This window comes from Panthera onca, chromosome A3 (genome assembly GCF_046562875.1).
Source record: "Panthera onca isolate mPanOnc1 chromosome A3, mPanOnc1 haplotype 2, whole genome shotgun sequence".
In the NCBI taxonomy this organism is placed as follows: domain Eukaryota; kingdom Metazoa; phylum Chordata; class Mammalia; order Carnivora; family Felidae; genus Panthera; species Panthera onca.
In genome coordinates, this window is record NC_138341.1 from 15,681,775 (window position 1) to 15,824,722 (window position 142,948).

The window sequence follows — 142,948 nt, forward strand, 5'->3', positions numbered from 1 at the left end:
GGGTGTGGGGGCTGGGAGTGGACGTGGACACCCGGCGGCCAGCGCTGACACCTGGCGGCGGCCCAGGTCCCGGCCCACGGCGGGGCCGGCGCTGCGGGGCGGTTCCCAGGAAAGGGTTACAGGGGCCGAGAACAAAGCGCCCCCATTGGGGAAGGCGGGCTAGCGGACGGCGGCGGGGGCGGGAGATCACTTTCTGGGGGCCCTTGGGATGCTCTTTGTCGGCCAGGTCCCTCTTCAGAGGGGACCCACCCCTCGCCAAAGGTGGATGCTGGAGTCCTACCCAAAGGCCTCCTCCCCCAGCCAAGGGCTCCACATTTGTCCCTCTTTCCCCCCAGCTCCACTGGGCGGGCCAAGGGACCCGCCTTCCCTCCGCGCGGCTACAGCACAAAGCCAGGCCGGGGGAGGGGAAGAGCCATTCCGGGGTCCACTCGCGGGGAAGCCGCAGCCCTCCCTGGCCGTGCCCAGCACCGCCCGCACCCCTCAGCGGGCAACACAACTTCAGCAGCCCCAAAGTTGGGTTCCTGCGGGGCTCCGGTGTTCCGGGACCAACTTCGCGGAACCTCCCGCTGCCAGCTCTGCCCAGCTCCCTTAGGGCAGCCGATGGGAAGCCGAGGATCCCACCTCCGCGGCCACCACGACCCCCGCGCAGCCCTGGCCCGGGCTCCTCTGCCAACGCGCCGGCCCCGCTGCTCCCAAACTTGCCTGAGCCGAAGGGGCCGGGAGCCCGGGCTCCGCGGGTCTGCGGGTGGCCGCGGTCACCGCATCTTCCCGGGTCGCCGGCGGGGACCCCGGCTGCTGCGGTGCCAGGGGTAACTGGATGGGAACTCGCGACCCCGGGAGCCGCCGCAGGCTAGTGGGCACCAGCGCACGGGGATCCGATTCACATAATTGAGCGCGGGGCCCCCGCACAGGCTCCTCTCCGCGGGGCGCCCGAGCCCCCCTCCCGTAGCGGCGGAACCCGCGCGGCGCCCACCGACGGCGGAGGCAATTGGAGCGGGACCCCGGTTTCGCGGGCACGGTCCCCGGGCACGCCGGGCTAGCGCGGGAAGGCAAGTCCCCGCTTCCCCTCCCCCTCCACGTGCCGCTGGAGGCATCGGCGAGTCTGCAAACACCGGCTTCCCGCCGCTCCCCGCCCGGCCCCGGGCCGCACTCACCGGGAGAGCTGGCTGCAGGCGCAGCGCCAGCGCGCAGAGCCAGAGCCAGAGCGCAGCGCGCCTCATGCTGCCCGGACCGGCGGCGGGAGCGCTGCGGGCTGCGGGGATCGCGGCGACGCCGCGCGGTACGGACTGCGCGGGGCTCCGCGCCGGCTCCGCCGGGTCGTTGCGCACGGCACCCTTCGGGCAATGCCCCGCGCGCGGCTGTCCCTGGCAAGGGCTGCGGAATCCGCCGGCTGCAGTCCGCTCTCTACCTCTGGATTCCTCTCCGCCCGGCTCGGCTCCAGCCCTCACCTCTCCCGCCGAGCTCCGCCTTATAATAAACCCGCAGGCCCTTAGCCGTTGCAAAAACTAGCCCCCCACCCCCAGCTCGCCTAGTCTCGGGGCCAGCCCCAGTCCCCACCCCCTAGGACCCCGCCCTCTGAGCCACCCAGCCCGGCCCCCTTGGAACGCCCCACCCCCGGCGTCCCGGCCCCGCCCCCATCCCCGCCCCCTCCCGCACCGCCGGGGGGACCTCGCCTTCCTCCGGAGCTGTGGTTCCCACAGGCTGTTTTGAGTGGCGTTTCAGCTCCGCTGCTCCCGGGTGGCGGGATCGGGGCACCCCCTTCCGCCCTGGCTCAGTATATTGGGGGCGCTGACCGTGAGAGGGGCGGGAGGAGCGGGCGTCGGTCTTCGACCGTGGGCGCCAATCTTACAGCGCCCTCTGGGCGTGGGCACCCAGCGTCCTCCAGGTGTGTTCGACTCCGAGATCCCGGCGGCGGCGGGACAGCTTTACGGGCTGTGCGGGGCCCCGGGGTGATGGGGCCTTAAACCGATGGAGCCCTCCCCTGCCTCTCCTTCGACTGCCAAAGGGGTCCCTGCGTCCTCACTTCCCCAAGTACAGGTTCCCACAGGCCCTCGCGTTCTGCCATCACGCTAGAAAGTGGTGGAAACTTGGGGCCTTACTTTGAACAGAGGTACATGCTCAGGACGGGCTGTAAAAATAAAGAGAGAGAAAGAAAGAGAAAAGGAAAGAAAGAAAGAAAGAAGAGAAAGAAAAGAAAAGAAAGAAAGAAAGAAAGAAAGAGAAAGAAAGAAGAGAAAGAAAGAAAGAAAGAAAGAAAGAAAGAAAGAAAGTAAGTTAGTTTGTTTTCTGTGTCTTTCGATGGAAGACTGCCCTCTCCCTTCGTCCTCTTAGCTAAAAGGAAAAATAAACGGCTTTCTTCCCAGGGCAGACAGCCTCTGGCCAGCAGATCTGATGAGGGCCGCTTGAGTTCCTGCTCCTTCGTGAGTCCCTAAGACGTCCTAGGCCTCAGGGTTTCCAACACCAGTCAGCCACCTCTGTGCAAGAAGGCTGTGGAAGGCCTCTGGGTGTCGCACAAATGGCCTTGAGGGAAAAGGGGAAGAAGCTGCCAGGCCCTGCCTGCAGTCTGGTAGGCATGAGAGATGGCGCCAAATGACCTTCGTACCTGGACCTGGAGACCAAAGATGGCATCCTCCTCACCCACCTTCTGCAGGCAGTGGGCAGGGCAGGCCTCAATTGGCCTGAATTGGGAACCAAAAAGTTCTCCTGAGGTGTCTTGGCCTCTCAGCAGTTTCCAGTGTTTCTCTTTAAATGGTTTAAACATGGGGCGCCTGGGTGGCTCAGTCGGTTAAGCGTCCGACTTCAGCTCAGGTCACGATCTCGCGGTCCGTGAGTTCGAGCCCCGCGTCCGTGAGTTGGAGCCTGCTTCCGATTCTGTGTCTCCCTCTCTCTCTGCCCCTCCCCCGTTCATGCTCTGTCTCTCTCTGTCTCAAAAATAAATAAAACGTTAAAAAATATTTAAAAAAAAAATGGTTTAAACGTTCCTGGGTCCTGGCTATACAGGCAGGACCAGCCACTGTGGGCCCTGGGTTCTCCACCCACCCAGCAGGTTTTCCAGGCACTATGCAGCCTCCTGTGTCCCCATCTCAGCCACACTCCCCTGTCAGAGCTCTAAAAGGTGAGGCCCCTGAACAGCAACATAGCCCTGTTTTTGCCCCTTCCCTGAATCCCTGTTTGACCTTGGGCAACTCCTGTTTTGAGGTCTCTGTTTCCTCAGCTTTGTCTTTGGGGGATAAGAGATCCTTATCAGGGTTCTTGGGGCCTACTGCAGGGTCTCTGAGTGCCTGGCATCACGGATCGTCCAACAGCATGGCACCAGGCAGGGTCTCTCCAGGAGCTCAGAGAGTCCTGCTGGGTTAAAAGGCCCTTTTAGTAGAAAATCCATGTGTCTCCCAGGGGCTGGCTCCACGGGTCTGAGGTTAGTTCTCTGGCCCTCTCAACCCAATGTGGAGGGAAAATAGGTCAGTTCAGGATCCTGCTTTGGTCTACTGCACAAAATCGAGAAAGTTGGGGTCTGAGGGGTTTGATGGAGTCTTTTCAAAAATCACCAATTTAGTGTTTCTTTCCAACAGTGCATTTGCCCCAGATCAATGTGTATTTCTTTGGGCAGACTAGGAGGAGGAAGGACCCAACAGAGGGATCCCAAAGAAACATGTACAGAAAGAAGGGAATTAGAAGGTCAGGGCTTGCCTTTGACCTAGCTGACCCCTTCTTGCTTCTCCCCCAGCCCAAATTCTTTAGGAAAGCCTCTTCCTTGAGAAGCTGCCTCAGAGATACAGCCCTTTGGAATGTGACAGCAACATCGGTACATATGCACAGGTATGGCCGTCCATCCCTGCTGTACTCATCGGCCCCTTCCTTGGGAGCCCCACCAAGCCTTCATACACCTAACGTCTTAAGGGTTAATGTCTGGCTGAGCAGGGGGCTTCTAGCCTCCCCTGTGGAGGGACTAAGGCAGGGTCTCCATCCTGACTTGTGTTCCTAACATGGCTTATTAAGTATGTTCAGTATCATCCCTGGTGAATCATAACTGCCTTGAATGTTGCTTCCTTTTCCCACTAAGAGAAAGAAAGTTCTGGGAAGGCAGGGCCAGCATCTCCCCCACCCCATTTCTCTCATTCTTCCCATGGGCACCTGTTGCCACTTGGAGGCGGGGCAGCCTGTGGAGAGCAGGCAAGAAGAGGCCGGCCCTGCGTGGTGCGTGTGGTACCTTGGGCACCGGCTGCCCTTCACTGCGTGAGACACCTGAACTGGCACAGGCATCCTCTGAGCAAGTTGGCATCTGTCAAAGCTTAAAATGCACTTGGGGCGCCTGGGTGGCACAGTCGGTTAAGCGTCCGACTCTTGATCTTGGCTCAGGTCATGATCTCACGGTTCATGAGTTCAAGCCCCACATCGGGCTCTGCACTGATGGCATGGAGGCTGCTTGGGATTCTGTCTCTCCTTCTCTCTCTGCCCCTCCCCTGTTTGTGTGCACGTAGCATGCACACACGAACTCTCTTTCTCTTTTTAAAAAAAATTTTTTTTTAATAAAATAAAATGGACTTAGCCTTCAACTCAGGGACTCTGCCCCAGTGAATTTATTTTTCAGAAGTATTTTCACCAGTGTCCCAAGAGGCATGTTTACATGTTCATCAGTAAAGAAGAAATGAAATAAATGTGGATATTCCCACACGGTGGAAAACTATACAACACTTTTTAAAATAAAGCAGTCTTGGGGCGCCTGGGTGGCTTGGTCGGTTAAGTGTCCGACTTCGGCTCAGGTCATGATCTCACGGTCTGTGAGTTCGAGCCCCGCGTCGGGCTCTGTGCTGACAGCTCAGAGCCTGGAGCCTGTTTCAGATTCTGTGTCTCCCTCTCTCTCTGCTCCTCCCCTGTTCATGCTCTGTCTCTGTCTCAAAAATAAATAAACGTTAAAAAAAATTTTTTTTAAATAAAGCAGTCTTGAAATGGGACATTTTTCAAAGCTTGTTTTTAGGTGAAAAAGGCAAGTTAAAGAGTGATCTATATATAGTCTGGCCACAATTTTCTTATAAGAAAAATATGTGTGTAATGTACAGACTATTATACATAATACATTTCTCCTATAGGGGAGGAAAATGGGGTGGGGACAGTTATAGGAGAATTTTTAAGTTTACTCTATAATATTAATTTATTAAATGACAATATATACATATTACTTAATTCTTTACTTTAGAAGTTATTTATTAAATCAGTGGAGATGTTTTTAACCTTACCTAATAGCTTCCCCTCAAGCAGCTGGAATAATAGGACGTTTATTGCATGTACCTTACCTGCATTACTAATGGTACAACCAAAACAGCCACCGTCCTGGTGTGGCTCCACCCTCAGCCTGGTGGCAAGATGGCTGAAGTGTTTCCAGCCATCTCAGCTAATACAGCCAAGTCCAGAAATGAGGTCATCTCCCCTACACTTCTTTTTTTTTTTTTTTTTTAAGTTTATTTATTTTGAGAAAGAAGGTGCAAGCAGGGGAGGGGCAGAGAGAGAGGGAGACAAAGAGAATTCCAAGCAGGCTCTACACTGTCAGTGCGGAGCCCGATGCGGGGCTCCAACCCACGAACTGTGAGATCATGACCTCAGTCGGAAATCAAGAGTGGGATGCTCAACCGACCGAGCCACCCAGGTGGCTTATTTTCCCATCTCACTGGCCGGAATTGGTTCCACACCCACCTGAAGCCATGACTGGCAAGCAGAGCTTGAGTATCAGAATGGGTGCAGATTAACCTTCAAGGGGCTTGAATTCAGGGGAGCCAATGTCAAGGACTTCCCAAAGAATATCAGACGCGTGTAAGGGCATTCTTACTTCAACATGGTAAAAACACAACTTTTTACTAAGACAGAGTAACTTCTTGTCATGAAACATTTTTTTTAAATGTTTATTTATTTTTAAGAAAGAGAGAGAGAAAGAGTGTGAGCAGGCAAGGGGCAGAGAGAGGAGACACAGAATCCGAAGCAGGCTCCAGGCTCTGAGATGTCAGCACAGAGCCGAATGCGGGGCTCAAACCCATAAGCCGCGAGATCATGACCTAAGCTGAAGTCGGACACTTAACTAACTGAGCCACCCAGGCGCCCCTTGTCGTGAAACATTTTAAAGACAGTTAATTGTTTTATTGTGGACCATTTCAAACATATAATAAAGAATAATGTTCCTCAAAAAATTAAAAACATTTACCATATGATCTAGCAATTTCACTTCTGGGTCTATACTAAAAGAATTAAAACCAGGGACTCAGACAAATATTTGTACACCTGTATTCACAGCAGCCTTATTCACAACAGCTAAAAGGTGGAAGCCACCCTTGTAGCCACTGACAGATGAGTGGATAAACAAAATGTGGTGTAAACATAAAGTGGGAATATCATTCCGCCGTAAAAAGGAAGGAAATTCCGATTCATGCTATAACACTGATGAACCTTGAAGACTTTATGCTAAGTGAAATAAACCAGTCAGTCACAAAAGGACAAATACTGTCTGATTCCATTTATGTGAGGTTTCTGAAGTAGTCAAATTTATAGAGACAGAAAATAGAACAGTGGTCTTTGCTTGGGTTTGAAGGGAGGAGGGAATGGGACATTATTGCTTACCAGGTATGGAGTCTTAGTTTGGGAAGATGAAAAAAGGTCTAGAGAGGGAAGGTGGTGATGGTTGCACAACATGAATGCACTTAATGCTACTGAGTTGTACACTTAAAATTGTTGAAATCGTAAATTTTGCATTGTGTATATTTTACGATAAAAAAGAATGCAAAAGAACCCCACCTCAGTTGCAATCCCCCCAAAATAATAATATAATGAAGACCTATGTGACTACCACTCAGTTTAATCTGAACAGGATCTTCTTTCTTCTCTTTTTATTATTTTTGTATGAAATGAAACATTACAATGGAGTCTTCTCCTTTAGCCATGTTGATACATGTGGCGGCTCTGGGTCACTTATCTTAACTGCTGCATTATCATTTATTGTATGCATATACCACGGTTTATTTATCCATGGACATTTGGTTGTTTCCAGTTTTTCAATATTATACACAATGTTGCAATCAATTCTTGTGCTTTTCTCCTTGAGTGCGTGCAGAGACTTTCTCTAAGAGTAGATAGAGCTGGGTTTAAGGTACAAATATATTGAGCTTTGTTAGGAATTGCTCTAATTTCTCTAAGCAAATTGCTCTCCAAAAGGGTCCATAGCAATTTATACTCTCAGCAGAAGTTATGAGAGTGCCCATTTTTCTACATACTCTGTATGACCTGGCATTTATTGGGCCTTTTATATTTTGCCACTCTGATTGCAAGTAAAATATCTCGTTGTCATTTGATTTTGAATGGCCCTACCATTATGAAACATGGAGCCTTTTATTGCTGACTGCCTGAGCAGATACCACTCGTTGCTTCCTATATTTGTTTTCTTCTCCTTTTTCAGTAAAAGAACACCTAAATTTCAACTGGCCCTTTGGCCATCCAAAATGAAGATTCTCTTTCCCAGCATCACCACAGCTCTATGTAGCTGCCTGATGATGGGACATGAGCAGAGATGGTCGTATGTACATTCAGGGAACGAGCAGAGACGGTTGTACATACGTTCAGGGAGCGTCAAAGGGAAGAACAGTTCCTTCTTTCCTTTTTTCTTTCCTCCTGGTTGGGATGCAGATATGGCTACAGCTGGAGCAGTCATCTTGGACAGGAAGTGAACTTGAGAACAGAGACCATGCCTGGCAGAGGACCAGGTTAGGAGCGTCGGGTGCCCAGCCAGTGAGGCGGCACACCAGCCTTGCCCTGCCCATGCACACATGTGGATGATGGACCTCTGCGTTGCTTCAAAAACTGTTATCCTGGATTTTCCACCCCTTGCCAGAGAATCTAACTCTGACAATACTCTGGTCAATTTGGCCTCCTGCATGTAACCCAAGAGAGTGTGGGGAGGACAGTTGTGTGGGGGGAGGAGGGAGAGGGGGATAGTTCCAAAGATGCTGCCCATGATACGACCCCACCAGCTCCCCAGTGCTGGACTGTCTTAAATTTTGGATTTGACTCAAGTCACCTAACAACCTCGGTCCCCAAAAGAAGTCTTGATGAGAAATAGGCTGTTCACGCGATGGGGTGTTTTCAGAATCTGAAGCCCATACAGTCTGTTCTGCTCACACTGCTGGGGACCATGCTCAGCAGGTGGCAGGCATGCAGAGGGGGCTCCACAGGAAGCCCTCACCCCAGTCCTCAGTGGGGCTGTGCTGGAGTCCAAAGTGACACACGAAGAATGAGAGGCCCATGGGAAATTTTTGTTTCTTCCATGAAACTTACATGTTGTTTTCACGGATATTGGGAACTGTGTAACTACATGTACCGTTGGCACTGTGTAACTACATGTACCGTTGGCACCTTTGTGCTCAGGCGGCTCTAAAACACTGGGTGCCTGGGGGATTGTGACCATCTTGGACTCTACGTCCTGCTTCTCTGTCACCATCCCCACGCCCTGCCTCACCATTATGCTACCTGCCCATTTCTGATGTATAGTTTTGCTTGCCGTTGAAGTTGAGTCTGATATTTGCTAGGATGTCAGCAGGAGAAAAAAAGAGAATAAACACATCCTCTGTAAATAGCACTGGAATTTCCACGTCCAAACCAGAGTTCCTTCCCCAAAGCCGTCCCCTTGGGGGACCGTGTTTATCATCTGATGCTACCCACGCCACCACCCTAGGGAGACCTGAGGACTCTTTGTCTATAAAGATAGCTTTTTTTTTGAGGAAGGTGGACGGTAGTTCATTCATTTGATAAACGTGTCCAGAGCTGCAGTGCTGCCCGGCTCCACCTCTGCAGCAGCCTTCATTGGAGGCTTGGACAGGAAGCTCTCAGGCAGGCAGGTATGCCAACCAGTCTCACCCTCCCAGGTGCCGCCAGACTGATTCATCCTGAGCCACTTCCTGGGGCGGGGCTGCTCGGCCCACAGCAGCCTGTCCCCGCCTCCCAACGACCTGGCTTCAGAGAAGCCAAAGGGCTTTCCCTGACTCAGCCCCGTGTCGGCAAGGGGCGCTTGTGCCGAGGTTGTTAGGGGCGGGGAAGCTGAGGGCCACGTCTGTCTCGCTCACCCCCACCATCTCAGGCGGCCACCAGTTGCAATTCCTCCTCCACATTCTTAGACCACCTTAGCTGTGTGGCCTCGAGCAAGTAACTTAGCCTCTCTGTGCTTTGATTTGCTCCCCTATGAATTGGGGACATACTAGTACCTACTCAGAGAGGTGTCGGGAGGGTAAAAGGAGAGAAGCACCGTGAAAGGTTCAGCACGGTGCCCGGCACACGTTAGCGGCACTGGGGCTGTGATGGTGCACCTGGGAAAGGTGTGTAGAAACTCATCTTCACAGCCCCCTCCCCTGCGACCTGGGCCCGGGGCGCACCTAAGCCTTCTGAACTCAGCTCGTTGTGACAGCACTTAGCACTCCCCCTGGCACCAGGCCTGGTAAATAGCACTGTTGGAGAAGTTAGGCATTCCAAGGCCCCAGGGGAGACGCTGGGGTGGGCTCTGAAGGGGAAGGAGCTCACAGCAGCCGGGCCGTAGAAGGCAGGGTGTGATGTGGGTGCAGGGATGTGCGTGTAGTGCCTGAGTGTGGCAAGTTCTCTCCTCAGATAGAAGGTAAACCCTGTACTCATCACAGGTTGCACACCAAACAGCCCCCAGGGCTGCATTTGGCCTGTAGAAATGTTTTGCCCTTACAGTGTTTTTCTAAAAGAGACATTTCCATAAGGAAATCACACGTACGAATCCAGATTTCGGATTTTCTACAAGAATCAGAAGAGCTAGTAACACTGGACCCCCCTCCCGTTGTGGCAAGGACCAGCTAAAGCCGCGACTCATGACATGTATGCATTTCTAAGACATTCACCACCTCCTGGGCCCTGCGGGAGTCAACTTCCAAGAGGCTCTGGCATGAGACTGCAGTTGACCTCTGGCCCTGCCTCCCTGGGCAAGTCACACAAGCCCTCTAAGTCTTAGCTTTGTCATCTGTAAAAGGCATCTAAGACTAGTCCCTTCCTCACACCGTCGTGAGGGGGGATGGGATAATATATGTAGAGCACCTGGCGCCTGGCACATAGCAAGTATTTTATACTTTCCAGCTATTGCTGCTGTTGCCTCTGGTACCAGCTCATGATTTCAGGATCAAAACTGACCTCCGTGGAGACTGGAAAGGACCTTCCTTAACTTGGACAGCTTGTTTTCTCCCCAGGTGAAACCGCTGCCAGCTGGAAATGACTACACTGGGGGGAAATTTTTAAAAATCCCCTCTGTTCCATCTACTGATCCCTTCCTCCCCACCCGCCCCATCCCCACAACTCTTGGCAACCTTTTACCTTCTTACGGTCTCCATACTTTTGCCTTTTCCAGAACATCATATGGTTGGAATCTGGTATGCAGCCTTTTCCGATGGGCTTCTTTTCACTGAGCGATATGCATTTCAGTTTCCTCCATGTCCTTTCACGGTTTGATAGCTCATTTCTTTCTATTGCTGACTAATATTCCATTGTCTGAATGTATCCATTTGTTTATCCACTCACCTACTGAGGGACATCTTGTTTGCTTCAAAATTTGGGCAGTTATGAATAAAGCTGCTGTAAACATCTGTGTCCCATCTTTCGTGTGGGCCTAAGTTTTCAACTCATTTTTGGGTAAATAGCTAGGAGCATAGGTCATATGGTAAGACTTCCTTACACATGACTTAGGAATTCTGCATAAATGAATATAGCTCATGGTTATAGCTTGTGTGCACTATAGTTCTGTTTTGTCTCCAAGGTTGTTTTAGTTTTGTAGAATAACCTGGGAAATTTTCACTGTTGTCCACACTCTGTAAAATTTTATATAAACTAGGAATTATATGTTCCTTGAAGATTTACAGAACTTGCCCTTTAAACAGTCTGGGCTCATGCCTTTATTTTAAGAGTGTATCTTTTTTTTTTTTCTTTTTAATCTTTATTTTTATTTTTGAGAGAGACGGAGTGTGAGCAGGGAAGGGGCAGAAAGAGGGAGCCACAGAATCCGAAGCAGGCCCCCGATGTGGGGCTCGAACTCAGGAACTGTGAGATCATGACCTGAGCTGAAGTTGGACACCCAACTGACTGAGCCACCCAGGTGCCCCTAAGGTTATATCTTTGACTCTCCTCTTTTTCCTTTGATCTCCCCAACCTTTTTTTTTTTTTCTTTTTTGCCATCTTGATCATCTTTAGGTGTACATTTCAGTAGTAAGTATACTCACTCATTGTTATGCAGCAGATCTCCAGAACTTTTTCATCATGCAAAGCTGAAATTCTACACCCATTAAACAGTAACTCTTTGTTTACTTCTCCCCCAGTCCCTGGAAACCACTGTTCTGTTTTTATAAACTACTTTAAATAACTTCATATGAGGGGAATCAGACAGTATGTCTTTTTGTGGTGTCACATACTATAATGTCAAGTTCAATCATGTTGCAGCCTGTGTCAAAACCTCCTTCCTGGGGCGCCTGGGTGGCTTAGTCAGTTGAGCGTGGGCTCTTGATTTTGGCTCAGGTCATGATCCCAGGGTTGTGGGATCCATGCCTTACATGGGCATGGAGCCTGCTTGAGATTCTCTTTCCCTCTGCTCCTCTCCCTTGCGTGCACTCCCTCTCTCTCCTTCCTTCTTAAGGCTGAACAATATTCCATTGTATGTATACCACATTTTGTTTATTCATCCGTCCATTGATAGATTGTTTCTACCTTTTGGTCGTTGTGAATAATGCTACTATGAACACAGGCATACAAATATCTCTTCAAAATCCTACTTCAATTTTCTTTTAATGTTTATTTTTGAGAGGGGAGAGGCAGAGAGGGGGCGAGAGGATCTGAAGCGGGTTCTGTGCTGACAGCAGCAACCCCAATGTGGGGCTTGAACTCATGAACTGTGAGATCATGACCTGAGCCAAAGTTGGACGCTTTGAGCCACCCAGGCACCCCCTACTTTCAATTCTTTTAAACATATAGACCCAGAAGAAGGATTGCTGAGTCATATGGTAATTTTTAATATTTTGAGTAATCGCCAAACTGTTTACAATAGCAGCTGCACCCTTTGACATTCCCAACAGGGCACAAGGCTTCCAGTTTATGCACATCCTAAGACTTGCTATTTTCTGTTTGACAGTAGCCATGATCAGTGATATCCCATTGTGGCTTTGATTTGTGGTTACCTAATGATTAGTGATATTCAGCATCTTTTTTCATAAGCTTGTTGGACATTTGTACATCATCTTTGGAGAAATTCACTTCCTTTGCTGAGTTTTTAATCCGGTTGGGTTTTTTTTTTCTTCTTGGCTTGTAGTTCTTTGTATGTTCTGGATATTGACCCCTTATCAGATACATGATTTGCAAACGTTTTCCCCCATTCAGTGCCTTTCCACTTGGATTATTCCCTTTGCTGCACAGATGATTTTAAGTTTGATGCAGCCTCACTTATCTATTTTTGCTTTGTTGTTTGAACTTTTAGTGTCATATGCAAAAAATGATTGCCAACCCCAAAGCCATGAAGCTTTTCTCATGTTTTCTTCTAGGAGTTTTATAGTTTTAGGTCTTTCATTTGGGGCTTTAATCCATTTTGAGCTTTAATCCAATTTTTGTGTTTGGTGTAAGTAAGGGTCCAACTTCATTCTTTTGCAAGAGGATATCCTATTTTCCCAACACCATTTCCTTTCCCTATTGCATGTTCTTGGCATTCAATGTTGAAGATCATTTGACCATATATGCAAGGGTTTACTTCTGGGCTCTTTATTCTTTCCTACAGATCTGTATGTTTGTCTTTATCTAGTACCACAAATTTCTGTGAAAAATTGAGGTATAATTGACATATAACAGTATATTAGTTTCAGGTGTATAACATGCAGTTATTTGTATATACCGCAAAATGATCAATCACAATGTGTGGTTAACATCCAAACACTGTTTTGATTACAGTAGGTTTTGATATCAGGCCATGTGAGACCTTCCTTCAACTTTGTGGGTTTTTTTTTTTTTTTTAAAGAGTTTTTCTTTTTAATGTTTATCTATTTTGAGAGAGCGAGCGAGTGAACACACAAGCAGGGGAGGGTCAGAGAGAGAGAATCCCAAGCAGGCTCCGTGTCATCAGTGCAGAGCCCCTTGGCAGGGCTTGAACTCAAACCTTGAGATCACAACCTGAGCTGAGATCAAGAATCTGACGCTTAACCGACTGTGCCACCCAGACGTCCCAAGCATGTCTCATTTTTAACCAATCAAATCTATTCCTTTTTTGTGAAGTTTATTATTAATCCCTTCTACCATTTTTGGTAATTTTGTTATTTTACTAGCTTCTTAAATTATCTTCAGACTTTCTTAACTAAATATTTTTTCTCTGGTCTTTGGCCCAAATCTCCCAAGTTTTGATATATAGCACTATTACTCATTTTGAAGTTGGCCCAAATGGTTTATTCCAAATTAGTTTAGTTCTTTAACCTAGGAGTTAAGAAGTGTATTTTAAACGTGTCTAAGATATATGTCTAAATAGATGTATTTCTAAGATACATTTTTGGCCTTTTCGAATTCTCTTCAGTGAAACCTCGTACATTCTATTCAACTGAACGTGTCTTGTAGGTCACAATGGGACTTTCAAAGTCGGGGCAGGGAAGGCTCCCAAACATCCCTTCTCCTCCAGGGCGGTCCACACGCTTTCCTCCTAGCCCCTGCTGTACAAGGGACCCACCAGGTGTTGAGACCCATCTTTTCAGGGCTTCTTCCCATAAAAGGCCTCGGGTGAGACTTAGGTGCGGTGGGAGCTGGCCGTGTGATGGAACTCTTAACTGGAATTCCCACTGCCGACTTTGGCCTCTCTCCAGTTTCCCACTACTTCCACAGCTTTGCCCAACTTGTGGGCAAGTCCTCTATAGCACTGCACCTGTCACTCCCACTGCTCAAGGATGTGACAACTCCTTATTATCACCCTGGAAGCTGGACATATCAGGGCAAAGCTACTTTTAAATCAATTAGGGCACATGGGTGGCTCAGTTGGTTAAGCGATCAACTCTTGATCTCTGTTGAGGTCGTGATTTCACAGTTCCTGGGACCAAGCCCCGCGACGGGCTCAGCACTGACAGTGCAGACCCTGTTTGGGATTCTATCCCTCTACCTCGTACCTGCTTGCACTCTGAAAATAAACTTAAAAAATTTTTTTTAAATATTCCCCCAGCCCCCAACAGTTTTGTTAACTCACTAGGAGTCACTCACTGCCTCTGCACAGAACCTAGCTCATCCAATTCTCACAATTTTAGGAGGGAGGTCTCACTTCCGTTACCTACACATCAGGAAACTGAGGTTTAAAAGATGAAGTCATTTGCCTAACTACGTAAAGCTAAAGATTTGGAATCTGGGAAACCTAATTCCAGAGTCCAGACCCTGAACCATTACACTTGGATGCCCAAGAAAACTTGAATTAATCTCAACCTAGCCAATTTCTTCCTTCAACTACCAAATGGAATACAGGGTTTAAGTTCCTGGTAAATATTTAGAGAAAAACAAGTTCTGTGATTGAAACCTAGAAGAAATGAGAAATTGTCTACAGGATATGGAGGAAATGACATTCAATAAAACTTCCACCCAGTTCTGAGCTTCCTGTAGGATCTGTCCTACAGTTCTCGTAGGTTCTTACCATCAAGTACTCCTCAGATTCAAGGTTCTGTGGGCAATCAGGACAGTATTCCTACTTTACAGATGGTACCACAGAAGCCTAAAGGGTTAAGTTTGCCCAAGATTACACAACCTACACTCACCCTAGGGACCGGAAAATGGAGACCCCCTCGTGCCCTGCAGCCTCCTAGAAGTGAGCCTTGGTGACACCATGCTCCCGGCCTTCTCACTTGTGTTCACAGAGGAATTTACCGTCTGGAGCATCCAAATCACATCAGCTAGGCCCTTTAAAGTTAGCTAGATAAGACAGACTGTGAACACTGCTCCTCTGGGGTTCCTCTGCCCTTCTCCCCCGAACCCCAACCTTCCTGAAAAAATCACTGTCAGGAGGGCAAATGGAACGACTACTGCCAAGGTCACTTTAGGACTTCTCTTTGGTCAGTAAGCTAGTGTGGGAGGATGTAATATTTATTTCTTCAAGGGTCTTTTAATTTCAACACTACGATGTGGGATAGGTCAACAATTCCAGAAGGATTGCTTTCAGCTCAGAACAGAACCAGACGAAGATACAATTAAAACTGGCACAATGTGTATGATGAAAATTCCTTTTCCCATGTATTTTTATGTAGACCTCCGCTCTGGATTCTATCAAATTATCTGTATGGCTTAAAATAAACAGCTATAGAAGGGAGAGGTGAATGGAAATAGTATTAGCATTAGTTGAGAATTGGGATCTATGTATCTATTTAAGATATTCTCAATTCTTAAAATCAGTGACCTAAGTAGTACTACCCATGGTACAGATGTGGCCTTGAGCCTTAGATCAGTTAACACACACAAGTTCACAAAGTTTATGAATCACCAGGTAAATTCCAAATCCATGCCTGAACGCAAACTGCACTTCTCCTTTAAACAACACTGTTTCTAAAAGTTCATGTGGAAAGGAAACAAACACCTATAGGTAAAGATAAGTGATTTAATTTAATCCTGAAAACAACCTTGAAGAAGTATCATTTTATCAAGTAAACAGCCTAAAAGTTTCATCCTATGAAGTGTGTAATCGCTCTATGTAATTAGAGATCCTGAATACTAATCAAAGACACGAATATCATCAGAGTAATCAGTAGCCCCAGATTAGCATCCATGGGATAAAAATATTTTCTTTTCCTTAAATCAGAGTAAACTTGAATGGGCAATCTGAATTATAATTGAGGTACAGAAGGGTATTTTATCTAGAGAAAAACACAAGACCAGGTTTATTTCATACAATGTTATTCACACATTTTTCATTTTCTAATTTATACATAATATACAAAGTGAAGATAACATTATTTCATATGAACCAAGAAGAGCCAGGACTTAGACAAACTGGTCCAGAAACAATCCATTATCAAAAGGAGACACTCAAGAGTGAAGTCTAAGTGGTTCTGCCCAATTAAAGTTTCTTTATTCTGAAATGTCAGAGTTTAGCAAAACTCCATGCCAACTTATTAAATGGTGGAATCAGAGAGGTGGGCACCAAAATGGCAGACTGTAAAATTTCTAGAACAGATATTTTTCTAGAATAGGCCCCAAAGTATTGGGAAGATTGGGGTGTCAACACTGGGATACATGGGAACATCAAAACCCCAAGAAGAAGGTTCAGTTTCCCAGCTATCCCCAAGACTTTCTAAGTTTGCAGGACAAAGGAAAGCCAGGAATTCAACTGTGCAAATCCAGGAAAGTCACTATCAATCTCCAACAAGGACGATTTGGATCATGATCAGCTCACGACTGTGAGTGGATACTGGGAACAAAAGTTCGACACAGGGCCAAGACACTCTGAGGCTGGCAAAACAAAGTAGGACGGGAAAAGAGCAGCTTTGTATGGGTGGGGGGAGCACTGCCACTGTTGACTGGGACATGCTGATGAACCAGTAGGACTATGAGAGGGGACAGTGACAAGTGGTTGGATGTAATGGACTCAACATGGAATGTTGGGTTAGAAAACTAGAATAACTCAAAGTCAAACATGAAAAAGTATGCCTGGCACCCCAAACTTTATGCCATTATTTTTAGGTTCATGATAAGAACAGCTAAGTGATAAAACCTTTATATTCAATATTGTGCTCAGAAGAATGCTTTTCTTCTGCAGACTTCTAATAAAAAAATCCTTTACATGTTCAATCGAAAGAGATAGCATGGTTCATTAGTTGTCAGCACTAAACAGAAGTGGGTCAACATAAATGGTTTTATACAAAATACTGACTTCAACAAAATACAAAGCACTTTCTTTATCTTTCAGAAACTGAATATACAAAGCAAGTTTTTTTTTCCAAAATATTTTCATAGGCAAAGGATTAAAAACGATTTTAATTATACACATATGGTCACAATTTTGCCTTAAAAAGATTGTTGGGAAATGTACATAAGGCCGCTTGTAAATGTACATCATGTTACTGTTATGTCCTATGTCCAGAGAAAAAAATGTTATCATACAGATTTGCTCTTACTTGGGAATAGGCTATTCAAAAATACAGTACTCTTCTGTACAAAGAAAAAAGTCACATCACATTTAATAAGATGGAAAAAGCATTGGCCTCCATGGTAACCAAAAATCTCAGTCCAATACTTTCTATTATGCACAATACCCTGACTTCTTGAAAGTGATCCAAATCCTAGTATGTCCATATTAACAGAGTCAACAACTATGTTATAAAAGAAAATGTTTCCCACAATAATAAAAAGAAAGCTGGTTCATACTTCTGAAACCATATAAAGATAAAAAATTTTTAAAAAATCACTCTCGATTTGGAGAAATAAATTTACATTATACAACACTATATGCCAGGTCAAATAGGGCAGGGACATAAATGTACACTAAAATGCAAATGTTTCCCAAAGAGATAAAACAAATTCCATTTACAGCATGAAGGTTTACAAATGTACACCTGTACAACCAAGGAAAGCATCACTACTAAATTAGCAAGGCTTTTATAATAAACATTGAAACAAGATTTGCTTTTAAAGTGTAAACTTACATCTATTACTACACACACAATGCATATATTTATAGGAAGCAAAAAAAGCTATCTGAATATGTAGTCATGCTTAAATGTTGAGCTATCAAATTCACTTTTCAGTGGCCCCTTTTCACCTCTATCTGGTTCCTACTTTTGCAAAGTCTACTATGAAAAAGCAAAATAAAGCTCAACACTTCCTCAACATGTCCTTGTAATCCTATAAGCAAAACAATATACAAATTTCTACTCTTTCTCAGATTGCAAACCAAACTGAAAAGTTAAAATGGGACTTAACTTTTCATTTAGTGCACTTAACTGAATGGAAGTGTCACCATGATTTTTTTTCTTACCTCTTACAACAATTACATATGTAAGTATATACAATACTTCTGTACATTGCCAGAGACATTTTAGGGCAGTATTTGTATTAAAACCATATCCATTGTAAATAATGTAAGTTCTTTCATCTCAGATCATTTAATTCTTATCTTACTTGCGGAGATTTTATTTGCATGATAGTTTGTGAATTACCAAAATACAACTTAACCTTCTTTTTAAAATATTAATAATATTTATGCAGTTGATTGTTAATTGGTTATAAAAGGCTTCACACAAAGGACAAAAAAAAAAAATAAGGACTATATTTCTATATACATCTCTATAAACCTGTTGTGCTATGGGGTCCGTAGACCTACCAGACTGCAAGCCAGTTTATTAAAAGAATACTGTACTTTTTCCTTTAAAAACTATTTTTTGCGACTTTACAAGGTAAAAATTTACAAAATATGTGACAGCTTTTTTTTTGATAGTTACATCATATACAGGCATTCTGTGCTTTGCCAGCAATCCAATCTGATAGGTCTCCACTCAGGGCTGAATATAATTTATAATTCACCACCCCCACCCCCCCAAATATACACAAGAACCTTAAAAAATTTACAAATGGATGAATAAAGTCAATAAATAGTTTTGCTTTAAAAAAAAATTTGAAGATTCATAGTTGAGTTGTGTTTTGATAATTCACAAAAGAAACATTCTTTTCACATGGTTACATCATCTTCTTTCTCTTTCCTTTACAGCATTCCATTTGGTGGTCCTCCAATAGGCCCTAGATCTGGGCTATTTTTCAAATAATATTTTTCCAACTTGGCCAGTATATGCTTCCCATATGTGTATTTGCGCAAAGTAGTAATGTGAGGTCGAATCTGAAAGATAAATAATCTGCTTAGTAAATCTAAGTGACTTTGGTTTCTGGTTTCTTAAAAAAGCACTCCTAAATCTGGGTGACTTAGAATGAATAACTGGAATTTTAATATACAAATCCTTTAAAGAAAAGTTGTTTTCGAAAGTAGTTCATCCTACTCAATCTCTCCAATTATACTCTCAAAACTGTCCAATGAATAAACAAACCACTACTTCTAAACTGTTACATATGCAAATAGTAGACGGGGCTCCAAACATAGCAGGGAAGCATCACGAGTGAATTATTAAGTTCTTTAAAAGTTGATGAAGGCAGAATTTTCTAGCTTAAGTTGGAGACAATAGGGAAAATAGAGCAAAAGACATAAATGAGCAATCAGATGTGTGATGTGTGATTTTAAATTGTTCAAAATCTCACTAATAGTTTTTAAAATGTAAATGGAACTACTCATTAGAATCATATCATTATCTTCCACACAGACTGGCAAAAAGTTTATAAATAACTGGCATTGATGAGATGATGGCAAAACAGGCATTCTTATTATATCTTGGATAGATGTGCAAACATGTACAGATTTTTTTAAAGCAAAACCTGGCTGTGTCTATCAACATGTAAAATGTTTACATACTTGCCCCACAATTCCACATCTAGGAATTTATCCTACAAAACAGTTAATCACGCAAAGACATTCACATACAGCACTGCTTATGACAGTTAAAAACCTGGAAACAATCCAAATGTCATAAAGATGATAATGGTTAATGTAATTGTTAAAAAGAAGACTGACAATTTTTCTATGTATATACTTTTAAGCAGAAATATTAAATTTTAAAAAGGTAAAAAAAAATTATGATCTACTTCTCTCTATACGACAAGAGGTCCAAAGAAGTTATGTATCTGTCCCTGGTTTCTTAATGAATAAATTTACAAAAACATGGAGTATATAGTATTTCTTCCAGTGGGTTTTCTTTTTCTTTTTCTTTTTTGTTTTTTAAGTTTTTCTTTGGAGTGAGCGAGCGAGCGAGCACATGGACGACCAGGGAAGGGGCAGAGGGAGAGGGATAATCCCAAGCAGGCTCTGTGCTGTTAGCACAGAGCCCAATGCAGGGCTGGATCCCAGGAACTGTGACATCATGACCACAGCCAGAATCAAGTTTCTGAATGAGCCACACAGAACCCCCACATCTAGTGTTCATTTTAACAGTAAGTTTTCCTATGGAAATTTATGAGCTAGATTCTAGAGAGAAGACAGAGATAAAAAAAAACAAAAAAAAAACAAAAACCCAAATTCTCTTTAGAAAAATGCTTAAAAAAAAAAAAACACCCAAATTCTCTTTAGAAAAATGCATTACATTAGTGAGAAAACCTAATTAGATTTTAAAATCAATGTTCAACCCATGTATCATGGCAAATCAAATATATCTCAATAAGATGGGGATGGGCAATGCTAAAGGCAGGTTAAATAGATGAAAAATAAATTTGATTTTATTGAGATTACTTTAAGAATTTTAATAAAAGGGTACACCATACCTACATTTGTCAAAGGTTATCCATTGATTTTAGATTTTTTTTCTCCAGTTACATCACATGAGGAAATTAAAACCTAGGAAGTTAAAATTGTATCCTGAAAGTCACACAAATTGAATCATCTATTTTAAGTGCTATAAGCTGTATTACCTTATGCATGATTATCTTTCTCTGGGCAGGTTCAGCCATATCAATCATCTTCTGAACCACGTAATTGGCATACTGGTCCTTCATCATGGTGTATAAGGCACTGTGAGCACCATCATTCTGGCAGCAAACTTCATCAATCAGTAAAGCTCTCTCGGCACGGGAGGCATGGGTAACACACTTTTCTACTACATTGCTAAAAATTCAAGTATATACACAAAAAATTATTTTGTTACTTTTTCCTTTATAGTAAATTTCCCTTGGTTTTAAAAGAACTTGCTTATTAACACATTGGAAGACAAAAGAGTGAAGATGGTATTCTCTTACCCTTTACTTTCAAAAACAAACAAAAAAAAAGAATTAGTATTATAGAGTAACCCATACTGGATATTCACAAGTGTAATTACATGCCTCTTAAAATTAAAATTACAAAGAGGAAACTAGAGACTAAGTCATTAGTAAGGTCTGAGACTTTCATTAATAAGCACTAAACTAATTTGCATTTATAGGTTTGGGGAGACCAATCATTTTCTGAATACAGACTTCAAAAATGGAATATACATAGGCAGATGGATTTGTCATGAGGAGTCTTCAAGAATAAAAGGAATAGTCTGTATGTGCTTTTTCCCTCTACTAAAAGAAACATATATTTGAATGTCATATTCTACACGCATTTGTTTACTAATAAAAGAGTTGAAAGAACTGACCCTTGGAATTAGAAAATAGTGCAATACCTGGCAAATTTGTGTTGACTCAGGGCTAAGACTTTTCCTCGGATTTCAGAAACAATTTTGCTTTTGTCTTCAGGTCGACCGTGTTCCAAGACATGCTGAATAACGTAATTGCCATACTGATCCTAAGTACAGATGTTTAAAAATTACTTTCCTTAAGTCACCCCTTAAAAATAATGACTATTCTTTAGAAAGATACTATTTTTCTGAAGATCCAGTAGTATACAGTCAGGAGAATACACGAAGCTTTTTTGTCTTACTGTGTGTTTTTACAGTATGTTAATTTAGGAAAAATTACATTTCCCTATATTCTGAACCACTGTCAGAAACACATAAACATTGACAACTATTACGGAGTTCATACCTGTACCAACTGCTCTGTATGTTGGTGGAGTTCCTCTAAGATAGGTAAAGTCTGCTCTGCAGTGCAATGCTCGAGGATGCGCTGGATCACTCTGCAGCCGTAAGGATGAGTTGAAAGTACAAACACCTTAAGACAAGTGCAAGAAATACATTTACTTTATCTGGCATTTCTGGAAAGTTCTATGAGGCAGACAGGTTTTTGATGACATGCTGAATTAATCTAAAATAGAAGGGTGGGGAGTCACCTCTAATATGACTACCATCCTATTGGTAAAGACTGGAAAGTGAGGTGCTCAATTCAGGAGCTAACAGGTATTTTGATCAAAAGGAACCTAACCAGATATGTATTAGTTACTAATTGATATTTATTTTCTGTGTTTTACTGTACAGTCTTAAGTCTTCTTCCCTCCTTTACTTCTCCCCGAAAATCTGGAGAACACTGTTGGGTTTCTAATAGCTGTGATCCCAAAGTAATACAATTGATGGGGTGCCTGGGGGGCTCAGTCGGTTAAGGGTCTGACTTCAGTTCAGGTCATGATTTCACGGATAATGAGTTCAAGCCCTGCATTGGCCTCTGTGATGACAGCTCCAAGCCTGAAGCCTGCTTTGAATTCTGTGTCTCCCTCTCTCTGCCCCTCCCTTGCTAACACTCTCTCTCTTGCTCACAAATAAAGATTAAAAAAAAATTAAAAACAAAACAAAGTAATACAACTGAACTTTTATTTCCACATTTTTCAGCTTCAAAAAAATGAAGCTATCTATTGACGCACTCTATTAAAGAGGCAGAAATCACTGTACATTCAGTTTTGTCTCCTATTTTTGTCTGTCATTACTGGGTATTATAATCTTGTGACTTAGGAAAAATGTGTTAACACTCCAATGCTAAAAGAATGCCCTGCTAATTAGAAGACAAAAATAAACCTTACTTGTCCTTTGAAAGCATCAATGATGAACTGTAGTGACTGTGGCTGAACACATTCAATACATTTTTGTACAACATGGTTTCCATTCTGATCTTTCACACATTTGAGTACATGACCATCTAGCTCCTTTACCATTTCACTCTGCAAAGAGAAGATGACATTTAAAAAATTACCTCATCAAGAAACGTTAACAGGATTAGAAAGAGTACAAAAGTATACTCAAAAATGTGTTGGCAATATTGTAGATATCAAAGTTTAAAATCCATACTCCCTGCCCCTCCAAACAGAAATTGAGATGGTTACCAAAACATTTCGTAGGATTGCAATGTAAATGACACTTGTTAAAAAATAACCTAGGGGGGGCGCCTGGGTGGCTCAGTCGGTTAAGCGTCTGACTTCAGCTCAGGTCACGATCTCGCAGTCCGTGAGTTCGAGCCCCGCGTCGGGCTCTGGGCTGATGGCTCAGAGCCTGGAGCCTGCTTCCCATTCTGTGTCTCCCTCTCTCTCTGCCCCTGCCCCGTTCATGCTCTGTCTGTCTCAAAAATAAATAAAAACGTTTAAAAAAAAAATTAAAAAAAAAAAAAAAAAGCCTAGGGATGGATCCTGAACCTGCCATATTTAAATGACTTTCTTCACTTTGTATACCTTCCACACAACTTTCTCAGCAGACTATAATATACATATACAAATAATTCCAAATTCTATACTTTTTCTCTGCTTAGCACTCCCTTTCCTTCAAATTATTTTTAATACCTACATGAGTCTATTAAGTGCATGGGAAAGGGTAAGGAATTGAGCACTTAAGGGCTATGTGACTTTCACATATTATCTCAATGATAGGAAGAAAACAGACATTTTAATTCTTTTTTTAATGAGCTTATATTAAAGAACTCATTTAATATAACTTTTCTTTATTATGTGATACTTTCTTCAGGGACAAATCTTTGGGAAATTTTAGATTTTTGTTCATTTAACCAGGAAAAATGACCCTTTCATGTGTATTTCTTTGCTTACTAGTAAGGTTTTCACATTTACAATCTCTCTCAACCAAAGAACTCCCAGCTACCCACTACTCCCAGTTACCTACTACCTACTGAATAACTGTAGAGAAATTCTGTTAAGCCAAAATACAACACAGATGTTTAACTATAAACTAAATAACAAAATAAAATGTTACTTAGTTTACAATCCAAACAATACCATTATTAACAGGTTTCTCTAAGGCTTATTCCCTGTGCTTTATATTTTCAAGTATTAAAGACATTTAAAGTCTTTATTATTTACTTATTAAGTGTAACCAACAATGTTATATTAGTTTCAGATGTACAACAGTGATTAAACAATCATACACATTACACAATGTGCACCACAATAAGGTATAGTCACCATACAACGTTATTACATTATTGACTATAATCTCTATGGTGCACTTTTCATCTCTGTGACTTAAATTTTATAACCAGAAGTTTATACTTCTTAATCCCTTTCACCTATTGCCTCCCCATCCTGCTATCCACACAAGAACTTGTTCTCTGTAGTTGAGAGTCTGTTGTTCTGTTTATCAGATTCCACATATAACTGGAATCACAGGTACAGTATTTGTCCTTTCTCTGATTTCACTTAGTATAATACCCTCTAGGTTGATCCATGTTACTGCAACTGACAAGATCTCATTCTTTAAAATATCTTCATTAAAAAAAAAATTTTTTTTTAACGTTTATTCATTTTTGAGACAGAGAAAGAAAGAGAGACAGAGCATGAGCAAGGGAGGGGGAGAGAAAGGGAGAGAGAGGCACAGAATCCGAAGCAGGCTCCAGGCTCTCACCTGTCATAATAGAGCCCATCACAGGGCACAGTGAGATCATGACCTGAGCAGAAATTGAAAGCTCAACCAACTGAGCCACCCTGGCATGCCCAAAATATCTTTATCTATACCGGTTTGAGACTTAGGATCAAGCATTTGTGTAAGCATCTACAATAATCAAAATCTGTTCATCTTGTTCCATTGTGACATATCTTCAATTATTCTAAAACTCAGGATTTCCTCCAGAGTAATGCTATTTTCTCACAAATTTTCAATGGTGTGATTAATGCACACATACAAACATATTCATCCATACATGTTATGACTGTTTTTAATTCTGGGATTTATTATACAATAATATATATGGGTGGAGAATCAAAGCTAATCTCTTTCCAAATTTACTAATTACTGATACCTTTAAAGAAATAATTATTTCCTTTACTCTATGTTTCATGGTAATACATAAGCTAGTTATATAGAAAATAGTTATCTATTTAGGGTTATAAATTTCATTCCTAAGGTCTGCTTAATTTCACGTGAAACCCACACTAATTAGTGATGCTTCACAATTTATTTTCAAAAATCTAGCAGATCAGCATTTACTCTCAAACTCTTAATATTCTTGCCTATTTCAAATAATTTTAAAAATTATTTTGATGAATTACCAAAAAATTCCCAGAGTATGATTGGAATTACATCAGTCCTTTTTTGATTTAAAATAAGCCTTCTTCCATCCAAAAATTTGATATATTCCCATTTACAGGTGTTCTCTTTTCTCTTTAAAAAATCGTGAATTGGGGCGCCTGGGTGGCTCAGTTGGTTAAGCGGCCGACTTCAGCTCGGGTCATGATCTCGCGGTCCGTGAGTTCCAGCCCTGCGTCAGGCACTGTGCTGACAGCTCAGAGCCCGGAGCCTGTTTCAGATTCTGTGTCTCCCTCTCTCTGACCCTCCCCCGTTCATGCTCTGTCTCTGTCTCAAAAATAAATAAACGTTAAAAAAAAAAAAAAAAAAAAGAATCGTGAATCTTGTTAACTAACAGAATTTATAGGTTAATTTCCTATTGAATGAAAGTTTTAAGAACTTTATGTGTATAATTTCTAATTGGCATATAGAATGCAACTGGCTTTAAATTTTTTATCCTTTGAAGAAATTGATGTCTGGTTACAGGAAACAGATAAGAAGGAAAAGATTGTTTTGAGGTCACAGAAATAAATTTTTAAATAAAACTGGTTTTGTTTCTGTATTTTCATATTTGCTGCTACAGTAGCTCAATATTTTACAGAGCTAACATATAAATCTGGCTCCATTTAAAAACTGGAGTACTTTCTAGTACAACCAGAATGGAAGGAAACCGTGCACCACAGTTTTCCAGATGGGTGGGTTGACTGCTTTGTTTAGCCGACGTATGCTTAATATTCTCCTATAGGCCAACATCAAAGAAGTCTGGGGAAACTCTTACCTTGCAGCATTATGATTCCTGCTGGGCACTGGCATTTTGTGAAACCTTATGGGGGAGGGTAATGCTGGGGCAGAAATGTGAATTATGTAGATGGGTGGTTTCACGTCTTCAGACCTCTCCTAGAATCAGTACAGTTCTCTTAACTGTGCCAGTCCCAGTTGACAAGCTTTGTATCCACTTGTCCGCTCAATTTAAATATAGCTGTACATAGTTGACAGTGGCCATAGCTAAGTTACTTATTAGCATATGTGACTTTCAACAGTAATGAAAATGGTTTTGGATTTTCTTTTGTTTCCTAAAAATGAATACAATGTCAGAACTTCACATTTTATTTTTTTTTTTAATTTTTTTTAATGTTTATTTATTTTTGAGACAGAGACAGACAGAGCATGGATGGGGGAGGGGCAGAGAGAGACGGAGACACAGAATCTGAAGCGGGCTTCAGGCTCCAAGCTGTCAGCACAGAGCCCGACGCGGGGCTTGAACTCACGGACCATGAGATCATGACCTGAGCCGAAGTTGGATGCTTAACCGACTGAGCCACCCAGGCACCCCAGAACTTCACATTTTATACACTAGTACCTGGCTATTAGTATTTTACAGGAACCATAGTTCTTGGGGACTTTATATAGATACATACGTACATATACATATATATTTTGTGTGTGTGTGTGACTTTTTTGTAAACTAAGTCCGATTCAACATTACAATCATTTTACAGTTACTATAACCAATGAGAATAGCATGGTTTTTCAAATCTGTTCTGAGCCTATAGTGTTTCCTTTGTGAACATATCTCTATTTTATACATTTTGTATAGTTACACTGTACTAAAATATTAGCTTGTTTGATATAAGGAAAGTATGTATTGAGTACCTTTTTGCTAGCCTGGTTGTTCAACCTTTAAAAAAAAAAAAAAAAGGTTTAAGCTTTAAAAAAAAAAAATCTTTAAACTGGTCTTTCTTGCATGTTATAAATAAAGTTGCAGCTAAAAGGGACGGGCAGAGGGGTGCCTGGGTGGCTCAGTTGGTTAAACGTTCAACTTCGGCTCAGGTCATGATCTCACTGTTCGTGAGTTCAAGCCCCAGGTTGGGCTCTGTGCTGACAGCTCAGAGACTGAAGCCTGCTTTGGATTCTGTGACTCCCTCTCTCCCTGCCCCTCCCCCGCTCATGCTCTGTCCCTGTCTCTCAAAAAATAAACGTTAAAAAAAAAAAAAAACGTAAAAAAAAGGATAGGAAGGAAGGGAAAACTAGTTTTGAGTGTCTTAGAATAGAAACATAAGATTAAGATTTTTTTTCTCATTAAAATGTCTTATTCATGATTTATGGAAAAAATAAAACAAAATTTTTTTACTTGTGCTTGCTTCAGCAGCATATACAGTAAAAGTGGAATGGTGGGGCACCTGGGTGGCTCAGTTAGTTAAGCATTCAACTTCGGCTCAGGTCATGATCTCACAGCTTCTGAATTTGAGCCCCGTGTCGGGCTATATGCTCAGAGCCTGGAGCCCAGTTTAGATTCTGTGTCTGCCTCTACCCTGTGCTCACTTTCACACACTCTCTCTCAAATATGAATAAACATTAAAATTAAAAAAAAAAAAGAAAAAAGTGGAATGGTACAGGGGCACCTGAGTGGCTCGGTTGGTTAAGCATCCAACTTCAGCTCAGGTCATGATCTCATGATTCATGAGTTCGAACCCCACATCAGGCTCTATGCTGCCAGCTCAGAGTTTGGAGCTGGCTTCAGATTCTGTGTCTCCCTTTCTCTCTGCTCCTGCCCCACTCACGCTCTCTCTCAAACATAAACATTAAAAAAAAAAAAAAAGTGGAATGGTACAACGACTAGTATAGCCCCTGTGCAAGGATGACACACAAATTGTGAAGTGTTATGTTTTTATGTGAACTGGAATTAAAAAAAAAAAAAAAAAAGCACTGTATTGAAAAATTTTATTCTTGTGGTTATAAATGTAGTACAATCTGGGGCGCCTGGGTGGCACAGTTGGTTAAGTGTCCGACTTCAGCTCAGGTCATGATCTCCCAGTTCATAGGTTTGACCCCTGCGACGGGCTCTGACAGCTCAGAGACTGGAGCCTGCTTTGGATTCTGTGTCTGTCTCTGTCTCTCTCTCAAAAATAAACATTTAAAAAAAGTTAAAAAAAAAAAAAAAAAGTGGTACAATCCAAATACATTTTGGAAACAATAAAGGTATTCCTGATACTACAGGAAATCAAATAAGCAAGTGTAGCATTTTGCTTCCCACACAGCAGGCCCTCAAATTATCTTCATTTAAAGATGAAGAGATGTTGAAGAGAATGAAGAGGACAGATCAAAGATCTATAGTATAATATGTAATTAAAACGTACTGTTTGAGACAGATTATTTAAAGTATTTTATTCTAATTGGGGAAATATAAAGTAATAATTTAAAAACTGAATAAAATACAAAAAGTTTGTCTTAACTTACAATTACCTGCTGGTCAGATGAAATAGACTCCAGAGCTTTCTGGATAACACGACAGCCATACATCTGCAAGGCTAAAGGCAGAACATGCCCACGAATACGAGTGGCGAGAGCTAATTTTTGATCCAAACTCCCAAACTGATAGAAAAGAAATCAGTATTAATAAAAATAACCATTATATTAATTTTGTTAAACCTGAATAACCCACTGTTTGCGGCCTATTCATTCTATTTTTAAAATATCACAATTTGTAATCATGTAGGGAAGAGGACTTAGGTAAAAGCTAATTAAGATAAATCCAGAACTGCCTGAAATAACTGCATTACTTTTATGGGGGGGTTAAGTCTCATTATCTAAAATTTCCTTTTTACTAATATATTAATCACCTGTAATTCTTTTAAAGTACACAGTATTACATTTCATTTTAAACAAATAAAATCCCCTCATCTTTAACGTAATGAACTTCTGACCATGCATTCAGACCAAATTACATTCAGACAAACTATATTCTGATGTAACTGTGGAGGAAACTTAAGTAAAACTAAAACAGAGATACTTAGTTGTAAACTGAAAATTAGCTAAAATACAAAATACATGACACATCTAACAAATGTAAATAAAGACTATACTATTATCACTAATTTCTTCATCTAAGATTTACTCTCAATGCTTTATATTTTCAAATATTAATCAGATTACTACTAAACTTCTCATTTAAAGTAGGCCCATATTTTAAAAATATTTTTGTGATAAAATATATAGCATAAAATGTCATTTTAACCATTTTAAAGTGCATAATTCAATGGCATTAATTCACAATGTTGTGCAATTATCACTACAAACTGTTTCCAAATCATTCCCGTTGCCTCAAACAGAAACACTGCATACATTAAGCAGTAACCCCACCCCCACCCCCCCACCCCCCCCTCAGCACCTGGTAAACCCTAATCTACTTTATGCCCCTATCAATTTGGCTGTTCTAGCTATCTCATATAAGAAAAACACTATGATGTTTGTCCTTTTACATCTGGCTTATTTTACTTAGCTTCATCCATGATGTAGTATGTAACAGAACTTTATTCCTCGTGGCTGAATAACATTCTTATTGTATGCATATACCACATTTATCCATTCATCTGTTGGACATATAGGTTGTTTCCACCTTTTGGCTACTGTGAATAATGCGGAAACAAACGGTGTTTGAGTCCTTGTTTTCAATTCTTTTGGGTATACAGGAGTGGAATTGCTGGGTTGTAAGATAATTTTTATGTTTAGGTTTTTTTTTTTAAGGAACTGCCGAGGTGCCTGGGTGGCTCAGGTGGTTAAGTGTCCAGCTCTTCATTTGGGCTCAAGTCATGATCTCAAGGTCATGAGACTGAGCCTCATGCCACCTCCACTGGGCATGGAGCCTGCATGGGATTCTCTCTCTCCCTCTGTCCCTTTCCCTGCTCACACGTGCTCTCTCTCAAAAAAAGAAAAGTTTGAAGGAACTGCCAAACTTTTTCACAATAGCTGCACCATTTTACATTACTACTGACAACGTATGAGGTTCCAATTTCTCCAAATCTCCACCAACATTTGTTATTCCCCCCGGCCCTCTAAAGCCATCCTAGTAGATGTAGCGTAGAATCTCACTGTGGTTTTGATCTGCATTTCCCTAATGACTAAGGATGTTGAGCTTCTTTTCATGTGCTTCTTGGCTACATGTATATTTTCTGAGGAGAAAGGTCTATTCAGGTCATCTGTCCATTTTTATTTTTTGTTTTTTTTTTTTTTTAAAGTAATCTCTATACATGGGGCTCAAACCCACAACCTTGAGATCAAGAGTCACATGCTCCACCAACTGAGCCAGCCAGGTGCTCCTCCTGTCTGTTACATTATTTTAATGTTTATCTTTGAGAGAGTACAAGCTCTCTCTGTACGGGCAGAGGAAGGGGGACAGAGGATCCAAAGCGGGAACGAAGTTAACAGCATGGAGCCCAATGTGGGGCTCACACTCACAAACCGCGAGATCATGACCTGAGCCCAAGTCAGATGCTCAACCAACTGGGCAACCCAGGTACCCCTCTCCTGTCCATTTTTTAATAGGGTTGTCGTTCTCTTGTTGAGTTTTAGTTCTTTATATAGTCTGGATATGAAATCTTTATCAGATACATACTTTGCAAAATATTTTTTCCCAAGTGCATATATTTTTATATGAAAATGACTCTTACCCAACTTTCTGAACTTTTCTACGCATTCAGCAATATAGTTGGATGTACAAATATGTATATGTGCTTACCTCAAAAAATTTCTGTATAACATAGTTTCCAAAAACATCTGTCATTAATTGATAGGCTGCTTGTAGAATTTCATTAAATACCATCTGTCGCTCAGCTGGAGTAGCTCTCTCTAGTTTTTGTTGTATGAATCTATATAGGAAACATTTTATATGTCATCACAGCACATTGAAAATAAGCTCCTGCAAAATCTGTATCTGACTTGAGTATCACACACCCCCACATATATACACATAAAATTACTTCCAGGAATAGTACTAACACATTTAATACTGTGAACAGCAAATTTAAAGCAAAAAAGGCAAAAGCTATAAAGCATTTCTTTATAATGCCTTAATTTAAAGTAACTATTAGGCAGACATTTGGATATATTGTAATCTGCATTATAATCAATGAAGAAAACTAGATTTTACTGGTTATTCATACATTTTTCATAATAGTATTAAATATTTAAGTTTAGAGCCTAATGAAAGAAACCCTTAGAAGTAAATTTATCAAACACAAATGAATTCCTAGCCATTGTGAATGACACAAGGTTCATGTGCTACTCTTAAGGAATTTTCAACTTTAGGGAGATAAAATAAAACTATAAAAGGAAAAAATAATTAAATTTAATAAATGTGTTACAATTCTATTTTCCTTTTTGTGTTCTATCTTGAGAAGAACACTAATTTACATGTACCTTAAGTACTATAAGAGAACATTATGTTTAATGTTCAAAGTCACCAAATTCTTCTAAAAGAAAAGTGAAATGTTTCAACTTAAGACATATCACATCAAATACAAATCTATACAAATACAAACACAAAAGCATTTAACCTTCTTTTAAAAATTTTTTTTTAGACAAGGTCTACATCAGGGACATTTACATCCACAAATATAATTCAGAGCATTCTTTTCAAAGGAAAATTAAAGTTGAGTGTATTCAGAATCAATGTAATAAAAATAACCCAAAAAAGGGCACTCCTATATTTTCATTATAAAAGTATTCTCATTATAGAAAACTGGGAAACCATAAATAATTTAAAAACCTTTATTTTTATCATATGTCCTAATAGCGAAGAAGAAATCCATTATTGGGCCTTTATTCTGTAAAAAGTTCCTTAAATGATCCCAGTCAAGAAAATTTTAGACTCCTACAAGGCAGTAATTTTCAAAGCAAAAATACAGTGCTCAGTATCCTAAACCACAATCACTTACCTAGAACCGTGCTGGTCTTGAGAAAACTCAACTATGTGCCCAATCAAGTCTCTAAGTTGAAGGTTTGGGAAGCGGTTGTTTCTGAAATCTTCCAATAATCTACTTCGGCCGGAAGGCATAATATCAGACCTATTATACCGAAGCCGGGAAGGAGGAAAGAGCTGGCTGCTGGAGCTGAACAGACTGGAAGTGCTTGAAGCACTCCGGTATTTTGCTTCTGCTCCAGGCGCTGCAGAGATATATCGACCACTACCATTTGTCAGGCCTCCTACAACAAAGCAGCTGTGGTCAGCAAATATTTTTGACAAGGCCATTCCTCAAATAAGAGTTACTTACACTAAAATTCAATCAATAAAGAAATAACCACTCCACTGACCACTAATTCCTATATGTTTTAACAGGAAATTGAAACTGGAGGGAAAATCTCACACATTTACTTATTGTGTGTGACTACAGGATCTGGGGGATAAAAAAGACTAGAAAAGATGAGAAAAATAAACCTGTATTTGTTCTTGGCAGTTTAGTTTCAATCATAATCATAACACCTAATATCATATATAAAAGTTGTATTTGTTCTTGGAAGCTTAGTTTAAAACATAATTATAGCAAGTAATGTCATACATACTAATACCAATACCAGAATACTAAAACTACCAACAAAATTTCCAGTTTATTAACAAGGTTACAGATAGCTAAGCAAACTCAGATTTGAAGCCACTGAAATACAGTTGGGCTGAAATTTACTTGCAGTGTTTATGGAACACTGAGGGCTAAATTTGTACTTTTTTGGACTGTATTTTTAAAAATGCATTAGGTAATACATATACCTCTATGTAAAGAAAAACGGATTTTTAAAAAAGTAAACTCTACACACAACATGGGGCTCAAACTCATGACCCTGAGATCAAGAGTTGCATGCTCTACTGACTGAGCCAGCCAGAAGCCACAAAAAACCATTTCTTAAAGAAAATAAATCCATTACATCTTAAAGTATTTTAAAAATTTTAAAGGAATACTCTCCATAAAATACTATTATTTTATTGACAAGAACTAGAAATAAACAAAATGTATTTTTCCTAGAGCTTTAATGTTGATCATTTGAGACGCATAAAAAGCCTCTTTAACTTATTATATCCCATTCCAAACAAGAAAATTAAAGGGCAGTCAATAGAAACAAACAAAAAATACAAGCAGGAAATTGTTATTACAAAAGTCATTTAAAAGTACTTGACAGTGTCCTTTTAAAAAAGAAAAATGTATAGAAAACCGTAACGTGCAAATATAGTTGCTCAGATAAACAGAATCTACCATCAGCTTTAAGCTATTATATACCATCTCTAAGTAGAGGAGTGCTATATATACAATCCAGACCACAGGGCAGAGATGATGCCAAGGACACACTGTCAGTGCAAAGTTGTGAAGTTATACAGAGGCACTGAATGGCAAAAAGAGTTACAGGCACAAGGAAAAAAGTAAGACAACTGTAATCCTGGAGAGTGAACTGCTTTAAAACGTTCCTCTTTTACTTTCAGTCCCCAATGCCCGAGCTTTTGTTGTGATTCCCACCACCCAGAGTATTATACATATAATTCATAGGACTCTCCAGTCCCCTTTCCAGTGTAAGTGCCACAACATTATGTTCACCTACAAGCTAGATCCCTGGTACCTAAAAGAATGTCTGACAGATAGTGGGTACACATTAATATTCATGAATATTTTATATAACATTAACTGCCTAAGGTTCAATTCTAGACTATCTTTCTTAAAAGTGTGTAATTTAACAGAACATTTTATACACTAAAACCACTAACATCAAATTCGCATACCAGTGTTCCTGTACAAAGAATCCAAAATGTGAAAGAATTCAGTGTTTTAATACTGTCTTGATTTCCTTGATACTCTTAACCCTCTAGCCCCTGCTATTATTTCTAATTATACAATTCTATCAACTGTTCACTAGCCCATTCAAATCTCTAACAATTCTTTAACCTTTATGTAGGGTAGGGATACTCTGCATATCATTCCAGTCTGTTTTTACAAACAATTATAAAGTCTCATTCAAAGGCCACTTGGAGGTCACTTTACACTAAAGCATCCTGCTAGAGTACATCCTCTCAATTCTTCAGCCTAATATTATATTGAGTCCTTATTCTGAATCTATTACTCACACAAATTTCCTAGAAGAACCCTAATTTAATTGTTCACTTCTCCTCCTCTTGTTCATTATTGTCTCTGCACCACTGCTTACCTTACCTCAAACATAAGGCCCAATCCTACACCTCTTTACCCTTAATGCACTAAAGATTTTCAACACCAAATTCAAAATATATACTTACCCCCAGAAATGACTATGCCAATTTTATTTCATACCTTCTAATACCTAACAGGAATCTCTCCATGTCTAGATATTCTTTGATTATATTCTATCAGCTCCCTAATACCAAACTCCTGATGCACTCATTGCCGACTTAAAATGTCTCATGATGTGTAACTGCCTTTAGTTTTAAAGAAACCTCAAAATTTCAGTTCTCGAAGTCTACTTAGTATTTTCATTTACAAAACAAAAAAATTCACTCAGGGCAGGGTACCTTTCTTTCTTTACAAATTAAATAAGCATTTAAAACCCAATTGTAATATACACTGAACATTTTAAACCTGGTTATCTAAATATTGAAAGCATGCCATCCAAACCTATTTTGGAATTGAGGGACATTTTACAAAACTGGCTTATGCTCTTCACAAATGTTTAAGTCATAAAAGACAAAAACAGTGCAAGATTAAAGAAAATTAAAGAGTCATGACAAATGAGCGTCATGTGAGTCCCCATATCAATCTCTTTCCTAATCCTTTACTCTCTCCAGTCTCTCTCTGGCAAAGTTTGAATAAGTTGGCTAATTTATTTTTTATTGTGGTACGATATCATTGTTTCCTGACTTTGATCATTGTAGTTATATAAAAGAGTATTTCCTTATTTTCAGAAAACATACATGGATATATTTAATGGGTAACGGACAGACAGTATGTCTGCAACTTCCTTTCAAAAGTATCAAGGAAAAAAAAACTGGATGTGAAGGGGAATGAATATGCAGAGAGGGGGAGAGGAAGAGAGGAAATGAACGATAAAGCAAACATGGTAAAATAACATTTTGAAAATGTGGATAAAGGGTGTGCTGTAATTTTTTTTCCTGTATCAGTGTTACAACTTCCCCATTAAGTCTCAAATTATTCCAAAATTAATGAAAAACAACACACATATAGGCTGTCTAGGTCATACCATTGCTAATGGTAGTCCATAAGCAGAGGTGTTTCTGCACCAAATGTGTTAAAGGGATAACCGTCTTCAATTCATCATTGACATCCACCCTTAGCATTTACACTTCTTAATCACTACTTGGCTAGGAATGTATTTTGGACAGGGAGATCTGTGCTATAATGTCACAGACGACTGGTCCAAATGCAGTATGCGGCTAGTCAGCCAGGACTCTTGGACAGAGCTCTTCACACAATAGTGTGCTGCCCTTTACATACTATTTGTGTAAGGATTTTTCAAGTTCACTCATGACAACCGAGTGAAGGCAAGCATCTTACAATAATCCTAGTAGAAATAATATGATTTTATAAGTTTTCATTAATTTCCTCGAGAAGTCTATTGTGTTAGAATCCTTCCTATTATTAATCAAAAACAAAAAAGATTATAAAATTACTGGGAAAAACACAGGGCAAGAAAAACAACGGTAACAACTGTAACAATCACAAAATAAATAAACCTGATTAATCTTTTCATTCTTTTCTAAGTCCAGAAAATTTGGAATGGCAGCTGCTTAACTTATCAGACCTGTGTATTCTTTTGAAAATACAGATTCCCGGAGACTTACTCAAAACCTACTGAATTACCCTCAGTGGATAATTTTTACTAAAAAAAAAATATTCTGAAGGTTATTCTGAAGAAGAGTTTAGAGGCTAATGAATTAGAATTCAAGATTATTCAAGGATTCATTTTACAGCAGGTTGTTAACTACCAATATCAAATAGAAATGGTAATCCTAGATTTGGGGTCCTGAAAAGGGTACAACTACATATAGGCTACTAGACAGTGCTGGTTTCAGAAGACAAGGCTCTAGAAAACTCAGGAAATGGTTAAGATGATAACCGAAGATGGCCAGTTAGTTGCAGCAGGCAAAGAATCAATGATACAGAGTGGTAGAAAAAAAGTCTAAAATGACAATCTAATTCCTCAAAGGATAATATTGGTCAGACCTTTTTGTCCTGAGTTCTGGCACCTCATTTTAAATAGGGTTTATGGTTTCAAAATAATCAGTTTTTTTCACCTACCTGAGAAAGTCCATTTAATTACTTAATATTCATAAATAATACTGTATGTTAGACACTGAGGGTCCTTTAAAAAAGGCAGGAAACATTTATTGGGCATTCTTTATTAGACACTGAGAAGTGAACTCTGCACAAAATGCTATATACTGTGTTGAATTGTGCCTCCCCCCAAATTTGTCATTTTAAGTGACTCAGCTGGGGTAATCTGCCATGGCAACCCTGGGAAACTAACACAGATTTTGGTACTCATAGTGATGTGCTACTATAAAAAATGACTAAAAATGAAGAAATGACTTTGCAGTTGGGTAATGGGTACAGTTTGAAAGAATTTGGAGGTGTTCACAAAAAGCCTAAATTGATTGCTTTGAAGAGAGGGTTGGTAGAAACGTGGATATTAAAGGCAATTCTGATGAGGGCTCAGACAGATATAAGGCACGTATCAAAAGCGGCTACCGTCTTAGAGAATACGTATGTTGTCATGAACAATGTTTGTAGAAATATGAATGCTATAAAGATGTTCCAAGTGAGGTCTCAGAATAAAATGAGAAACATGTTATTGGAAATGGGGAAACCCAACTGAAATGTGTTAAAAAAGCAAAACTGGGTGAAAAGCAAAACTGGTGTGGAGATTTAGCTGAGATTTCCAAACAACGTGCTAAAGGTGTGGTCTGGTGTCTGGGCTGCTTATGGGTGAAATAAGATTAAGATAATTTGAAGAAGGAACTGTTTATTTTTTTTTTTTTAAGTTTATTTATTTGTTTTGAGAGACAGCATGTGTGCACAAGGGGAAGGACAAAGAGAGAGAATCCCAAGCAGGGTCCATGCTGTCAGCACAGAGCCTGACACGGGGCTTGATGCCACGAACCCGGAGATGCTGACTTGAGCTGTAATCAAGAGCTGGACGCTCAACCAACTGAGCAACCCAGGCACCCCTGAAAATGGAACTGCTAAGCAAAAGAAAACCAGCACTTGATGATCTGGAAAAGTCTTAGCTTATCTAGACAGAATGCTGAGAATGCAGAGTCAATGGGTGTAGATGGACAGCCCCTTGACATTAGTGGGAGACCAACAATGTTTTCAAGAATTTCGTATCTACAGAAACACTGGCAGCCTGGCCTGAAAGCGTTAGAGATGGGATGAATTAAGAACTACTCTGAAAGCAGAGCCACAGATGCAAAGGCTACAGGGGTTGGGCAGCAGTAGATGCAAAGGACAGAGCATCATGCCACAGGTGATTATTCTCAGGCCTTGAAACAAATGGAATTTGCCCTGCTGGCTTTCAGACCTGCTTGGCACTGTAAGTCCTTCATTCCTTCCAATTTCTCCCTTTTGCAGTGGGTATGTCTATCCTATGCCAGCGCTACTACTATATTCTAGAAGCAGATGATTTATTTCCTAAGTTTCATAGGTCTATGGATGCAGAAGAATTTTGTCCCAGGATGGACCACATTAGGCGTCTCACCTGACAGAGAAGATGAGATTTAGACTTGAGTCATTTAGATGAGATTTTAGACATTCAACTGACGACAGGATGGGTTACAATTCTTGGGGATGCTGGCTTGGAATTAATGTATTCTGCACGTGAGCCAAAGAGGAATTTGGGGTAACCAGAAGGCAGCCTATACTGGGTTGAACGGAGTCTCCCAAAAAAGTTTTCAATTCTTAACTCCTGGTACCTGTGAATTTGATTTTATTTGGAAACAGGGTCTTTGCAAATATAACCAAGTTCAAATTAGGTCATACTGGATTAGGTTGGGCTCCTACCCAATGAGTGGTGTCCTTGTAAGAGAAGGAAAATTAGGACACAGACACACAGAGAGAATGCCATGTAATTATGTAGGCGGCCATGGGAGTGATGCATCTATAGGCAAGGAATGCCAAGGACCGCCAGCAACCACCAGAAGCTAGGAAGGAAGGACTGCCTCTTCGGTCTTCAAAATGACATGGCCCTAAAAACACCTTGATTTTATTTCTAGCCTCAAAGTATGAGACAATAAATTTGTGTTTTAAACCACCTAGTTGTAGTTTGTTACAGGAGCCCTAGAAAACTAATACATATGCTATACTGTTAACAACAGGACAAGGGACAAGGCTATTATCTCCATTTCACATGTGACACAACAGGCTTAGCAAAGCTACCTTATTCAAGATGAATAAATAATAATTAGACTGAGTTTTTTTTGAAAACAATTATACCTGGATAATTCACTTAAAGCTTTTAATTATACCCCACTATACCTCATGAAGAACAGTATGACATTACATTCTTTTTTTTAAACTTTTAAACAATGTTTTATTTTATATTGAGAGTGAGAAAGTGAGAGAGAAAGAGAGAGAGAGAGAAAGAGAGAGAGAAAGAGAGAGAGAAAGAGAGAGAGAGAGAGAGAGAGAGAGAGAGAGAGCACATGCGCCCACGCAAGAGAAGGGCAGAGAGACAGAGACAGAAACAGAATGTGAAGGAGGCTCTAGGCTCTGAGCTGTCAGCACAGAGCCTGAAGCGGGGCTTGAACTCACAACAGTGAGATCATGAACTGAGCTGAAGTCAGATGCTTAACCAACTGAGCCACCCAGGTGCCCCTGTCATATGACATTCTGAAATCTGGGATACACTTGACGTAAGTGACACGGGGAATAAATCACATAAAATTTTTCTAGTGATTATTAGCTATATATTTGCAATATAAAGACACAAAATTTTACTGGAAAAAGATTGAGGCTTCAATGAGTTTAAAAACTAATGAGATTCTAATTAAGAGTGTATTCTCCCAGGGTGCCTGGGTGGCTCAGTCAGTTAAGCGTCCAACTTTGGCTCAGATCATGGTCTCATGGTTGGTGAGTTCGAGCCCAGTGTTAGGTTCTGTGCTGACAGCTCAGAGCCTGGAGCCTGCTTCGGATTCCGTGTCTCTCTCTCTCTCTTCCCCTCCCTCATTCAAGCTCTCCTTCTCTCAAAAATAAACATTTAAAAAAAAGTGTAGTTTTCCACACCATTTTAATAGGCTAATATAAAAAGCAAACAGCATGAAAATGTCAGGTGTTACCTTAAAGTCGTACATCTTATGACCACACATAAAGCAAACATTAGATGTAAACTATAAACCAAAATAAAAATCTGTTGTTTCCATTTCTATTGCTTGCAATTTTTTCTCTAAATGCAATTAAGTAACCTGACCTTTTAGCCTCTATTTAAGCTTAACCTTCCTAAAAATATAAAGAGGGAGACCATCACAACAGAAGATATTTAATAATCTTCCCTCATTCATCAAAGAGCATTTAAACAGACTGAGGGGCACCTGGGTGGCTCAGTCGTTGAGCATCTTGACTTTGGCTCAGGTCATGATCTCATGGTTCTGGAGTTCAAGCCCTGTATCAGGCTTGCTGCAGTCAGTGCAGAGCCTGCTCCAAATCCTGCCCCCCCCTCTCTGTGCTCCCCACCCCCCACTTGTACTCTCTCAAAAATAAATAAGCCTTCAAAAAATAAATAACCAGACTGAGCTCTTAACATATGAACTATAGTCTTCAGACTAGTATTACATCATTTCTATTACTAACTCATCTTGTTGATTCCCATTATTCTAACAAAAAGGCTAGTTTCTGTTTGGTTCTAAAAATTGCCTGAACTTTAATCTTTAGTGAAAACTACTTCTGTAACTGAACATGAGGACTCTTTAAAAACTATGCCCCCAAAATCATAAGTAGTGGGGTGAATTTCACTCACTGCCTCATATGGACATGTGGGTGCTAAGTATCTTCCCCGCACATCTCAAACCACCCTCACAGATATGACCTCATTTCCTCTCTCGTTAATACTTGTGGTGACAGTTAAGAAACCAATGGATTACATCTGCATTTCTTGTAAAATATTCCTGTTGTGATTTCATGACCAGCTGCCCTGAATGGGGTAAATGGAAACTGTAGGACCTGGGGTTTTTCTCTTAAAATCAGGATCACTCAGTGAGTTTATGCAATGTTAAGGTTTGCTTAATAAACTTGAGTATCAGGAAGAATAACTTTGATCCTAGACAAACATTATAGGCACACTGATTTTGTCTCTTGATGGGGCTGTTACTGTGGTGGGAAGAGGGCTGAACTGCAAACGGACTGTGAAAGATTTAACCCAGACAAAAATAAACCTAATGTCCAAAAACCAAACCAAATGTACACACACAAAAATAAAAACTCTACAACTGTCATAAGCCCTTTCAAAGTGCAGTATTCTAAACAGTATGATCCTATTAACACACTGAACAGAGAACACACTGACTGGAACAGCTAAATAATGCTTTAATGTAGAAATCCAAGTAGAATGTAAAATAATTTTTTAAACAAGTAGCAAGTGTCCCAGAATACATTCACCAATAAAACACAAAGAAACAAAACTCCTCAAATTCAATTACCCAAACATCTATTGAGATTTCAACATTCTTATAGTTGTGGCGAAAGGTCTGGCCTTTCTTGCTTCTAATCCAAAATAGCCCAGAAGTAACCCTAATATAAAGTGTGGTAAATTTGGTACAAAAAAACCCTGAAGGAAAGATGGTAATTCTAATGGAGAGAATCATTATATTTCTATAAAACAGAATTAAAATGCAATAAGGCAACAGAATTACAATCATTACATTGTAACCTCTGGTAGCCAGGTCTACATTCAACAAACACAAAACTACTACCTCCATGATGGTGGGTAGTTTGACTTGATGATGGGTAGTTTGACTTAACAAGTGGTTTTTTTGACTTAATACAATATCTCCAGTCAAGAAGGGTCTGGCATGTAGGTAGTCATTATTGTCTGAATAAATTAATAGGTAAAAATTCTGATCAGACACAAAAATTATAAAATGTAGGTCAATGAGGGGGCGCCTGGGTGGCTCAGTTGATTGGGTGTCAGACTTCGGCTCAGGTCATGATCCTGCAGTCTATGAGTTCAAGCCCCACATCGGGCTCTGTGCTGACAGCTCAGAGCCTGGAGCCTGCCTCAGATTCTGTGTTTCCCCCTCTCTCTGCCCCTCCCATGCTCATGCTCTGTCTCTCTCTTTCTCAGTAAATAAAAGTTAAAAAAAAAAAAAAAAAAAGTAGGTCAATGAAACTACTCACAAAACAAACATTAAAAAAAAGGATTAATCTCAGCATAAATTAAGTTTATTACTATCCTATTTAAAACATCACATAAAGACTTTTATCTGTTTTAATTTAAAAACCAGTAATAAAATACTTGAAGAGACTACCGAAGTAAAAATTTAATTTGGATTAAAGGCCAATTGTTAGCAAGTAAAAAAGTATAAAGCAACCAATATAGTGACATTCAAACTCAGTTTTCCCATCAACTCACAACAGGCTAAGTTATATTTTACCAAAATTTTATAAATAAAGTTCACAAAAATTCTAAAGTTAGGGAGTAGGAAAAGACCCGTTATTTATTCAGAGAGATATTAGACAGAAATAGAAGCATTCTTTGAGAAGCAGTGCAACATCCTGTAATAAGCCAGAAAAATCTTGGGCTCAAGATTTTTGTTCTTTACTAACTTCATGACTATAAGCCAATTAATTTCTTTGATGATAAAATTTGTATGTGTGTATCGTGTGAAAGAGAAAGAAGTCAAAGTTCACTTTACTCTATTTGGATATTTAATTGCTCCAGTCCCATTTACTGAAAAGACCACCGTTCCCCAAATATACCAGAGCGGCCCACTGGTCACAAATCAGGTAAACCTAAAGAAGTAGGTCTATTTCTGGATCCTCTGTTCTATTCCACTGGCTTATTTATCCTTGTGGCAATACCACAATTTTAGTTGCCGTAAGTTTATAATATATTTTGACATTAACCTGGATCTGTAAGATTGTCTGGACTACTCTCAGCTCTATCTTCCGTTTACGTTATTTAACGTAAAGAAATTGTCAATTTCTTTAAAAAGCCTGAAAAATTATTGAGGCTGTGCTAAATCTAGTCATCAACTAGAAGAAAAGTGGTTTCTTTATAATACTGAGTCTTTCCACCCCCATACAAGGTATATCCATCCATTTATTTGTCTGCTTTAACTTCTCCAGTGTTTTACAGTTTGTAAAGATCTTGACCTTTTCACATTAGATTTGTTCCTAGGCACATTATAAGAAAACAATCACACATGAAAATATTTTCAATAACAGTCAATTTTCAATGTCACCCCATGAGACGTGTGCTTTCATTTTCAAAGATTATTTGGCTAAAGCTATAAATCTCTACTGAAGCACATCTGCATATATCTCAAAGGTTATATTTTTGATCCTATGTTTACTTAATGGACATTGTTTGGTGTATAAACAATGCAATGATGTAAATTCTAGGTGACACCTTGGTAGATTAAAATGTTTAAGGTGCATGAAGACTTATTTGCTACCTCAGTAATAAGAAAACAAGGTAAAAACTAATTGAGTGGGGAGCTGAAATGCAAATGTGAAGGCCGACAAAAAGGAAAGCTTTAAAAGGACAGTAAACAATGATACACAATCAGCAAAATTAAAGAAAAGGCTCAATTTGGGAAATATCAAGAGGAAAGGAGTATATAAAAACATATACAAAAAGAAATCTGACTTTTCTACTTTGTCTCTCATCTATAAGCTTTTATCCCCCTCTCCCAAACTTCACACAATAGCAAGCAGAGTTGAGATAAATGGAAGGCAAGAAGGTAGGAAGGAAAAAAGGCATTAGGGAGATGACAGAGGACAAAGTCAAAGGTTCATAGGAAGCCCCCAGGGATCCAGGAACTAAGAGTTAAAAAGGAAGTGTGAACTGGAATAAGGTCATGTGTAAATTATGAATTATTTCTTTTCAAGGTGCCTCTCTCCCTGTGGGTACTATTGGAAATTTCAGTGGGATAAAACTCCCCCCACCTTTTTTTTGTTATGGTAAGACTGGCTTCTGCATATTTAATGTCAACAGAATTCCTACAATCATTGTGATAAGTAAAAACTGTTGCCACATATTTCCAAATTGTTCACCTCCTCAAACCTGGTACTTTAAAGAAGCACTCCCAAATTACTCTGATGCTGAACCATGGACTCAGATCAAGTATTTGCTAGCTCTAAACCTGAGATTATCTTAACTGAACTAACTGGTGATAATATTCTCACTCATTAGAACCACAAAGTCAAAGATAATGTTATTAAAGGATAATGAATAAAATATAAGGGCAACAATTAATCACTGTGATCCCAAATTAGACCTAAGATCAATAAATTTGTATACAGAAATGAAACAAAATAAATTCTTCCATACAAGTAATAATTTTGGAATTTCTTCATAGAATAGTTTATACCCATCAATGAATAAAAATGACTTTTAGAAACACCAGAGGGTTTGAAACAATGCTTTAATTTACATCGCCATGAGCACCTGTAAATGTTCTGTTGCGGGCTGGATATGCTACTCTAAAGCCAGTTCCTGAGATGCCTGCCTTATGATTAACACATATTCTTATTTCATGAAGTAGATAATATATTTGGACATTCTCAAGAATAACTAATGAGAAAGAAAGGATCTAGAAGTTTAGTAATCTTATATACAACTTTAAAAATACATAACCGACGCCACTGTGAGGTACACAGTTTCAAAGACTGATTAGAATACTGTTTATATACTTTGTGTAAAACTGTTCAGTTTATTTTAGAATAGCATAACAGAAAAAGCAAGGATAGTATCAGGAGTCAGAATGGTGTTCTAGCCTCAATTCCATCATTCGCTGGTTTGGGCAAGTCTCTTGGGCACATAAGACCTATACTTTTCTTATCTCTAATGAGCATATCGCTCAGCCAGTCTACCTTAACAATTAAGATGAAATGAAATAATGAATATGAAGGTGCTTTAGAAAACTATTCAAATGCTACTGAGTTACAGGCAATTTGTTACTTAAAAGATAATAGTACTTTCAGTAAAAACTTCAAAATAACTTACATTGTTTTCTGCTTTAAGGACCACATACAAAACTCAGAAAAATTGCACACAGCCTTAAAACCGATTGGGTGACACTTGTTTTAATTTTTATTTAAACATTTCATTCTAAGAGAAGGAGCTGACAAAGTCTACCAAAGTTTGGCAATTTTAAGAGAGGCTGACATCTACTTAATAGGAAAAACGATCCTAACAATTTTATTCTGTTTTTAATATAAAAATCTTCTGATTAGAAAATAGGTTATAAAATTTTCTAATCCATAACAAGCTAAAGCACTGAATTTGATTGCTGAATACATGACATTAATGAATTTTCAGAACTGACAGTCCCCTTTCAATAAACTGAATTTCATATAGTTCAAAGCTTGAATTACACTTATTCATACCCTTAAGAAAAACATCAGTCAGCTCAAAAATGAAGAGGTACAAGGAATAAGCCATTATTTTGTCAAGTCGTAAATTAAATAAAAATACAGAATGTTGCTTTATATGCAGGAAATCCCATGTCAATCTAATAATGATGAGCATAAAGATGAGAGTATCAGAAATCAGTAACATGTTTTAGATCAATGTAATATGAGAAAATAATTCACTTAACCTTGAACACTTAACTTGAAGCCCAGAATGACACTACTCTTTCCATTTCAAAATAAAAACCATTAATTTTAAATTTCTTCTTTTTCTTTGCTCTTTCCCACTTGTTTCTGACTCCCTATATTTTAAGTGCTGCTTTTAAAAAATTGTCCTTAAGAAATAATAATAATAGTAACAAAAAGTTGTAGTCAAATGGAGCCAATCTGAAGGGTGCCAAATGGCCAAATATGGTAAAATTTTTGGATAAAAAAAAAAAGTATAAAATTGATGTCTCTCAGACCGCAATGGACTGAAATCCCAAAAGCTATTAATTTACAGGTAACAATGATGATTAAAAGAACACAAGTAAGCTGTTAGTGTATCAACTCATTCTCAAAGTTAGAAAATAAAGATTCCAAGCATTATCCTGACTCCAAATGAACTATGTATTTTCAGTGTAACCTCACAACTCATGAGGGAAAATTTTTTTAGAGAAAAGTTCCAGCTCGTAAATGCAGAAGGTATGACAGAATTAGAGAATCACCATTTTTGCAAACTCATAAAATAGGCAACTATCCTATTATAGGCTGCTAAGCCCATCAAGTGGATCAGGCTGACAAGCTCACAATGGAGACAACCAGATACATATCTCCTGATAACGTGCAACACTAGAATACAGAACACTATCTTGCCCAAACTAGCAAACAACAACCAGACCATGCCTCTAGATTTAATTCTGTTTTCTAGAAACAGACATGCAAATTCATTTCCACAGGCATTTCCTAAATCAGCTGCCTTGATAACTTGATTCATGAAGAAATCCATCTGAAGGATATACAATTTAAGTATTTTCTTAGACCAGAAAGCATGTAAGTCTTGCATTATGATTCAATCAGATGAAAGCAAAGGATAGATTACTTCTGTGAACACTATGTAAAGAGCCAATTTATGAAATCTATTAAATTATTTCACCCTGGCATGGTCTATACAGTCCTTGTTAACAACATTGCCAGTCACACTACAACTAAAACTAAAGGAAACTGGGAGATCACAAAAGAAAATCACCTACAGATAATTCCAATCAGAAGTGTGTTAAAATACCAGATTTCCAGCTGAAGCTAAACCTATGGAGTTTTAACTCTGGGTACAAAAGTATCAGGCTATAATACAGAAATGCTGGCCCAAGTGATGATTATTTCCCATAATTGATGAGAATTTCTTCCCTAAGCATCTACACAGCTGGGTTCTTTATAGTCTAAAGAAAAATATCTTGATTGCTGTTTAATTATAGAGACAGATCTAAAAATTTTATTTTTTTTTAATATTTTTTTTTATTTTTTGCTTCAGCACAAGCAGGGGAGGGGCGGAGAGAGTGGGACAGAAGATCTGAAGCAGGCTCTTCGGTGACAGGCTGACAGCAGCAAGCCCGATGTGGGGCTCCAACTCACGAACCGCAAGATCACGACCTGAGCCAAAGTCGGACACTCAACCAACTGAGCCACCCAAGTGCCCCGAAAAATTATGTTCTAATTTTTAAGCAAGTTATGTAGAATAACTAATGCCATTTTTACAAGCTCTAAAGCACAACATAAGCAGTAACAGTTGACAGGAATCTGATCTGAAACTTACCTATAAAAAAATGACAGGACATGACAAATATAATCTTAACAAATAAAACACAAAACTATTATGAAAGTCCTATTCTTAGGTTTGTTATGTTCCAAATATTTGTGTCCATTTCAAAGTTTCAAAGGCATATCTTACATGGGGGTGGTGGAAGTGAGTGGGTCTGAGTAGAAATAACAGAAATCAGGAACTGATCAGCCTTATGACCAAGAAGAGATGATAAATGAAGGTGTCAGGCTAAAAACTGGTAAATTTACACAAATAGTGTACAGCAGATCTTAGGACACCTCCCAAATAAATTAATCAATTGTATATATTTAATATCCACAAAAGAGCAAAGACCCAGAATTTGGGGCACAGGACCAGTCTTTCAAAATCTAGGCCACGTCACACTGACATATATTTACACGATGATCACTACAAAAGATCCCTTTGTTACATGGACATTTATGTATTAATGAGCTGTAGGAAAAAATAGCTATACCTTTATGATGGGGGAGTCAAATATAATCACTAACTTATATTTGCTAACAACAGCAACATTACTTTTTAAATTGCAAGCTGATTTAAATCTTTCCAAGCACATAAAAATCAAAAAAAGGAATCTCTGTTTTAATTAAGGCAACTAAAATTATAAAAATCCAAAATCTACTTTCAATGAAATACTTTCCTTGAAGAGATAAGGATTCATACACAGCCTGATATTCAAAATCTCTTCAAATATATGCTGCTAACTACATGAATAAATACTTCCTGGAGAGGAAAAGGGGTAACCACCAACTCAATAATCTTGGGGTGGGGGCAATTTTAATATAAAGATATAAACAAAAGTCCTAAAAACTCCAAATTCAAGGATATAACAAACCTAAAACATTTTTTTCTTAAACTAACGACGTATTCAAAAGTATATGGACCAAACCGATCAGATTCTCTAACTCACAACCATACTAAATTCATATACCCTGATACACCCTTTGGTAAAATGGCCAGGCATTCAAAGGCCAAAGCAAAAACCATTGTAGTAAACTATCTCAAGTTTGAGAACTATGTGACTAATGTTTCCCTTTAGATGTGCAAAAACTTTCGATAGTGAAATTTCTTTTACTAACATGTTTCAACAGTTGACTTTTCAGATGATCTAAAACACACACAAATCAAAAGCACAGACAAGAAAAAACACACCACTGTATTTCATAAAAGGAACATAAGATACAATAGGGGTCTTTACCTTACTGTACATTAGACCCTCACTTTGAATTTTCACGAAAGTAGAACTTTTTCAAAAGGCTAGTATCTAAAAGCAAAAGCAATTTGGCATGTTTTATCCAACATTAAATATTTTACACATATTATAAACACACACACAAACACACTTACATGTATACATACAAATAAAAAGGGTTTTGTTTTTTTTTTTTTACCTAAATGCAAACTGGATGAGGATCCATGTGATGAAAGTGATGGCGGTGGCGTAAGTGAATGTCCTGGAGTTTGGCTTGGCAGAGGCATGCCTATTGGACTTGGAGAGGAGGAAAATCCCAGACTATTGTAAAATGGTTGCCCTATGGGTGCTAGGCTGCTACTAGATCTTTTGTACAAGTCAGAGCTAGTAGATAGAGACTCTCTCCTTGTGGCACTACTACTTGCAGAACTGCCAACTGAAGAAGAAATAAAAAAAACCCTAATTACATACAGTGTTAACTGAATAAAACCTATCCCCAACTCTTGCTGGGAAATAACAGAAGTGATCACAATAATTACTTTTAGAAACATTATGGGGAAGATAATTACTGTGATAACTATATAAACTGACTTTCATTAATCATAAAAGGGTATAAATGCACCCCAATAAAGTAACCAGATACTTAACAGAGCACTCATATGTTTATTATTTCACACATATTTACCATTGACACATATGATTACTGTGCTTTAATACCCTGGTATGATTTATAAACCCTACAATTGTAAGGTGTCTGCTTTAGGAGACGCTAGAGATTAAATTCCAATAACGTTAAATTTTGGTAGTGTCCTAATCTCTGGAATCAGTTTCTTAGACTTCAACTCAATGCCAAGAAAGTATTACACTGATAAATAGATTATTAATACATTTCCCTCACCATTCACATTTAATTTGGCTTCTACCTTGTGTTCAAACCATAGTCCTTTAAGTCCATATTGGCCCGAATATCAGTCAGTTGTGAAATACAGATGGTAACTAACTTCTCAGCACTTTTCAAATTACACATTCTCCCTATCCATCAGCAACTAAGTTACAAAATATATATGAAAAAGTAAACTTCCTTTTAGACAATTGATGGCTTTCATTACTGTTGTCACAACCAAAGACATGCTTTCACTTACCCCTCAGGATCTCCATCTCCCATTCCAGAGATTCTACTACTGGTCTTATGAGCCTTTTACTCAAGTGAAGACAAATCAGCCTTTTTTCCCCCTCAAATACACAATTATCTCATATCACATACCTTCCTAAACTACATACTGAATTCCTTTTACTTAATCCCAAATTCAACCCTTTAGTCCTTTTTTTCCTTAAGCACTCTACAAAATCATTTAAAAAAAATGGCAGAACCACATTGCCATGTAGCCATGCATACTCAAAAAAGTAATCAACATATCCGGATAATCAGTCTTTACCAAGTGTTTAAAAGGGCTGTCCAAAACTCCCACATCTTAAGTCTCACTTATAGGCCACATTTTCAAGTGCTTCTTTCCTATTTCTAAACACTAGCCTTTTTTTGGTTTGTTTTTTAACTGAATATCTTTTATAGCGAAGGGAATTTCGTATTAGATTTCTTAACCTGTCAGGTTTTTAAAGAACAAGCTCTATATTCGGACCAATATGGTAACATTTTTAAAGAGAATTTTAAAGTTTCTATTAGGTCTTGGTTTTCTAATCTCAAGTCAATTATAAATAGGTCATTAGAGCACAATGAAAAATTAAGAGAAAAATTAAGCAGAGAACATAATGGGTAGACCAAGTTAAGCTTATAATACAGATAGCAAACAATTACATTGGTTTTCCCAAATTCAAGACTCTTATAAAGGAAAAACACAAGGCTCACACTACTGTATGAGGCAAAATATTAAAACACTAGTAAACCTTTAATACCAGCCAGTGTGGTTTCTGAAAGACTGATATGTTTTATAGAAAACTGCACATTTTAAGGTATCATCTAATAAGAGAACACTATGTAACTATATGCATTTTAGTAGCAAAACCAAACAAACACTCAGGTGACAAGCACCTCTTCTAGAGTTGCTTTTGGCAAAACTGTAAATACATGCTACGTTAACTATGCTAATTTAAAAGGACACTGTCAAAGTGATTGTTCTAAATACAGGGCTACACTTAAAATTCCTATTTATTTCAGAAAACAATTTGACTGACAAGGAAAAAAACAACAGCTCTCTAATTAAGAGCAGTAGCACTGTCATTTCCCTGGCAAATAACCAAAGAAACCATAGTTTTGACACATGAAATAGTATCTTCCTCCAAAAAGGAAAGGCCAAGCCAAACGTTTAAAAGTAATTCAGAAATAGCTTTATTTTAATCCTAAACAAGCTGGCTCCTTAACTTTTACTATATGCCTAAATTATCTGCAACAGTGCAACTGTGAAATATGAAAACAAAGGATACCTAAAAGATCTAAAAGGCTAGACCAACAGCGGAGTCACTAATCATTTATCAACTATATATAACATGTTAAATTTCAAACTTTCAATTGTAACAACACTTTCTAAGTAATGGGTCATAGAAGGGTTGATTTAATTACCATATTACAATGGCTAAGCTTCCTAACTGTGTTATATAAGGTGGGGTATAACACTGGTAAGTGTTAATAATTGCATCATATAGGTAAGAGAATGACAGTGTACAGGATTCTGTATGTGTATATGTGCACATAACCGTACTATCATTTTAGATTTCATACAGGTATGGGATTGCCATCATGTGAAACGGCAATGGGTAGGCTTCTTTTAAGAGTACCTTTGTGCAGCACTTGAATGAACTCTCACAAAATGTCCAAGAGGAAGGGGAAAATGATAAGACTTTTACTGGCATCCAGGGGTGGCAACTGCTAATGTCCTCTGAAGCAAGGTAAAACAGAGGTATATACAGATTGGTAGTCAAAATTAAGTAAGCAATGTTTATAAATAAGGGAGGCATGAAGAAGACCAGTTTTGGGGAAGGAGGCATCTGCAGGAAACATTTGTAGGGAACAAAATGCTCATGCCAACCGGTTCCTGAATGCTGGGGGGAATGATCCTAACAACTGAGAGACAAATGAGAATTTGAAAGAAGTGGATAAGGGGGTCTACAAGTCCATCCCAGACCATCAGTGACATATATTATTACAAAAGGGGAAATGAGGTTTATCAAAGCTCTTCTCTATTTTTCCTGGATTATTTAGAGTCTATAATCTCTAGTTTAGAAACTAGTCATTCCTACAAAGTTTATCTTTTAAGTTATATGTTCTTACAATTTTCTTCAGCATGTTGGATATTTGGAGAAAATGCTTGTCAACTGTATTAGGAACAAAAAATGAGTCCGATGGGAGTGCCTGGGTAGAGGTAAAAATACCGAACTCCAAAAGGAATGAAAAATTCAAGTAGGAAAATTAAAAGATTGAAGACTCTCCAAGTTCATTAGATTTTTCCCTCAGAAGTTCTTGTGCCCATTCTTTAGGTAGTTTGGTGTTAGGCAAGTATGATATTTCCCTATTGCATTTCATTGTAGCACAAAAGGATTCTGCTTCTACAAGTTTATAGCAATTTTAGATCATTCCTCTTACAAATATGAATGTTGAAAGTTCAGAAGTCACTTCCTTAGAAAACCAGCAAACATACTTAATAACAACTGGCCCATGTTAGTTTTGCCATTTTCCACACCAGAAAAGAAAATAACTTAATGTGGTGGGAAAACAGACGAGAAGCAGGTATTAAAAGATTCTATGACTTTACTAAAAATAGAAAACCTCTTGCGATCTGAATAAACTGCCCTACCCCTCATGAAGAAAAGGCTGCCAATTAATTGTACCAACAGAACTAGGGTTTCCTGAACACTCTGGAAACTTCAGAGATTGATAACACAGGTATGTCAACAGGAAGTCAATGTGGGCCTCTTCTGATTTCACCTGGTCATTTCTCAGTTACAAAATCAGTTTGTGTGGGTAAATTATTTATTTTGTGAAGCTATTTTAAATTTAAAAATTTTAAGTATTATGTATATAACTAGGCTATGGAAGAAATATTCTTTTAGAAGAATTTTTAATGATAAAGGCTAAATTATTTAGTGTAGAAGATAAGCGTATTGGTAGTTTCTTAGGGGCCTCTGACCAGAATATTTCACTGTATTTTAACTTTATATATTATACCTAATAAAACCATAATGAATGACTAGCATTTAATAAGAATAAAACATCTGATAAAAACAAAAAAGACTATTATTTTAAAACACTAGAAATTTAAGGTGGCAAAATATTTACTTCCTCAAACATTATTTTGTACATAAAAAGGAAGAACTAGTAATCAGCAAACAAATCTTAATAAAAAAAAAAATAATTCTTAAAGCCAGGGGAAAATGTATTATATCTGAGTAAAAGATGGGCTGCTTGAAGTGAGCTAAACATTCATAAATGCTTAAAGATCTGCAGCCGGTAGTTTTCTTCCTACAAAATTAAATAAACCGGTATTTTATTCCTGTCCTTTCTACACTATAAACTATTATTTATCTTCATATTGAAAACAAACATATACCTCATGTCCACTTAGCAGAGTACACTCATCTTAAAAAGGCAACTTACCTGACGAACCAAATCCACTGAGGGCTGAGCCTATAGCAGCACCCAGAGAGCTACTGCTTCCAAAGCCAAGCGATGTACTTCCAGGCTGGCCAGGTCCGTGAGAAAATAAAGAACTGCTCTGGGAGCTACTAGTCAAAGAAGTGCTCCCGTAAAATGAATTCGACTGCAGATTCGTGCTCGGCGGCTGCTGCTGCTGCTGCTGCTGCGGTGGCTGAGTGCCAATTGGCCGAAAGAGACCGTTTGTGCTGCCGGTAAGACTATTTGCAGTTCCTCCAGCTGCTGCTGCTGCTGCTGGAAAACAAATTTCAGACACTTCTTGAAACCACCAAAAAGACTACTCTCTGTTTTTAAAATATCTCAAACAACACCAGAAAAATATTATCCCTGAAAACATCAGTTACACTTACCAGCTTGTGCTGCTGCTGAACTAATTAAAACGGGTGTCGGAGCCATTAAACGAACTGGAGCTCCAAGGCCAGTTCTTGCTCCGGGGCCAACCACTAAGGCACCAGTCTGATCATAATAGGCAGTTGGAGCTAGTACTTGATAGCCTAGATAATATTAAAATAAATGTTTACTAATGAAAACATTTGCTATAGAAAACATGCATATTTATTTCCCCCACATTTGTCTTTATCAACCACAAAATATAATTATATACAATATGAAATCCTTAAATAATCATGATATGAGAAGTTAACACATTTGAGAAGGTATTACTTACTAAATGTATGAAACTGTAATAGTGTGTAAGTAAAACTGTTTTCTCTAAATTTTAAGAGATGCCTTCCATTTACAAACCACAAAATAACAAGGTACATTCTTTGATATGTAACTATAGGCCATCAAGCACTGATATTTGAAAAATATTACCTATTAGTTCTGAGAAGTGGATGGAAAGACTAAGGGATGTGAGGTGGTCAGAACACTAGAAGAATGGTTTATTATGCAATTTTAATAAAGTTCTAAACCAAGGGATTCATTAACAGCATTCCCTCAGCTTTTCCTTCGTAAGCATCCATTTAAAAATCATGATATAAAGATACCTTAAAATCATAAGGTTACACTTTTTGTAAAGGTTCTCAAGTGAAAATCTGAATAAAAATCATACAGGAATTAGTTTTATAGCCTTAAGCACAAGGCAGGTGATAATCTGCACTATTCAGAACTACAGAAGCTTTTCTCAGGGGAGATTCCTTATCTTAACTACAGAACAAAAAGTAACTATTTTGAAGAGAAAAGTGACTATTTTGCCAATTCTTCCAGGGATAATATATAACAAGTACCACTCTAGATGCACAGGAGAGAATTTAACTACACACAGGAGATACTTTTAAGGCAGAAAAGCTTACTCCTCTCCCAGAAGTCATGTTAAGAAAGTCTATCTTACACAGGACAAGGACTCAGGTTCAACATTCAGACAACCATTTGCAAAAAGGTACTGATAATTTTAAGTTTAAATACCACCTTCACCGCCAAGACTAACAACACTTTCACATGCAAAGGTTGTTTTTAATTAAATATGGTAATTCTGACTGTTTTTGCAATTAGTTTCATTATAAATGGATATAAATTAGAAGAACCAGCCGAACAGACATATAAGGCAAAATCGGGGCGGGGGGGGGGGAATACAGAGCTTCCAAGCTGACTCCTCACGGAATGAATGGGATAAATCTTGAGAAGAGATTATGAATATCCAACTGGAGATGTCAAATAGGATATACAAGTCTCAAGTTTAGGGGAGAGGGTCCAGGCTGGAGTTACAAACAATGAAATCACCAAGAAAAATTAAAAAGGGATCTATGGACAGAGTACTTCACATTAAGAGGCTGGAGACAGAAGAAACCAGGGAAGAGATGAAGAAGGAACAGTCAGGGCGGGCGCCTGGGGTGGCTCAGGTGGTTGAACATCCGACTTTGGTTCAGACCAGAATCTCGCGGTCCGGGAGTTCAAGGCCCATGTTGGTCTAAATGCTGACAGCGTAGAGCCTGGAGCCTACTTCGAATTCTGCGGCTCCCTCTCTCTCTCTCTCTCTCTCTGCCCCTCCCCTGCTCGCTCTCTCTCTCTCTCTCTCTCTCAAATGTAAAACTTAAAAAAAAAAAAAAGAAGGAACAGCTGTAACAATGTGGTCTCTTGCAGGCCAAAGAAAAAATAATTCTAATGAAGACTGAGTGATCAACAATGTTAAATGATGCTAAAAGCTATTAGAAGCTGAGAACTGACAAATGGCTTAGACACATGAAGTCATTATGATGAGGGATGCAAGCCAAACTGTAGTGAGTTCAGTCAAGAATGGGAGAACCACAAGCAAGTACAGACAATGCTTCTGAGGAGTTTAGATGTAAGGAGGGCCAGAGGGGAGCTAAAGAAAAGGGGATGCTGAGACTAATTTTTTCTTAATCAGAAAATGTATTTTATCAGCAAAGCACAATACTTTGTGCTTAAAATTTGTTGCTGTAAAATAAAACACATAAACACACAGAGAATATAAACCCAAAGGTACAGTATAATGACTACAATAACAACAAAAATTTAACCACAATCCAAGTTAAGAAATAGAAAACTGCCCAGCACCTTACCTCTCATACGTCCCTGCTCCACCACAATCTTCTCTTTGTCTTAGAGTTCTACACTACTCTACTACCCATAAATGCCTCCCTAAGACTCATGTGGTTGGAATGATTTAAAAATTTTCATGTAGGATTCACTAGCGGTTGTATGCAGATATACATCCCCATTATTCCATTATTGTATAGCAGCTCGTTGGATGGATACGAAAATGCATTTATGCGTTCTACATTTACACTGCTTCCCCCATTTAGGGACACTATCATCAGTACTGCTTATAAACATTTTGGTACATGTATCCTGGTGTATAACGTGTGGATTTATCTCTCTACTGCAAGGTATGTATCTAAGTAGTTGATGCACTGATTATGTAAATTCACACTCCTTCTACCTTGCTATTAGAGTTCTCACTTGCATGTAACTTTAATAACACTTTATATTCTCAGACTTTTAAATCTGGCTGATCTAGAAGATATGCAGAAATATTTTGTTGTGGTTTTGAGTTTCATTTTCCCATACTAAATAGGCTGAGCATCTCTTCATATGCTACTCTTGGAAGAGGCTTTTTCAAGTCTTTTACTCATTTTCCTACCAGGCTGCCTTTTCTTACTGGCTTATAAATATGTATGTGTATCCAAAGGTTTTCACTGTTTTAATATATTGCAATTATCTTTCTCCATCCCTAGCCTGACAATCTATTCTCTTTATGGTGAATTTTGGGGTAATAATGTCAAATATTATTTCATTTTTATAACAAAATTTCCCTGTATTTTCTAATAGCCTTAAAATTCCACTTTTCACATTTCTGTCTAAAATCCAAACGAAGTTGGTTATTGAACACAAGATAGGGCAGGGGTTCAATTTCATTTTGTTTCCAAAACAACCAATTTTATTTCATCTTATTTGTAAAACAAGTCATTCCTCCCTACTGCTTTGTTCTGTTTCTTTGTAATTAGGTATTCGTTTCTTTGGGGATTTCATCTTTGGGGTCTCTATTGGGTCCCACTGGTTTGTCTCTCCAGGGAAGAATTTAACTGTAGCTTTAGAATTAGTCTTCCTCTGGAGTAAGTCAAAACAGAGCAAGTCTTTTTACTTATTTTTGTCCTTTAAGAGTATTGTGGCTTAATCTTGATGGACCCTTTGCATTTTCACTAAATTTTTTTCTCAGCTATCAAAATATCATAGAAAGAACCTATTAGAAATTTTAGTTGGATATGTACTGAAACTATAGGGAGAACTGATACATTTAAAATGCTGACCTGTCAAGGGGAGCCTGGGTGGTTTAGCTAGTTGAGCATCCGACTTCAGCTGAGGTCATGATGTTGCAGTTTATGAGTTCCAGCCCACATTGGGCTCTGTGCTGAAAACTCAAGAGGCTGGAGCCTGCTTCAGATTCTGTGTCTCCCTCTCTCTCTGCCCCTACTCGCGCGCTGTCTCTCTCTCAAAAATTAAACATTAAAAAACATTAAACATAAAAACATTTTTAAAAAATTTCAATGCTGAGTGGACCAAAGGTAGCTATATCTCTTTAGGTCTCCTTTATACTTTTAAAAAGTTAGATTTAGTCCTAAGTACTTGCTACTACTACAAGTATCTTTAAAATTTTTCATTTTCAAACAGTATGCTGTTAACAAAAAAGATTTCATATTTTTTTTAATGTTTACTTTTGAAGGAGAGAGAGAGGGAGCGAGTGAGCAGGGAAGGGGCAGGGAGACATAGACACAACCCACAGCCCAGAGCCTGACACGGGGCTCAAACTCACAAACTGCGAGATCATGACCTGAGCTGAAGTCGGACGCTTAACCAACTGAGCCACTCAGGTACCCCCCTGAAAAGATTTTTAAATTGATTTTCATATCCAAAAACCTTAACAAGAACGTTAATTCTAATACTTGATCTAAAGATTCATTGACAGTTTTAGTTCTTCCTTTACAGAATTTTCTCATTTCTCTCTCATGTTATAGTACTGGCTAGGATCTCTAACATGCTAAAGTGTTAATAGGAATCATTGTCTTCTTCCCCGTCTTAAAAAAAAAAATCCAATTATTTCCCATAAAGCAGAAGTGTGTTATCCATTTGGGGGTACGGGGGGGGGGTGTCAATTTCCACCTTAGCATATTAAGGAAACTATCTTTGAATCCTAATTTGTTGAAGTGGCTTGTTATTAGAGTCAGTATATAAATTTGTTATGCTTTTCTTGCCTCTCTTGAGAAGTACTTGTGATTGCTTTCTTTTAATCTTTGAACGTGCCAATGACCTTATATGACTTCCTAAACTTCTTGAATTCCTGGGATAAAACCAACTTGTTCATCATATATTATTATCCTGCTTATTATATACTGCTATATCTGGCTGTTAATATTTTAGAATTTAGTAATTAACCTGTAATTTTCCTTTTCTGTATACTCTTTGACAGGTTTCATTATTTTTTCTTAAATGCTTATTCTTGAGACAGAGAGAACCCTCGAGGGAGGGTCAGAGAGAGGCTGAGCCAGAGGATCCGAAGCAGCCTCTGTGCTGACAGCAGACAGCCCAGACATGGGGCTAGAACTCATAAACCGTGAGATCATGACCTGAGCCACAGGTGGACACTTAACCAACTGACCCACTCAGGCGCCCCAGATATGATTTTTAATATTTAAGTTTCTTTTTTTAATGTTTCAAGCTTTTTTTTTTTTAATTCTAGTTAACGTATAGTGTAATACTGGTTTTAGGAGTAAAACTTAGTGATTCATCACTTACATACAACACCCAGTGCTCATCACACGTGTCCTCCTTAATCCCCATCACCCATTTAACCCACCCTCCCACCTACCACCCCCCTCCAGCAAATCTGTTTTCTGTAGTTAAAAATCTCTTTTATGGTTTGTTCCCTTCTTTTATTTTTCTTTCATCTATGTTCATCTGTTTTGTTTCTTATATCTACATATGCGTAAAATCATATGGCATTTGTCTTTCTCTGACTTATTTCGCTTAGCATAACACACTCTAGCTCCATCTATGTCATTGTAAATGGGAAGACTCCATCCTTTTTGATGGTTGAGTAACATTCCAGTGTGTGTGTGTGTGTGTGTGTGTGTGTGTGTGTGTGTGTGTGTGTACACACACACACACACACACACATCTTCTTTACCCATTTGTCAGTCGGTGGACATTTGGGCTCTTTTCAACATTTGGCTACTGTTAATAATGCTGCTATAAACATTGGGGTGCATGTGCCACTTTGAATCTGTATTTTTTGTATCCTTTGGGTAAATAACCTAGTAGTGCAATTGCTGGATTGTAGGGTAGTTCTATTTTATTATTATTATTACTATATTATTATTATTATTATTATTATTATTATTATTTGAGGGGGGGAGGGAGGGAGGGAAGGAGGGAAGACGCATGAGCTGGGGAGAGGGGGAAAGGAGGAGAGGTAAAATCTTAAGCAGGCTCCATACTCAGCACAAGCACCATGCAAAGATCAATCCCATGACCCTGGGACCATGATCTGAGCCAGAATCAAGAGTTGGATGCTGGACTGACTGGCACCCCGGGGTAGTTCTATTTTTAATTTTCTGAAGAACCTCCATACTGTTCTCAAGTAGCTGCACCAGTTTGCGTACCCACCAACATGCAAGAGGGTTCCCCTTTCTCTGCATCCTAACTGACATCTGTTGTTTCCTGTGTTGTTAGTTTTAGCCATTCTGACAGGTGTGAGGTGATACCTCATTGTGGTTCCGCTTTGTATTTCCTTGATGATGAGTGATGTTAAGCATCTTTTTGTGTTATCTGATAGACATCTGGATGTCTTCTTTGGGAAAATGTCTATTCATGTCTTCTGCCCATGTCTATTCACGTCTTCTGCCCATTTCTTCACTGGCTTATTTGCTTTTTGGGTGTCAGGTTTGATAAGTTCTTCATAGATTTTGGATACTAACCCTTTATCAGATATATCACTTGCAAATGTCTTCTTCCATTCCAAAGGTTTTTAGTTTTGTTGACAGCTTCCTATGCTGTGCAGAAGCTTTTATCCTGAGGAGGTCCCAATAGTTCATTTTTACTTATGTTTCCCATGCCTTTGGAGACATGTCTAGTAACAAGTTGCTACAGCTGATGTCAACGAGGTTGCTACCTGTGTTCTCTAGGATTTTAATGGAGTCCTATCTCACATTTAGGTCTCTCATTGATTTTGAATTTCTTTTTGTGATGGTATAACAAAGTGGTCCATTTTCATTCTTCAGCAGGTTTCCCAACACCATTTGTTGAAGAGACTGTCTTTTTTCCACTAAATATTCTTTCCTGCTTTGTTGAGGATTAACTGGCCATATAATTTCAGGGTTTTCTATTGTGTTCCACTGATCTATGTGTCTGTTTTTGCCAGTACTATACTGTCTTCATGACTGCAGCTTTGTAAGATAGCTTAAAGTCTGGAATTCTGATGCCTCCAGCTTTCCTTTTCTTTTTCAAGACTGCTTTGGCTACTTGGGGTCTTTTCTGATTCCATATATATTTTAGGATTCTTTGTCCTAGCTCTGTGAAAATTATTAGTGGTATTTTGATAGGGATAGTATTAAATGTGACAGGTTTTAGTACTTAGATTATACTAGTATCATAAAATGACCTGGGAAGCATACCTTCTTTTCCTATTTTCTAGGATCTTAAAAATTGGAATTATTTCCTCCTTGAATACCTGGTATTCAACACTGAAGTTTTATGTTGGCCTAAAATCTTAAGGGAGAAATTTTGATTACTTAATTCACTTCTTTAATGTTAATGGACCTCAGATGTTTTATATATCCTCAAGTCTGTTTGGTTACATTTTTCTAGTTATTTGTCCATTTTATCTACACTAATTTGTTAATGTGAGATTGTTCCTAATAGCCACCAATGATTATTTAATTTTTCTGTATTGGTATTTCTGCCTTCTTGTTTTAAATCTTTCTTGGATGAGTCTCTCAGGGGTTTATCAATTTTATTAGTATTTTCAAAGAAATAACTTTTGGGATAATTTAAATCTTTGAATTGTATGTTTGCCACCTATTTCATTCACATCAGCTCCCATCTTTATTATTTCGTTTCCTTTTACAAATTTTGGGCTTAGTCTCTTCCTTTTATAGTTCCTAGATAGAAACTTACTTTCCAATGTATGCATTTGAGCCTATTATATTCTCCTCCTGTGTTGTTTTAGGTGTAGGTGACAAGCTTAAATTTGTAGCATTTTCATAATCATTTAGTTCAAAAGCTTCTCATTTCTACTGTGTTATCTTTCTTTACGGAGAGTCTGGTAAGACACAGGGGCTTTAAAAAAAAAAAAAAAAGACATGGTCCCTACACACAAGGACTATACAATCTAGTAGAGGAGGTAATGTACTACGTCCTTAAATTTAAATGTTTATTTTTGTGAGAGCAAGCATGCAAGCAGGAGAGGGACAAAGTGGGGGGATGGGACATAGGATCCAAAGCGGGCTCTGCTGACAGCAGAGAGCCTGATACAGGGTTTGAACTTCTAAACCATGAGATCACCACCTGAGCCAAAGTCAAACACCTAACTGACAGAGCCACCCAGCACCTCTCCTTAATTCTAAGATGCCACTTTGTTTTGAGACAAGACACTGATCTACTAACTTCCGTTCAAAGAGAAATAGAAAATGTTGTTCTACTTGAAGACATTTTCTAACTTTAACATGGTAAAGCAAGGGCAGAATTGAGAAACCACAAATAACTAAATGAAATGCAAGGCAGACAGAAGAACTAAAGAAAGGTGCAAGAAGAGTAATTACTGATGAAGACATACTGGGAAAGAAAGATCAGGAAGGCTTCATGCAAAGAATACTGAAGGATGAGAAGGAAAGCTAATTACAAAATGTTTATAAACCAGAGTTAAAAAAAAATAATAATGTTAAACTCTATCTATCCCAATTTCCCTTAAAATGTGTAAAAGGGTATTCTAAGCTAAAAACCATTAGCTAGGGCTAGAGGCATAAAAAGTACAAGTTATCTCTGGCTGGTAGTATATGGTCTAGTGTGTTAAAGCATAGGACTATGGAAGGATACTATCAATTAAGTAGTTTGGGACTAGATCATTGAAAATATTAAGGGGCACCTCGGTGGCTCAGTCGGTTGGGTGTCCAACTTGGCTCAAGTCATGATCTCGCTGTTTCTAAGTTTGAGCCCCACAATGGAGCCTTGCCTTAAGACTGTTTTGGATCCTGTGTCTCCCTCTCTCTGTCCCTCCCCATTCGCACTCTCTCAAAAATAAACATTAAAAAAAAATTTTAAGCAAAATATTAAGAACCAGAATGGTATAAAACTAACTTATATTTTTGAAAGGTTAACTGAAAGAAGAATAACAAGATGAAATGGGGGCGCCTGGGTGGCTCAGTCGGTTAAGTGTTTGACTCTGGATTTCCGCTCAGGTCATGATCTCATGGTTTGTGAGATTCAGCCCCCCTCCCCCCATGTCAGGCTTTGTGCTGACAGTGCAGGGCCTGTTTAGGATTCCCTCTCTCAAGATAATCTCAAGATAAATAAAAAAAGATAAATGAACAGAAGAGATTGGAGGCAGAGTTAGTGGGAGGTTAAGAAAGAGGCTGAACAAGAATAGCACAGATGAAAAAAAAAAAAAAAAAAAAAAAGAATAGCACAGATGAAAAAGAAAGGGAACATGAGATAGAATGAACAAGAACTGACAAATTATTGAATGCGAAGCACAGAAGAAAATCAAGAGTTGAAGAGGATTCTGAGACTGAAGCCAAAAGTTTCTAGTTCAAGAGTACAGTGAAATTAACACTAAAATAAACATTAAGATAAGCAAATCTGGGAGAGAGTTCATATTTTTTTTTTTGACACTATGAGTTTTGAGGACTGCTGGAACATACACATGGTAATGTCCAATACAAAGGCAGAAATATGTTAGATGTTCAAAAAAGAGTCCAAGATGTAGATGTAAACTCATTAGTTTACTGGAATAGGAATGATAGCTGAAATGATGAAAGCAGACGGTCTCCCCCCACCCCGCCCACCCACCCACCCCCACACACACACACACACGCAAAAGAGCATCTATTGTTCCAATACTGAAACTGAAGTTCCAAGAGAAAAGTTGGCCAACATGACTCAACTAGGTTGTACAGAAATATGGCACATCTGATTCCAAAGTATCTAGTCCAAAGTAACTGTCTTCCACGTTTAAGGATTTATACAGAGGAAAGGGAAACTGATCAAAGCAATGAAAAAGATAGGAAATCCAGGAAAACAAATTATCACAGAGGCTAGTGTCACGACAGAGAGACGTTGTAGAGAGTTGGACTTAGTCAATATGGTGAAACACACCAAAGAATTGAGAAAAATAAGGATGGAGAAGAGGAGGTCTTACTTTGCAATTGTTACTGAGTTAATATTAGAGTTACTGAAAGGAATCATGGAGGCAGGCTTAAAAGAAGTGTGAGACAAATAGAAGAACCCAGAGCCGTCTTAGTACTATCTTTCATAAACTTTCAGTTCAGTTCCCTTTTAGCCCTGCCTCCATGTCCTTCCACGTGTCTACAACTTCAGCTTCACGGCTTCAAGTAAGCAGCTTCCCCGAAGCAAGTACATAGCTGGGGTAAAAAAAGAAAATAATGAGAACACTCCCGTTCTATTATCATTTGTACTTCAGAGACTATAATATTAACATGTTCTCTTTAGCCAGTGGGCTAGACAAGATGATGAAATCAGACCTTAGAATCTCAGAGATAACAGAATGAATGTAATCAATATAGAAATTCTCAAAGTAACATACAGAAGCATTCAGCCACATGTAACACATACAAGAAACCCTCAATCACATATATTTTCCGATACACTAAATACGATTCCTAAATGATCTGAAAATTTAACTAAATTACAATTAAGTGGAAACTGAAACTCATTTCATTAATAAGTAATCTATATAGTTACAGGAATAATTACTCATATACTAAGAGTGAAAAAAACGGATACTTAAGAGAGAAAGTGAGTCTTCAGGAGAGAACAGAATAGGAAATGACGCATTATCTACTGATATTCAAATGTAGCTTTAAATTTCACTTTAAAAACATAAGTGCTTTTCTTGGTTTAAGAAAATTATTGTCCTTGCATTATTCTTAAAGTTGTAATTTTGTATCTAGTTTCATGAAAATCTACTTCACAACAAAGATCTATTTTTTTGGCTCCTTCTAAAAGTTGTACTGTGGTAATGGGAATAAAGTTTTATCATTTTCTTTGCATTAGGCTTTCATAGGTGTATTTTAGTATACACTTGCTATCAGGTTATAGATACCAATAGTTCATAATACTATAAATTGGCTAAACACAATGAAACAGTGGAAAATTTTAGCTGCAAACTTCTCATATTAACTAAATGACCTTCTTATTCAGCAGCAACAGCACATAGAGGTTTTGTCTTAACATGACAACTCTAACCAACTGATTTTACTTCTTGAAGCATGCTTCAAGAATTCTGGACTATGTTGAGAAAATGCTATAGTTTATGCCATATACAGAGTAAGAAAAAATGGATGTACGTAGAATTCCAGTACATGTTCGCAATCGCGGTCTCACAAAAAATATAGATTTCAACTATTGGCCCCTGAGTTCTAAATAACTTCTCGCAAGGTAGGCAAGACTTAAAAAAGATAGTTCTGATTTTTTTACTCTTCAATGTGAGTGATTACATTTAACATTTCAAACCTATGCAAATTTCTAGAATTAACTAACTGTATACCTGGCATGCCGGTAGCAAGACCCTGACCAAAAGCCAAAGTTGGATTTGCTGCTGCAAGTGATTCTGCCTGCTGCCCTTGCTGGCCCTGATTGGGAGTAAGAGGGCGCTGACCTGCTCCAGCTCGGAGAACCTACAAAGGACAAATGATTTCCTTAAAAATGAAATTATAAAATAACAGATAAATAAATTTATCCCAGAGTAAATTGCCTTTGGATATTCTTCGAACATATTTATATGCAATGAAACGATGATTTGGCATGAAAAAATACAAAATACTTAAAATCAAAAACACAATCACTGGCTCATGACAACTAGAACAATCTATTAAGTAACATCTAGAGATTCTTGAAGGCCTAACGAAAAGTAATTTTTAGTATTTGTGCTCTTTTTCTTACCAAAGAAATTTACTGGGGGGGGGGGGGGGGGGCGGGGGCAGGGAATGGCAAAATTTTAGATCATATTAATTTCACAAAGATAGATGAACAATTCAGGACAAGCGGTATTCACTGTAAATAAGCCTCACACATAGGTGTATTGGTCAAGTAGTATATTTTCATGTTTGCCCAAAGAAGATATAGATTGAAAAATAATTTATTAAATGGTGCCATGGTCTAATCTACAAGGACTGAGCCAAAGGACAGCTTCAACAGAACACCAATACAGTAATAAAACACATAAAGGAAATTTAGAATAAAATTTAACTGCCAAGTAACACTACACTTGTCAGTAAGTTGCTTCTTTGGTATAAATATGAAGAATTTGACAATCAGAAGTCAGAAATCACCAATAGTGTTTCTACATTTATCAAAACAGTTTATCAAAACATAAAAGCAGCAGAAATTTCAAAAACCCAAAACCAACCAAAACCATTGTAATAAACATTTTCTTTTTGAAGAAATTAAATTTAACCAGTAGTGAAAATATTTCCTCTTTTCAATTTTCTCCAGCTTGCTTAAAAATATACTCTGTAATCATTTTCTAGTCAGAAATGTATTAAGTTAATATTTAAAATAGTAATTTAAATACCCAGAAGAAAATGAAGTGATAATTACTTTGATAGGAACATGAGCACACCTGAAAAGGTGATGAAAAATTAAAATCTGCTAGAGATTTCAACAGTTTCTATAACAAAAATGTAGAAATGGAATACACCTCAATCTTTAAATTCATGTAATACCAATTAGAAAAAAAAAACCACCATGTAATCAATACTTGTATATAGGTACTACATTACATGCTGAGGAGATGAAAAGACACACATCTTGAAAACAAGGAACTCATTGAATTTCAAGGACTCTTCAGGTATGATTTAATGAAGGCAGGCCTATACCTGTTGCTGTCCAGGCTGAGCTTGTGATGCTGCTTGCTGATTTGCTGTGTTGTTTGCCGCAGCTGCAGCTTGTTGCTGAAATAAATTGGCTGGATACACCCCCCATGGAACACCATAATACTGAGGTGGAACCACTGCTGGACCTAAACCCCACACCCCACCCCGCCCCCCCAAAAAAAAAGTTACTTACATTTTATAGATAAATCAGTTACCATTAGATCATAAAAAGGAACACTGTATATGAGTTAAAGCAAATGTCCTTATAATCCCCAACCCACTTACACCTGCTATATCCTTTCTTTTTTTTCCTGATTCTAGTAGGAAAAAGTCTCATTCAGGTTATGATTACTTCAAGAGAAACAGGAGTGACAGCAGTGGCCTCAATGGAGATGGTAAAGCTAAAGTCAAAAGGACCAATGAACTAACAGGATACTTAACCATCTATGCAACAGTTACTGAATGCCAGTTTATGGGTTTGATACTGGCAAACACAGATAATATACTCAGGGAACATTAGACTTCATAAAACTGCAAGATTTACTATGTTCAATTCAAATTCTCTTAAAAGGCTATTTTCTGAATATTGAAAAAAATTACCAAAATATTACAAAACACTTTTATCTTTTTATTTGCAATCTACAACATAAAACTTTGGAACATTCTTGTACCAAGCTTGCGACAACTGTATTTGAATTGTAAACCTTGAATTTAAAAATATTTTTTAGTTAAAGTTTTTATTAAAAATATTCTTCATATTTGAAACAATTAGTCACAATTCTCACAAAGCAACTGAAAATTGCATGAAAACAAATGAAACATCACTGCTTATGTGGTTAGGAAAATGGAACTAGTGAGTAAAGACAAGAAAGAACCAAGTAATATAAAGGCACAGAGGGACACAGACATGTGAAAGCAAACTAGGAAAAATAGAATGAACTGTGCTTGCTCTGGTCTATGTTATTCAAGGTAACATCTGCTTCTATGGGAATAAACAGCATTATGCACAATAATTTCCACGTTAAGTTCATGAGCAAGATGTCATGATTATTAATTGATAAAATAAAGATGGCCTAAAATTCCACAGATACAATTTTAATATATCTAATATTTTAAAAAGTTAAACTCTTGGATTCACTTTGTTTTGGAGGAAAATAAAGCCCAGTACAATTGACTGAATCACTAAAGTGAAAAGCATTAAAAAACTTAAAGTTAAAGTATTATTTCTGAAAACAGTTTAAGCACCATCTACAATGAAAACTGTTAACAGGATTTATGAAGAATACATTATCAAAACAAGAGTCAAGTATCTATCTAGAACCTCTTTGCCCAAAACAATAGCCAGAAGCCACCTGTGACTACTGAAGAATTAAAAAGTTAGACAGCCCAAACTGAGATATGGTCTTAAGTATGATATACACAGGATTTTGAAGATTTTGCATGAAAAAAAAAAAGTAAAATATCTATTAGTAATTAAAAAAATATTAATTATATTAAAATAATATTTGGTTGTGTTGGGATAAATCAAACATTTAAATTAATATCATCTGTTTTTTGCTTTTATAATGTAGATACTAGAAAATTTTAATTGCATTATCTGGCTCACATTATATTTCTATTGGACACCACTGGTCTTAGAAAGCCTGAATCCAAAATGCCTAGAATGCTTAATCTGAAAACTAACCATTTCTTAAGGTTTCCTTAAAGTCCATAGATTGTATGATATACCAGAATTTTACATACTAACATCCAGTTAAATGGCACCAAGAAAGCTCATCCCCTCCTTATGGAATTACGTGCAGATCTATACTAATACTAAAATCTACTGAATGTGATAGGTTGGTTTCAGTCTCCTAAATAAGCTATCAAACTAGAATTTGAAATTAACATTTATTTTTTCACTTCTTAAAACAGTCTTGAGTATAAAAAACAAGTCCCCTAACTCCCAGGAAAAGACTGACTGTTCTACAGTCAGGATAATAACTGCCAGAAGTGGAGTTTAAAATTGTCAAATTCATCAGTGACAATTCATATCATTGAACAAAGTTTAAAAATCATGATAGTCTGGAGTTATGAAAGTCAGTCAGTTGGCAGGCTCACTCCAGTGAACACACATTTATGGCTGACATGACCCTGTTCCTGCCTCTGTAACCAACATTAACCCATGCCTAAGACTAATTCATTTGTCTCTATAACCAACTCAACCTAAAACAACCTCTTCTTCAAAACCCTACACAGAAGATCAGCAAATTGTTTGCTTGGCTCAATAGGATGGTGCCTGACCAGCACACAACTGTCCTTACTACTTAAATAAGCAAGAAATACAGCTTTGGGTTTAAAAACATTTTTCCCCAGTATTACTGCCATATTACTGATACATGACATTTGTATAGTTTTGGTTTTCATTTTAGACTTTGAGTGGCAGTTTCTGGTTTTGACAGTTAAGTGCTTTCCAACTCCATGCCACCTTTTTGCCCCTCAGTCGGCTTGCCTATTTTAACACTGCTAAATAAACTTTACTTTTTAGATACTCATTCTCTCAAGACTGCTGAAGCTCCTTACCTCATACTCTCCCTGACCTGGGTATCTATGGTACCTACCCCAGTTTACTGCATTAGAAGTAACTTTACTTTTGCACTGTCTCTGTGGGTGATGGAATTGGTCAGAAAAAAGATCTGTGGTTGGCAATGTAAGATTTCTGAAACTACAAAATTGAATTGGAAACCAACTATGTACAAAAGGAAAAAGTTCTCAAGCTTCAGCTTTTTCCTAGAGCATTAAAACTGGACAAATAGTAAACTAACTCTCTGGAAACGTCACTTGATTCTAGATAAGTGTTTCAGATTTTCTTAGGAACTTCAAATTGCTCACCAAATAGACAAAAACACTACTTGTAAGAAAATTAAAACTAAATCCATAATAAGCAACGAGGATGAACAATAAGTTACCTGCTAATGTTGCTGCTGCAGCCAACCCTGCTGCAGTATATGGATCAGTCCCTGGAGGAGCAGCACTAATAATATACGGATTTGGCACAAATGCAGCTGGAGCAAGGCCTGCTGAGAATACACCAGCTGTATTTTAAAAAGGGGAGAAATAATGAATGAAGATGTAAAGTATTATTTTCTTCATTAGGTAAAATAATTTCTACACTGAATTTGGAGTGGGGAAGCAGAGTGCGTATAGTGGTTCAAACTCTGATTAACTGAGTGACTTTGGGCATGTAACATCACCTGACTCTAAGATTCTTCATTTAGGAAATAGGTGTATCACCACTTATCTTAGAGGATTTTTGTGAGAGTTAAAACATGATACCAAATATGAAAGGACTGTGTAGAACTAGCAAAACAGACACACAATGAATGTTTAGAGTTAGAACTACTATTGTTCAACGGTAGTTTCTCTTTTGTTTTTCTAATGCTTATTACTTATTTTTGAGAAACAGAGCACAAGCAGGGGAGGGGCAGAGAGAGGAGGAGACACAGAATCAGAAGCAGGCTCCAGGCTCAAGCTGTCAGCACAGAGCCTGAAGCCTGGCTCAAACTGATCAACTGCGAGATCATGGCCTGAGACAAAGTCAGATGCCCAACTGACCCACCCAGGCGCCCCAGTATTTTTTAATTTAATCTTTATTAAGCTATACTGTGAGCTAAGAATTCAATAGTGAGGAAGGCATGATCTGCCCTCACAAATCAATCCATCTAATGAGAAAAACAAATTGACAATTAGAATACAGTATAGTAGGAGCTATAGGCACAGAGAGAAGGGGTACCTAGTGAGCTTCAGAAAGTGTGGGTAGGATGATGTGGGGTTGTAGGGCAGGGCAAGACAAGACAAAATTGGAGTTACAATCAGAATGAAGACCTGTGAACATCTTCCTGGGTCATGTTAAGTTTGGACTTTACCCAGAAAGCAACAGAATAACAATGAAGAGCTTTAGGCAGAACTGTGACTTTAAGGCCACTTCTGCATCTAATGACTGCTAACATGAATTCGGTAAAAGGCAGGGAAGATTTTTTAAATATTCGTTTGCAGTACTTATTAAAGAAAACTGCTGGTATCAAGAAAGTACTGTGTATACTAGTCACTGTAAAGTATGGACTTGAGTTGTCTCTTCTGGAAAACAAGTGGAAGGTGAGGAAATAATGGGAAAGGAGGTGTTTTAAAAGTTACAAGAGGGGCGCCTGGGTGGCTCAGTCGGTTAAGTGTCCGACTTCAGCTCAGGTCATGATCTCGCGGTCCGTGAGTTCAAGCCCCGCGTCAGGCTCTGTGCTGACTGCTCAGAGCCTGGAGCCTGTTTCAGATTCTGTGTCTCCCTCTCTCTCTGACCCTCCCCCATTCATGCTCTGTCTCTGTCTCAAAAATAAATAAACGTTAAAAAAAAAATTAAAAAAAAAAAAGTTACAAGAGCTCAGAAAAATTCAATTTACAAGATGATTAATAGGGCGCCTGGCTGGTTATGTCAGTAGAGCACATGATTTCTTGATTTCAGGGTTGAGAGTTCAAGCCCCACATGGGTGTAGAGGTTACTTAAAAATATTTAAAAATAAATAAAAACATGATTAAGGGGGAGAATAGGAGAATAAAAGCATGTGGGTATAAATGACTTAAAAGAAAGAATTCAAAAGGAACACTTACTCTAAACCTTGAAATCAAGGTTCAGAAACTCCATTCTAACTATATTATAGCAGTTTTTAAATGTTCTGAATGTGACCCATAATATGAAATATATTTCACATCAACCTAGTGACCATATATACATATACATGCCACAAACAAAAATATCAAAAAAAATTTATCTTTATAAAGTTCCATGTAACTTAGTATTTTCTACTAAATTTATTAATTTCTATAATCTATTTAATTTCTAAAACTAGTGGCCATACCCCACAACACTGATTTCATGTACAGGCACAACCATTTGAAAAATGAGTTTTTAAAACTTTTATTTGAGAAAGAAAAGAGAATACACACATGCACACGCACAAGTGGGAGAGGGGCAGAGAGAGGATCTTAAGCAAGCTCCACACTCAGCATGGTCCCCAACATGGGGCTTGATACTAGGATCATGAACCGATCCAAAATCAACAGTCAGACACTCTACAAACTAAGCTCCCCAGGAGCTCCCAAAACTCTGCTTTTAATAAAGGAAGACTAAAAGAGGGTTCAGGGGCACCTGAGTGGCCCATTAGATTAAGCATCTGACTCTTGATTTCAGTTCAGGCTATGAGCTCACGGTTCCTAGGATGAAGCTCTGTCTTGGGCTCTGTGCTGAAAGCGAGGAGTCGGCTTGGGATTCTCTCTCTCCTCCCTACCTCTGTGCCCCTCCCCTGCTTAGGTTCTCTCTCAAAATAAATAAACTGGGAAAAAAAAAAAAAGAGAGAGAGAGTTGAATAATATCCTTGCACTATTTAAAAAATCATTTGCTCAGAGTTGCATTCTTAACTAAGCCCTAGGGGAAAGGTTCCAAGATTTCCGTTTCCTCTATCATAAATTGTCTTTGTCACAAAGAAAATGATGGATGTTGTGGTATTCATGTCCTACTCGTACCCCTACAAAATCTCAAAGCCAGGATATAATTTTTTTATATTCCATATTTTATGATTTAAAAAGCTTGCTTTTAAGATCTCCAACACTAGTGGAGTTTACAAAACGGAAAGTCAAAGTCCTCATGTAATCTTTACTGACTGTTGGCTTATATTCTACTGAATTATTCAATTTTAGAGAGGATTTTAATATAGTTTTCTCCATATTTGTTATAAAACAAATATGAGATATAAAGCAGATATGAAGTTTCAGGTATGTGGGGGAAAAAGGAATTAGTTTAGCCTAATGGATACATACTGAAACTTATTGAAAAAATGTTTTTCATGTGTTTTTATTAAGTTCATGATTAATTTAGAAATATTTACAACTTACTAGACAGCAAATACACTGTTTACATATATATATTTATGTTTGCACGTGTATACAAATGTGTTTATATATTTATGTTTATACATACACGTAGGTATATACATCATTTTCAATTTTGAAATGAACACACACACAGTCACACATTTTATATACTGTAGGCTATAATGGCACTTTAATATGTATTTTTCACTTTCCAATTAACCATAGGTCCTTTTCTATGTCAACAGGTAACCTATCAAGTCATTCTTTCTAATACACAGAAGGAACATACATGATTTAACCAGTCTATTAAGGATATATAGTCAGATGGTCCACAATCTTTCGTTATAATAATCTTATTATTCTTTTAGTACACAAGGTCTCTGCATTATCATCCTATCTTTATAAAAATTCAGTTAAGGTTCAAGTACCATGTCAGGCTCTAGGCTGGCAGATTAGAGCCTGGAGCCTGCTTTGAATTCTGTGTCTCCCTCTCTCACTGCCCCACCCCCATTCAGTGTGTGTGTGTGTGTGTGTCTGTCTGTCTGTCTCTCTCTCAAAAGTAAATAAACATTTAAAAATTCACTTAAATGAGGGGCGCCTGGGTGGCTCAGTCGGTTGACTGTCTGACTTCTCTCAGGTCTTGATCTCACAGTTCGTGAGTTCGAGCCCTGCATCAGCCTCTGTGCTGATAGCTCACGGGCTGGAGCCTGCTTCAGATTCTGGGTCTCCCTCTCTCTCTACCCCTTCCCTGCTCAAGCGCGTTCTCTCTCCCTCTCTCTCTCTCTCTCAAAAATAAAGATTAAAAAAAAATTTTTTTTAATTCACTTAAATGGGAAAATATACATCAATTCTTGCCCAATATGTCCATATTACTCCCCAGGAAAGTTGTGCCAATTTCCATCAGGAATATATGAATATGCCATTCACACTCCTGTCAAATTTGGACATTACCCAACCATTTAAATTTTTTTTTTTTTAAGTTTATTTATTTTGAGGGGGTGGTGGGCAAGCACAAGTGGGAGAGGGGCAGGGGCATGAGAGAATCCCAAGCAGCTTCCCACTGTCAGCCCAGAGCCCAACATGGGGCTTAAACTCATGAACCATGAGATCATACCCTCAGGTGAAATCAGGAGTTGGATACTTAACAGACTGAACTGCCCAGGTGCCCCTACTAAACTGTTAAAGAGTTGTCAATCTCTTGGTAAATAAAGCATTGGTAAAATAAAGCATTAAAAATATTTTGTTTTAATCTATGGTTCTTTGTCTATCAAAGAGGCAAAATGTCTTGCAAAACTTTTTCTCATTTAAAATTTTGATACATTAGGAATAGGACCCAATTATCTCGGAGCTATTTTCCAAATACATGCTTTTATCGTTAATTTGAAATCCCAATTAAGGTTAGAACCCACTCCGCCACTGCACCACCTGGGTGGCTCAGTCAGTTGGGTGGCTGACTTCGGCTCAGGTCATGATCTCACAGTCTGTGGGTTTGAGCCCCGCGATGGGCTCTGTGCTGGCAGCTCGGAGCCTGGAGCCTGCTTCCGATTCTGTGTCTCCCTGTCTCTCTCTTCCCCTCCCCTGTTTGCTCTCTGTCTCTCAAATAATAAACATTAAAAAAAAATTTTTTTTTAAATGTGGCTACAAAAGAATTTAAAACTCTATGTGGCACATATTGTATTTCTGTTGTAAAGTGCTGTTCTAAAGTAGGCTATCAGACACCCATGAAATTACTAGTCAAACTTGGATAAAAAGAGTGATGGTCAACAATAAATACATTTAACTGTGGAACAAAGGTTAAAAGGTAGGATTCTTATATCTGGGTGGCTCAGTGCATTAAGCATCTGGCTCTTGGTGTCAGCTCACGTCATGATCTGGTTTGCGAGTTTGAGCCCTGTGTCAGGCTCTGTGCTGTGTTGAGCCTGCTTGGAATTCTCTCCCCCACCCCCACCCTCTCTCTGCCCCTCCCTTGCTCATGTGCCTTCTCTTTCTCAAAATAAATGTTTTTAAAAGATGGGATCAATTTTGGTAAATTACGCTTAGAAATATTTCCATTTTATTCAGGTTTTCAAATTTAATTGCATAGTCTTCCAGATGGCTTCACAAAGAAATTCCGCCTTATGGTCTCTTAAAAGACCATATAAGTCCAATGTTACTTGAAATACTCCAGGGTACTAAAAAGGGAGATATTTCTAAATTCTTTTTATGACAAATCTGACCAAAGAAATGAAAAAACAAACATACATACAAATGTAAACACTAATTTCATATACACATTATTGATGCAAACACCCTAAATAAAACACTAGCCAATTGAAAGAGCTCATTAAGAGAATTATATATACATTTTTATTCCATGAACACAAGAATGATTCAATTATTAGAAAGTATTCATAGAAGTTAGCATTTACAAATCAAGAGCTTTCACAGATACCAATTAAAAGATATATAAAAGCCATTTACAATGATAGTAAAAGATAAAATATCTAAGAATATACTTATTAAGAAATATGCAAACTTATATGATAAAAACTTTAAAGCACTCATAAACAACACATAAGCAGATGTCAACAAAAATAAAAATACACCATGTCCTGATTAGAATACTTAATATCATAAAGATGTCAATTTTCCCAAAGTTAATTTAAAATTTTAACCCAATGTTCTGGTAGTAAATAAATGAAGTCTAAAGTTTATATAAAAAAGCTTATAAGAAGAGAAAACTTCAAAAAGGAAGAGCAATAATGGGCATACTATTAGCCTGTCATATATTAAACCATACCATAAAGAAATAAATAAAAGCATTACACTAGTCCATTAGTAGACAGGAATCACTATGTTTCTAACAATGAGAAGGAAGGATTAAGTATAGGAATAAAGAAAGTTGGAGGCAAAGAATGCATGGTGCTATTAGAAGTCACCTAGAAATGTGTGGTCATCTTGGATAAAAACCAAAAATAAAATTTGGGACCTAGGGGTCCTTCTTGGATTGACAAAGAACAATACAAATGTAAGGGAAGAGAAACAACTTAATAAATATCTCCCCCTTCCACTGATTATGATGTTGAGAATATTCACAACTTTTCCAACCAAGAAATAAATCAAGGTTAGCTAAAACCAGGCATAAACGTGGTTATATAAATCTACACATGTGATACAATGATGTAATACTATACATATACATTTACCAATATCATATTCCGGATTGTGGTAGTGTACTATGATTATGTAAGATGTAACCATTGAGGGAAAGCTGTGTGGGGAACCTCTCTGTACTCTCTTTGCAACTCCATGTAAATTTAGAATTACTTCAAATTGAAAAGTTAAAAATAAAAAACCCCAACATGGACAACATGTACCAATGCTTTGACTCTAGCAATAACAAAGGTATAATAATTCATGTTAAAGGCTAAAGGTCAAAGTCCAAATAACTTAATGAAGTGAAGAAGAAAATATTTTAAGGAATTTTCTTGGAATTGATTCCCAAACCATCTTTTTAAATAAGCATTTTTACTTGAAAAAAGACACAAATAACTACATTTGAATTTCCAAGTGTTTGACTCTCTTAACTTTACACTGACCTTATGTGCTGACAGCTTTCATCATATTATACATTTTTATTTAACGATACAAAAATCAGAAACAGTTCTTCCCTAGTTAATCTTTACTCCTGCCATGTAATCTATTACTCTTTTAAGAAGACGTTTTAAAACAAGAACCCCATACAATTATAGAAAAATAAAACATTCTAATAAATACTAACACAAGAGTTGCTAACAGTCTAATCAAAATGGTAACTTATAAAGACTCACCTATATGTGGCTGCTGAGCTGCAGCTAATGCATATTGCTGCTGTTGAGCTGCAGTTAACTGCTGAACTGTTAGTGCATTAGTCCTCTGAAAGAGCTATTAGGGAAAATATTTAAAACAAAGATTAGTCTCAAAGCATTTAATTTCTATTTAGAAAGCTGAGAATAGATTATTTTAAACACATATTTCAATCACTTTCTCAACTACAAAAACATTTTATTTATAAAACATTAAGTATTTAAGAACACTCCTATTATTCATGTCCATGCCTCACAGCACCAGAGGCTATACCGGTACATAGTTCAGAGAAGCTTCACTGAAGGGGCACGCTTTACCTGTTGCTGGGGATTGTAGTCAAAAAGGCCTACAGTAGCTCCTGAAGAGTCCATGGGTACCTGATTACCAGGATAGTCAAACTGCAAGGAATCCAGACCAACTTGTTCCATGGCATCCAGATTCTGGGTTTCAGGATTTGAAAACTCTTCAACAAGTGGTTTATTAGCTGTAGGATTAGGAAGAGGCCCCAATCCTTCTGAGGGATTAGTATTGGGGCCCAGGCGCTCAACTACTTCAGTTGGAGAGGCTTGACGACTTCCAGGAGTACGACTACATAAAGAAAACAGAAAGGCATTATGAGTAAAAGTAGTAAGTCAAATCTGAATGGAAAGTAGGAAAATCATGAAAAACAAATGGCGGCAAAATACAGAAAGCAAATCAGGCACCCCAGGTCACTAATTATTCCACTTTATTACAACCCCCCCCCCCAGTTTAATGTCTTAAGAACTGACACAGTTTCATTTTTTCATATTACTAATGATTATTTTCTCCACGGTGAATAGCATAAAGATATAACTCAATTTTACAGATAAGAAATTGCCCAATATCACAATTCAGGCTCAGACTACCTGAAACTTTTGTCTCAAATCACAGACAAAATGAGTAAGTACGAATAGCAGCCTATCAAGTGACAAACATGGGAAGTCTCAAAACCAAAATCCACCTACCATATTCCTGTCTTGCCCAAGAGTACAGAATTTTCCCGTAAAATCTTGCTTGCTATTTGGGGGAGGGTGGGGGGAGGGGACTGGCCAGAAAGGATGGCCTTCATGACTTCAGAGTGTAAAATGTGGGATATAACAAAAAAGGACATGAACCAAGACAAAGGCTGACTCTGGACTCCGACTTTAAATATGATTTTGAGCAAATCACTTCATCTTCCAGGCCTCAATTCCTTAAGGGAGGAGACCAAAGACATAATCTTCTTATACTTATTTTTCCAAATGAGGACAAAAAAGGAATTATGAAAAGCCTCTATGACCGCTCTCAAAAACCCATCTTTATCACACTAAATTGCTTCAGTTTAAGTCATCAGAAAGAAATGGAAACATGTAACATATTTACCAAAAACTAAATATGCCCTTCAATGAAAAGTAAACTTCCACATACAAAAAAGCAACTTCCTCTACTAACTAGCGTCTTTAATTTTCCCAAAAAATGTATTAAGATTAAATATTAAGGATCGACTCTTTTATCAACATCTTTCATGGTCTAAACTTTATTTCTATATATAATCTATTCTCATTTACCAATGTCTTTTCTTCTACAGAATTATTTTACGCAAGATCCTTTCCCACACAAGAAGTAAGTTTGTTCTTAGGAAGCTTGAGTTCATAGTATATTCAACCCTAAGTACATTAAATAAATGGTAATAACTATTTTACCTGGCTTTCATTGCCAATTGTTAACATCTATGTAACTCTGCCCCCAACTTCAGGAGCTTCACATTGAGATAAATTTGCTAACATATACAGAGCATTTTACAAGTAATTAATTATAAGAATTTGTTCCCAGATACTTAGGTGAACTTGCATTTTATTTAAATGCAACTCCTTTAACCATACATAATTTTTCATGTGAATATTCCACAAAGGTTTGCTTTTCTTTCAGACTATATGGGAAGAAAAAAAATAAAACTGAAAGGGTCTTCTTTAAAATCAGCTAGAAAGGGGCGGTTGGGTGGCTCAGTCAGTTGAGCGCGGTTTGTGGGTTCAAGCCCTGCATCGGTCTCTCTGCCGATAGCTCAGAGCCTGGAGCCTGCTTCGGATTCTGCACCTCCCTCTCTCTCTGCCCTGCCCCTCTCGCTCTGTCTCTCTCAAAAATGAATAAACTTTGGGGCGCCTGGGTGGCGCAGTCGGTTAAGCGTCCGACTTCAGCCAGGTCACGATCTCGCGGTCCGTGAGTTCGAGCCCCGCGTCAGGCTCTGGGCTGATGGCTCGGAGCCTGGAGCCTGTTTCCGATTCTGTGTCTCCCTCTCTCTCTGCCCCTCCCCCGTTCATGCTCTGTCTCTCTCTGTCCCAAAAATAAATAAAAAACGTTGAAAAAAAAAATTAAAAAAAAAAAAAAAAATGAATAAACTTAAAAAAAAATTTTTTTTTCTTTAAAGAATATTTTAAAAAAAAATCAGCTGGAAAAAAAATAAAGCCTGGTATAGTTCTCTCCTTCCTTTCAGTTCTACACTCTAGTGGTTATATACTGATGATGTATCAATTAATGTACATATTAATGATGTGTGAGTATAGTGACTGTATGGCCACAGCCATGTCTGACACATTTTTATACTATCAAATACAATACTATATCTAAAATATTTTGTAAGCGATTTTAAATACATACCCCAACCTTAATGGAATAAAATTATAATTTTAATAAATGTACAAGTCCGTATTAATATGGAGAAGCATAGCCTTTCATACACACAACTCTAATATAGTGATAGAGGATATAATAGAAAAGGGAATTACGCTATCAAGTGGTGCTATTTTCTTGCTATAGTTAATGGTGTATTAACACTTCAATTATAAATGCATACTCTGAAGGGCTCATAATCAACTCAGTTTTAAATATACACCCTTGCTAAATCGCAGATTAGGTAATTGCAGAAAAGCACAATCAGGATAAGGCTCTAAAATAAACTGAAAAGCATGAAATGTACTTCTCGTCAAAGAGGTTTACTGGTTTTGGATGCTTTTTTGCACTTAGAACAGATACAAATGGCACTGTTTTTAGGAAACATTGTTACTCTGCTTTTGACAATTAAAGGCAATAATAAATGTAAATGCATACCACCCACATATAGGATTACACTCAGTTAAGGGAGATTCTGTGGCTCACAAGACCTCAAAGAAAACAGCTCATTTTCAGCATCTCATTAGTGAAATATAAAGTTATAGGAATTCAGTATGAAAAAACAACTCTCTAATATCTAGGTAAAGGTACACTGGCTAATTTGAGACAGGCTAGAAGAAAATATTTAATTGCCATCAAGAAAGAACTAAGTTACAACTTAAAGACTTCTAAGCTTAAAACTAACTTTTTGAGATCTCTAATATGTTCCCTACTTCCTAATTTCGGGAATATTAAGTATTAGCACAAATTCGTATTTATGAACAAGAAAGGTCACAGCTCCTAAGCTAATTATGTTTTCTCATTTCCAAGATTAAGAGTTAAGTAGGGGGTGGGGGATACAATACAGGGATAGAAGAAAGAGAAAACTCCACAAAAAAGGTGCTCAAGAGCAACCCCAAGAGGAGTATGCCAAGAAAAATCACAGATTAAACCTAAAATTCACTAAATTTTAGCAGGCAGGAAAAAGTTAAAATTTAGACTACCATATTAGCAGAAAGGTAACAGCAATGTCTAACATCACTCCTTTAATGGAAGGCATGGTTTTAGAGACTATTCTATTGAATTATTTTTTAAAAAATGGTTCATAATCAATATTCCTTATAAAAAAAATTAAGTCTTTTTCTGGATTAACGCAAGGTACAAAGGGAAATAAAGTAAACCAAAATTGGAAAAGTGTCTAAATCAACCACATCAGCTAACAGTAATCATCCCTAAAGAGATATGCTTTTCTTCTTGAGAAAGTTAAAGTCTTACTTAAAATCTTTGCAATCGGCATCCATTCCATTTGGCAAACCTCTGCCATTTATTTTAGAATCATCATCATCTCCTTGTTTAAGATCTCTGTTTTGGTCCTCCTCAAATGGAGAAGCCTTGCCTTTTTGATCTCCTTTCTCAGGTCCATCTGTTTCAGCATCTCTAGTGCCCTGAAGAAAAAGAATCTGTTTGATTCTGAATATGTAATAAAACACAAAAAAAGGCACCATAAGGTGACCTAAAACTACACTATAGTGCACATAAACAATAAAAACATTGAACCTTATTTTACTTTCATAATCAACTAATTTATCAAAGGCCAAAAAACTGAGCACAAAGCAGTGATTTATAACAGAAGAGCTAAGGCAACCTTAACTATAGCGGGGCTGGAAGAGCAGTAACACCACAGAAGAGATAATATTTTACTTAATGCATAATTTTGTTCGGTTACATTCACATCAAGCACTACCATAAGTAAGCAATTTTAATCTTGCAAATTATGTTTTTTAATTCATATAATTTGATTTTTGTAACATGGCTAAGATTATATTCCCAGTGGTTCTACTATTTCATCTATTTCAAGAAGTGGCCAAAAAAAGAAAACAAGAGCTCCAATAAGTTATAAAATTTCCTTTAGCTCTTGGGAAAAAACAGAAAAATAAACTGACTTAAAGATAACCAAAAAACCACTGAGTAATTATTAAATATTTCTTTATTCAAAATACTTACAAAAGTTCCCTTCCTAAATCGAGAATCCAATTTATCAGCAGGAGAAGAACTTAATACATATTCTACCATGCTCACACCAAGGCCTCCACTTTCTGATCGCGGAGACAGTATTGCATTTACTTCACTGTTTCCATGAAAACCCTGTCCAGATCTTCTCTGTACCATAATAGGCTGGGACATTGAATGGTCTGTTTGGAAGAAAGAACACAATTACACGTTTGTACTTTTAAGCTAACCAAAATTTATTTACATTAATATATTGAAGTACAAAAACTCAGCATAGAATTTGCAACTATGTGGATGGAACTGGAGGGTTATTATGCTAAGTGAAGTTAGTCAAAGACAAAAATCATATGACTTCACTCATATGGGGACTTTAACAGACAAAACAGATGAACATAAGGGAAGGGAAACAAAAATAATATAAAAACAGGGAGGGGGACAAAGCATAAGAGACTCATAAATATGGAGAACAAACAGAAGGTTACTGGAAGGGGTGCGGGAGGCGGGATGGGCTAAATGTGTAAGGGGCATTAAGGAATCTATTCCTGAAATCATTGCTGCACTGTATGTTAACTAATTTGGATGTAAATTTAAAAAATTAAATTAAATTAAAAAATAACCCAGGGAAAATAAATAAATAAAAGGTTATTGGCTCTACCTTGAAAAAACAAAACAAAGGGCGCCTGGGTGGCTCGGTCGGTTAAGCGTCCCACTTCGGCTCAGGTCACGATCTCACAGTCCGTGAGTTCGAGCCCCGCGTCGGGCTCTGTGCTGACAGCTCGGAGCCTGGAGCCTGTTTCAGATTCTGTGTCTCCCTCTCTCTCTGCCCCTCCCCTGTACATGCTCTGCCTCTCTCTGTCTCAAAAATAAATAAACGTTTAAAAAAAAATTAAAAAACAAAACAAAACCCCTCAGCATATTGTTTTTATAATCTTTACAAAAAGCTCTTCAGGGGTGCCTAGGTGCCTCAGGTCATGATCTCTAGTTTTTGAGTTCGAGCCCCTAGTTGGGCTCTGTGCTGACAGCTCAGAGCCTGGGGCCTGCTTCAGATTCTATGTCTCCCTCTCATGGTCTCTCTCTGCCCCTCCTCACTCCCACTCACACTCTGTCTCGCTCCCCTAAAATTAAACAAACATTTAAAAAAAAAATTTTTTTTTAAGGCTCTTCATATTCACTGGCCTAGGCACATTTCTTGGGAATACAGATAGAGCCATTTGGTAAAAAATAAAAATAAAAATAAAAATAAAAATAAAATAAGTAAAAGCTGATGTGAAGCCAGTCAAACCAGAAAGGTCAAGGGAGACAGAAACATTGAACTGAAGGCTCAGCTGCCTGTAAGCATCTCACTAAAATGTTACAGCTCTCTTTGTGATTCATACTAATTCAAAACAAAAACCTTTAAAAGTAAAACCTAGAAGAATAAAAATAACTCCTAAATTGGCAGAGGCGCTCCTCAAGCTCAGTTATGTACTGGACAGATTTCAGAACACAAGGCTGTACCACTATAAACACAAACAAATAAGTTTGAAAAAATCAGTTCAGGGGCCCCTGGGTGGCTCAGTCGGTCTCTCGGTTTCAGCTCAGGTCATGATCTCATGGTTTCATGGGTTTGAGCCCTGTATCCAACTCTGCCCTGACAGTGCAGAGTCTCCTTGGGATTCTCTCTCTTCCTTCTAACCCTCTCCTGCTCACGCTGTCTCTGTCTCTCTCAAATAAATAAAACTTAAAAAAAAGAAAAAAAATCAGTTAATATCACAGAATTTTCTCTTGGTGTAAAACCTGTCACCTGAAGATTATTTTTAAAAATCCCTTCTAGTTTAAAACTTTCCCATTTATTTTTAACAAAAAAATATTCACCTGATATGAGTGCCCTTTCTACATTGTTTTTAGGACAAAAAGGAAAAGCAGTATTTAAGATTAGAGAACAAATGGGATACAACTATAATTAAACAGTTGAGGCAACTTTTTAGATCTGCCAAAAAAAAATTGTAGAAGGAACCAATGAGCTGCCTCTGGTTCATTTGTGATCATATACAATATTCAGTATGAGGTCTAGTCCTTAAAGGGCTGAACTGTAATGGAGGAACTCAGTCATCACTTCATTAACTGTAGGTTTGATTGCTACTTTTGTTAAAGCATATAAAAACACTTCCATTACAGTATCTTTATCCACAAGAGATTAGTCATTATATTTTTTTCATTCAATCATTCACACATTCATTCACTAGTTCTAATGTTGATTTACGGCCTCTTGCATATTAGGCATTGTGCTTAGAACAAACATGGCAGTACCTGCCCTCAAAGAGATTATAGGTTTAATAGAAGGTAATCGTAATAGAGTAAAAGAGCAGCAGTAAAAATAATCAAGGATACTATGCAAAAATAAAGAAAGGGCATCAATCCTTCTCAATCTTAGAGTGAATCCCAGAAGAAGTGATATGAAGAGTAAAGAGTTAAAGTGAGCAAAAAAATAGGGAAACATGAAGGTGGAAAAGACAGTTTCAGTTAGAGAAACCAAGCATATGGTAAAGTCTCCTACAGTCATGGAAAGAATCTTTAGATTGACAATTCCTTTAGGACATTATTCCTGCAATTCCTTTATTCATATTTGTAAATACTTGGCATTCAATAAATGTTTTTTTATTTTTTTTTCAATGTTTGTTTATTTTTGAGAGACAGAAACAGAACGTGAGCGAGGGGAGGGGCAGAGAGAGAGGGAGACACAGAATCTGAAGCAGGCTCCAGGCTCTGAGCTGTCAGCACAGAGCCAGAAGCAGACTCAAACTCAGGAACCATGAGATCATAACCTGAGCTGAAGTTGGATGCTTAACCGGCTGAGCCACCTGAGCGCCCCCCAATAAATGTTCTATAAACAAAATAATTTCTAAATTTTTCATTCATTTCTAATTTTCACATGTCTCCAGGTAAAGACTAACATTCATCTTCAGAATTTTATCCATACAGCGTAAAAAAAAAAAATTTCAAGAGGAAATGATATAAGAAATTCAAAATATAAATCTGACACTAAAAGAAATATATAAATTTGTGGCTTAAATGTTTTACTTCTGGTACAAGCTATCCTCCAAATATAACATACCAAAAATATTTCCCAACCACCCATCTTGAAAATAATCTTTCATTACCATGTTGTGCTCAAGATGTTTTCCTTTGGAATGCTTTAAAAAAATATTTGGTTCTGGTAACTAAAGTAATTAACCACTCAACCTTTAAAACAAAAATCAAAACATGTCTACCATTCAACTTTTCAAGCACATGTAATTTTAGCAAGGAAAGTGTCTTTTGTGGGAAAAATGTGTCCCAGTCTAAATAATGGAATACTTTAAATTATGAGACCCATGTAATATGGGTTAATTCAAATCCAGAAAAAAAAAAATTCTTTGAGGGTAATATCTTATTTACCTTCATATTCTCCAAACCTGGCATATTATATTACATACCGACAGACTTCAAAGAAAATTCCCAGTATTTTAAGAAAATTTCACTATAAATTAATAGCTAAAGTTTTCAAACTTTCTCAATTTTTACTATAAGAGTATTTATTAATCACTAAAATTATCTAGTACTACCTAACTTTTCAGCAATTATTTTAGTTGAATAAACAAATTTAAATATGAAAGATTTTTTTCAACTAATAATTTTTTTTTAATTTACATCCAAATTAGTTAGCATACAGTGCAACAATGATTTCAAGGGTAGATTCCTTAATGCCCCTTACCCATTTAGCCCATCCCCCATCCTACACCCCCTCCAGTAACCCTCTGTTTGTTCTCCATATTTATGAGTCTCTTCTGTTTTGTCCCCCTCCCTGTTTTTATATTATTTTTGTTTCCTTTCCCTTGGGTTCATCCGTTTTGTCTCTTAAAGTCCTCATACGAGTGAAGTCATATGATTTTTGTCTTTCTCTAATTTCACTTAGCATAATACCCTCCAGTTCCATCCATGTAGCTGCAAATGGCAAGATTTCATTCTTTTTGACTGCCGAGTAATTCTCCACTGTGTGTGTGTGTGTGTGTGTGTGTGTGTGTGTGTGTGTGTGTGTGTAAAATATACGTAATATGTTATATATATATATGTGTGTATGTGTATACACACACACACACACACACACACACACACACACACATACATATATATATACACACATATACACATATATACCACATCGTTTTTATCCATTCATCCATCAATGGACATTTGGGCCCTTCCATAATTTGGTTATTGTTGATAGTGCTGCTATAAACACTGGGGTGCATGTGTCCCTTCGAAACAGCTAGCCTTTATCCCTTGGATAAATACCTAGTAGTGCAATTGCTACGGTAGTTCTATTTTTAATTTTTTGAGGAACCTCCATAGTGTTTTCCAGAGTGGCTGCACCAGCTTGCATTCCCAATATAAAAGACTTTAAACCTTTTAATGTATTTTAATGATTTGTAGAATAAAGAAACACCTGGTAATTTACACTCAAAATTTAAGGTTAATTTGATAATTATCCAGAAATTTGTTCAGAAATTTGTTTTGATCTTAATTTGGTAATTTTGTGTAGCTTTCACAAGCTGCAATGAATTGTTATAAAAAGAGAAAACTTATTTGTAAAATACATGTTGACAGTTGCATGTGTATATATCTCAAATTTTACTAATGAGAAACATTTCAAAATATAATCAGTACTACTTTAAGAATAAGGCCATGCTCTGTAATTTACCTATCAATACAGTTACTTCCGTGAACTGTACTCCTTCATACCAGTTCCTTCTCCCTTAACAGTTTCTTGGTTTCTAAGTCTCTCTCCATTACTTGTGGATATCAAAAACATTCAAAGTCTGCTTCCTTTCTGTGGATTTACCTTACTCAGGGAGTTTACTTCCTTTCTGGGTATGGCAAATGTCTAATAAAGCTAGACTGAGCTGCAATTAGATAAATCAGTCGCTGTCCTCTAATACAATTTAAGATTGAAAATCCCTATTGTTAATGTGCCCTCTTTTAATGGAAATTCAGAATTTTATAATCAGAGTTAACTTCATTGTTTTTAAAGATCTCATCTTTAAGCAATCTCTATACCCAACAAACTCACAACCCTGAGATCATGAGTTGCACATTCCACAGACTAAGCCAACCAGGCACCCCAGAGTTAACTTCAAATAAAAACTTTGTAACATACTTCACCGTGACAAACACTTCTAATTGTTAAGTAGATCATTAGATAAGGGCTAATAAAAAATGCGCATTAACAAAAAATGTGCATTACAATGACTTACAAAATCTTCAACAAAGACTTCACAAATTTGCTCCAAATATTGTCTGGGGGTTAACAGGGTTTTGAAAATTTCAAGTAAACTCATAATTCTTACACATACACCAATAACTTACGAGAAGTTCCCCATGCAGTCTCTCTCCATTCATCATCCCCAAGAAATATGCCTTTTTGTCCATCTTTTGTTGAATCATCAGGTTCCCAAAACTTTTTGGTAGGCAAAAGCTATTTGGGAGGGAAAAAATGATTAATTTAAGTATCATTCTGATTACAAATTTATTCTAATTCTACATAGGTGAAAGCAAACTTACCACTGGTATGTACAAGTTAGTTTTCAATGCTAAGGAAAATTCAGGGTGAACTATTTTCTAATTTGTATTGTTAATGATAAAATAACTCCTCACTTATGTTTGGGTACTGGCTCTAATAATTCTAGACCTGAACACTAATCAAAATCCACTTTGGACTTTTCTATACTTTTTTAAAAGGTTTTACCATCATGTGATTTTCTTTATAAATTTTTTCAAAAAACTTACTAAATTTCTTATTCAATATAGATAATACAATAAAAACATCTATACAAAAAAGGAAAACTTTTCCTTTACTTCCAAATACTGCCCTTGGATCACCTCTTATCCCACAGCTTCCATGGCAGAAAATATATTTTCACTTTTACTTCACTTATTCAATGGAAGTATGTGACATATATAGCACATAAAAACTGTGTTGACACAATGATTCACAAATTATTCAATATGTACATTTTGGCTAATTCCTAATGATACTTTATTACTCATCCAAGCCTCTCCTCTCTACTTTCCCTGACACTCAGAGAAGATGGACTGGGGAGATGTTTGAAAACTACAGACTGTTTTGTTTTTCTGAGACATGTACGTGGCATTTTAAGTTAAGTACTCCTAAGATCTCCTCCCTCTCAGCCCATAATTAGGTACCCAGTGTTCCAGGGCTCATAATTAAACCTGTATATACTTCTATCACTAAGCTTTTACCTGTGTTTGTCTCCTTAAGGCATAGTAACCTTATTTTTAGAGAGTTCACAAACATACAAACTAAATGCAATAAAATGAACGTAGTAAAACCTGAATTGAGTCTGAGAAATAAAATAAAACGGGGGGGGGGGGGGGAGGGTTGAAAGTGTGAGTAGAAGGGGAGGAAGATACAGTAAATCATGAACAAAGGCACAACCTGATAAACTGCACTGTGTGTACAACAAGGTATGAGATGGATGAACAGATGTGGGAATGTCAAAGCTAATGCTGGTAAAACTTTCTAGGTCAGATTCTCAGAAGCCTTAAAGATAAGCTAAGAAATTGCACATTTCACCAACGTAAAGGGAATTCAGAGAGGTTAAGAGTGACATTATGTTTTAGAAAACAACTCAAGTTATAAGCTTTAAGAATAATGGATAGTCTAGACGACAGGCAAGGAAATCAGTTTAGCAGAATTACAGCAGGGCCAAGATGGTAGAAGTAAAACAGGTGGTACTAACCCAAAGAACTGAAAAAACAACATGGTTTGAGAGACATTTAGCACAGTCAGTATGAGTATGATTACAAATGGGGAAGGGATTAATAAAAAGGATACAATTTTTAAATTTGGATAATAAGCTAAATGGTAGCACTATTAACTAAAACAAAAAGCCAGAAGCAGCTCTGAAGGCAGGGGGAAAAGTCCAATTTGGGCATGTTCCCAATCTACAGATTTTTTTTTGCTAAATTAAATATATTTAATTTTAAAGGAAACCAGCTTCTACTAATTTTAAACAGAAAAGTTCTTCCATGTTAGGATCACCCTGGGCTGCAAATGATTTTTATTTAAAGCACATTTTAAACAATAATCTGCTCTAACAAAGATCCCAGCAAAATGCAACCTCTGTTCCTTCATAAGCTTTTTTTAAAAATCACTATAAAAGGTTCATGTAAATATTCAAACAAAATGTAAAGTTGATAATACTAAAACACTGCACTTGATATATTTAAATAATTGAATATGTATGCATAGCAAAACCCAAGTTAATACTTTAAAATGTCATTAAAAATTGGTTTCTGAGAGAATAAAGAAATGTTTTATCCATACATCATGAAAAAAAGTTTCAATATCAAAATAATAGTAACAAAGAAACTGAGGGTAAAGTTTTAGAAACTTAATAGAAACAGTCACAGAAATGGCTGAAACTAACCTAAAGTAACAGAAATAACAATCCCTTTGAGGAAGTCTTTGTGATAAAGTTCTGTGTAGTGCTTTAGTAGAGAAGCTCATAAATTACTGCTTTAAAACACAACTAGAGGGGATGCCCGGGTGGCTCAGTCGGTTGGGCATCCGACTTCAGCTCAGGTCATGATATCACAGCTCCTGAGTTCGAGCCCCACGTCAGATTCTGTGCCAACACTTGGGAGGCTGAAGCCTGCTTCAGATTTGGGTCTCCCCCTCTCTCTCTGCCCCTCCCCTGCTCGTGCTTTGTCTCTCTCAAATATAAACATTTAAAAAAAATTAAAAACAAAAACTGTATTAAGCACTTATCCAATGTGCCTACTTTTTGCCAAACACTGTGCTATGAATATCCTCATTTTGCAAACGTTTATTAAGTTATCATGCACAGGAGTTAGTAAAATTAATACCTCTCCTAACAAAGGCCTATACCAACATTCTACAAACAACGTTCTGTGACAGTTTAGACACTGATTTGAAATACTTTCAGAGAAACTACTAGCTTGTGACCAAGAAAAGTTAAAATGAACTGAATACAGGGGAAGGCAACAATTCAAGATAGACCATTTAGGGGAAAAAAAAATGTAGGCAGTACACTGGCTGCAATAGCAATAAAATTAGAGATTTGCCCCTGGAGACTCTTTTACGGTAGTAGAAAGGGGGAAGCATATTATAGAAAACAAGGGTTAAGAGATCTTAAAGATCTGCAAGATATATTATCCAGTACTACTTCATATTCGTTCCCAATTTCACAAAAACTTTAAACCAAAGTCAAGCAACTCAGTATATCTTGTTAACCTACACCTCTGTCTTTCCAACTCAGAAATGATTGGGTGAACATACAAATTCATCCCCCCAACTGTCCACCATTTTACTAGTTCTTTCCTTCAAGAAGCATTTATGGCTTGCCCTCTCCATCTTCAAAAATAGCAGTACGGGGAGCCTGGGTGGCTCAGTCGGGTGAGCGTCCGACTTCGGCCCAGGTCACAATCTTGCGGTTTGTCAGTTGGAGCCCCGCGTCAGGCTCTGTGCTTGGAGCCTGGAGCCTGCTTCTGATTCTGTGTCTCCCTGTCTCTCTGTTCCTCCCCTGTCTGTCCCTGTCTCTCTCAAAAATAAACATTAAAAATAAATAAATAAATAAATAAATAAATAAAGCAGTCAACACTTTCACATACTGCCTCAAAATAAGTAATAAATTCCTACAAGAACCTATACTATGAGGTACACTTACATTTCAGATTAATACCAATTACTACATAAAAATCACAAAACCAACCAAATTAACATAATCCCAAGAATTAATAGGATGTAAAGGCTTTATGTCTACAATATGGTGTTTTAAATTAAGATGTTCATGTAATATCCAAACTGGGACACTTCTGAGGAAGGGGGTGCTATTAATAATTATGCCATGACACCAGATATGTATCTGGACTATCTGGTCAAATTACGATGTTAAGGTGACTCTCTTCATAATGGAAGTTCACAAAAGACAGGCATAGATGCTAATAACTAAATGTGTATGTAGAAAACAAAAGACAAGGTAATTCCCTTGAACCCCACAATGGCGCTTTTCCAGACTTTAATTTTTTTCTATTAATAAAAGATATCAATACTTCTTCATTTTTTCAAATCATACCACTTCCCCAGATCTTCTCCATTTCTAATACTTTAATCACCACAACCATTAGATGTCATCACTTCCAATAGGAAGCAGTACTATAAATAGTCAAGGCGCTCATCAGTTTATGCTATTCAATCACTACTATATACCATCTTGGGCCAGTTAACCATTCTGAGCTTCAATCTCCTCATCTGTAAGGATAATAATAACGATACTTTTATAGTATATTTCATATTTCATAGAAATGAGGCTAAAATGAAATAGCGTAAGTAAACTGCTTAGAATAGTACCAAGCATATAGCAGACACAAATTAGATCTCTTTGCTACAAAAATAGGAACCTTTTAATATTTATTATAAAACATAACAAACTGGCCAGCAACATTTAACTGGCTGATTATTTTAAAGGACTATGATATTACTATTCAATACAAAAGTCTTATCTATAGTTATTTGCCTTCTTTTTCCAATTCATTTGAGTATCATAGGAGGGACATGAAACAAAGAATAGATGCCTAATACCGTCCCATCCTGCACAAGGAATCAGAACCAAGGTTACACACATGGCTAATAAATGGCAGCAATAGGATTTGAACACATCGCCTGTATAATTCTAAAGCCCATTCTCTTTACACCTGCTATGGAAGATGGTTCTTTTCAATCATAGTCTAATTCATCAATATTTCTGAAAATTACCAGCATTAGACCACCACTAGATATAATAAAAAAGCTTAGGGGTGCCTGGGTGGCTCATTGGTTAACTGCCCGAATCCTGATATCAGCTCAGGTCATGATCTCACAGTTCACGGGATCGAGCCCGCATTGGGCTCTGCACTAACACTGCAGAGCCTACTTGGGATTCTCTCTCTCCCTCTCTCTGCCCCTCCCCCGCAGGCACACGCATGGCATGCTTTCTCTCAAAAATAAGTAAACATTTTAAAAAGTTTATATTATCATGATATTCACCCCATATAACGTGGGCATTCATTATGGTGGATAAAGTTTAAGAATTAAGGTAAAGATTTCTGTAGATAAAACTATGATCGTTATTTAAACACTATTTCAAATAGCTGGCTTCTATTCCAGTTATCCCTAACAGCTCAGATCAGAGCTAGAACATTTGAGAGATATATGTAACTCATACAAAGGTTATTCCTAATACTGTCTTCAAAGAAGTCAATCTTACTCAGAGGCATAGTGATAGTGATAGATTGGAGAGAAAACAGAAGTCTCCTCCCGTATCCAGCATTCCACTTCACCATACCACTTGGGATCTTAGTGCATAACATTCTTTAAATATTATTGTGTCAGAAAAGAAAGGAGGAGGCATTATTTATCATACTAAGCTTTGACTATTCCCTAAATAATACACATTAACGCAGGGATTTAAAATTAAATTCTAGGTTCCCTAAAGAATTTCAGGCAGGGGTATCTTTCCCCCTATTTAAAAAATTAACAGGAACATACTGTGTGTGTATATAATAGATTTGTGCCTTTGCACTGTAGTTTTAAAACACTATATTAATGAAGCTGAGTCCAACCGCCTATGAATTAGCTTTGTTCTTTTTAAAGCCATATGACACAATACAAATCAGTAAGTCTTTTGACAAAAACATGCTATGGAAAAATATGGAAAGAATGAGTTTATGAATGGATGAACACGGATCTGTTCCCATTTCTGGATGACCAAGTAGAAAAGACTGCCCTTCTGATGGTGGGTCAGTAAAGACATCATGACCTACAAAACCCAGTACATTTGAAAATAGTCCTATATGTAATGCAATATTTGTACATGAGAAATTTACAACAACTTAAGACATAATAAAGAAAATTTGATTTTTGAAAAAAGTCAAGAATAGGGCAATCCATTAAAAAAGGATGTCACATTAAAAAATAAACAAGCAATTTTAGAAAACTCAAGAGCCAAAAACTCAGGGCTACTTTTAATTTATTAAAATGAATTCTGGGATAAAACAAAAACAAAAAACCTCACCTGTCAGGAAAGGAGGAGAAGACTGGTGAGAGAGAGACAGGCAAAGAAGGAAATCCCAGAAGGTTCCCTGCTGCCTGTGAGATGAGGAAAGATAGAAAGGCTTGTGGGAGAGAGAACCCAGAGGCAGAAACCTGAGTAGGTTTCTTAGCTATCTCTTAGAGGTAACAGAATTAGTTGGTAAACTGTTAAGAAAAAAAACTTAATTAGTGAATAACAGCTTATTTAAAAATACATTTCTACTGAATGAAGGTCATAGAAGCACTGACCTGCTGTTATCTGCCCAAAAGAGCAGGCAGTCTAAACCCTAGCCACTTTCATTCTGCGTTATCTAAAATTTCCATTAAGAAGGCCTAGATTTAAGTTTAGATTAACATACTGTTCAACCCAGCTTGTCTCTTTTCCAAAAACCTCAAATATACCTCCTCCACCCTCAAATAACTAACCAAACTCTTCCAACTACTGTTTCTGATCATGACATTTTTGTTTAACTGCAAAGATGTCTTTGCATTTATCAAGTGTTATTTAGAAGGGGAGTGGGGAAATGAGCCAATCTGTAAACATATATACAATGTAGATCTAGGAAGTAAAGTGCTCGGGGTCTAAAGAGAATTAAGTTAATGGTGTGGCTTTACTTGCCCTTAAAGAAATCACTGAGTTCAAGTTTGTCACAGATCAGGCTGAAACACTGTTCAAACCTGGATTATTTTGCTTTCTAAAGACCAAAGAAAACAAGTAGCAGGGAACAAAACAGAAGCCTTTTTCAACTATTTCTTTTTATTCACCCACAGTGTAAATAATGCCTAAGTAGCCACTGCAGTGAAGGTGTAGGTGTTTTTTTGTTGTTGTTTAACTAAAAAATTATTCCTTCTTTCAAACCTTTCTTAGGGACCAGAATTTTACCTTATACACTAGACTAACAAGTGTACTTTGGCAATACTTATGCTTAAGCACCTTAACTCACCCTTAAATCAGTCCTCTGAAAATGACAAACTCTTTGGAAAACGCTGTTCTGGAGAAGGGAAGGGTTAGCTAGCTGCAGGGTGCCCTCTTGTGGCCCAGAGGAGTGACTGGACTCTTTTTCTGCATCTGAAGAGCACAGCATTGGATGGAGTGAGTCTCATGAAGGTCGCTAATCTACCAAAGTAAAATAATCTCCGGGAGCAAGCAGTTAATTACACATCTCATGTCTGTTCACTGTTATGATCTATTACCAAAGTCCACACTATGTTAGTACTACAGAACACGACAAAATAAAGATGTGACCACAAGGGTTTTCATAATCAATTAGTTTTCTAAATATTCTTTAGATATATGGAAAACTCAAGCATTTTTTATTCCTTAATTTATGTGATGGTGTAGTTAAATGGGATGCCCCAACAAAAATCATATATTAACAGGACTGATAAAATCTATTAAATTCAGAGTGCTAACTGTGTGCCACTTATTCAAAGCTAACAATCTACAGAAAAGATTAATATAAAACAAACTGTAACAAGTAATAAAGTATGTATAAAGATCTAGGAGAAGTCAGAAGAGGAAGTAATTAATTTTACTGCAGATAGCAATGGGACAACAGATAAGAATCTTTCTCAGTACAGTCTTGTAGAGGATTAGAAGTTTATTAAGCAGTGAACAAGGAGAGATTTTTGGAAGAGAGAATAGTGAACAATCAAGTGTGGCTAAAGCAAACGTCATACATATATAAAACAGCAGGACAAGGATCAAGAAAGGCTCTTTTCTGAGCAAAGTAATTATGATTATCAAAATATAAAACATTATCTAAACCAAGTCAATCAAATCAATTAGATACAATCTCACTAAAAATTACTACTAGAGGTTTAAAAAAAAAAAAAAGGTGAAAATCACAACTACAGAATTGTATCATCTGAGATTTTAAAAACCCACATCATGTGGAAGACATAAACACTATTTTCAAGAATATTTATGGTTTAAAAAAAAAGTGTTAAGGGCTCAAATAAAGTGAGGTATATACATTCTTAGTATTCGTAAGTATTTACCTCTCCCATTCCCCGAGATTCTAATGCAAGAGCTTGAAAATCATGATTCATTTCATCCACAGATCAAACCTGTTGAACAAAAACAAAAATCAGTAGAAAGAAAAATTTAAATAGACTGTATCAAGTATTTTTATATTATATTGCTGCTATTACTGCAATTAGCATGAGCAGAGATAGACAAAAACCGATTTCTCTATGAAGATAGATTTCCCTAAATAGAGCACATAACAGCAATCTACATTAAAATTAAAACCCTGAGGTCAAAGGTTCGTGGGCTATTCTGTGTGCCAAGAAAAACCACTAATGGCTGAGCAAAATAGAAGGTAACAAAGGAAGCAAGCTCAAATACTAAAGTATAGTTAGCCTGTTTTTTATGTTGTTCCAATTATAACATTACTATTTTACATTACTTTAGTTAATATTTTTCAAAATTTCTCAACACTTCCTTATTTGTAGGTCTTCTACCACTGATTTAAAACTTTCCCTCAAAATATGTAAGTGATGATCCAGTTCAATCTCAAAGAAACACATAAATTAATCAGCTGTGGGAGCGATTAAATATTGAAATTTCCTTAAGAGTAACTCCTTTCACTTCGCCTTCTACTAAAACTAAAGTGTATGTTTCTTATCTTTTCATTTCTAACAGTTTAAATTATCATTCATGGGACAATGTGTTGAGTAAGAAGGTCCTTTGCCTTCGAATGGTAAGTACTGCTGGAGAACACCATTCAACACTGAAGCCACTACAAATTCACAGCCTTCAGCTCTTAGGTCTTGCAATACAATCCTATTAATTTCCCCAATAGGTTCTCTCTAAGACTCCATAGTATTGGACATTACAAAGCACCCCTCCCTTGCTGTAATAATGTTCTCCGTTGCCACTTTCTCTCTCATCATTTTTCCTTCTACTTTCCAACGTGTCCAGTTGCTTTTTCTCAGCCTTCACAGATCCCCTTGTCTCTTAAACTCTAGTGTTCCTTTAGTCCTCTATCCAAGGTAGTATCCTCTCTACCCCTTATCCTGAGCAATCTCATCCACTCTCATTGCTTTGAAAACTATATATATGCTTAGGACTCTCACTCAAACATTTGTATTTATAAGCCAAACTTCTCTCTTAAAAATTTCCAAATATCTCCTTCCCATTCCCTGGGCAAAATTCCAACTTTATTCTTCGTCCCCATTTACAGCTTAATTCTTTCCTTTCTTACACCAATATCCAATCACTAATGTCGACCTCCTACCTCACTTAAATCTAACCATTTTCCAGCTGTTTGGTTGTTTACACTACCACCATCTCTTACCTAAAATGACTGTAATTCTGTCTTCCCATCATACACTCTAATCTCCAAATGTAATCAGTCATCTTTCTGAACTGTACTTTGTCCATGTGATTCCTACATCTTAATCCTTGACTTAAAGATAAAGCTCAAACTCCTTAAGGTGGTTTACAAGGAAATAGAATTAGATTCAAATTATAGTCTGGCAGCTTAGTAAGTAGCTCTATAACTCTGAACAAGTACCCTAAACTGTTTTCTCTCAATTTCTTCATGGGATGGTAACTGGAGCATCTGCCACATGGCTTACTGTGAATTAGAGAACAGGGTACGTAAGTATTCAAAACTTAGCTAATAAAAGGGCACCTGGCTGGTTCAGTTGGTAAAATATGCAATCTTTTTTTAAATATTTTTCTTTATTTTGAGAGAGCACAAGTGGGGGAGGGGCAGAGAGAGGGGGATAATCTGAAGTGGGCTCTACTCTGACAGCAGCTACCCCAACGTGGGACTTGAACTCATGAATCACAAGATCATGATCTGAGGTGAAGTCAGATGCTCAACCGACTGAGTTACCCAGGTGCCCTGAGCATGCAACTCTTGATCTCAGGGTTGTAAGTTTGAGCCCCACACTAAGTGTAGACCTTACTTAAAAATAAAATCTTTAAAAAAGTCAGCTATTAAAAAAAGCTCTTCAATCTTTTCAGCAAATGATACTTGAAAAATAAGATATCCATATGCAAAAAAGTGAACCTCAACACATACCTTACACTTTAATAAAAAAAAAAACTAATGGATCATACAGCTAAATGTAGTATTATAAGACTTCTAGAAAAACAGAACAGCTATGTGACCTAGTGTTTATGAGGTAAGATCAACATCAAAAGCAGAGTCCATAAAAGAAAAACCAATGTGTAAAAAAATCTGACTTCGTCAATAAAACAGGCTGAACAAAAGACACTGATGATAATGAAAAAACCACAGACTAGGAGAAAAATATTTGGAAATCACAGATCCAATACAGGACTTGTATCCAAATATATTAAAAAAACTCTAACAAAAGAACAAACAACCCAATCTAAAAATGAGCAACAAATCTGAACAGATACTATTATCAAAAAACTATATGGATAGCAAATAAGCTATTTCTCTTAACCTGTTAGAAAAGCTGGATTCATTAACAGTTCTCACAAAGTGAACAGGTCATTTCATCCTTTCATTAACTTAGGAACCTTTTACTAGATATCTTCCATGTGTTGGATTTTGTTGAGGAAAAAACAAGTTAAAATACAGTCACTGTTCTCAAAGAGTTTAAATGAGTCACAGGCACTTTCTGGTAATTAGAGGTATAGCTCTTATTAACCTAAACACTCCGGCAGATAACTACAAATTCTGGGCAAATACAAAACAATTTGAAGGCAATGGAAACCAAAAACCCAAAGTGGAAGATCATCTACACTTAAAAGAAAAGACTGGCAAAGAGTGAGTTTTTTAAATGGCTTTTTCTCCTGAGAACAGGCCTGGGGTTGGAGGTGGGCACCAAAATTCCTACAGAGAATCTAGTCTTAAAAGCTTGAAGAACCAAAGGACAGTTTGGAGCAACCAGAGATGCTGGAAACTGAAGATGGAAGTCTCAGGAAAGAGACAACCAAATTCCGTATATAAATTCTACTCAGATTTTTAGACAATCCCTGAACTATATATCTGTGGAGCAGACTTTGAGCAGCCTAATTAAGGCTACAGACTTATGTCTGTAATGTCTGCTACAGACTACCACAGAAGTCACAGGAATTTGGAGTTTGAGCCCCATTAAACAAAAACAAAAAACTTTCTCAATAGGAACATAACAGAACCTAGAGTACTTTCAATGTATCAATCATAAAGTCTGGAACACAATCTAAAAGTACTAGACATGTACAAACAGGAAAATGAGACCTAGACTAAAGGGAAAAATCAATTAATAAAGACCAAGCCCAAGCTGACCCAACGGTTAGAATTAGCAGGGATCTTAAAACAACTATTGTAACTGTACACAAACATGAAAGAAAAAATATGCTAACAAATTAAAAAATACAAAATTACAACAAAGAAAGCAAACTATAAAAATAACCAAATGGAAACTCTATAACTAAATAATATCTTTAGGGGTTCCTGGGTGGCTCAGCTGGTTAAGCATCTGACTTCAGCTCAGGTCGTGACCTCATGGTTCAGGAGTTTGAGCCCCGCCGTCAGGCTCTGTGCTGACAGATCAGAGCCTGGACCCTGCTTCAGATTCTGTGTCTCACTCTCTGCCCCTCCCCCACTCATGCTCTGTCTGTTTCTCTTTCTCAAAAAATGAACATTTAAAAATATATATATTTAAAAATTTTTCACTGGATGCATCTAGTAACAGATTGGAGATAAAAGGTCAGTGAATTTAAAGATAGATCAACCGAGATTTCCAATCTAGAGAGAGGGGGAAAAAAAATAATAAAGGAGAAAATGAGGTGGGAAAATTACTTGCAGAAACAACGGCCAGAAAGAAATTCTTTCAAGTTTGATGAAAGCAAAATTCATAGATTTAAGATATTCAGTGAACCCAAGGCAAAATGGGAAAAAAGAAAATAAAACCCATACCCATAATAAAAATCAAAGAGAAAATCCTGAAAACAGCTAGAAGAAAAAGGTTACGTAAAGGGGAAAAGATAATATGAGTGCCCACTGATTTTGCACTTCAAACAATGGGGACCAGAATACAAAGGAAGAGACTGTAAAGTGCTGAAACAAGAAATAAAAATGCCAACTTAGAAGTTTTTACCTGGTAGAAATATGCTTTGGCTTAAAAAAAAAAAAAGAAAAGATATTTTTAGATAAAAACATTTGTTAGAACAGACTTCCACCTCAAGAAATACTTAAAAAAATTTTTTCAAGCTAAAGGGAAATAACAGATGGAAATTCAGATCTTCAAGGAATGAAGGGCACCAGAAATGCTAAGTATGTGCTTAAGTATAAAGGACTGTTTTTTTCCTTTTAATTTCTCTCAAATTCATATGCCCATTTAAAGTAAAAATTTCAACATTATAGGTTTTATTACATATGTAGATGAACCAATTTACCTGCACATCCATTACTTACTATAAGAACTCTAGCCCTATCATCAAGACATTGATTTTTTTTTTTTTTAAGTTTATTTATTTTGAGAGAGTGAATGAGTGGGGGATGGACATAGAGAGGAGGAGAGAGAATCCCAAGCAGGCTCTGCACTGGTGCAGTGATGCAGGGCTCGAACCCGCAAACTGCAAGATAATGACCTGAGCCAAAACCGACTGAGCCACCCAGTTGCCCCCATGGCTCTTGGTTTTAAAACAAACTCACTGAGATCAAAATATTGTTTTACACACAATATATATACATAGACATATAAAATTCTGTAGCCATATATATAATACGGATGTTACATATACTTATATACATTTTGCACATGTATATAATTATCAAGACAAATAAAGGAATCTTGGTCCAAATGTGTTCCACACTTCTCATTCACACAAAGTTCTCCATCTTAACACAAAACAATTTGTTCTAATGTCTAGTCTGCTTAAATCATCTTTGATTTCTAAATGTTTCTTTAAAATTCCCTAAATTTAGATATAGTCAATTTCATTATTCTATAAATATTTCATAGGATTTCGCATATTGCTCTAAATACGTCCTTTATATTCTTTTTCTTAGATTCACATGTGATCCTTCTCTTAAACCTTGTATTTTATATTGTATCTTCTAGATCTCTCATTCCATTACAGCTTCAACTTCTTCCAAGCATTAACTGTTTCCCAAGTCTAATGGCCAATCATCTGGAAGCTACAGAATATTGCCAACGTGTTATTAGGAATCATATTTTCAATCATCTAAAGTGGCTTCCTAATATTATGCAGCTAAGTTTTTAAGTATGCTTCAAATTTAAATCAATATATGCTTTACAAGCTTAACAATATGTGCCTTTTAAATCAACTTATACATTAAATGCATTAAATGATATTAAGCACTGAAGGGCTCAACGTACAAAGATCATACCAACTGCAGTCATTAAAACACTTCCAGGGGTGCCTGGGTGGCTCAGTTGGTTAAGCATCTGACTTCGGCTCAGGTCATGATCTCACAGTTTGAGTTTGAGCCCCGCGTTGGGCTCTGTGCTGGCAGCTCAGAACCTGGAGCCTGCTTTGGATTCCGTGTCTCCCTCTCTCTCTGCCCCTCCCCCACTGCGCACGCGCTCTCTCTCCCAAAAAAAAAAAAAATGTAAAAAAAAAATTTTTTTTTAAAACACTCTTCCATGGAACATCTTATTTATCTGTATCCTCTGAGAACACACTGTCCTTATTAAAGTAATTATTCCATTAGGGCCAAAACCTTAAAATTCTTATTATTTAGGATATGGAAATGGCCTTAAAGTTGATTCTTTCTTATTCTGCTTTCCTAAAGAAAGCACAATGGACACATTTTATATCGGACAATGTGGTACAATAGAAATAGCATGTGATTAGGTACAGAATGTGAGTTCACATTTTGACTTCTGCAAGTTGTCTAACCTCTAAACCTTAGCTTAATCTATTGTGAAGATCAAATGAGATAATGTATCCAAAAATGTTTTGTAAACTATTAATAAAAAGTACTCAACAAATATCCATTACCAGCACCACAACAGACTACTCTTGAAAGAAACAATACTTTCTGAGGCTCTTGTGCAACTCAGTGTTTAGGTCTCTTGTGGCTGCTTTTGTTAGCATTTCCTGCCTTGCTGTCAGTTTAAGTATTACTTGACTTGAGGGGCACCTGGGTGGCCTCAGTTGGTTAAGTATCTGAGTTAGGCTCAGGTCATGATCCGCATCAGGCCCTGTGCCGACAGCTCGACAACACGGAGTCTGGAGCCTGCTTCGGATTCTGTATCTCCCTCTCTCTCTGACTCTCCCCTGCTCATGCTCTGTCGCTCAGTCTTTCAAAAATAAATAACCTTTAAAAAAATTAAAATAACTAAATAAATATCACTTGACTTGAACATAGTGGTGCTATTTCCGACCTTTTTAATTAGGCTGCTTTTAATTTGCAGTGATCCGTTAGCCTCAGATATCCAGGTATGGTAGACTAACAACAGTAAAAACATGCTTTAAGAAGGAAACTACCTGTAACACACACGCACAAAAACGTATTCTAAAAAGTTTCAATGACCTCCTGGGTGGCTCAGTCTGTTAAGCATCCGACTTCGATTCAGGTCATGATGTCACAGTTTGTGAGTTGAAGTCACATATGGGGCTCTGTACTGACAGCTCGGAACCTGGAGCCTGCTTCAGATTCTGTGTCACCCTCTCCCTTTGCCCTTCCCTACTCGCACTGTCTCTGTGTCAAAAATGAATAAACATAAAAAATTTTTTAATTAAAAAAAGTTACAATCCTTTCTTAGGAAAGCAATTTAAAATTTAACATCATACACACAGATTCATATCTTTTTAAAAAATTTTTTAAAATTTATTTTTGAGAGACAGAGCACAAGCAGGGGAGGGGCAGAGAGAGCGGAAGACACAGAATCCAAAGCAGGCTCCAGGTTCTGAGCTGTCAGCAAAGAGCCCAATGTTGGGCTCCAACCCATGAGTCGTGAGATCATGACCTGAGCTGAAGTTGATCCGCTCAACTGAGCCACCCAGGTGTCGGGAGAGTCATATCTCTTGAACCAGTTTCCCCAACTTTGGGAATCAATCCTAAGAATAAATATAAATATATAAAAGCTATGTATAAACACGCTTGCAGTATTTTTGCTTGCAGATTACTGACTTCCAAAATTATAAACTGCATAATTGCCCTATAATAGTTAAGTGACACATCTATAAAATGAAATAACATGTAACTATTAAAAATATTTGAGTTTGCAATTAAGAAAATGCTTAGACAGGGGCGCCTGGGTGGCTCAGTCAGTTCAGCGTCTGTCTGACTTTGGCTCAAGTCATGATCTCATGGTCTGTGAGTTCGGGCCCCACGACGGGCTCTGTGCTGACAGCTCAGAGCCTGGAGAGTACTTCAGATTCTGTGTCTCCTTCTCTCTCTCTGCCCCTCCTCCGCTCATCTGTCTCTCTCTCTCTCTCTCTCTCAAAAATAAACATTAAAAATTGGGGTGGGGGGGGCGCCTGGGTGGCTCAGTTGGTTAAGCGTCCGACTTTGGCTCAGGTCATGATCTCACAGTCAGTGAGCTCTAGGCCCACGTCAGGCTGTATGCTGACAGCTCTGAGCCTTGAGCCTGGAGCCTGCTTCGGATTCTGTGTTTCCCCCTCTCTCTGCCCCTCTCTTTCAAAAATAAACATTAAAAAAAAACTTTTTTAATGAAAAAAGACTGAAAGGAAATCACCCAAAATTCATACCATCCTTAAGTGATCAGAATACACCATTTTCCCCATCTATTTATCTATTTAATTACCTTTCTACAATATATCTGTATAATCTATGAATAAAAAGGGAGATTTTTATTAAGAAAAATAAAAGGAACATAGAAGCAATGTTCTCAAGACTAAAGCACTGAAGCTTTACTGAAGCCCTTCTTTGCTTACTTCCAGGCTTTATTTGTCGTCCAAATAGATGAGGTCATAAGTTAAAGAACCTCCAGATAAATGTGAGAAGTCTCTTGGATCCATTCTTACTTTTGTGGTGAATTATGCCCCAGTGCAGAGGTCAATAAATTTTTTTAGTAAAAAGCCAGATGGTAAACATTTTACACTTTGCAGGTCATATGGTCTCTGTTCTCAAATATGCCTTTGTAGCACAAAAAGCAGCCATAGATGATATCAAAGTAAATAAGCATGAATGTGTCCTAATAAAACTTTATTTATGAACAGTGAAACCTGAATTTCAAGTATTTGTGTTATATTATTCTTTTAATTTTTCTCCAACCATTTACAAATCTAAATACCAATCCTGGAGAGTGAGCCAAACAAACATAGGTAGTGGGCTAGATCTGGAGTGTAGGCCATAGTTTGCCGACCTCTGCTCTAGTGGATTTACTTTCTTGACTGCTCCACAAAAAAATCAAATGCAGATAATTCACTCTAAAATATGAGCAAGCCAAAAGTTAAGCATCAGAGCTTTGCCTTCAACCTTTTCATTCATACTATTCCCCAGGCATATTTTGTTCTTAAAATGAATGGTATTTCAGGTTACATTTAAATGAAGGGGATTAGATAGGGGAAGAGGAAAAGCCTTTAAAAAAAAAACCAAACAAAATCAAACTCAGCTTTTCAGTTTAGGGTGTTACCATTTATCTCAATCACAAAGAGAGGAGAAAGTGGGCAAAACAACAGAACAGAACAGAAACACTGTTAAATTCTCAAACCAATAATCTCCATTTTAATAATAATAAAGTTGAGGGGGCAGGGGTCACATGAATACCAGTAAGTGGGACTCCAAAATTTTTGCAAAATGCCAATCTACTATGTCCTACACAGTTACAAATGCTGATACCATCTGGTGGCAAGGGAAAAGAATCTAGATATAAATTTAACAATTTTATCCAGAATGGTTAGATCATAGGAGAAAAAAACAGTATTTTCTTCTAACAAGCAACAGAGTATCTAGCATGCATTTACAGAATATTGAATTGACTATGTTAACTTGAAGAAAGTGCATCCAAGAGTTATGGTACACAGTACTGCTTGGGGTTCTTCAAATTTTGTTTGCATTATTAAGCCATGAAACTCTCCCAAAACTGTTTCCTTTAATAAACAACTGGAATCGGCTCAGATAGAAGATACATAATAGAAACTTCTCTATGGCCAAGACCTTGCGAAATACTGAGGTAAGTGTGAACTAAAGTTTTTGAGGTTCTTTTGTTTCCTAACAAAAGGAAACAACAGTGTCATCAAATTCTAAAATTTAACAGCATTAGGAGGACCTGAGTGGCTCAGTTGGTTAAGGGTCTGACTCTTGATTTTGGTTCAGCTCATGATCTCATGGCTCCGGAGCCCAGCACTGGGCTGGCACTGTCAGTGAGGAACCTGGGATTCTCACATTCTCCCTCTCTCTCTGTCCCTCCCCCAATGCGTGCACACGCATGCGCGCTCTCAAAATAAACTTAAAAAAAAAAAAAAACTAACAGCATTACCAACTTTTTGTAGGCAACATTATTGCTAATTACATGAGAAAAACAGATAAAGAACCTCAAACGATATACTGGTTAAGTTCTAAGTTTTTATATTTACTAACACATAACTCAAAAGTTTAACAAGTTTGTGTAAAGAACCAAGAATATGCATTGATAAGTACATTTATGTCATTAAGAATATTAATTTTTCAGGGTGCCTGGGTGGCTCAGTCAGTTAAGTGTCTGACTTCAGCTCAGGCCATGATCTCACGGTTCATGGGATCGAGCCCTACATTGGGTTCTGTGCTGACAGTTCAGAGCCTGGAGCCTGCTTTGGATTCTGTGTGTGTGTGTCTCTCTCTCTCTGCCCCTTCCCCACTTGTGCTCTCTCTCAAAAATAAACATTAAAAAAATATATACTAATTTTTCTCAGACATCTGATCCAATTCCTCACCATATGCCTACTATAAAAAACAAGTTGGAGGGAAAACCATTTAGAGCCACAATAAATGGTACTAAAGCACTTTCTACTATGATATGACACTAATTCATAGTATCATAATTAGTTCTATTTAAAGGCCATAGTAGAAATTAAGCTCTGGGGTCTAAGGGACCAGGAACTGTGTCTTAGCTATCTGAATGCTCAATATATATTGAATGAAAAACATTTTGTATTGTATGAAATATAAATTCAAATCACGAAATCAACTAATATCTGGATAGTAACTGTATATAAATGCCTTCATACATATTAATACATAATGCTAATTTTAATGGAGAGACAGAGAACAAGAACTTCCTCAGACTTTCTATACCACTGAAGACATTCAACATAAAGTAACTGATAGCAACTTCCCACTGGTACTACTTTTCCATATTACTCCTATAATACCTGATGGCTATTGTGATCTTGTGCATCAATTACAAAAAAACAAACAAAAAAAACCCTGAAAACCAAATTAAATATAAGCCAATATAAAAAGTAACTTAGGCTGTTGATGAAATATTCTTGGTAGTGATCCTCCTTGGATGGTTGTTTGTTTGGTTTTTTTTTTCCTCCTTGGATAGTTTTTAATGAACATAATCACTGAACATTAGTGGTATCTACTGCAAACACACAGGAGCTAAAGTCCTTAAGAATATCTTCATTTTGGGGCACCTGGGTGGTTCAGTGTCTGACTTCAGTTCAGGTCATGCATGATCTTGCAGTTCCTGAGTTCCAGCTCCATATTGGGCTTGCTGCTGTCAGCTCAGAGCCCACTTTCCAATCCTCTCTTCCCCCACTCTATACTCTTCCCATGCTTAGGCAGGCAGAGTCCAATGCTATATCATGACCTGAGCCGAAATCAAGAGTTGGATGTTTAACCAACTGAGCCACCCAAGCACTCCAGCAATGCCTTTTCTTATCCATGACAAAGGTAAACCTAAATCCAGGCTTAAGTATTTGTAGTAGACCATTAGTCTTCAAAGATTGAACATTACAAATTTCTACTAATCACTGTCAACACCTAGTAATTTATTTTTCCTGGGGGCATAAATTTAATCATATACTTTTCTAGTGATGTTGGACAAGTCACTTAGCTAGCAGTTGAGCCAAGAACCACAAGAACCTTTTTGGATATTTAATACTTATTTGTCCACATACTTCACGGGATAACTATACGTGCTTGTTTTACCAGCATCAAGAACAGTATTTCTCGGGGCGCCTGGGTGGCTCAGTCGGTTGAGCGGCTGACTTCGGCTCAGGTCATGATCTCGCGGTCCGTGAGTTCGAGCCCCGCGTCAGGCTCTGTGCTGACAGTTCAGAGCCTGGAGCCCGTTTCAGATTCTGTGTCTCCCTCTTTCTCTGACCCACCCCCGTTCATGCTCTGTCTCTTTCTGTCTCAAAAATAAATAAACGTTAAAAAAAAAAAAATTTAAAAAAAAAAAACGAACAGTATTTCTCACTCAACTATACTAAGGAAAAGTCAAGTTTTAGTTTTGCATGAAACTTGGCCAAAAAAAAAAATCAATATAGATTCCCAGAAACCAGAAATCTTCAAAGACCCTACCTCGAATCTTCTAATAAGTTTAGAAATTAAATTACAGCATTTAGACATTAAATACATATTTACCAAATATTTCTGTGCAAGACTGCTTTAGCTCTTTGAGGATAAATCTCACAAAGGGGCAAAATAGGATAAATATTTAACTTACAAATATGCAAATATGAGGCAAGATATTTTTTCCTTAAAATTCTCTCACAGGAGAATCACCATATATTTGAGTCCTTATGAAGTCTTCTCAATTCACTTGGGAAATAAAATACTGCTTAAGGAAATTCTTTTATTTTGAAAAACAAAATATTGCCTACAGAAGATCTTCACAATCAACCTCAATCAATCCTAGTTTCTGATACTTTTACATAACACTTGAGAGGTCAAATAACAGATGGAAATGAAAATGACATACTTGAATAAAAACAGACAATGCAAAATGACTAATGAATCTGAGACATGTGAAATATCAAAGATACATTATGGAATGAGCCCCCTCCAAAAGGAGTATTTATAAATTAACATTAATTTGTGATTTAATATGCTATCATCTTAAAAGTAGAACAAGCAAACATTATATGCCCCATAATAAAATGAAATATGAAAAAGCACCACCCTATGAAATTTTATTGCCTCAAAAACAAAAACCATTAAACTTCAATTTAATAAATGTGCTAGATCCAAATACTAGTTTATCAGAAATATGCACAACATAAAAGAAGAGTCAATAGATAACACAAGAAAGTAATTGTCTAATCGAGAATATGGAAAAAAGGAAAAACCACCTGGTTTCACTAACATTATCTATGACGTGAAATTTTAAAGGGGAGGACAAAAGGAAGAATATTATTCAGAAGCTTAAAGGTCAAATATATTGTGTAAACCCTGTCTGAATCATGATTTTAACAAACCAACTATAAAAAAGACTTTTTTGAGAAAATCAGGGAAATATAAATATGGAATGAGTATTATATGATACACAGGAATTTTGTTAGTGATAATACAAGAGGACTGTGTGTGTGTGTGTACTTAAATGTTTACTTTTTTTATATTTATATTTTTAAATGTTAACTTATTTTTGGAGAGAGAGAGAGAGAGAGAGAGAGAGAGACAGACAGACAGACAGACAGACAGACAGACAAAGGGTGACCGGGGGAAGGGCAGAGAGAGGGAGACAGAATCTGAAGCAGGCTCCAGGCTCTGAGCTGTCAGCACAGAGCCCTAAGCAGGCAGAACTCACTAACTGTGAGATCATGACCCTGAGCCAAAGTCATATGCTTCACTGACTGAGCCACCCAGGCACCCCGAGAGGATTGTATATTTTAATAAGTCCTCATCAGTAAGAGAATTTATGCTTAAACTGGTCTGCTGTCTGGGATTTGCTTTGAAATATTCGTTTAAAAGTTAAATTTCAGGGGCACCTGGGGGACTCGGTTGGTTAAGCATCCACTTCAGCTCAGGTCATGATCTCATGGTCCGTGAGTTCGAGCCCCGCGTCGGGCTCTGTGCTGACAGCTCAGAGCCTGGAGCCTGCTTCAGATTCTGTGTCTCCCTCTCTCTCTGCCCCTCCCCTGCTCATGCTCTGTCTCTGTCTCAAAACTAAATAAAAATATTTTTAAAAATTAATAAAAGTTAAATTTCACCCAAGGTTGAATATGGATGACAGATACCTGAGGATACAATGCATTATTCTACTTCTGTGTTTGAAAATCTCCATAATAAAGTTTAATATACATAACAACACGACAGAAGGCCATGGGAAGCAGGTAGTATTCAAGCTGGGCCTGAAGGATTGGTACAATTTGAATCCATCCCCCTTTAAAAAAAAAAAAAAGTTTATAAACTGCAGCTTGTAAAGGGAGTTACCCTACACAAGGCTAACTGACTCAGGGTCCAAGCTACTGTATAAACTTAGTATAACTTATTACTTCCTCAACCATATTTTTGACAAAGGACACATAAAAATTTTCTCCCAAAAAATGGATTTCCAAATAAGCATAAATGTCTTTGGCCTTATTTTTATCAGACACCACCCCCTAAAGAGAACAAAATTTACTTAACACTCAATGTCATGCCACAGATCATACTAGGCACATTGTATCTAATTCTTACTACAATCCAGAAAAGCAGGATTCTTTACAATAAGGAAACTGTACCAATTTCCATATCCTAATAGACAAAAAACTACTAAAATGGCAGAGGATTTGATACTGTCAAGACTCCAAAGGCTCCATGCTGCTCTTTTCCATACCAACCAAGCATAAACCGTCAGTCAGCTTGTATGTAAATTATACAACTAAAAGCTTTCCCCAATCATCCTTTTGCTTATACTATTCCAGTCCCCTGGACAGCTCTTTGCCATCTAACTCTTCACATGCAAATTCTACAAACTCAAAATTTGGCTCAAATGCCACTTTCTTCATCAAAACCTATCCCCAAGCAATCTTTTTCTTAATTTCCATTGCATTTAATTGGTATTTTCAGTGTATTAATATCACATTAACTGTTAGACTTGAAAACTTCTCTAAATCATAATTAGGATAGAAAAAACACAACACAATCATGCAAGCTATTCTGGTTACACCAGTGTTCCATGAAATGTTAACAGTTATGAGGGAGAGGATCAGGATAATGTAATAAGGAGAGAGGGAAACTCATAACGTTATCAAGTATGAATCCATTCAAAAGCATGAGATAAATGCATTTATGCATATATAGAAAAAAATCCAAGGGGTACTTGGGTGGCTCTGTCAGTTAAGCATCTGACTTTGGCTCAGGTCATGATCTCACGGTTCGTGGGTGGGAGCCCCACATCAGGCTCTGTACTGACAGCTTGGAGCCTGGAGCCTGCTTCAGATTCTGTCTGTCTTTCTGTCTGTCTGTCTCTCTCTCTCTCTCTCTGCCCTTCCCCTGCTCATGCTCCATCTGTCTGTTTCTCTCTCAGTTCCCACTTATCTAAACCTTAAATTAGTCTGGGCAGAGAAACAGGGATAGATTGTTATTAGTATTTTTGCAAGTTCTCCAGATGATGTTTCCCTGTGCAGATACAACTGAGACCCTTACACGTCACCATATCACCTATAGCTAAGGAATACACCTACAAACACCCTAATGGTTTTCCAAATAAAAAATTTGGATCATTCATCATGATGTAACAGATAAATATGAATTAAAAGATCTAGAATATAGTTCCACGTTTGTCCCGAACTAGGTGAATGAACTCAGAACACTTGAATACTCTAGTCCTGTTTCCCCATTTGCAAATGAGAATATGCCCCCCTCACAGGATTATTGCGAAGAATAAATTAGATAATATATAAAATTAAAATATAAGTGTTTTCTAGAGTATTAATGACCTAGTATGAGTGGATGATTTTCTTACTTAAAAAAATCAATATAAAATCCTCTAATACAAGAATTTTTCTGGGAATTTACCTTACATAAACAGCACCAACAAGAAAAAAATAAACTGCATAACATTTACTGCAGCACCACTTCTAGTGGTTCAAAAAATAAGAATTAAACAACATAAACTCAACAACAGAAAAATGGTATAGCAAATTAAAAATCTATGCACTGAATGTTACAAGTTGATAAGTAATATAGTCAAATGTCCATATTAAATAAAAATACCAAGTTGGCTAAGGTGTATCACACAATCCCATTTTTGTTTAAAATAGAGGAGCAATATATATATGACCATATATTTGTGTGCAGTATGACCAAATAAACACCTAACTCTGGTAGGAGAGGAGGTACTACTACTGGCTTTATCTTTGCTTTTTTGGTTTGTGTTGTAAGGCTCACTGAAGCTAGCAAAATTGTTTTTTCTTTAAAGGTGTGTGTGTGTGCTCATATACATGCACGTATAGATATATATATGTATACGTGCATGTATACACACACATATATTTATACATGCACGTATATACATATATATATATACACACATATATACATATATATGCTTCACACACTGTGCAGAGCCCTATACGGGGCTTGAACTTATGACTCTAAGATCAAGACCTGAGATGACATCATTAGTTGGATGCTTAATCAAATGAGCCACCCAGGCACCCTAAAAGGTCCTATGTTAACATAGTTTAAATGCATTAGTTTAGAGACTTTATCACAGAATATAGTACAAGTGATCCTGTGCTATTTTCAGTTCATTTTAGTACTAGGTTGAATGCCCAACAACTGAAGACTTGTCTCAAATGATTATCTAGTAATTTTCAATTGTTACACATAATCAATTGGAATCAATATAGCACCAAGGAGAAATAACTTAAATGTTAGGTTGTAACAGAACTAAAGGAAGTCATTTCAATGCATGGTCTGAGACAACTGAGGAAAAATAAAAACCATTTTAAGCAGCAAACTCTAATGCAATTTTAAAAGGATATTTTTTCCTTAGACTAGAATTTTCCAAAGTGTTTTCCTTAACCACCAACTCACAGTGTTATTTGAAATAAGAGGTTCCCTGTCCATTACATTTGGGATATGCTGCTCCCTGGTACTCATTTGTTCTTTTGCAAGCTGAGCATACAGTCAATCCAGAATTCATTGTCACATATTAAGTCCTACAGTTAAAACTGCTTAGTTTTACGCCAGTATTATCATAACTTTTTTCTGGAAATATGTTAACACAAAATAAGTTATTTTAAGCAGTATTTCTAGTAATTTCCAAGAAAAGAAAGCTTAGCCAATTATACAACATATTTCAACTTTTTAAACTTTTGTCTAGGAAAAGCCACAACTTATGACAGTTAAGTTTTAAAACACATTTGGTTTACTATGACTACTCTGAATAGTAAAAGAAAAAATATATGAGCTGTACAAACCTTTCAAATAAATAGGAATCTCTTAGGTGATTAAGTATGAATTGTGATTTTTTAAATTCCTCAAATATTCAAGAACAAGCTTTGAATGGATGATCACTTGTATCTCAGTAACTTTAAGTGAAATGACCCAACCAATTTCTTAAAGATGTTGTAAAAAACCTTCTGTAAGTTGCTTAGAAAAAAACAACAAAAAAACAACTGCCTATGGTGCCCCCGGGCGGCTCCAAACAGCATGGGACTCTTCATCTCTGGGTTGGGAGTTCGAGCCCCACATTAGGTGTAGAGATTACTAAAAAAAAAAAAATAATTAAAAACTTAAAACACACACACACACACACACACACACACACACACACACACACACACCCCCCCCCCCCCCCCCCCCCCCCACCACCACAAATGCCTACGCTGCAGTGGCTGAAAAGAGAAACAAAATCTGTTAGTTTCCAGGACTATTAAGTTACATACCAAAAAAGTGTCTGTATAGAAATATTCTTGAGCATAATTTAAATGAAATTTGCTCTGTAGCTAGGTAAATAAAAATGTGTTGAAAGCTGCATGAAGTATCTCATAGGAAGAAATATAGACAATAAAGCAAAAACTAATCTTAGGAAAATAACAAAGCAAATATTAGTAGCGAATTAGTAAGTAAAATGTAACTTCTGAAGATACAAAGATAAAAGGGGAGAAAACACAATAAATTACATATGATTCTCATTATCCATGAAAAAAAAATCATACCAATTCCTCATAGACAACCTTATTTCTAGCACTAAGTTTTCAAAGAAATTTCTTATATGGAACATTATATCAAGGACACAGAAGTGTAACAGAAAATCTCAACAACATTCTCTTAACAGATGCAGGTTTCATAATCTCATTTTTTATAGTCAGCTTTCCTCCAGGAAAACCATGTACCTAACTTGTAACACAATCCAGGGAATGCAATTCCACAGCAATACTTTAAAGGTTCCAAACAATATGGTCTAAATCTTCCCAGTTTACAATCTTGGATTTCCAAAGTCTTTCAGGAATGACCAAATTTAAAAAAGCCTTTAAATCTGATGAGCCCCTACTTATCTCTCCAGGTCCTATCTTTTCAATGTTCCCTACCTCCACTTTAAGTTCTGCTATTCTCCCCTATCAGGGCCACTACCCATACTAATCCCTCTGGCTGAATGCCATTTACCCATCTCTTGACTAATTTCTCCAGGTCTTTTTTTCATTTTTAAATTTTAAGTAGGCTCCAAGCCCAACATGGGGCTTGAACTCATGACCCTGAGATCCAGAATTGCATGCTCTACTGACTGACTGACTCAGCCAGGTGCCCCTCTCCAATTTTTTTTTAAACTCAACTTAACCTCGCATAGAAAGCTATTCCTGACCCCTGTGTCAGCTATTCCTGACCTATGTAAGCCCATTACACTTTTGTGACATCACTTGCGTGTGTTACTCAGTACACTTAGTATACTGCACTGTAATCACAAGTTTAATCAACTTCCTCTTCACTTTATTTTTAAAATTTATTTACTTAGAGTGAGAGAGAGAGAGAGAGAGAGAGAGAGAAGGGAAGGAGGAGGGCACGCAAGCGAAAGCACACATGCGGTAGGAGCAGAGTGAGGGAGAGAGAATCCCAAGCAGGCCCCATTCTGTCAGCAGGGAGCCTGAGGCAGTGTTCAAACCCATGAACCTTGAGATGACGTCAGCCAAAATCAAGAGTCAGACACTTTAACCGACTGAGTCACGCAGGCGCCCCCCTCTTCACTGTATTATAAACTCCCTAATAACAAGGATCTGATACCACCAATGTCTAAATAAAGTCTGGCATTATCAAAGGCCTGCAAATCTCAAAATGTATTCAGGTTTCTGGTAGTCTAGCTTGATGACAGGATACAACCTAGAATATTCAGAGTAACAAATGGGATTGAATGTTCCTCAAATAATACTCCATGAGTATCTTCTCAAGCAGACTCAAAATAAAAATTAGCAAACAATTTATCTTTGGCAAGTTCCTAGAGTACTCCCATTCCTACTAGTATAGGAACCACATAATTTAGAGATTAAATGAAGGTACCAAAGACATTCCCTTTGATCCCTTTTCAGCAATTACACTTCAACCGTAGGGAGGTCCAAGAAAACATCTACAGACAAAACTGACAGTTATCATCTTCTCAAAACTTCAAATCTTAATGTTGCTTATGTTAAATCAATCTTAAAGACTTAGATATTACTACAGAAAACTTATTACATTTAGTCAAGCTAAAAGTGTTGATAAAATACTGCATAGATGTTAATAAATGACCTGGTCACCAAAATGGAAGACATAAATAGCTCCTATGTGTATATAATTCTTGGTATTTGACAAATCCAGACAATACTACCCATATTTTTCTCTACCTACAATTTGCCTTATTTGACTACCTAGCAAAGACCTATACTTAGGGTCAGCTTGACTCTACCACTCATTTACCCTAATGTCTGAATGCATACAACCAGTTGCATCTTACACAATCAAAACAATATTCCACTGATCCATAAGTCTTTCAGCAATAGTGCTTAAAACCACAGATCACCACTTTGAGATCTAAAACTGGCACTCTTAGTATGAGATGTCCACTCTAATAGAAATCATAAAGATCTATCCTCAAATTACGTTCTCTATATTTATAGGTATTTTTTTTTTAACGACTACAAAAAAGTGTGAAAAAAAAAATGCCTTCTCTCCCCCCTTCCCCTGCCACACACCATTTTTTATGTACTCTGGCAGTCAGTTGCAGGTTTTATTCTCCTAAGCAGGTATTGAATAGGTGGTTTTGCAGTGTCATTTTATAGTCAATTTCACCAAATCCCTTCCAGGAAGCAGATTTTTGGAGGCTTTGTGGTTCAAATACTTGCCTCAGGTAGCTGATAATGGCTGCCTTTTTTTTTTTTTTCTGTCCCATTTATAGTCAAAAGTATCCTTACATTCCAACTACCCATTCTCCCTTCACACTTTCCCTTTAGTGAAATGCTGGGATATGTACGTAAGGTGTACACACTTGTATGTTTTCTAGTACTCTACTCCAACGTCTTTTCTCTACAAAGAGTAAGTGAATAAGTGAAAATCTGTGAACTAAAAATGGATGGGATCACAGCAGCTAAATTTGCAGAGGTGAAATACACTAAACTATGATTTTGCCAACATGCTTGAATAACCAATACTTTTTCAATTCTTTAAAGCACTTTAGAATTCTAAAGTACAGAAAGAAGCCAGGCAAAGGTCAAATAAAATTTTTCTTTTAAGAAAAAGGTTAACAAAAGACAAAAATTCCAACAATTTTATTAAGAATTAAAATGACTCTCTGGAAGGTGATACTGTGTTTAATTAGGCAAGTCTTAATTTTTTCATTTATAAAGTTGGATCTTTTGAGTTGTTGGACGAAAAAGTCACCAAGACAAAAATACATTAACCTTACGTATATAAACATACTGCTACCTGAAACTAAAAAGAAGAACCTACCTATATAATAGTTTCATTGGAAAGGCTCGAAAATAACAGCTCTGAAAATTCACTTTTCCCACTACAAAAGTAATACATTTTAAGTGATAAATGTCTTCTATCTATATTGCTAAATATAAAAATTATTATTAAAATATTAGCTTCTAAATGAAGGTTTAGGTTTTTGAAGGAAAGGTTTTTGAAGGAAACCTTTTTCCACCACATCAGAATTCAGAAGTGAGACACAGGAACTAGACTGATAGCAATCCAATATCTGATCAAGCTACAATGGAAAGCATAATTTAGACTTAAGCCAGTGGGGCTTCTACCACCACACCCCTTAATTATCCTGACCCAGTTACAGGCAGCACTGGACAACTGATGGTCCTCCAAAAAGATGCAGAGTCTATCTATCATGGTCACCTCAAGAAGCAGAATAATGAGCTTTCTGCAGGGGGCAGACTTCCAGAAAGAAAGAGAGGAAGGAGGCTACAAGCCATACTTGATCAGTTCCTTCTTATAAGTTCATCAAAAGCAACAGTGAAGAATTAGGACAACAGAAGCAAGTCAGACTGTTTTTATGCCTTCGTAAAAACAGCAAATCTAATACATCACCAACCAATTTACCCAGTTACAAGAACAATTTTTATACTAATCACACACCTATCAGTACAACAGCCACAACCTGAATGCAAGTCAAAGGCATATGAGATACATTCAAATATTTAAAATAGTCATAAACTTAAGAACATGAAAAAAATAGAGTATTTCCCTTATGTTAGAAACCGACAAGTTTAAAGGTCATTGAATTATGAAATAATTCAGGAGACAGGAACCAACTTCCACTTAAAATTATGAAGATCTTGGGGGCGCATGGGTGGCTCAATTGGTTAAGTGTCTGACTCTTGATTTCGACTCCAGTCATGATCTCAAAAGGTTCCTGAGCTGGAGGCCTGCACTGGGCTCTGCTCTGAGAGCGAGGAGCCTGCCTGGGGATTTTCTCTCTCTCTGCCCCTCCCTCACTTGTGCCTGCGAGCTTGCTGTCTCTCAAAAATAAACTTAAAAAAATTATGAAGATCTTGTCAATGTCTATAAAAAGCAGACAGAGTCTGGTCACTGACCAGACTGGCTTTGGAGGTCACACCTGGCCCAAAGCTCCGATCATAGTTACTTCTGTTAACTAGGATAAGTACCTACACAGGAAGACAATACCAGAAAGATTTATAAACAAGTATGGAAGGTTTAGGAGAAACAAAATCATAATATTACCTTTAGGACTGCATAGTTTGGTTTGTATACTTGTAACACTTAAGATTATTGGCCTATTAAAGCAGACAGCCTTGCATGACCAAATTAAATATGGTAGTAATTTAGACGTTTAAGTTGAAATTTTACTAAATATGGAAACATCTAAAAGAACCTTGCACTCAAATTTTTTCAAATGTATAAAAATTAAGGTTTAAATTCTCTTGAAGATGTTTAATAGCAAATCTAACCTGAAGATTAAATAGCCAGACTTGTACAAACAAGAAAAAAGAACTTAAAAGCTGAAGACCCAAGATTCTGAAATACTAACTTTTTAAAATCTGTGTGAACCTTTAGTGGGTACAAAAACTGTCCTTGGGACACCAAAAGACATTCCTAAATAACTTATTTCACCAAAAATTTGACTTGAAACGACATTCATGCAAAAACGAAATCATTATGATGCCTATGCAGATGAAGCAAATTATCTTTAAAAAGCAGGATATTAAAAGACTAAGGACAGAAACTTAAGCCAATTAAAAATATCTGTCCTTGTGTTTTAAACAGGATTCCTAGCCAGAATTCCTTAAATCATCCTCTGATACTCCCAGTCACATGGTGAAGAGTCACCTATTAGACATGAAATCTAAGCAGTAAACAAGCCTTTAAAATCCTTAGGTAACTTCCTTTATTATAATTGTTTCGATATACCTTTACAGATATTACATTTCTCTTAAGCGTTTAAAACATTCATCTAATAAAGCTTTCCCTAAAAAACTTTACCAAAAAAACCCTGTCACCAGTTTTAAGTTAAAAATCTCACAAAGTCCTAAGACCTGACTTTAACATGCTTGTCCTATTACACCTAATGTGTCCGTAATACTAACCCACAAAATGTTTAAATATGTGTCTTAATAAAAGACTAAGTTAAGGAAATTGGGTTTTCCCTAGGTATGTTTTCGGAAGTAGCATAACTTTTACACGCGTTTGGGAACAATTCATTTTCCCAAAATCTGGCCCAATTCAGTCACAAAACTATTGCTAAAATGTCTGAAGCATCTAATCTTTCCTTTCTTTTTAATGTATGTATCTTTTTGAGTGTCGAAATCTGTTTCAGTAACAAAAACATAACATTCCTTAATAATGGCACCTAACCAGCCTAACCCAAGTCGCTCTTTCATACCCACACCTGTCTGCTGCAAGCTTTTCCTGGATACACTCGGGCCCACGAGAATTCCCACACTTGTTTTTATAAACCCACTCCTTCCTCTTCGCCCACTTCCGACTCGCACACTTCTCTGGATCCACCGGCCTCTGCCCTCTTTCCGAATCCAAGGGCTGAGAGGACAGCTCGGTCCCTAACCCCAAACGCCGAGAAACCGAGGACACCAGCACCCCAGCGCCGCGAGGCTGCGGCGTGGGGAAGGAAAGGAAGCAGGAGAGCCGAGCCCCCCCACCCCCCCCCCCCGCCGCCGCCGCCGCCGCCGCCGGGCGCACACCCCCTTCCGGCACCCCTCCCCCCGCATTGTGCGAGCGGGCCTCAGGCCGCTGCCGTCCCGGGCTGCCCGCAGGCCCCGTCCGCCCTCCCGCCTGCGGGCTGCCCCAGCCGAGGCCGCCACACAAAGCCCGGGGAGCCAGCCCCTGCGGTGCCAGAGCACGGGGAGAAGAAGCAAGCGCGGGCTGACTTACGGAGCTGCTGCGGCCGCGCTGCCTCAGCCGGGGACACCGACCGTTGGGCACACGGCGGTGTCGCTCTTGGCCGTCCTTCCCTCCTCCGCCTTCGGTGGCGGCAATATCTTCTTTCTCCACCTACCTCCCTCCCCCCCACCCCACCTCCTCCTTCTCCTCCCCCTCCTCCTCCGAACCACCGAAGTACCGAGGGTGAGACACAGAGACTCACAACAACATGGCTGCCACCGCCGCCTCCCCTCCCCTCCCCCCCCGCCCACCGGGCGAGCGCAAGGCACTCCGGGAGAAAGGGGAGGGGGAGCACTCACCGTGGTGCGCCTCCTTTCTGTGGCTTCCGTCGCTTCTCCCGCGCTCCGGGCGCCGGCCGGCGGGAGCTCTGCGCGTGCGCACGCTCTCAGCGCTCGCGCGTTTCGGCCGTCCCTCAGGCGTGCACTCCCCCGCCCTCACCTTGAGAGCTCGCAGCTGGTTCTGGACTCCGAGGTGGCACCAGGCGGGGACGCGCTCCCAACCTCGGGCGGCGCAGGCGTGTTGCCCAGCGCCGCGTTCGCGTCTGTCTTCCCGCGTGGGGCCTCGACTTCCGAATTCGCTTACCCTCCGCTTCCTCCCCGGTAGCTCATTGTTCTCCGCCAGCCGCCTGTGCGGGTGTTAGAGCTTCCGACCGCGCGGTACTCCCCGCACTTAGCTTCTGGGGTGCTGACACCCACAGGAGCTGGACAGTAACCCAGGCCCTTGGGTTCCATCCTCACCCACTCCCCGCAGCAAGACGACGGAGACGCAGTTTGGATGGAAAAGTGAACCCCTTACATGGACTGTCATTCTAGTCGTTTCCTCCTGGGCAAGTGGAACCAGCTCAGCACATTGCCGGCCTGCAACGCTTGGCCGGAGAAAACACAAAAGAGACTCAGGTCGTTCTGCTTGGGCAGTGATTCTCACTTATCGCCAGTTTTCATCAACCGCGCTCTCCAAGCGCACCTCCCTCCCTCTCGCAGTTAGAGACCAAACCCGTGCCATCATCCTGGCTCCTGGCTTTGGTAGTGGTGATCCCAGGCTTGAAACCCGCCCGGAGTCTGCCCCTGGCACACAGCTGTAATGTGGTAGAGGCACAGGCACTGTGTCCAATTTGTTCTCCATTGTTTGCACAACCCTCTGACGTTCTGTACTTCGGAAACGGAGCGCCTTGTAAGAACTTTATCTTCCTGGACGACTGTAAGCTACACGAGAGGCTGCAAGGACCATGGTTATCTTGTCCATGCATGTGTGTTGTGTCCCCCAGCGCCTGGGCCATGAGAGACTGTTTAACAGTTGTGTACTGAATGCATGAGCTTTTCAGTTTTTTAATTACCAACAAGGTGTGAGATTTAAATCCGTCTCAAGCCTTCACCTGTGGCCCAAATTTCAGGCTTCTAGATATTTCCACCTGAATATTCTTCCTGGTACCAAACGTATCAAAAACAATTCACACCCACCCGCCACCCCCAATTCGTATATTATCTCCATAGATGGCGGTGCCACGACCTATTCAGTATCCCTAAGTTCATTCTTTGAACCATTCTTGTCTCTCATACACCTCCCCCTATATAGGTAACTTGCCAATCCTTTCAGATTTTCACTGCCCAAATATTTCTGGAGACAGTTTTTCCCCGTTTCCCCATTAATACTAGCCTTGCTTCCCAGGTCTGAATTTCTGTAGCAGGGTCTTAATTAGCCTTCTTGTGTTCAGTCTTGTTCCCTCCAGTCAGTTCTGCTCCCTGCCATCTGCAATGAAAATCTGATTCCTGGCTCTCATGCCTCTCCTTTGGCCATTTCATTGCTTCATGTTACCCACAACTGCATTTCTCAAGTATGTTCTGTCACTACTAACAGGCGTTCCTTCAAGAAATGTCTCATGATCAATTAAGTATGGGAGACACTGGGATGGACATATGTTGTCTTCTTCCCCCCCTCCATTGAGCCAATACTAGTTGAAGAGCTGTTATATATAGTTGCTTAATCCAGGCAAAACTAGATGGACTCATCAGAAGCCCTTCCTCGGAATGCGGAATTGGGACTAAGAGACCCCAATCTCCCTCTGGGAAGTCTCTTGAACCTGTAAATCTGGGCTGATTTGTCCCACGGTGTGGACAGGGAACCCACAGAGAAGATGAGTTGAGAGAGAAAAAGAGAGTCCTGATAATGCTTCTCTTCCCCTTTGTTCCTGTACCTTGCTGGCTGCTTCTCCCCTTGGATTCTGAAACACCTGCCTGGATCCTTACAATAAATTCTGCTTTTTTTTTGCTTAAGTTAGATAAAGTGAGTTTCTGTTACAACCAAGGGTTTTAACTAAAAGCTGTGTGTTCACCATAGTTATTATTTATTTAGTGCATACAGGATGCAAGCATTAAACCACTTTTCATTCCTTGTTTCATTTAATGCTCCCAATATCTCCATGACTAGGGCAACTTCATGGGCATGTGAACGTCATAGTCCCAAAAGGTCTGAAGATTTCCACAATTGGTTTAATGCTCTGTCACTGCCATCTAGAAAATCTTAACAGTTCATGGAAAAGACAAATTTTCATTTCGCACTGGGCTCCACAAATTATATAACCAGTACTGCCTATGAGGTATTATCTCTATTTGACAAAGGCTTCTTAGCATCTTTAAAATCAAATTATGCGTTGTAAATAACAAAGTGAGGGGCATAGAGTGCAATACTTCCCCAAAATGATTGACTCTAGAAGACTTTTTTTTTTTCCCCCATGGAAAATCTTGTAGAGGCTTTGTGCTCAGCAGAACACAGATCAAAGCCCAGCCCTTTAGCGATCTGACTCCGCCCACCTCCAGCTTCTGATTCACCATGCACGTGAGCAGTTTCTTGCTTCTGTGCCTTCACATATGCTTTGCAATCTGGCTTTGCTCATTAAGCACCTTCTGATTATAATTGGCTTCTCCTGTATATTCACCTACAAGGAAAGAATGCACTCCTCAGCTACTGTAAATATCAGGTGTGTTTGATAGTTAAGGTGGACGATGTAATTGATGCCTGACAGCCATTCTAATCACCTGGAATCTTGTTAGAGATGCAGAATCTTGGCCCCACTCCAGACCTACTGAATCAGAATCTGCATTTTAACATGGTTCCGGGGCAATTCCTCTATATAATAAAGTTTAAAAAGCATTGGTAAACCAATCACAATAATTCCATCTCACTTGTTAGGAACTGGTTCTATAGTGGGTGTGTCATTCATTTAAAACCTGTGAGACACCAAGAGGTGCCAACTCAGCATCTGGGGGGGGGGGGGGTGAAATCCAGGTTCTCTCTCCTGGAGGTAAACAAGAAAGCATCTTGCCCCCTGTTCCTGCCAACAGGCTTCCTATGCCACTAGTAGCTTACCCAGAGTATTCATTCTTCCTGTCTTCTTCAGTAGCAGATCCTCTGAATGTACCTATGGTTCTGGAAGAGGCATAGGGTGGAATGAGTGGCCGGACTTTTCAGCAACATGCATTACATTTTAGGAATGTGCTGTCTGGCCTGTTGAAACCAGTGGTTCTCAGCCAGAGTTGCACATCAGAATCACCCGGGGGAACATTTGAACCATATCATTCTCAGTCCCCATCCCAGAGATTTTAACTGAATGGCTCTGGTCTGGCTGAAGCCTAGATATTGAAATTTTTAAAAATGTTCCTCGGCGGTTATAGTGTGTAGCCATTGAGAACCACCAGTTTAGATACACCACATCTAGAGCATAATGCCATTTTAACATTCCCTATGAAAATGCCCCTTTCCACTGGGACTGCTAACGAAACTTCTTATAAAGTCTTTTTACAACTTTGTTGTTTTTATAAAAATATAAACCCTTTATAAAAAGTCCAAGAAACAAAAGTTCAAACCATCCCAATTTTAATATCACAGAATACTAACATCCATATGTGAATACTGTTATTACAAGCATGAATACATATAGAAGGATGGATAGAGAGCTACATAGAGTAATGGACAGGAATAGACTCAATCTGGACATGCTATTTTTCTTAAAATACAGTGTTGAACCTGGTCTTACTTGAATTTAACAAAAGAACTGAAGGAACTGCTCAGATGCATGTTTCCTCATTGTAAGAGAGATTGATTCATAAAAGGTTTCTCAAAGGGTAAACAAAATGATAAAAAATCATAATAGGACAGAGCAACTTTTTAAAACTATGTGCTTCATTATTGGCCATACTGAGTTCCCTGCTATGAGAGACAGATTAACACTCTTTCACTTCCTCCTATCTCTTCCCCATACTTCCTAATTTTTGGTGCACGTTATTTTTCACTTTGTCAGGGTTTATAATATTTATATTCTATTTTTATCCATCATTTCCTATCGATTTTTCTTAACCAGTATTTAAATGTATTTATCGTGCACTGCTTCATTTCCAGCTTCATTTTGGTTTGGTTGTGTAGATTTCATCATGTATCAGTTAGCCTTTGTTTATGTGGATTACAAACCACCCGCAGGGATCATTTCCTAGCTCCCAGTTCTGGGGGTGGTCAGTTGGGCTGGGTTTAACTGGGAGGTTCAGCTGATCTCTCCTGGACTTACCTGTGCAAATTGGCCATCCGGTATTGAGCCTAGGGCTGCGTCTGTCAGTTTTGGTGGTCAGCCTAGGCACTCGAAGCCCCTCCAGCAGGTTTGCTTTGTCTTGTTCACAGGTGGCAGCGTGAGAATGGAAGCTGCAGGCTTGGAATTCAAGTAATGTCCCTTCTGCTGCAAGTCATTGGCCAAAGCGAGTCAGAAGGCCAGCCCATATTTAAAAGATGAAGAAACAAACTTTATCTTTTGATGGCAGAAGGTACAAAGAATCTGTGTGTATTCTCAGTCTTTCAACAGCCTCATATTCCTTAAGTTTTGAAAATGTCTTCCTATTTTATTTAAACTTAAACAAGTGTTCTTGAGTCTTGCCGTCCTGCACCCCTGCCATGTCCCAGGACTTTGTGGATACTGCTCATAGGAAAGAGTCTGGAAAAGTCTGAGGCTGATTTGATTTTAACCTACTTAAGAATTTTTTCTTGCCTTTTGAAGTTTGAGGTCTTAACCACAATATATCTCACTGTCCATCAGTTTCTAACAGATTTTCCTGGTATTACAATATAATATTTGAAATTAAGTTCTTTAATCATTTTGGGAAATTTTTCTGTATAACAGCCCTGAATATTTTTTCTGTGACCATTTTTTAAAAATGTTTATTTATTTTTGAGAGAGAGAGAGAGGGCCACCCAGGTGCCCCTTTTTCTGTGACCTTGAATAGATTTTCTTCTTCAGGGGCAAGAATTATTCTTATTTGAAACACCTTGCACAACTTAAAGCTAATGAGAAGATCACTATTAAAAAGAAGTTTTTGGGGAGCGTCTGGGTGGCTCAGTTGATTAAGCATCTGACTTCAGCTCAGGTCATGATCTCACGGTTCGTGAGTTTGAATCCTGGGCTCTCTGACATCAGCACAGAGCTGGCTTCAGATCCTCTGCTGTTCTCTCTCTCTGTCTCAAAAGTAAACATTCAAAAATAAATTTTTGAAAAAAAAGAAAGAGACATCTTTGTCCTTCACATGTATCCTCTCCTTGTTAATTGCTTTAATATCTTTGTCTTTTTCTTCTGAATTCATGACGATGAAATCAAGCCTTTTCTACATGTTATTAATTCAATTTTCAGCCAAATTGCCAATGGTGCAGTGTCACCGTTAGTTTCGATGATTCCTTAGCTCTTCAATCATCCTTTTCATCTCATTTTGATGTTTTCTCACCAGCTGTGCTATTAATCTATTGTGTCCCAACTCCAAACTTTGTGGTGCTGAGATTGGGACCCTGCAAATGATACTTCCTCACCAGCGGGCTACCTGCTAGACATTGTCAGTAGTGGGCACCTGGAAAGAGACAGGAAGGTGGGAGACAGGAGAAGCCTCTTGGTCTTTCCACTTGTAACTCCTGTCAGAATGATCCCGAGGCAGCACTTCAGCTCGACGGTAGCAGTGGCTCCAGTTTCTAACTTCTTGCACACTCCAAGAATCAGCCTGCTTGAAGGAATAAGCAGTGGCTGGACAGCACCCCTCCTCAGAGAAGTAAGACCTTGTTCCTCTGGAGACTCTTCTCCAAACCCCTGAGGTCATAAGAGCAACCAGGGTGCCCCTCCCCCAGACGGCCAAGTCCCAATTCTGTGGGGCTCTTCCTTTGCTTCTAAGTTTGGCTAATGTCCCCCTCTTTTCTTTATTTCCCCAGGGGTGGTACCTGCAGTTACTAACTCTATACTGCCTCATCATGTTTCTCCTTCAGTCAGCTTAACCAATTCCCCACATTCTCTCCATTTAAATAACCAATATTTTCCTGACTGGTCCTGAACTGATGCATCATCTTCTAGAACTTATTGAAGTTATGTTATTAAATATTATAGCATAAGTATTTGCAGAAAATGTGACTTAAAAAAAATATTTTCCCGTACCTTTATTGTCACTTTTTCTATGTCTATTGTTTTGTTTTGTTTAAATGAGTCTCTTAGACAACATTGCTGGCTTTTATTTTTTAAACAGGTTTATTAAGCTATAATTCACATGCCATACAACTTACCCATTTAAATTTTTTTGTTTTTATACTTATTTATTTTTGAGAGACAGAGACAGAGCACAAGTCGGGGAGGGGCAGAGACAGAAGGAGACACAGAATCCGAAGCAGGCTCCAGACTCTGAGCTGTCAGCACAGAGCCTGACGCGGGGCTCCAACTCACAGATCGGACGCTTAACCAACTGAGCCACCTGGTACCCCACAACTTACCCATTTAACGTGTACAGTTCAGTGGGTTTTAGGATATCCAGAGATGTGTACACCATCAGCACAGTCAATTTTAGAATATTTTCATCATTTCAAAAAAAGATCACATTCCCTTAGGGTAGTACTCTGCTGTCATCCTACCCCTAAACAGCCACTAGTCCACTTAAAAAAATGTTTGTTTATTTATTTGTTTTGAGAGAGGGAAGGGGCAGAGAGAGAGAGGGAGAAAGAAAGAGAGGGAGAGAAAATCCCAAGCAGGCTCTGTACTGACAGTGCAGAGCCCAACTTGGAGCTCAGTCTCATGGCCATGAGATTATGACCTTAGTTGAAATCAGGAGTTGGACCCTTAACCCACTGAGCTACCCGGGAGCCCCACTAATAGACTTTTTGTCTGTATAGATGGTTTGCCTATTCTGGACATTTCATATAAATGGAATCATATAACATGTGTCTTTTGTGATGGCTTCTTGCACCTAGCATAATGCTTTCAAGTTCCATCTATGCTATAGCATGCATTGGTCCCTCATTGCTTTTTATGGCCAAATGTATTCCATTGCATGTATATACTGCATTTTGTTTACCCATTCATCAAATAATGGGCATTTGGGATGTTTCCTTTTACCTTTATGAATAATGCTGCTTTATTCATAAAGGTAAAAGGTAATGCTACCTATTATGAATAATGCTGCTGTGAACATTGGTGGTCAAGTTTTTGGGTAGAATATCGTTTTGACTGTGGTTTTCCTCAGACTGGGTTCTCTGTCTTTTGTATGAGGTGTGGTTTGTTTGTTTGTTTTATTTGACCCTTGTAGTTTGTTTGCCTAATTGCCTAGTGGAAAGGCCTTTTTTTTTTTTTTCCTTGTTCCTCAAGGTTACCACAGGCAGAGCTGGCACACTTTCTTTTGCTATGAGCAAGTGTGACCTTTCTCTCTTATCTGGGACCAATGTGTCTTCCCTTCAGAGCTATTGTGTGAGTACGAGGTATAGTTTTAAGCCACTTTTCTGTAGCCCGAGAAAACCCTGGTGGAGGAGGCAACAAGCATATCCGGCACTAAATTAGATGCTTGCTGGAGGACCTAGGTTCTGGCCGCTCAGTAGAGATCCTCCTGAACATTCTTTGCCAGGGCTCATGCTACCCACTCAAGGATTTATTCCACTCTCATGGGGTTCAGCTTGTTCTGTCAACTAAGAGTGTCCTGGAAGGTGGCTAACCATGGTGACATCCACTTTGCTTCCTGTCCTGTTCCATCCTAGCAGTCTGGTCTGTGAGAGCCCTGTCTCAGTACTAAAGCCAGGCAGGAGCCCTGACCAGCTTGTGCATAGCTACGGTAAGCTTCCTTTCCTTCCTTTTCCCTTTCCAGGACAGAGCCCAATTTCTTTCTTTTTTTTTTTTTTTTTTTAGTGTTTATTTATTTTGAGAAAGACACACATACACACACACACACACACACACACACACACACACAGCGTGAGCAGGGTAGGGGCAGAGAGAGGGAGACACAGAATCCAAGCAGGTTCTAGGCTCTGACTGTCAGCACAGAGCCCATTGCGGGACTCAAACCCACAAACCACGAGATCGTGACCTGAGCCGAAGTCGGACGCTTAACTGACTGAGCCACCCAGGCACCCCTAGACATAGCCCAATTCCTTAAATTATAAATTTGTAGAAGATTGGTTTATATCAATTGTGCATTTTCAAAATTATGAGGAAGGTTTTCTTAGATATTCTTAGCTGATACCTTGCAAAACATGAAAGAATCTCTTGTTCTCCAAATGAGGCATCCAGTCTCAAGTAGAGCATTTCTCCAAAGCTTCTATTTCTCATCTCAAAATAGTTTCCAAATGTACTTTCTGTCATTCTGGTGGTATTGTCAGAAACAACACTGCTAGTGCAGGCTTGAATCCCCACCTTTTTCCTAAAGCCTATACAAAATAAGGCCCCGCTGTTAGTTAAACCTTAACTACTTATTGTTGTCCCATGATAGGCAATAAAACAGCGGGGATCTGAATCACAGTATATTTGGGGTTTTGTTCTAGGAAGCTGTGGTAGCTGTGGGTTTGTTTGCTTATATTCTCTGAATGTTTGTGCATGAGGCCAGTGCTGTCACAGCCTTGTATGTTCTATTCCCCCTGAAGGAGAAGCCTACTGAATAGTAGCAGAAGAGCCAAAGGCATTTCCCTGAACGGGAATGGGGTGTTCCCAGGTTGTTACAGTTTCTCAGGGGGGAAAACCTGACTAGTTCTTCCATTTGGGCATAGGAGACAGTAAGTAGGACTTTCCTTGACTTAAAATAAGAAGGGTAGGTCCTGGACACAGGGAAATCTAGGACTTTGTCCTGTGTCTGTTAGGCGAGAGCAGAACTGGACCAGGAGACTTGGTATTATCACAAACATGCCACACCTCCATAATTCCCAGAGAATGATTTGCATGCCATTGGGGTGATTCTGAGGCTGCGCGGTGAGTCAGGGAGCCAAATAATGCTCATAAATTCAAAAATAAATTACCACCAGTCCATGATGTCAAGGAAAATCTACTGGTATCTTCTGCTTTATAGACTGCCAGGAATAGAGATTTTGAAAGTAGATTATAGTTTCTCATTCGTCCTTAAACTAGAGATGCATTCCCACAGGAGAAATATCTGCAAAATATTATTGAAACCTGGTGGTACAGCAGGCTTAGTGCAATACAGTGATTTATGATAAGACATTTATTTTTGGTCTTCATCCGCATTCCTGGCACAGAGCTCCTAAAATCCTTGGAATTTCGGAAGAGATGAGAGATAGAAGTATCTTTTGTTATTCATAACAAGTCCCATTCGACCCTATCTAAGTTTATGTTAATGAGGTGACTTTGGGAAGGCCTCTAACCTGGGAGCTGGTTGCCAGGAGAACCATCCAGGTAATTAGAGGGTTGGAACTTTCAGCCCATCCCCCGACTTCTGGGGGAGGGGACAGGGAGAGGGGTTGGAGGCCGATCTAATCACCAGTGGCCAACGATTTAATCAATCATGCCTACATAATGAAGCCTTCATAAGCACCCTAGACAATGGGATTCAGAGAGCTTCTTGGCTGGTGAACACGTGGAGGTGTTTGAGAGAGGAGAGAAACTCCACATCTCATCTCCCATACCTTGTCTTGTGCATCGCTTCCATCTGGCTATTCTGAATTGTACACTTTTGTTTTGTTGTTGTTGTTAAGTAGGTTCCATGTTCAACGTGGGGCTTGAACTCATGACTCTGGGATCAAGAGTCAGATACTCTACCGACTGAGCCAGCCACATGCCCCTAAGTTGTGTCCTTTTATAACAAACCAGTAATCTAGTAAGTAAACTATTGTCATGAATTCTGTGAGCTGCTCTAGCAAATTATCTCATGTGAGGTGGGTGTCGTGGGAACCTAGGAACCTCTGAGTTATATCCAGTAGATCACAAGCACATGTGACAGCTTGGACTTGTAATTGGTGTCTGAAGTGGGAGAGGGGGTGAAGTCTTGTAGGACTAGTCCTTAACCAGTGGGGTCTGCTCTAATCCCAGGTAGATCGTGTCAAAATTGAATTGTAAGACACCCAGTTGTTGTCTACAGAGAATTGGAGAATTGCTTGGTGTGGGAACCCCTCTCCCCTCACATTTGGTGACCAGAATGAAATATTGAGAGCAGTAGATGAAGAAACAGAGTTTTTTCCTTTAGCTGATGTAGAAGAGGAAATGAATATTTCCTACTCACTCATCCTGGTGTTCATGGTCTCTGGTATGCTGCGTGTGTCAAAGGGCTTTAAAATACCCCTCCCATTGCAGAAGTTCACAGAGAAAGTTGATTCTAGAGAGAAAATACAGCATGACAGAGAAAAGAGAGCTGCCCCATCACGTAGCCTTCTTGGGTTGACAAGTAAAGCCAACATTTAGCATTTTATAGAGCATATTAGAGAGAAGCAAATCCTCCCTTGAAATACAGACATAAGCAAAAACTATGAATCCTAGGCCATGAATGGTAACAAATGTATGAAACAAGAAGTAAACATCCCAGAGCAAACTACACCATGTGGGACAATCTCAGTGTGGTTACCACAAAGGAAGATATGGAAGAATCCTTGGACAGGGGAAACCTGAGGGGAAGAGACTATTCTCCTGGCTATAGTAGTTATGGATCTTCACCAGCTTTTAAATGAGGAGAAACCGGGGCGCCTGGGTGGCGCAGTCGGTTAAGCGTCCGACTTCAGCCAGGTCACGATCTCGCGGTCCGTGAGTTCGAGCCCCGCGTCAGGCTCTGGGCTGATGGCTCGGAGCCTGGAGCCTGTTTCCGATTCTGTGTCTCCCTCTCTCTCTGCCCCTCCCCCGTTCATGCTCTGTCTCTCTCTGTCCCAAAAATAAATAAAAAACGTTGAAAAAGATTAAAAAAAAAAAAAACTTTATAAAAAAAAAAAAAAATGAGGAGAAACCTAGATCAGAACTTTCTGCACAGCATTTATATTGTGTTGTCTACAAGAATTTAGAGTAAACTGATTATAGTTCTCATTAGAGTATGTGGTCCTTATTCTAAACTAGTCCTTTTGACGTCTACACAAAGTCCCAAATAAAGCCTCAAGGCTTTTCTATAGATGATATTAGAGCTGGATAAATCTTCTTGGATTATTCAAGTCCAAGGTCTAGTACAAAGTCAAAACAAGGTGAATAACTGTGCTTCCAGCTGCTACTTTAGCAAGATTCGGTCTGGGTTTACCTTATGATACACAAATATCCCAATGCACAACTAATGCCCTCCACATGTGCCCTGGGCTCACCTGCATTTGCACCCACATGCCCACCATCAATGTCATATCTTTATATAGCCATCAGCATGCACATTTGCAGGGTCACCCTCTTTAGTGGACTATGAGTATTGCATCCGGGTCCTCGGCATGTCCCTTTCTTGATTCCTGATTTTCATTTTCTTTTCAGAGAAATACAAAATCCCAGAGTTAAAAGCACTTCCTAGTGGTAGCTTCATTCTTCCTGTTTGTTCAAATCAACATTCTGAGTCACCCCTGAAGTCATCTTTGACTTTCATCTTTCTCTAATACTGCACATACAATCCATCAGAAAATCCTGTTGGCTGTTCGTTTGGAAATATCCAGATTCTGCCCATTTTCTACCCTTTCCACCATGCCCACTGTAGTCTGGGCTATGATCATCCCTTAACTGGACCACTGCATAGCCTTGTCTCCCTGCCCCCCATCCTCACCCAGCTCTGATTTACTCTGTAGCCAGCAGCCAGTGAGTGTGTTCCTTTTACAATTCAAGTTGGATCATGTCTCTGCTCTGCTCGGAACCCTGTAAGGCCTTCCCTTGTCACATGGAATAAATCTAAAACCTTTACCATGACATTTATGTCTTGGCTCTCTGCTTCCTCTCAAATCTACCCCTCTTGCCCTCTCTTAAGCCACACTGGATGCTGTTCCTCACACAAAACAGACACTCTTGCTTCAGGGTCTTTGTGTTTTTAATTCCTCTGCCTAGACCATTTCCTCCCAGATACACCCGCACACTCACGTCCTCACTTCCTCCAGGTCTCTGCTCAAATTCACTTTATCAGGAAGAGCTTCTCTGGAGACTCTTCCTCAGATAAACACTCATGTCTTCCCAGCCATTCTGTATCTATCCCTTTACTCTGATGGAGTTTTCTTCTTGCCACTTAGCACCACACTGAGGTATTATTCATTTGTCTATTGTCCCTCTTACCTCATTAGAATGTAAGCTCCAGGAGGGTAGGGACTTTATTGTGCTCTCTGCTCTACCCCAGCTCCTAGGCAGTGCCTGACAGGGGGAAGGCAAGGTGAGAAATACGGGTAGAGTGGGATCTACTCTTCACAGGAGGGAACTACTTATACTTGCCTAAGTTATTTTTTGGAGGGCGGGGCGGGGGGGGGGGCATTATGTATGTATGTATGTATTTTTACATTTTTTTAATGTTTATTTATTTCTGAAGGAGAGAAAGACAGAACGTGAGCAGGGGAGGGGCAGAGAGAAAGGGAGGCACAGAATCCAAAGCAGGCTCCAGGCTCTGAGCTGTCAGCTCAGAGCCGGATGTGGGCTCGAACTCACAAACCTTGAGATTGTGACCTGAGCTGAAGTCAGACGCTTAACCAACTGAGCCCCCCGGGCACCACCACCCAAAAGCTTTTATGAAGGTTTCCTCCAGAACTCCTGAGGAGATGTGGTCAAGGAGGGCACTGCCCCTCCCATGTGCTCTGGTTGTGCCCCAGGACAGTGAGGTTGGACTGTGAAAGAGTTGACATTGTGAGGTGTTTGTGATGCTGTTTTTTAGGAGGGCAGGCTCTGTGAAATGGAGCCTTCCAAACCAGTCCGACAGGAGTGAGGGCAGGATTCTGCCCAGACTAGTAAAAGAGAGAATCGTGGGGGCCTCCCAAGCCCTGATTCTGCCCATGTCGAGTGAGACTGGCAAAGAGGGCACTGTGGCAGTCCTGTGGAGCTCTCGCAGAGGAACAGGGGCTGAGACAGTGAGGGAGACAGGGCATCGTCCCACCGCACACAGGCAACTTGTGTTGTCATGAAACCAGCTACTGCAGGGAAGCAGGCCTCACTTCCTGATTCATCCATTCATTTGGCACATGTGTGCTGAGCATGCGCTGGGTGCCAAGCACAATTTTAGGTCTTAGAGGACAGTTCTAGGAGCTGAAGGTGCCCGGGAGCTGGGCCACAGGCCACAGGGAGGGGCCCACGTTGGCTCAGGAGAGTGCCACGGTCTCCCCTTCAGTGCAGAGCCTTCCTTTTTCCCTCCTGGATGCTGATGCTGGGCCGCCTCTTCAACTCCATTAGGGATCAGTGCCACCTGTGTCACCAAGGCTGCTGGTGACCCGGGGAAGCACTGGCAGCCTCTGGAGGTTCCCACCACCTCTGGAGGCTCCTCACTATGAGGGTTCCCGGCCCCTTCTCCTAACTGCTGCCAACTCCCCAAGGGTCAGAAAGTCCTGTCCACCACCTGCTGTTTGGTGCTGGAGACCTGTAGCTCCATCTGCTAATGGACTCCCTCCCCCAGCTGCCCTGGAGCCTGCCCCTGGCACTGGCTTTGTGACTTGCTGGGGGCAAGGAAGCCAGCTGTGCCTGGTGAAGAAGCAGGAAATGGAGCAAGATACGTTTCTTCAGGGCATATCTTCAGGGGTGTTTCTTCAGGGATGTTGGTCAGGGCTGTGGGTGAGGAGGTATCAGGTGGAGATAAGAGACGGCCGAGAGAGGGCCAAACTCTAAGCCAGTCGGTCGTGTTGCAAGTTTAGAATGGACCCCAGTCCTGGACGCTGGCCCCTAGGCTCTGATACCCAGGGCCAGTTCTGACCCTGCCAAGGCCTGGGGGCATCGGGAGATCCACCCAATACTCTGTGGGACATGCTAACCCCAAAGTCTTACCGGCTGGCCTAACCCATTCACCTCTAGGCACCGGCTGCAGGGCCAGTTCAGACTTCCTCCGGGACTCTGGGAGTGGCCAGCCTGCTGATGTTTTCTCCCTGCCAGCTGGAGGGGGTGAAGTCACCTGTAAACACTCGGGTGTACATCTGAAACAGCTGGGTGAGGCTAAGAACACGCAAAGGCTGACGTGACCCGGTTTCCAGAATTTGGCACTCCCTGTCTGGCCCATGCAGGGAGTTCTGGTCATGACCAGGTGGTGGCACTGGGGCTGTCCTCACAAGTATAATGACTCTGGGTCATCTCTAGGGGTGCTTCCAGCACTGCTGTTGTCTGATTCAGAGAAGAGATGTAGCTTATGGGCTCATAGATTTTTCGGGTTTTATATAAGAATACTCCAAACTCTGAGTCTGTACAGCACTTTGTATTTTTCAGGGCGTATTCATTACAAGACACTTCCAAGAGAACCCAGACCTGCCGCAGGGCTGGCCAGAGCATTTGCAGAGTCTGGACACTGGGGATGTGACTGAACATCAGTTCCCCAGGCAGGGGAAGCCAGCAAGTGACAGGAAGAGTAAATCGCATACAGCATGAGCATTCCCGAAGGCCTCAAAACACCTGGGGTGAGGTGCTACTGAACTGGCCTTCCACCTCATAAAGAGGGAGGTGGCAGACCAAAGGGGACCTCATTTATTATTAGTATTCAAAATTAAGGAAGGTTGTGGGTGTCTGGGTGGCTCAGTTGGTTAAACGTCCGACTTTGGCTCAGGTCATGTCTCAAGGTTTGTGAGTTTGAGCCCTGCATTGAGCTCTGTGCTGACAGCTGGGAGCTTGGAGCCTGCTTCAAATTTTGTGTCTCCCTCTCTCTCTCTGCCCTTCTCTGGCTCACACTCTGTCTGTCTCTCTCTCCCTCAAAAAAATTTTTTTTAATTAAAAAAATAAACATTAAAGTGTTTTTTCTCCTTCTTCTTCTTCTCCTTCTTCTTCTCCCCCCTCCTCCTCCCCTCCTCCTCCTCCTCCTCCTCCTCCCCTCCTCCTCCCCCCTGTCCTCCTCCTCCTCCTCCTCCTTCTTCTTCCTTCAATGACCTTATCTGGCAGCCACAGTTTGCTGAGGTCTGGTCATTTGGGTGAAACAAACAGGGCTGTTTCAGGACGGAGGCAGTAAAGTATTTCACAAAATCCGAGAAATTGCTGCCTAGAGCTGAGCACCTTTCATCACAGCTCTGGAAACAGGAGAGGGCATTCCCGGGACAGACACTGCATTTGCACAAACGGCACTCATGATGAGGCAGAGATGAGGTGCCCTCACGGCAGGACTGTGAACGGGGACACTGGCAGAGAGGCGCAGGGCAGGAGGGAGGACAGCGCGAAAGCACCTGATGGCTGACTGTAGCTGACAGATGGGTTTCTGAGCACACAGGACACACCTCCTGAGACCTGCCCAGAGTACTTGAGGGAAATTTGTTGGGCCCTGGAGCCTAGAGTGGGCAAGTGGGAACAAGAGCAGGAAATGTGACTCACTGATGCAAATGTAACTGTGTTTGCATCCATAGGCTGACAGATATGTGGATGTTGGGGTTGCGCTTACAAGATTCCTGGGAGGCACTTGGGGTTTCTGTTACAGAGGGGAAACAGCCATAAGGCACCCTCAGGTGCTCCCACATCAGAGTGGGTGCTGCTCTTCCCACTGCTGAGAGCAGACAGGGCCACAGGCAGGGTCTGCCCCCACCACCCCCACCCCCCCACCAACAAACACACACAAGTGATGGGGACCCTGCAATGCCTCACAGGACCCCCACGGCAGCTGCAGGATAACTTAGGTATGACAGGTGGGAGACGGTGGGGGATTAAGCCTCAGCCTTCCCAGTCCCTTTCCACCAAGAAAACCCTGAGCTGGCTCCTTCCCCTTCCCCATTATTTTCTTGGCCATTCTAACCTTACTTTCTCTCTGCCTCTTCGGGGAACAGCCCTACTGGCCTATGGGCTCAGCCCACCTCAAAGCCCCATCTTTCTGTGGGCTTACAGGTCCCAGAAGACTTCTGAGCCTTTGGGCTCAAAGGGGACCATGTTGTTTACACATTAATAAATCCTCACCAAGGGGTCTTTTTTTTAAATGTTTATTTATTTTTGAGACACAGAGAGACAGAGTGTGAACAAGGCAGAGGCAGAGAGAGAGACAGAGAGAGAGAATCTGAAGCAGGCTCCAGGCTCTGAGCTGTCAGCACAGAGCCCGACGTGGGGCTCGAACCCACAAACTGTGAGATCGTGACCTGAGCCGAAGTCTGATGCTTAACCGACAGAGCCACCCAGGTGCCCCAACACCAAGGGGTCTTAAAAATAGCTGGTTTCTTACCTCAGACAGAAGATAGTTTACCCTTCTTGGTGACCCCATTCTATCCCCTTATTTCCCATCTATTTCCTTCTTTCCCCATCTTTGTTACCCTCCCTGTGTTACCTCCCACGCATAGGAAACCACGCTGCTTTTTCTGGCATATGTCCGATAGGGTTTTGTGGAGGAGATTTAGGTAGGAAGGGGACCACTGAGGAATCCTCCCCCCACTGCGAAGTCTACATGGCACTTTACCCATTTGCAAACCCCTTCATCACACCAGGAGCAAACACCGAGATAGCAACTGGTCATTATCATGCTCTGGTAATGCCTATCTGGGAGTGCCTGGCCCACTCTGGACACACTATCTGGACCACAATTAGCAGCTGAGTTCACTTAACTTGCCTAAACATGAGTCCAGAGCCCTGCAAATTTGACTTACATGAATTAAGAAGGGTTCTTTAACCCGGCATTTTATGGATACAAAAAATAATTCTTTCTGATCATTTGAGACAATTGAAAACTGCCAGACTTGGGGCGCCCGAGTATCTCAGTCGGTTAAGCTTCCGACCCTTGATTTTGGCTCAGGTCCTGATCTCAGGGTTCATGAGTTCGAGCCCTGCATCGGGCTCCTCACTGACAGCACAGAGCCTGATTAGGATTTTCTTCCCCTGTCTCTGCCCCTCCCCTGCTCATGCTCTCTCTCAAAATAGCACATAGTACACCAGCAGTCAGTTATACACTGATCACAAGTTCCATACAAATGCACTGCTCAGCATGGGAGCCACTAGCCACTAGTGCCTTTCAAAATATTTTAATTAATGACAATCAGGTAAAATTAAAAACGCAGTTCTTCTGTTGCACTAGCCACATCTCCAGTGCCTTCTGGCCACAGGTAGTTAGTGCCGCTGTATTCATCAGCACGGGTAAAGAATGTTTCCACCATGGTCAAAAGTTTTACTGCAGCTGTCTTCTAGAGTGTCCTTCTGGCATTAAATCCAACCTCTTCACACTGTGGAATTGGTGAGACCCTTATGCAGGTGTGCCTGGCCTGACGGAAACATCCCTCTCTGTTCCTGTCTGTATCTCCCTCATCCTTGATTCCGAGGCTTTCTTAACAGTGTCCCTCACTGCATCCTGTCTGACCTGGAAGGATATCTTTGATATCTTTGCTGATCTGCCTATTAAAAGAATTCTGCCTTCTCATCTGCGATTGCTTGGAGTTTACATTTTAAGTACAGAATCTTCCTCTGCTAGTTCTACACCAACCTAAAGAGTGAGTGCCAGGAGATTGCATTGAAACCTCTCGTTATTGGCGTGGGGCTGAGTTGTCCTGGGAGTGGGTGTCTCTGCATTGAAGCACGCCTGAGTCCAGACACAGGGCCAAGGACAGAACCAAGGTCTTTAGAGCACTCTGCTTGTCCTTTGGTTTGAATGCTCTTGGGCTGCTGTAATCATTAACTCTTGCCAGAGGCTCCCTCTGATCTGCCTCTGATCAACTGCTTCTATTGAAGTCCTGAGATGGGAGAAGTAAAGAAAGAAATGGAAGTGAGAGAAGGTCAGGCTAAGAATCTGGTGGTGGGGCAGTGGGGAGGGATGGAGATGGCCTGCATAGCGGCGTGTCCCCGATCTGCTCTGATACCTTCATGTGTTTGCTGTCACGGTGCTCCCCACGGCCAGCTCTGAGGCCAGCCTCATGGTGTGGGCAGGCTGGTCACGCTGGGCACAGTGTGCTATGTGGACCTAGCACTGGTTCCTGAGTCCAAGGGCGGTACCTGCCTTTCTTGTCACCTACATGTTTGTCCTGATAGCCTGCACTCTCCTGAGCCGTGCGAGTATGCACTGACCCCTTTGCTCTGGCTGCTTCTTGTGGCCGCAGGTCACGGTCGGTCAGGATGCTACACTTCATGCTGGACAGCCTCCCTTCTTGCACTGATGTCATCTGCACACTGCCTGGGCTCTAATGCCCTGTGCCGAGCTGCCCCTCCATATAGAAGCGCTCCCGGGGTGCCTGGGTGGCTCAGTCGGTTGAGCGTCCGACTTCAGCTCAGGTCACGATCTCACGGACCGTGAGTTCAAGCCCCGCGTCGGGCTCTGGGCTGATGGCTCAGAGCTTGGAGCCTGCTTCCAGTTCTGTGTCTCCCTCTCTCTCTGCCCCTCCCCCATTCATGCTCTGTCTCTCTCTGTCTCAAAAATAAATAAACGTTAAAAATAAATAAATAAATAAAATAAAAAAAAAAAAAAAAAAAAAAGAAGCTCTCCCCATCCACTTAGGCTCCAACACCCCAGGCGCAGCTGCCCTCCAGCATGGACACTCTCCTTACCCAGCTTGGGTTGTGACGCCCTGTGCCAGCCAGCTCTTCCCCATGTAGTACCCTCCTTACCCCACTGAAGCTGTGGCATCCCAGGACAGGTCACCCTTTGTCTTAGTCACTTCAGGCTGCTATAACCAAGTACCACAGATGAGGTGGTGTATAAATGATAAAAATTTATTTCCCACAGTTCTGGAGACCAGACGTCTGAGATCACGGTGCAAACATGGTCCAGTGTGGTGAGACCCTCTCCCAGGGTTCTCTCTCCTTGTGTCCTCACATGGTGGAAAGAGAGTGAGGGAGCTCTGAAGTTCCCTGTTTACCAGGGCACTCATCCCATTCATGAAAGCTTCCCCCTGGTGACCCAGTCATCTCTAAAAGCCCCACCTTCCTAATACCATCACACTGGGGGTTAGGATTTCAACATAAGAATCTGGGGGGGGGAGGGGACACAAACCTTCAGTCCATTGTATTTTTTTTTTTAATTTTTAATGTTTATTTACTTTTGAGAGAGACAGAGACAGAGCAAGAGCGGGGGAGGAGCAGAGAGAGAGGGAGACACAGAATCTGAAACAGGCTCCAGGCTCTGAGCTGTCAGCACAGATCCCAACGCGGGGCTCGAACTCACGGACCGTGAGATCATGACCTGAGCCGAAGTCGGACGCCCAACCAACTGAGCCACCCAAGCGCCCCAGTCCATTGTATTCTTGTGCCCACATGTCCTCCTTTCTCTGTGCAGGCTCCAGCACTGTTACTTCTGGGGTTGCCAGCGCCCTTTCTCTCCATCCCTGATGCAGGCCGATTTTGCCTGGTGCCACCAAATGGCTTTGTCTGAACTGATTAGAAGGGAGAGGACAAAGAGGAAGTGAAAGAGGAAGAGGGACTGTTCCTTTATTTTTAACATCCGGTATGTCTTTGCAGGGACCATGTTGTGTCCATTCCCCTTGGTACACAGTATGTCACGTTGCTTCTTCTTGTACTTCTTGTCTAATTCCTTGGGTTTGTTTTCCTTTTTGAGGGGATTCCACTTAACGTACTTCTTGCATCGCCACTGCCTGTCTTCTCATCTATCAATGTCTTTATGATTTATTTTATCTGATTAAAAAATTTTTGTTTAATGTTCATCTGTTTTTGAGAGGAGAAAGGGACAGAGCACAAGTGTGTGAGGGGCAGAGAGAGAGGGAGACACAGAATCCGAAGCAGGCTCCAGGCTCTGAACTGTCAGCACAGAGCCCGATGCAGGGCTCGAACCCACAAACCACAAAAGATCATGACCTGAGCCGAAGTCAGACACTTAACCAACGGAGCCACCCAGGTGCCCCTGCCTTTATGATTTATTATAAGACGGTATTTTCATTTCACTATCAACACAGTTCCATTTCAGTGCTCTAGTTTTTTGTTTTGTTTTGTTTTTTACTGCATTTTCAGCCATGTTAATACCCCCCCAGTGCTCCTCCACTTTTGCTTTGAATTCTGTGATGTTTCTTTTTGTCCTTGTACCTGTGTTGCTCTGAGTTCTACAAATGTGTAGGATCAAGTTTTATCTTGTCTTGTTTTCTCACGATGTCTTTTCTGGGACTATATATTTCTCTTTTGTATTTTTTTTCTTCATTAAGTCTGTTTTTTCATGAAGCCTCTTTAAGTCACATGACCAAATATTTGGTCAGAATTTTCAACTATTTCATGGCAGCTTTGTCGGGTGATTCCTCGTACCTGGTAAATTTTGCTGCAATTTTCTTTCTTCCTCCCTCCCTCCTTCCTTTCTTTCTTTCTTTCTTTCTTTCTTTCTTTCCTCCCTTCCTTCCTCCCTCCCTCCCTTCCTTCCTCCCTCCCTCCCTCCCTTCCTTCCTTTTCCCTTTGTATTGATGCTGGCTGCCTTTGAATTTCCCTGGTTTACCTTATTGTCAGAGGTTGCTCCACAGGCCAGAGTTTTGCTCTGTTGTTTTTCTTCCATTGATTGTTACTGGTTGTTTTATTTCCCCAATGAGATGTCTTTGCTGTCCTCCTTCCTGCCACAGCCCTTACTGTATGCAAGGGATATTGATTTATCATCTCAGGCTGGGCCTCTTACCTAAAGGAAATCTTCATGCTGGCATTTTCTTAAATCTGTTGCCCCTGGGCTGTTTTGCATTTTACTTCCTTATTCTATCCTCTACCTGGAGGGACTTCCACAGTTTATTCCCTTTGCAAAGATTATGAAGGGAACTCATCAGCTTTTGGTAGCCTTTATGCATATTTGGAGTCTATGGATCTTATGTCTCCTAGAAGTTTGTATATTTCCCGTTATTTATAAAACTCCTGCTTCCTCTACTAACACACACACAACTTCTGACACCATACCTATGGGGACTTTCTACACCAAATAATTCTCCGATTTTTGGAGGATACCAGGTAGGTTCCTACAATTTAACTTACTTCCGACACTAACTGCCTGGAGTTAACACAAGCTACACAGGTCACAGGCTCAGTCCTGCAAAGCTGTCCTCATTTCAAATGCCAGTTGGAAGTCACCTATACTTCGGACTGGCTATAAATTGGAGGTTTCCATGATCCTCTCCTGGTATTTAATAATTTGCTAGAACAGCTCACAGGAGAGAGGAAAACACTTTATGTTTACTGGCTTATAATAAAAGGTTGAATAAAGTGTACAGATGAACAGCTAGATGGAGAGGTACATAAGGCAAGATCCAGAAGGGTTCTGAGTGCAGGAACTTCTATATGCTTGGAGTTGGAGTGTTCCACTCTCTTGGCTTATTGATGTGTCCACCATTCCAGAAGCTCTCTGAATCTCATACTTCAGGGATTTTTATGGAGACTTCATCACATAGGTGTGTTTAATTATTAACTCAATCTCTAGCCCCTACCCTCTCCTGGGAAGATGAGGGTGGGGTTGGAAGTTCCAAGCTTCTAATCCTCTTAGTCTTTCTGGTGACCTGTCCCCAGCCAGAGGCCCCAGGGTCATCCCAGTGGAACAAAAGATAAGGATTTAGGAGCTCTTGGTAAGACTCCTATCACCCTGTCACTTAGGAAATCACAAGAATTTTGTGATTTTAAGGAACCAGGGTCAAAGACTAAATATTATCAGGAACTGAGGGCAGACACCAATATAGATATTTCTTATTATTCCACACAAATCATTATTCTTTTGCCATTTCAATGCTTTTGTGTAGCTGACAATTCTTTTTATTAACTTCCTCCTGTTAATAAAATTGCTGTGTGGTTTTTGTCACCTGATTAGATTCAGACAGATGTATGTATATGGCTTTTGGGTTTTGTGGTATGAAAACAAGTTTTGCCATTCTTCTTGTGTTCCTTTTAGGATTTTTCTATCTACATTTAAATACTTGATTAATTTGTTATTTATCTTGGTATAAGGGACAGAATACAGATATTTGTTAATTTTTTTTTCCAGATGACTACCTAGATGTTTCAACTGCATTTATTAAATAGTCCATCTTTCCCTTCTTTGATCTGAAGACCTTTATCATCAAATTTCTATCCACATGTGGGTCTATTTCTGGATTTTTAATTTTGTTCCATTGTTCTACATGTCTGTCCCTCTACCAGTAATATACTTTTAGTTATTAAAAAAATTTTTTTTTTAATGTTTATTTATTTTTGAGACAGAGAGAGACAGAGCATGAGCAGGGGAGGGTCAGAGACAGTGGGAGACACAGAATCTGAAGCAGGCTCCAGGCTCTGAACTGTCAGCATAGAGCCCCACGTGGGGCTCGAACTCACAGACTGTGAGATCATGACCTGAGCCGGAGTCAGAAGCTCAACCGACTGAGCCACCCAGACGCTCCTATACTTTTAGTTATTTTAACTTTATATTTTCATATTCTATAGGGATAATCTTTTCTCATACTCTATTATTTCTGAATTTACCTGGCCATTCTTCTTTTCTTTAACTGTTTTCTATAGGAACTTTAGAATCAGCATGTTTAACTGATTAATGAAAAATTAATCTCCAAACCTAGACCTCGGTTGGACTTTCCATTGGTTCTAGGGTTGTTTTTTCTACTGTCTCCATCAAGAGAGTTTAAAAAGTTTTTAAATGAATCTTTCTTATTAAAGTTTAATTTGCATTTCCATTATCATTGTTAAAGGAGAGCATTTTAATTGGCCACTTATTTTCTCTCCCTTATTTTGCAAATTGTCTGTTCTGTTTAATTAGAATTTACTGCCAAAGTTTACAGGGGTTATTTTCCTTTTGTTCATTTATAAATGTTGACTTAAAGATGTTATGTAATCTGGAAACTAATTTGTTGCCAGGCAGATGAACTGGAAATATTTTCTCCCGGTCTGTGGCTTGTTCTTCAGTAGTGCCATTTGATTTTTTAAAATTTAGTTTTTAAATATAATAACATTTATCAATACACTTGGGATCTTATTTTATAAAGAAATATTTTCCAGGGTACCTGGGTGGCTCAGTTGGTTAAGCATCCGACTCTTCATTTCGGCTCAAGTCATGATTTCACAGTTTGTGGGGTTGAGCCCCGTGTCGGGCTTTATGGAGTTTTGGGGTGATGGTGGGGTCCGGACCCAAGGACCAAGAAAGAATTCTTCAGACATCTTTGGTGCAAAAAGGTGATTTTATTAAAGCACAGGGACAGGACCTATGGGCAGAAAGAGCCGCACTGGAGTTGTAAAGAGTGACTGATTATATACTATGGAGTTTGCGGAGATAAAGTCAAGAGAAAGTTTCTTAAAAAAAATTTTTTTTTTTGGGGGGGGGGGCGCCTGGGTGGCTTGGTCGGTTGGGCGGCCGACTTCGGCTCATGTCATGATCTCGCGGTCCGTGAGTTCGAGCCTCGCGTCGGGCTCTGGGCTGACAGCTCAGAGCCTGGAGCCTGTTTCGGATTCTGTGTCTCCCTCTCCCTCTGCCCCTCCCCTGTTCATGCTCTGTCTCTCTCTGTCTCAGAGATAAATAAATGTTTAAAAAAAATTTTTTTTTAATTTTTTTTTTTTTTTTTTTTTTTTACATTTATCTATTTTTTGAGAGACATAGAGAAAGCACAAGTTGGGGAGGGACAGAGAGAGAAGGAGACACAGAATCCGGAGCAGGCTCCAGACTCCAAGCTGTCAGCACAGAGCCTGTCAGGGGCTCAAACTCACAAACTTCGAGATCATGACCTGAGGTGAAGTCTGTGGCTTAACCAACAGAGCCACCCAGGCACCCCTAGGGGAGGTTTCTTAAAAGGATTTTCATATGGTAAAGAAGACTCACAGATTACTGGAGGCCTAGCTTTTGTCAAGCTAAGGTTGTTTTTCCCTCTAGCAAAGCATTAACATTGCGACAGTGGGGAGTTCCGGGAGAAATGTTATACTCTTTATTTGCCTCAAGCATTTGTCAATAGGCTGCAGGTTTTAAGGAAATTTAATTTTACCTGCACTTCCTTCTGATCTTTGTTCCCCACATCACTATGGAGGGGAGGGTGATAGGGCTATAGGTTTCTGGAGGTTAGGCTATTGATAAGATTGCCTTTTTCTTTTAATTTACTAAGGTATTTGTAAACCTATGGAGACTCATGTCCTGCATGACTGTGAAGTGTATCTGTTAACCTTTGGTTTTCTTTCCCTTTCCTTTGTCCTTGTGAGAAGGAAAGCCAGCAAAAGCAGATAAAAAAAAGTGCCAGCCAGATGTCGGAGGCAGGATACTTCCTTTGCATGTTTTTGGCTTCTGTAATCCTGCTTGCCTCTCACATCAGCCAGCTGCCTGCAAAGCACAACCGATAGTGCCTCCCGGTGCAGCCAATAGAATGTTTCCAAGTATCCGGAAGCTAGCCAGGCATAGAAGAAGGCCCGCACCAGGGCTTAGGGCTCAGCCTTTGGACGTGACTCCTCTGGCCCGGCGCTGGCTGGCCCCAGTGCAAAATAGTGTCTTTTCTGATTCCCTGAGTGCACCTTGCTCATCTCTTCCTGGGTGCCGAGTACTTGCTATAACCCTTGGGCAGCCAGGAGTGCCTGAGGGATATCACAAGCATCCCACCGGGTGGGGGTTGTGGCATGCCTCCTTGCCTTACGCTACCTCATCAGGGTTCTGAGCTGACAGTGTGGGTGACTGCTTGGGACTCTTTAAAAAAAAGAAAGGAAGAAAAATATTTTCCTAACTTAGGGTCAGTAAGATTTTTTTCTATGCTTCTTTTTTCTTATTTTAAAAGTTAGTTTTTCACAGTGCTTTCCATGTAGAAGTGATGTTTATGTGATGTGATGTTTATGTGATAGAAGTGATGTTATGAGGTATGTTTAAATTTTATTTTTGAATATGGCTAAGCCATTTGCCAGCACCAATAACTTAAAATGTACTTCTGACATAGATTAAGTTTGTTGTTGTTTTAAAGATTATTTTTATGTTTATTTATTTATTTTTGAGAGAGAGAGAGACAGAGAGACAGAGACAGATTGTGCGCAGGGGAGGGGCAGAGAGAGAGGGGACAGATGATCTGAAGCGGGTCTGCGCTGACAGCAGAGCCCGATGCGTAGCTGGGACCCATGAGCCGTGAGATCGTGACCGGAGCTAAAGTCAGACGCTTAATGGACTGAGCCACCCAGATGTCCAAAGTTTGTACAGGTGCATATATGTACCTCTCTGGGCTCTCAGGGTGGCTCTTTGTGTTCTTTCTTTCCCTATGCCAATACCACACTGTTTTAATTACTGTAAGTCTTGCTTTTCAGACTCCTTACCCTGTTCTTTTTCTCCCCAAATTGGAGTGGATTGAAATTGCATTGGATTATAGATTAATTTGGGGAAAATGGACATTTTTATACCTTTGAATGTTTATAATAACATGGTATATTTCTCCATTTATCTAGTTCTAAAATACCTTGAATAAATTTGCATGCATTTCTCTGTAAACATCATGAAAAAAGTTTTAATTTTTGAGAGAGTGAGCAGGGGAGGACAGAGAGAAAGAGGGAAAGAGAGGATCCCAAGCTGTCTCCACACTGTCAGTGCTGAGCCCAATGGGGAGTCCAAACCCATGAACCGCGAGATCATGACCTGAGCGAAAGTCGGACCCACTCTTTATCCTTCCCCTTAAGCAAAACTTTTGCTTTGTGTTTTTGCAGTTTTTCTCAAAAGAGGAGTAAAATCTACCCTCGGTACTGATGTTGGACTTGGGTAGAGGTCACAATGTGCCAGTGTTGACACTGTCTCATTTGTACCCATGGGACTTTAAATTATGGAGGTGACTGAGTGACATGGAGAGACCAATGCCATTGAAAGAAGAATGCATTAGTTACATTTGCCAGGAGAGGGGGGCCTGTCATGCCACTTAGGGCCGCAGGGAAAAGCACCAGTGTTGGTCAGGAGGCAGAAAAGAGTGAGGGGAAGGCACAGACCACGCCTTTATTGGGGTTTCCCCATGAAGGTGAGGCAGGGCAGGGTAAATAAACAGTTTAGGATTAGCTAGTTGGAATAATTCTGGCAGCCTTTGGGCTATGGGTGCGTGTCTAGTTGCCTGGCATCTGGCCCCAGGGTGATTTAGATAAGGGAAGTAGTCACCCTGCATTTGAGATGCTGAGATGCGTGCCCCCAGGCAATGTGTTTACTGTCTTTAGGAATTAGCTAGCTCCAGCAGAAGCAGTGTCTCAAGTCTGGAAGGCCCTCAAATGTCAGAGCATCGACAATACAGAAAATATTGTGAATATAGAGACCGGGTCTTGGGGTGAATTGTGAGTTCCTGCTTGCCTTCTTGTGCTTGTGTCTTAGGGATGCTCTTATAATGCAGGTGTGGCCCACTGGAAGGCCCTCAAATGTCAGAGCATCGACAATACAGAAAATATTGTGAATATAGAGACCGGGTCTTGGGGTGAATTGTGAGTTCCTGCTTGCCTTCTTGTGCTTGTGTCTTAGGGATGCTCTTATAATGCAGGTGTGGCCCACTGGTCTCTGAAGAGTGAGAGAGAGAGGAGCAGAGCTCCCCCAGCCAAACCCCAGCCCACAGCCAGGCCGGGGGCATCTGCTGAACTCCACCTGCCTTTAGGTGTGCAAGCAAGAATGCACGGTCATTGTTTCAAGTGCCTGAGTTTGAGACGATTCGTCACATAGCATTACTGCAGCAATAGTTACTGAGACAATTGGTGTGTTTTATCAAATAATGATTGGGAAAAGATAGGGCAAAATGGGCAGAGAGGGAAGGGTTAGGACCTGAGGCCCCTGGGTGGGGAAGAACACATATTTTGGAACAATGCTGGGAGCGGCTGACTACAGCAAACCCCTTCAGGTGGAAGGTCCCTCTTAAGAATGTAACAGACACCACCCACTCCCCCTCAGGTTCTCCTTAAGAATTTGACAATCAAAATACCTAACTAAAAAAAGTAAACCTTAAAACTTATGTTATATGAGGGACAAAGTGACCAGTCGGACTCCTCACACAATAGAAAAGAGCCAATCTGGAAAGGACACCCAGCATCTAGAATTATCCAGCCAGTAAGGGCAGAATCTGAGAAGGAATGAGGGGGAAGGGAAGGGGAGACGACCAGAACCTTATAAAACAAGGCCCCTTGCCTACAGGTCAAATGTCCCCTCTCTGTAAAGAGAGATTTCATGCTGCCCTTACTTTCTTAGTTTCTTACTAATAAACTTTTGCCTGCTGCTCATTTTGTGTCCACCTCCTCATTTTTCAAAGCTGTGGGACAACGAATCCTGGGTACTGAGGTTAAAAATCCTGCAACAAAATGACACTTTCTAACTTCTTGGTGTTAGTGTGTTAGAAAGTGATTTTTTTTCTAAGTTGAACCCTCTTCGTTCTAATAATTGTTGATTCTACATGATGAAGTTTTGGAGCGGTGGGGGTCCGGAGCCAATGGCCAAAGAAAGAATTCTTGAGACATCTTCGGTACAAAAAGGTGGTTTTATGAAAGCATGGGGAGGAACCCGTCGTCAGCAAGAGCTGCCCCGCATCTTGAGGAGTGACTGATTATATACTTGGGAGTTGGGGGAGGTAGAGGCAAGAGGAAGTTTCGGAAAGGACTTTCATATGCTAAAGATCTTGGAGGATCTTGGAGGCCTAGCTATTGTCAAGCTAAGGGTGTTTTTCCCTCTAGCAAAGCATTAACATTAAGATGGGAGGGGGTTCCTGGAGGAATGTGGTATGCTGCCTGCCTCAAATATTTGTCAATGGGCTGCAGGTTATAAGGAAATTTAATTTGATCTGCCATTTCCTTCTGCCTTTGTTTCCCACATCACTATATAGACAATCATCTTGCCTGTGAATAATGGCAATTTTGTTTTTCCATTTTCAGTTATTATAATTTTATTTTTATTTTTGCCTTGCTCCAATGGTTAGATTTCCAGTGCAATGCTTGATAGACGCAGGGATCATA

At 39.2% G+C, this 142,948-nt stretch overlaps 2 protein-coding genes across 9 annotated transcripts in view; both read right to left on the reverse strand.

The window, feature by feature from the left end:
• The window catches only part of SDC1 (syndecan 1), a 23,411-nt gene extending 21,890 nt beyond the window's left edge, over nucleotides 1-1,521 (reverse strand). The window contains exon 1 of the mRNA XM_060649382.3: nucleotides 1,155-1,521. Within this exon, the coding sequence (XP_060505365.1) occupies nucleotides 1,155-1,220 (66 nt within the window). The 5' untranslated portion in view covers nucleotides 1,221-1,521. The remainder of the gene's footprint in view (nucleotides 1-1,154) is intronic.
• Nucleotides 1,522-15,605: 14,084 nt separating this feature from the next.
• PUM2 (pumilio RNA binding family member 2) lies at nucleotides 15,606-115,131 on the reverse strand. 8 transcript variants are annotated; one of them, XM_078444949.2, is made up of 21 exons: nucleotides 115,113-115,131; nucleotides 92,147-92,215; nucleotides 84,400-84,508; nucleotides 79,009-79,196; nucleotides 78,280-78,449; nucleotides 74,676-74,946; nucleotides 74,343-74,436; nucleotides 67,584-67,709; nucleotides 64,639-64,781; nucleotides 63,309-63,438; nucleotides 52,420-52,563; nucleotides 52,013-52,303; nucleotides 47,606-47,842; nucleotides 31,736-32,003; nucleotides 30,538-30,667; nucleotides 28,260-28,394; nucleotides 22,541-22,678; nucleotides 21,616-21,741; nucleotides 21,255-21,376; nucleotides 20,524-20,716; nucleotides 15,606-18,850 (listed from the first exon to the last, which is right to left on the reverse strand). In XM_078444949.2, exons 2-21 carry the CDS (start codon nucleotides 92,195-92,197, stop codon nucleotides 18,719-18,721), a joined length of 3,198 nt encoding a protein of 1,065 aa, XP_078301075.1. In that variant the 5' UTR covers nucleotides 92,198-92,215; nucleotides 115,113-115,131; the 3' UTR covers nucleotides 15,606-18,718. The 8 variants fall into 8 exon arrangements, with proteins under 8 accessions (XP_078301075.1, XP_081651288.1, XP_078301076.1 ...); XM_081795162.1 differs by lacking the exon at nucleotides 115,113-115,131 and adding an exon at nucleotides 114,805-114,960 and having other exon boundaries at nucleotides 64,639-64,727; XM_078444950.2 differs by lacking the exon at nucleotides 115,113-115,131 and adding an exon at nucleotides 114,805-114,960 and having other exon boundaries at nucleotides 52,013-52,300.
• Nucleotides 115,132-142,948: the final 27,817 nt, after the last annotated feature.

Coding starts and splice junctions, on each gene's coding strand:
- PUM2 (XM_078444949.2), bottom strand. CDS start 92,197: ATGAATCATGATTTTCAAGCTCTTGCATTAGAATCTCGGGGAATGGGA. Junction 84,509..92,146: donor AATCTCGGGGAATGGGAGAG/GTAAATACTTAC, acceptor CCTCCCAAATAG/CTTTTGCCTACCAAAAAGTT. Junction 47,843..52,012: donor CAGTGGATTTGGTTCGTCAG/GTAAGTTGCCTT, acceptor TTTCTTCTTCAG/TTGGCAGTTCTGCAAGTAGT.